The following is a 121,896-nucleotide window of genomic DNA, read 5'->3' as shown; positions in this document are numbered from 1 at the left end:
GTCCCACTTAGGTCTGTGAGAGCTGAGCCTAATGCCCATGGTACGCGCCAGGAGCAGTGTTTACCTGCCCCAGCTCTGGGAATTTGCTGAGACCGAGCTGTCTCTACTTAGCTTCTATAAGCCAAAAGCACTAGGTTATTAGGTTATTAGGAAGCAGTGTGTTTTTTGTTGTTGTTGTTGTTGTTGGTTTTTTCTTTCTTTTTCTTTTTTAAAGATTTCTAAGGCCCTATGTAGAAATATGTGCCTGGAGGTTGGGCACCATTGTAATGAGTCTTTCTCTATCCCACCAGCAACTCCCAAATAATGCCACGGAAACTTATTATTAATTACAAAAACTTGGGCTTTAGCTTATGCTTGTCTCAAGTAGCGTTTGTAACTTAAATTAACCCAGATTTTTAAATCTATGCTTTGCCACCTGGTGTTACCTCTCTTCCATCTTGCACTTCCTGTTTCCTCTCTGTCTGGCTGGTGACTGCCTTTCTTCTTCCCAAGGTCCTCTCTGTCTCCACAAGTCACACCTAATCTCTTCCTGCATAGCTACTGGACATTCAGCTCTTTATTAAACCAATCAGAAGGCACCTTGGCAAAGATACATCTTCACAGTGTAAACAAATATTCTGCAACATGGTGGTAGGCACCTGTAATTTGCAACAGTGGGTAGGCAAAGACAAGATACCTGTGGCTCAGAGCCCACTCAACCCAGCTTAATCGGTAACCTCCAGGCCAAGGACAAACTCTCTCAAAAGTGGGGCAGTATTCCTGAAAATTACACCTCTGGCTTCCACACACGTGCATGTGCGCACACACAGCGTACTTCTTTGTGCTCCTCTCGTATCATACAGCCTTCTACATTTTCTCAATCCACAGTAGCCTGTCATACTACAATCTGCCTCTTAGTAATAAGTAGAGATTCAAAGAACAATTTTAAAATCATTTAATATGCAAAGTGAAAAACTAGAATATAAAAGCATTTCACATTTTTAAAAACAAAATAATACCTTCTAAATTATTTAACAGAAGGCAGAAATCCACAATCTTATCTGAAACCCCTAGGTCCAGATGTTTCAGAATTATGAAATTTTCAGATTTCAGATAGGTAATTCAGTGCATATACCGTACTACATTAACCCTCAGAAGAGTTTGTGGCAGCATCCCCCCAATAATCAAACACATTAATATTTATGCAGCAAAATAAATGAATATTCACACTAAATGGGATAAACAGACTCAGTGTCAGGTCAAAATAGATCCAGAAGCAAATGAATTTTGTTATCAAGTTTAGGAAAACCTTTTTTTCAGAACTTCTTGGATTTTGAGATTATAATTACAGATAAAGGAATGAATGCAGACCTTTTGAAACTTGTATGACAAGACACAAAAGATTGTTTAAACAAGTGACCCATTTTTACAAATGCAAAACCATACAATCTTCAAATACATTATAAATTAACAGGCAGCTCATCTTTGATATTATTAAATGTACACCTTAAATACATATACATATAGCACACAACACAATTCATTATGATCAGTTGATACCAAAGCACACATGTGCAATCCCTCATGAAAGAAAAGGACACTATTACATGTGTGGTTAAATATGGGATTCGTCTAACTCCTTATGATGCCAGCTAGAGTACCTGCTGAGAGCAACACAAGGAAGTAGGTTAGTCTTCAGGAAGCACAATTTTACTTGTGAGCAGTCTCTTCCACAGAAACACAGTAGACAACTTTTACTTAAAATGAGCACTGGATCCAGCAGTGCTGGCACACGCCTTTAATCTCAGCACTCAGGAGGCAGAGGCAGGCGGATCTCTGTTTGAGTTTGAGGCCAGCCTGATCTACAAAGTGAGTTCCAGGATAGCCAGAGCTACACAGAGAAACCCTGTCTCGGGGATACGTATATATATTCTTTTTCATCAGTTAAACAAGTAGTATTTTCTCAATTTTAAAGATAAGCAGGTCACTAATGATCTCCCTAGATAGCTGTGGTGTTAAAAATAATTCACCAATTTGTAATAAAATTCTATCTGTTCAGAGGTCACAATCATTATACAAAGGAAAATCAAGATACTGTGCTTGTAAAGTCATTTGTAGTCTCTGATTTACAGCCATTTCTTCCACTGACTGGTATGTGAAGAGTAGGTTCAGGGAGCAAAGATGAATTCTGAGTATGTGCAGAGACAATGTTCATAGGCTTGAGAACAGTGAACATCAGGTCACTCTGTTAACCAACTCCAATCAAGACTCTAAAGGCAGATATTAAAAGTGATAATTAGAAGATGTCTGAATGTAAAGTTCACTTTTTAAATTGTTTTCATATTTGAACATTTTAGAATCAAAATTCGAAATGTTAAAAACTATAGAAATTACAGTTTGGAAATAGCTCCCCTTACCTTCTGGTAATCTCAAAAATATCTCAAAGTTCTCATGAAACTTTGAGTAAAATATTTACTCATAAGTGGAAAGAGCTGGAATCGAGACTAAAAGCAGCAGTGAATTTGCTAAGATTTTACAGTAGCTTCTCCCAGTTTTAACAAATCAATAGGTCATGGCAACTACATCTTGATACAACCAATTTTTATTAAGTATTAGCATAACTGATCTTATATGCATCAAATACAACAATTATAGAGTGAAAAAGTACATCCATTCCATTTCAGTAGTCACATTGTGAAGAAAATTTAATCTGACCAAAACTACTATGGTTGAGGTTCAATGATGATACACTGCTACTATGTAAAAGATAAGGTTAGTTTTGTGGATTTGGCCTGGGAAGAGACAGCCAGCGGCAGCCAGGATCAGGCTGGCGCGTGGGCAGCACCAGTCAAGGGTGAGTTGAGTACTCTCAGGAATGTAGAAGTTTATTCCTCTCTGCTGTAGACATCATGTCTAGCTATTTCTAGTTCCTGCCCTAGACTTCTCTACAGTGATGGTGTGTAGTCTGTAATTTTAAGTTGAATAAGCCCCTCTCCCCTAAGTGGCTTTTTGTAAGGCTAAGTTATAGCAGCAGGGATGAAAGCAGGATAACCATCCCTGCACAACAAAAGAAAGAAAAGTGGGAGGCCGGGTGTTCGTGGCATACGCCTTTAATCCCAGCACTTGGGAGGCAGAGGCAGGCGGATCTCTGTGGGTTCAAAGCCAGCCTGGTCTACAGAGCGAGTTCCAGCACAGCCTCCAAAACAATACAAAGAAACCCTGTCTCAAAAAACCAAAAAAAAAAAAAAAAAAAGAAAGAAAAGAAAAAAAAGAAAGAAAATTGGGTTTCCAAATATTTCTCAAAAGTTCTTTCCTTTGAGTTCTACTCCCTATATATATCCCAAATGCCAGACACAGCCAACATGGAAAATTAACCCTTTGCATCCAGCATATCTAAAACACACAACCATATTCACACAAAACTTACCATCATACTATGGCTTTGTTCCTCATTTGCTTCACGAATAATAGTACTTAAGTGGCCAAGACAGTTCAGATTTTCTTCTATCACTTGTGCTAACGTCTCTCTGATGGAGGAAAGAACAAAACCATTTCAAGTTCAGCAAAGGGGCACCTGAGTGTTGCCTATGTTCTAGACTTGAGAAGGACGACCACTTTCTGCAACTCAGCACACCAGGAAAATTGACTGCTTCCGTCTTCAGTTTCTTCATCCCTCCCACTCAGACAACATCCTTCTTTATCCAAGCCCCCACTTCTGATTACTCTAGCAAGTCGACTGTAACTCTTATCAGATTTTCTTTTGAAACAGGTGACACTGGTAACTCCTCAGCCCTCCCTGAAGAAATGACAGGTAAGGGAAAAGATCCCCTTGGTACAGCCAAATGAAACAGCATTTTTTGTTTTATTTTGTTTTTGGATTATTTCCTTTTCCTTTTACAAACAGTAAAACACTAGCATGCTCACTTAACACACAAACATGGGGAGAGACTCAAAGTGTAGTCTGGTCTCCAGAGTTCCAGGAAAGAAAAGCTGATTGGAAACTACAGACAGCAGCAATGAAAAAAAGCAAGCTGACTACTGAGAACAACAGAAGAAACCATGAAACACAAAATACCCCTAGATACTTATATGCGAAGGAGGCCCTGATTCTAGTTTCTCCCCTCATGCATTCCTCTTCCATATATCCTGTCATAATCCTTTACCAATCCTCAGTCCCTCTTCTATCACACTGTAGGCCATGGTTAACAGCCACTGCTAGCTTAGAACTAAATATTGATTCAGGTATTATCCAACAAACAGAAAACTGCATGCTAACAACTTCCTACTCCTTGATAATTAAGTACCTCAGGTACATTATAATTAAGATCAGCTTTTATTTATCAGAAAATGTACCTTTAAAATACATTACACTGTTGCAAACAACTACACGCTCAAATTGGAAGTTACCCACAGAGCTGATATTTGGAATTAACATCCCTACCAAGTCTAAATGCCTTTAATGAAAACAAGAAAGGTTAGGATGTAGTAAATTTTACTTCCTTCAGTTCTAATAGTATTTTCTGAGGTCTACAAGACACAACCTCTGCTATTCTTGTATATGTATTCATATTGGGCCACACATGTAGAGACTCCAAGATATATACTGGAACTTGCTTTCTTTAAACAATAAAATACCTGATATCAGCTTGCCTTCCTGTCATGTGCTTTTTCTTTCATAAAAGCAGAGTACAGAATGTGCAACTGCATGAGCTCCTGAGCAGTGATGTAACATGGGTGCACTTCTGCAAAACTAATTATGGGCAGACTTCCAGGAAATGCTTGGTGCTGTGGAGGTCTCCACGAGTTGTGAGAAAAGCGACCACACACAAGCTAGCAAAGAGCCACTTGAATTCGGCACACCTCATGCTGAGAAAATAACAGAGATGGACAGTCATTCAGCTTTTAGCAGCAGAGCAGAAACTAAAGACAAAATGCAGGGTGCAAATCTGAGCTCTTATTTGCAAAATGACTTAAAGCCCTGAAAATATCAGAATTAAGAAATACTAAGCTATAAAACAAAGTAGATCTCACTACTTCATTAAAAAGAACTCAGGTACAAAAAAAATTGGAAACTGCAAAAAGTATAATTTCTCATAGAAATAAATAGTTAAGGAAGGGATATGATTTGGATAAAGGAAATTGATATGCTAGGAACAGAAATGGCTTAGAACTTGAATTGAGATAACAATTACTGTAAGACATCCTTATTTGATAATGAGAATAAATATATGAACATTAAAAAAAGAATAAATTACTCAGCATTATTAACTGCTGAGTTAGTCACAACTGACCCCTGGTCTGAAGGCACTACTACCCACCATGCTCTACTGTCTCACTCCTACCCCACTCTGAAATACAACTATCTATTGTTACAAAGTGAACCCACCCATCTTGAGGAGTTACCACACGTGTCAGAGGATGTTCACGGTCTGCTAACATAGGTGGCAGCCATGCTGATGCTGGAGGGGTTACTGTGCCTTCTAAACTGGATCCTACAAGAGAGCGGGCAGAACTCTGTGTCTGAAGGGAAAAACAAAAACAAAAAACAAAAAACAGCACACACGCTAAATAAATTGCAGGCAAGCATCTCTTGATTCATACCATTAAAAAAATACTTAAGACTCATAATTCAATCATTATTCATATACACAACTGATTATCTGAGAACAAAACTATTCCCACCACTACTAACTACACCATCACTGGCCCTTTTCTTCACTGACTAAAACTGAGTGTATCTAACACTGACTAAAACTGAATGGATCTAATTCCTATAATCTAGCTGTGGTTTGGAGGAAGGGAACAGCTTAGCAAAGGCTGACTTATTAACAAGTCAGATGCTATGGGCAACCATAGCAACCCAGGTCAGGGAGAACTATAAAAAGAGGGACTGAGCTGGATATGGTGGCCCACACTTGTCATCCTAGCACTTGAGAGGCAGGAAAATTGCAGTAAGGGGACAGTCCAGCTCCCAGCCTAGACTAGAGAGAATGCTCTTGTCTCCAAAGAAACAAGCAAAACCAGACACACACTAGCAGCACTACCAGGACTGGAAAAGAGAATGAGAATACAAAAGTCCTTGCTGTGGAACAATCTTTGCACACTGTAAATGTGTATTACTCTCATTGGTTAATAAAAGAGATGACTGGCCAATAGCTAGATAGATAAAGGTTAGGCAGGACGCAGACAAAAATAGAGCATGAAGAAGAAAGGAGGAGTCTCAGGAACTGAGAGGAGACATGGAGAGATGAATTTGCTGTGTTGAAAAAAGGTATTGCCACATGGCAGAGCATAGATAAGAAATATGAGTTAATTTAAAATGTAAGAGCAAGTTAGCAACAAGTCTGAGCTATTGGCCAAGCATTTATAATGAATAATAAGTCTCTGTATGGATGTTTGGGAATTGGCTGGTAGGACAGAAAAGTACATCTAAAAGTCCTACCTCTATAATCATTCAGACACCAAACAAGGATCATGTACACTCAATATTAAATATAAATATTCAAAGGACATAGCTCCAAGCAATAAAAAAAATCCTTTATCAGAAAGTAATAGCAGATCAGTATTACAGTCACTAATAATTACTTACACAGGCGATTTTAAGGAGGTGCCATATTTCTTTCTGCCTCTTTCCCTGCATAAACATGATGGTGTTGTCAGCTTCTTTGATGTTACTGAGGGCCACTTCCACCTTGGGGAGTAGATCAATAATCTTCTGCTTACAGCCCAACAACTTGCTGGAGAAAGTAAGTCAGTGTCAGATACTTGTCACATCCCTCAAGACTGTGTAACATACTCCCAAACCCAGCAAACATGAACCACAACTATATCACATTTATGACTGATCTCAAAAACAATGAACATAGGGGCTGGGGAGACAGTTCAGTGGTTAAGGACATTGGCTGCTCTTCCAGAGGACCTCAGTTCAATTCCCAGCACCAACATGGCAGCTCACAACCATCTGTAACTCCAGTTCCAGGATATCAGATACTCTCTTCTGATCTCACTCACATGGGGCAAACGTGTAATTAAAACACCCATGCAAATAAATAAAAAGTAATGCATATACTTAGGGCTTATAAATGGCTATTTTCCAAGATATTGACACAACTATTGTTTACCAAACAAGAGTATTATATTTGAAAAGGAACACAAACACACTGGCATGCAGGAGATGAAGCAATGTCTCTACCTCAGGTGACCAAACAGCTCCTTGAGAACGCGGTCCTGACTCTGTACAGTGTGCACAATGATCTTCACCATCTCCGTGCTATCACTGTAAGAGTGATCTGCAAAAGATTTCAGTTAGTGTGCTTCTAATCTCTCATCAAGAAAACACCAACTTCCAAACAAAAGTTCCTTAAAAACTTTTAAAAACCTGCAAGTAGTCTAAAAAAAAACTCCATTTGTTATGGAATGCTGTCCTTGAGGTATGACACTGCTGTTACCTTAAGGAGATCTCAGAAGCTGTGAGATCTAATAAGACAATGATTCTGTCGATGCAGAAAGGGGCTCCTGAGGTCTTCCCATGGTTTATCCTTCAATACTCCCCAAGGATTTATAAGTAGCTAACAGCAGTGGGGGAGGGGAGCCTTATCCCCCCAGAAAGATCTAAAACAGGTTATCAGTTGCAGAGAGACAGAGAAAAGAGGGAAGAAACATTTTCTCCAGAAAAAAACCACTGAATAGATGTTCACATCTCCTCATAAAAAGTTTATACAATGCAATTTAAATTAAAACTTAGATTTAAAAAAAATTTAAGATTATCAGGGATGGAGAGATGGCTCAGAGGTTAAGAGTACTGACTGATCTTCCTGAGGTTCTGAGTTCAATTTCCAGCAACCACATGGTGGCTCACAACCATCTGTAAAAAGATCTGGTGCCCTCTTCTGGCATGCAAGCATAGATGCAGGCAGAACACTGTATACTCAATGAATAAAACCTTAAAAAAATTTTAAGATTATCTATAAATAAAGTCTAAGGGGTTGGAGGTATAGTTCAATGATAACTATACACAAAAAGTAAAGTTATGGGGCTGAGCATAGTTGTCAAGAGCTCTTGTTGTTCTTCTAAAGGACAGATTCGCACCCATGTTACAGCTCACAAACACCTATAACTCCATCTCCAGGAGAATCTGAGGGCCTCTGTGGGTATCCCTATGAAGGGGAGGTCCTTTGCATGCTGTGAATATATGTTTCTCTTATTGGTTGATGAATAAAGCTGTTTCAGCCAATGGACAGGCAGGAGTTAGCCAGGCAGGAAATCTAAACAGGGATAGAGAAAGGTAGTAGGCAGAGTCAAGGAGACGCCATGTAGCTACCAGGAACGAAGGATGTCCAGGCATTCTCCGGTAAGCCAAGACCACGTGGAGATTCACAGATTAACAGAAATGGGATAATGATTAAGAAAGAGCAAGCCAATAAGAAGCCCGAGCCATCAGTCAAACAGTTTATAATTAATATAAACCTCTGTGTGTTTATTTGGGACTGGGCAGGACAGAAACTTCCATCCACATCCCCATGTAGCATACACCCACACCCACAGACATAAATATTTCCCAGAAAGTAAATTTATGTGTGGTTGTATGCATTTAATTTTTAGAGACTTATGTTGTCTGTTTGAGATGAATAGCCTGGTTGACCTTTAACCTGTACTAACCCAAATTCAGATACAGGTGCAACCTTTGGTCAAGAGACCAGCTTTCTTACATGATTAACACTGTTTACTTAGAACAGTAGGCTTTCACTGCCCCAACCAGGCTGCTAATCCATCTGTTTACAACTTACAAAAACTTCATCTGAAAAAGAGCTGACTTAAACCAAACCTGATATACTAATAAAAGGGATCAGTGGACACCTGGAAATTTACCCTAAAGCCAACTTGCATCTGGAAGATGTCCTCAAATGCATGGTTGTTGGTTACACTGAGTTCTACAGTTTATAAGTAATACTATTTCAGTTTTTAAAACTACTAGCATTAGTTTTTGCATTTCAGTATGTGGCAATTTAAGTTTAAAAGAGCAAAAAACGGCTGATGTATCATCTTGGCATTTTCTTGGGCAATAAGCCTGAAAGCAAAAATACCACTATTGCTAATACTTGCTATTAACTGCACAAACTTTCCTCCATTAATGTTTTTTCTGTGTTACTCCCAAAAAAGAAAACTATGAGTTTCAAGAGGTTGAATGGTTATGAAAATGGAGCTTAGAGGTAGTGCTAGTGCCTGCTTAAGCATATACAAGGCATAAATATTGGATCCCCAGTACTGCAAGAGAAGGAAAAAAAAATCTGTTCTCTTTAAAATCATTCCAGAAGCCTCTCCCACAGTCCAGCTACATTCCCAGAATCTCTATCTCTCTTGTTCTGCCTCCCCCACACCCTCACCCAAGCAGATACAAGGCTCCAAAAATACTTTTCTCCAAACAGTAGTCCTTCATAAACTCCACAAACCAAACCCAAGAGGTTTCCCTTAGGACTAGTTCTTTTAATGGTAAAGACCTCAGAACTTCAGCTTTTGTCAGAAGAGGGCAGAGAAAGTTAGTTTACACTGTTTTCAAATTTTACCTCCTGCAGGGAAGCACTTCTGAACAACCTGACCACCAATAAAGTTAAATGCCTGTCTGACATGTATTTCATGAGTACTTGTAGCAATAAGCCGATCAAATTCTACTACAATAAGAACCAGCATATGGGGCTGGAGAGATGGCTCAGCACTTAAGAGCACTGGCTGCTCTTCCAGAGGTTCAGAACACCCACATGGTCACCTGTAGCCCCAGGTCTAGTTATCCAACACCCTCTTCTGGCCTCTGCAGGCACTACATACACATGGTGTACTGATACACAGGTAAAACACTCATATTTGTAAACTAAAAATAAAATCTCAAAAAAATTAAAAAACAAAGTGTTTAGAGTAGGCTGCTTTTTTTAAAGATAGTGTAAATATTATATAAAGTTCCATATGTTTATAAATTTTCAAGTATAAAACTTAAAAACTTTACATATAAGTTAAATAAATTTTTTTAAAATACATATATTTAGGAGCACAGATATCCCTTTTTATTATTTATGTAATCCTTCAAAATAAATATATTTTAAGTAAAATAAAAGTGTTTTGCATATATATCCTAATTTACTGTTTTCAAAGCCTTTCATAAGCACTCTCTCAAATATACTGCTAAAGCTTACTGAGTCAGAGGGCTAGGTTTCAACTTGTTTTGCACAAAAGGAAATAGAAGCAGGGAGAAGTGTTGGAGATTATTTGGTCAGTAAAATAACCAACTTAGAATTCAAATCTTCGGGTTTCCAACCAACACTCCTTCAAGGAGCCAATGCTCTCTGTATCTGGCAGATGTTCAGTAAAAATTTTTGTCCCAAGGACCTATGAGCAGTGACCTGTGCTGGTACAGGCATGGTTTTTCAAGACAAAATTGCTTCCGAAGAGACTACGCACTTCTCGTCTCATCATTCCACCAGAACCCATTGCACTGAATTCTTTCCAACTTCTCTAACTTAAGCAATATCTCCCCCCAACCTTTTACACATTTTTGGGGGGTTGTTTCTTCCTTTTTCTTGGGGATGGTATGCATGTATGCATAGAGGGCTGAGGCCACTTTCAGGTATCTTCCTTGATGGCTTGTCACATTATTTATTGAGCTAGGGTATCTCAGTGTACCTGAAGCATGCTGTTTCAGCTGGACTGGTCACTGAGTCCCAGAAATCCCTCTGCCTCCACTTCGCCAGGACGGCTGCCACCGCAGGGGTGTGCTGCTATCTGTGGATTTTATGTGAGTGGTTGGAGCCTAAACTTAGCATCTCACGTTGGTATAGTAAGCACTTTATCACTGAGCCACTGCCCCCATTTCTTCCTTTTTTTCCGTTTTTGAGTTTTCTCTTTTATCCTCTCCTCTCACTTCACTTAACAACTTTTCTATTCCAATATCCTTATTACATTCCCTTTCTATTCTCTTAAATTCTTATAAATTTAAAGCTATTATGACATAAGTATTGTGAAAACAATACCAAAACAGGATCTTACTCTGAAGTTTAAAAAAAAATAAAAATTCACTTACTTTATTAAGTTAGGGAGTGTCCTAAAACACCTTTAAATATTGCGATTGAAGTGTCTTACCTGTAGGTCTGTGCTTTAACTGCTTATAGAGATCAATGGCACGTTGTTCCCTACAAAAGAGAAAAACAAAAACTTCTCTGTAAGTAGAAGTAACTTAATGAGTAATAATATTCAACTTGAATAATATCGGTTATTGGGACAAGATCCAATTTTTAAGTAAGTACAGATCATTAATGCATATTTTACTGAACATTTTGTTGAATAATAAGAATACAAGTCCTTAAATCAGGTGGTGGTGGCGGCACACGCCTTTAATCCCAGCAGGTGTAAGGCAGAAGTAAGTGGATCTCTTTGAGTTTGAGGTCAGCCTGGTCTATAGAGTGTGTTCCAGGACAGCCAAGGCTACACAGAGAAACCCCGTCTTGAAAAACAAAGAATGCAAGTCCTGATAATGTGGAGCTTTAAAAAAACCAAGAACCAAGAACCAACTGTGCCTGTGTGTTTGTCTGAGTGAGAGGCACGCATGCATATTCCTTGTGAGGTGGTCAGAAGCTAACGTGGGGTCAGTCCTTGCTGTCAACTTTAGACAGGCCTCTGTTGTGTGCTGCTGCCTCCCTCTCACTGCAGAAGCACTGGGATTGCAAACATGCTACCACACCTAACCTTAGAGTGGGTCCTCAAGCTCGAGCAGTAAGTGCTTTGCCATCATGTCCTTAGTCTCCAAAACAAAGTTTCTATAGACTGCATATCTGCTCAGGTCTTCCACCACAAATGTAACTAACGCCCATGTACCAGAAACATTTAAATAGGAAAAAATTATGTCTCATTATTAGAGAAAAAAATCTGAAGTTTCTAATCTAGGCACTTAGGAAATTAACCTGAATAGAGTTAAGTGATTATTCCTTGGACCAAAAGGGGGAATAAATCGGAAATCATTTGTAATTTTACTATTCTTATTAAAAATACATGAAAAAGAGACTTTTTAAAAAAATAGTAAAGAACAATCCAAATAGTTATTTCCCAAACTCACTATTACTAAGAAATAGCTTCCTTTTTAAATATTGTAAGGGCTGGAGAGATGACTCAGTGGGTAAAAGCACTTGCTGCCAAGTCTAACAACCTGAGTTCAATACCTTGGCCCACCACGGTGGAAGCGGAAAACCATCTCACAATTTTGTCCTATGATCTCTACATGTATACATTGTGATGGTGGACCCCCCCCAATGAAATAATGTCAAAAAAATCATAGGAATATATAAGGGGTAAGAAAAATCATGAGCTATACCATGCAAAGGCTTAATCCTGTCAGATATAAGTAGAAAGAACACAAAAAATTATACAATCAAGACCAACAGCACATATACATTCTTACAGAGATTCCATCAAGTCTCCTTGGCGTCTTCCATAGGGGCTTTTCTGAAGTTCCATGATTTCAGTGTGCAAAGACATAATTTGATCCTCAAGGTATCCAATGACACCAACCTAAAATATGACACAAAGAAAATGACAGGCTTACCACCATATAAAACAAGGCTCAATGTGCCACCCCTCACCACAGGCGTGGGAGAGCTGGCTCCGATGTCATGGGTCTAGGGGAGCTGGCTTTGACCCTTGTCTGAGGGGATGGCACCAATGGCCCAGACCAAACAGTTCAATTAGCACCCAGACCCTTATCCTGGGCCTTGGGTTGGCCCACCCTAACAGCTGCCCCATTTATGACCTGCTGGAGTACGCAAAGGGATTGGTCTTGCGCACTATGACAACAGGATATCCGAGAACAGTTTCAATGAGGGCTCAGTGATGATGGTGCATCAGAGGCCTTGAACCAGACCAATGACTCATTTTGCTGGTGAGTCTGTGTGGACAAAAGGGGTACACTGTGTGATACACTGCAGCTCCCGATATCACCAGGATGAATGAAGAGGTGTTGAAAAGATGGAGGAACAAGGTGGGTTTTTGTTTGTTTTATCTTGTTTTCAAGTAATTTGGGGGACATACTTGCAGGGGGAAAGAGCAGATATGGAGGAACTGGGAGGTGAGCAGGATTGGGGTACATAATATGAAACAAAGAATCAATAAGAATTATGTTTAAAATTTTTAAAAAGGCTTAAATCTTAAATGATCTGTTATGCCAGTAGAACTGAATATTTACAACAAAGCAATTTTATTAACGCTAATCATTTGCTTATTTAATGAGACAGTGGTATTATGGAGCCTAAGCTATTCTTGAACCTTTAATTCTCCTGGTCTTATTTTTCCTGCATGCTGGGATTAAGCACCACACTAAGCTTGTTAAAGCTATTCAAAAACCAAGACAGGACAATATTTCTAGCCGTAATTCTTTGAGAATTTCATAGGTGCATTCAATACATTTTGTATTTAATCCCCATTACCCTTCCTAATCCTCCCAGATCTAGACCCCTTTCACCCCTCCCAAATCCATGTCCTTTTTCTTTTGTTTTTAAATAACCCATAAGTTCCAATCTGGCATGCTCATATACTAATGAATGTGAGGTATGATATGGCATGATCAAACTACTAATGACTACCTCATTAAAGAAAACCAACTCTTGCTGGGCGGTAGTGGTGCACGCCTTTTACCTTTAATCCCAGCACTCGGGAGGCAGAGGCAGGCAGATCTTTGTGAGTTCAAGACCAGCCTGGTCTACAAGAGTGAGTTCCAGGACAGCCTCCAAAACAATATAGAGAAACCCTATCTCACAAAACAAAAAACAAAAAACAAAAAAAAAAAAGAAAAAAGAAAAAAGAAAGCCAACTATTTCTCCCCAAGCAACCATAACTGTTAATAGCTCCTCATATGATGGGGGTTTCTTATGCTTCTGACAATCTTTCATGTAAGAACACCTTATGCCAGGTACAATGGTATGTACCTTTAATCCAAGCACTCAGGAGGCAAAAGCAAGTGCCTCTCTGTGAGTCAAACTAGCTTGGTCTACAGAGTGAATTCCAGAACAGCTGGGGTTACACAGTGAGACCCTGTCTCAAACAATAATAATAAAAACATACTTATTCCTGTGTTTCCCTTCTGACCACAGCTAACTAGTACTAACATCTGCTTTGGCCTCTGGAGAAGCAAAATAATAAAAGTGCCATTCATAAGACAATTGGCCACTAACCCACTGCCATTTCTTACATATCAGACTCATGACACCAACTGCCCTATCCACATGTACTGGCACCAAGGAAAGCAACAGTCTGGGACCACAGACATACAGGATAAGGAAGGAATTTGCATCCTAGGGAACAGTCTATACCTCCCTCAGGAGACCATAATTACGGAACAACATCAGGTATAAATAGAACTTCCCCATTTAAAAACAGATGTGAAGCCATTTTATCTAAACCAGTCAGAAAAATAATAGCAATACATTCCATTTTTATTGATTTCCATTTAATGTTCATAAGCCTATTAGAAAAGATTGCTGCCCCTAATATATATAACAAGGAAACTGAAGCTCGGTGAAGCTAAAAAGTTTGCCCAAAGCCTTTGGTTTTAAAGCCCATACTGTCCTCCCTCTATATAAAGCATGTACTAGATATTTGTCTGAATTTCAGGAATGATATGATAAATATTCTTTATATACCAAAAACCAAAGATAATTTCTAATAGAGACATTAAATACACAGAATGGGTTCAATGATTTTACCTCAGCATAGTGAATGGCCCTTTCCTCCATTTCTTTCCATGCTTTTAGCATTTTTTCTGAAGCTAAAAAAAGAAGAAAAAGAAAAAGAAAAAAAAATCAAGTCTACACTGGTTTCCTCTGAAACAACTGCTGTCTTTAAACATTAGCCTGGTTATTTCCTTCTCTATCAACATCACAGATACACAATGGGTTCAAGTGTCTCTCAAATGGATATGCAGTACTCCTAAGCCCCAACACTTGGAAGGTGACCTCACTGGAAATGGGGTAACTTATAGAGTTAATCACCTATGTATGTTCTCACACTGAACTAGGCCCTAACTGTAGCATGACTCTTTTCCAGTATCCTTAGAGAACAGACTTAGGGAGCAGGGGTATACAGAAACACAAAAGGAGAACGTAATGTGACATTCCATTTTTATTGATTTCCATTTAATGTTCATAAGCCTATTAGAAGCTACAAGCAAATGAACACCAAGCATGGTTGGTAACCTTAGAAAGTTAGGAAAGATTCTTTTTCTCAGGTTTAAGAGGAATCATGGCTTTGCTAGCATCTTGATTTTGGATTTTAGCCTTAAAAATTCTGAGTTTTTACATCTATGCTGTTTTAAGCCATAGAGTTGTTATGGAAGTTCTAGGAGAATAGTATATAGTTTTTTATCCAAAAATATTATCTTAAAGCAATGCATAAAATGTTTCAGAAAAGGTAAATGTGTACTGTAGCTCAGAGGTAGACTCGCCTAACATACACAAGGCTCTGAGTTTGGCTACATGTAGCTGTGCACACATTTAATTCCAGCACTTGAGAGGCATAAACAGGTTGATCTCTGGAGTTCATGGTCAGCTTGGTTTACATAATGATCCTGTTCTGGGCCAGCCAGTGCTACATGAGATCTTGTGTGAAAAACAAAAAGCAAACCAACAACACAAGGATCAGGATTCAATCCCCAGTACTATAAAATTAAACAAATAAAAAGTATAAAAGCATATAAAAAAAGAAAAGACTCTTCCCTATACTCCAAGTGTTCTCACTAATATAACTGTTAGAAGATATATTCTCTATTCTCTCATAAGTAAAACAGCCTATAGATGCTTTTCCCCAAAACTTAATGTCATTAATGGGTTTAAGTGAGAATGGTCCCATAAGCTCATATATCTGAATGTTTGGTTCCTGTTGGGACTGTTTAGGATGGATTAGTGGGTGTGGCCCTTTTGGAAGAACGGTCAGTGGGAGTGGACTTTCACTGCACCCCGTGAATGGATCAAATGTAAGCACTCAGCTGCTGCTCTGGAGCCACGCCTGCTTGCCTGCCAGCCAGTCACTATGCTTCCCACCATGATGGCCATGGATTCACCCTCAAAACAAAAACATTTGACAACTTAAGTTATCCTGCATGTTGTTCTGCTGTGAATTTAAATTACTGGCTATGTGTCAATAAGATAAAAGAGCAGATGGTTTTGAGAGACTAGACATTCCTTACAAATACATTACAGCCAGACACTTACATATCCCATAAGTCATCTGCTCACTATATCTCTCCAAGTCAAGCTGAATGCTTTTGTGAAAAAACTCCAATTTAGCTTTGAGTTGCTGTGATGCTGAGATCAAAGTATTCTTCATTTTTGTCAAGTTAGCATTATATCTAAGAAGACTTAACCTAAGCCATAGCAAAACAAAACAAAATTATCAATATTCAGAAACATTGAATAACAATTCACAAACATACAGTATCCAAACTCCAAATCCTAAGTTTCTATTATCAAATCCTGAGAAACAGCTGACCCATTTCCAGACTGTGATGGTCTCCAGCTAAGACCACTCAGGAACTAGAATTCTCAAGGCACTACAGCTGAATGGTTTTAGACCATTAATAAGAAGAACGCTGCATTTCAATGGAGTCAGAGTGATGGCACAGTGGGCAAAGAGCTTGCATGCATGAGGACCTCAGTTTAGTACATGGCAGTGTGTGCTTGCCTCGACAGTGCTTGGAGGCCTGGGGAAACAGGCTAACCTAGGAGCTCATGGGTTATTCAGTGTAGCTAAAACAGTGAGCTCCAGGGTTAGTAAGAGATCTTGCCTCAAATATTAGGTGAGAAAACAATAAGGGAAAGATAACCAACATCAACCCTGGCTTCCATGTGTGCATCCATTCACATGCTCATAAACACATTATTAAACAATATTACATTTCAAAAAAGTTCAATATTTTAGCCTTGTACACAATTATGCTTAGTGAAAACTGGCAAGAATAATTCTTGAGTACATGATACACCTGGTGTTATGTAAAAAAAACAAAACAAAACCCACTTACATTGCCGCTCTTTGTCCCTGAAAGAGTCTGCTGTAGTCTTCTTTTAGCCCAGAAACATAGTGCACCGCTTCAGCCCACACTTTACGCAGCTGTATAATTGGAAGCTGTATCTTGCTGTCTTGAACTATAAGTAAAATGGTAATAAGACAGGTAAGCCACTTTCAAAGACATTATAGTTCATTCTTTTTGACTTCCTTTCCAAAAACTATTCCCATAGATGTTAAAAAGAATCTACTGCCTGGCTCAAATGTAATGGTTGTGTGTCTGAATAACATAGCCACTTCTCTCAAAGAGCTTGAGATTATTCCTGTATGTTTTTCTTTTAAACTTGCTTCTCTCCAGTCAAGAAGTCAAGAATACTCCTTTTCTTTCTGTTAATCCAAATTCTTTCCTTCTAAAAGCTTTGGTTCAAGTTCCTTCTCCTCCACAGTCCACCAGTCTTTTCAGTTTCTGAACACCAGCTCAGCTTTATGAAATTTACAGGCAAAGCTGTGTGTAAATATCTGAACACACCTAACAAAGGAACAATTAAAACGTAGGCACAGTGCAGTGGGCTTTCATTCTCCTATCTGTAGAGTCCTATCCTCAGAAAGAGAAATCTCCTCCCAAGAGAAGGGTCTAGTGGTAATTTAAAATCTACCTTTACACCTTCCAAACTACATTAAATCCATTTTCACCACATATAGGAACCTCAAATAGGAGATAGTGAACAAAACCACTAAAAAATAATATTTACTAATCATGAAATTTCAAGATTAAAGTTCAGCCACTAACTGGACTCTACTTACCAATATAATTTACACAATCAGATAAACTTCTGGATGCAAATGGTCCTTCATATACAGTCTTACTTTTATCAAACAAATAAACCATGTAGCTATCACAGCCTCTCTGAAAAAAGAAACAATTAAAACTCAAAGATTCTTGAAAATTCTAGATTTTACAAATACTCAAGTCCAGATTTCCTTCTTTGAAATGTACTGAACAAAGTCAATGTGCATTCACATATAATTTACAGACGTGGGAAAAGGGTGAGTAAAAAGATATGCAGGTCAAAGTGAAGACTGATCAGCAGACTCAAAACAACCAACAGACCAGGTCTGGGGAGAGGGTAATGGGGTTCATGTGACAAGGAAGCAGGAGGGAAGACTGTTTGGAGAGAGAAAGACGAACAAAGGAAGGGCAAAATGGATGAGATAGAAATAAGAAAAACTATGGTGAATATAAATGCATAAAAATGCCATAACAAAACCCATCATTTTGTCTGTTAACTTAAAAAATTAGGAAAAACAAAGTAAGTTTCTAACCTTAGCAATTAAAAGCCAAAAGAACAAATACCAAAGGTCATATTGGTGAATGAATCACTCAGTAGTAAACAAAAGGAAAAGAGTAGGTACTAGAGTAATCCCAACACAGGGTAGGGTGAGAGTCAGCCTGGGCTACACAGCAAGACTCTTTCTCAAAAGGTCCAACAGGAATGAAACACCCTATAGCACTGATAACACTCAAAAACATAATGCTAGAGTTGTAGAAATAGTTCATCAGTAAAACACTTGTTATACAAGCATGAAGACCCAATAACAATCACCAGAACCCACGTTTAAAAAAACAGTTGGGTTTCGTGATTCCACTAGCTTAGCCTAATCAATAAGTTTCAGACCAATGAGAGAACCTTTCTCAAAACAAAGAAGATGACTGTTATTGAGGAATGGCAACAGGCTGACCTTTGGCCTTCATAGGCATGTTATGTACATATACCCTCATAAACATATGCACACATACAAACATATAGCCATACACACACATGCACGCAAATCTATAAACCGAACGTAAGTAAATGGGAGGGTGGAATGGAAATGTAAGAGTTAATGGACATGAGGAATAGGAATATTTTATAATGATTAAAATTTATTCTTGAAAATTCTTTTTTTGTAGTTTTTTTAAGACAGGGTTATTTTTGTAAATTCTATGAATTACATTTGAGATGGGTAAATTATATGGCATGCAATATATGTATCTATAATGAGAAGAAAGAAAACAAAAGTAAGAAACTTTTTTTGTGACAGAAACGCTCTACATAGCCCTGGCTGGCCTCAAACCCACTATGTAGACCAGGCTGGCCTTGAACTAACAAATGCTGAGAATTAAAAGTATGCACCACTATACCCAGCTGTGTATATATGCATCTAAATTTTTAGCCAGTTTCTACAGACAGCAGGGTAACCATAGTCTACATAATAGTAATATATTTTAACATAAGTAAAGGAAAAAGACTTTGCAAGTTCCAACACAGAGAAATGGCAATAGTCAAGGGGATGTTTATCTTAGTTGAATCATTACACAGTTACACATGTATTGAATTACTACACAGCACTCCATAAGTACAAATATTAGTCAACTGAAAACAAAACAAAAACCTGTGCAGGTAGCTTAGGCCTGTGATTCCAGTTCCCTTAGGCAGGAAGATTGTGAGTTAGAGGCCATATAGCAAGACCCTGATCCACAGCCCCCCCACCCCCCCACACACACAAAAAATTCTCTTACAACTCCATCTAGAACACATTGAGAGGCTGGTTTCCGAGGATCCAGAGAAATTCCTGTCTCTGACAGAAGTTCTTGAGAACCAGTACTTATTCCCGTTTCACGCTCAATACGAGACTGTAGTGAATGAAAGCTTTCATCACATGGTAACAGAAAGGAAATGATTTTTGCAGAAGTCATATTTAGGATGTGCACTATCTGTATAAATAAGAAAAAAAGGTTTATTGAAGACTTATTACATAAACAATTTTGTGAACAGATACTAAAGGGGGAAATCTAAGCAATAGGCATTACTTCTGTTACTAAATAAGGCTTGCTCCTCCAAAGTAATAAAATTATCTATAATTACAAACTTACACCTTACAAGACAAACACCTGAATTATTTTTGTAAATATACAAGGAGTTTGTTTGGTTTAGTTGGTTTTGAGAAAGGGACTCTGTAGCCCTGGCTGTCCTGGAATTCACTCTGTACAGCGTCATCGGTGTCTGCCTCCCAGAGCCGGGATGAAAGGTATGCATTACTATGCCCAGACACATAATAGTTTATCAAACAAAATTTTGAAGTTCTAAGGATGCTTAAAATCAAAAACCAGAGTTTTAGTTTGAAAAACTTATTTCAAGAGACATTATTACAGCCCTAGAAGGAAACACTGCCATTTATGAAATTTCTCATAAATGCCAACCACAGAGTAAAGAGCTTCCACACAACACCCCAATACTTAGACCTTCTAACCTCCCTTTTAACAGAAGGAGAAATCAGGCTTCTAAAAAGGTGAGTAGTTTGTTATGGATCACTCATCTGATGAATGGTAGAATGTGGATCTCAACTTTAACTATCTCATGTTGCCTCAAGAAACAATTATCTGATAAAGAAAATGAACTCTCTCTTTCAACAGGAAAAAGCATTATTATTCTCCCAAAGCAACTAAACCCTAGAGTTGTAGTCTGCTTAAGGGTCCAAGGACAAAAAAAAAAAAAAAAAAAAAAAAACCAGTCTCATGCTCACTTACAGGCTCAGTGAAAGAAATGGAGAAGAAATTTTGACATAATTAATGGTAACAGGAAAAAAAGCTGTATGTATGTATGTATGTATGTTTGAAGAGACTGCTTAAGGATGTAAGTGTGTGCAGGTGTACTCAGATGCCAGAAGAGAATATCCGATCCCATGCATCTGGAGTTACAGGAGGTTTGTGAGATGTCCAATGTGGATGCTGGGAAATGAACTTGGGTCCTTGGTAAGAGCAACACGCACTCTCAACAGCTGAGCTATCTCTCCAGCACTGAAGAAGAATGAAATATTTCTATTTTTTTCATTATTTTTATGTTTAAGCCTTTTCATAATGGTTGGGAAAATACTTACCTAATTAGACTCTTTGAAGTGTTTTCTTTAAGAAAAATATTTCAACAACTATTTTGTTGCCATGACAGCATGCCTTCCTGATACCTTGTATCTGAAGACACCTTAAGAAAATGCCCAATAACACCAAAGCTTTTTAAACTCAGTGTTTCTGTGTTTTGTTCATTGCATCCCCAGCCTATAAATCTCTCTTACTCTCCTCTTTCCCATATTAACTCTAATTCTACAAAATTCAGTCCTAGTTCCAGTTTAGGAAATTGTGCTTAAAGCCTCCCAAATTCTACGAATAGTACTCCATAGTTTCTTTGTTCTGCACAACCTCCTAAGATTGATGCTTTGAGAAATTTCAATTTACTCAAGATAAACAGAAGGTAAATATTTGCTCATATTCACTGACAAGTAAATAGTGGTGCTGCACTATATCATGGGATGGACTCAGATCCCTTCAGGGTAGGGAAGATGATGCACCAATCAATGTAGTAAAAGGAAATCCCAAAAGACACTTTAAAAGGCTACTGAAGGCACCTGAAACCCTGGCTAAAGAAATAAAGGATCCACTCTAAGTATATAATGTACATTTTTAAGGGGACACCAGGAAAAGACCATTAATATAAGTTTATATTCATTTTCAACTTGTTAAGGTCAATGCTGGTATTATACACCCCATTAAAACTGACCTTTAAGTTGAGAATGTGATCCATTAATACAAAACATCTTGGCTGCTTCAAAGAAGGATCAATAGGTCCCCCTCTCTGCTGTGGGTCCCAATTCAGCATCAATTGTAGCCAGCTTTCCATGGGTTCTACTATTAAACTGAAAAAAGAACAAAAACTGTGTGAATATCATTATGTTCCAATTAAACAGGCAACTTCACAGGTCGTCCATTTCCTTGCCCATGACTTATCAGTACCATTTATATCTTACTTTCAAATAATTCATGAATTCCATAAAAAAAAAAAAACCCAAATCCCCATGTTACTTTGTGACTGGCAAATCCAAAAGAAAGAAGAGTCCAACTCCAATCTTCAAAAATGCCATTTACTCCTTTATTCCTTGGGTTTTCTTAGCATCTAAGGCAATCCATTGATTGGTAATAGTTATCAGTTCCACAACGGCTGTTATCCCATAGGATAATCACCTATCACGATGTTTTTTATAATTACTACTCATTTAAAATTCAGTTCCTCAGTCACACTAACCACACTCCTCTGCCAGCCCAGGCAGTGCTGAGCAGCAAAGCCAGAAGCACACTAAGCAAACACTGTACCACTCAGCCATATCTCCACCCCTAACTACCTTTCACATGCTCGATGAGCTTCAAGTGACAGAAGACAGTGCTTTCATCCTCATGGGAAGGTCTACTGAATAATGCTACTTGAAACACATAACTATTCTCAAAACTGCCTGACCTCCCACACTTACCTACAAAGGCTGTTTGGTTGAGGTAAATGGCTACTAAACCGAACTTCTCCAGTCATCTCTTCACATGCAAATATACACTTTGAATCTTTCTTCTTAATCTTCTCATGCCTATAAAAACAAGACACCTAAGTGGACAACCTGATTCTCACAAATACTCTCAAGGTCTCTTGCCATTTAAATTCATTCAATTCTGTGTTAAAAGACAATTTCACCACCATAGAAAGAGAAAAGGAAACAACTGAAAATTTTTTTCTATTACTACTGGTTATGCCAAAGTTCTCATAATTTCTTACCAGGTAAATGGCTGCAGATGATGCAAAAAAGGTCTATATCCGGCAATACACTCAAACACCATGGTCCCAAAGCTCCAATAATCCACAGTGGCTGTGTACGGCTTATTTTCAAACAGCTCTGGGGCCTTAAAATAGAAAGTACTTTAAGTTCCAACACTGTGAGAAAAGAGCTACTATTGTTTTGAACTACTATATTCTTTGCCTTCAGAAAAAACAATGAGAATTTTAAGTAATCAAATTAAAGAAATGACTCACCAAATACTGTAATGTTCCCACAAAAGATGTACAGAGACTTCCTTGATCAACATCTTTGGCATAACCCAAATCAATTATTTTATGCATTATCTGTGAATATTAAGACATAACATATATTAAATTGCTAATAGATTTGCAAAAGAAAGGTAGGTTGAGAGTGTAGCTTAGTAACAGATTGCTCCCATTGCATGTATATGGTAGGTTAAATCCTAACCACAGCAAAAAATAAAAAGATAGGCTATTGAAATGGCTCAGCTGATAAAGGTACCTGTCACCAAGCCTGATAATCTAAATTTGGTCCCCAGGATCCACATAAGAGAAGAAGAACCAACCCCTGCTAAGTTGTCCCATGACCTGCACACAGGTCACAGCACATGTACTCATGCACAAAAACTAAATAAATAAAATGTAATTTTAAGAAGGCAATATTGTTTTTATAAAACTGAAGAGGAGATGGTAAAGAATCTGGGCTCTGAACAACACAAAAATGCGAACTCTGATAGCCTGATCGCTATTTAACTAGCTGTGTTAATCTTTTTGTTGTTGTTAATTTCTTTCTTTCCTTTTTTTTTTTAAAGACATTTATTTATTATGTATATAGTGCTGTCAACATGTTCACCTGCACACCAGAAGAGGGTGCCAAACCCCATTATAGATGGTTGTGAGCCACCATGTGTTTGCTGGGAATTGAACTCAGGACCTCTGGAAGAGCATCCATCTCTCCAACTCCTGTTGTTAATTTTTAAGACAAGGTCTCCACTGTAACCCAAGCTGGCATCAAATTATGGTAACCCTCCTGCCAAAGACTCCCAAAAGCTGGGATTATAGATGTCAGGTAATAGGCTTGGCTAACCGTATAATCTTGATGAAGTTAATTAATCTCTGGCCATTTCCTATACAATTAGATCAACATTCCTAATCCGGAGGTGAGCAAGACAGATGCTTCTGTAGGGAGCAATCGATCTGCAGAGAAGACAAAAATCTAACCACAAGCGACAGTTCAGGCCTAGAGAGTTGGTTAAGCAGTGAAGAGCACCTGCTGTTCTTGTAGAGGACCCGAGTTCAACTGTAAGCACCCACACAGTGGCTCACAACCATTTGTAATTCTAGTCCCAGGGAAACTGATGTTCTCTTCTTGGACCCCCCCCCAAAGCACCACACGTGGTACACATAAAATATAACAACAGCAATAATTAATAATCATAAAAAATCTAAAACTAAAAAGCCCCTACAACTCCATACAGTGAAGTCTACAGTAGAAAATTTATAAAGTACCATGTCTGCAGATGAATAAGGACACTAAAATCTCTGAAGACAATATACAGAAAGACTATAACAACAAGCAAGAAGCAGTCTTCAGGTTTCACCTACCTTCCCACCAACATCTTGAAGAACTATATTTTCAGGTTTTAGATCTCGATGTATTATTTTGTTTTCATGCAAATATCGAATTCCAGATCCTAAATAAAGTTTCAAATGTATTATGAAGTAACAGAAAATACTGTTTATAAAATCATCTCACATTTTGTTTGTTTTTACTGTTAATGTTTTTGAAACAGTGTCTCATGTAACCCTGTCTGGCATGGAATTCCCTATGCAGCTGAAGACAACCTCCAATTCCTAATCGGCTTGTTCTACCTCCCAAGTGCTGGGACTGCAGGTGTGCACCAGCACACTCAGCTGCAGTGAGTATTGGCTCCACCCATGACCTTGGGCTATCTGGCTTGATAGAGGCTGTGCATCTTGTCTGCCCACATGAACTCTTAAAAGGAAAGGGGGTGTGCTTGCTCTCTCTCATGTGTTGGTCAGAGATCAGACTGCTGGGTCCTTTCACCCCTGGGCAGAACAGAAGACCACTGTGGCTATATACCTAAGTATATCCTAAGAAATCCCTTATACCCCTTTAAACGGGCTCTAATAGATTTGACTACACTCAGCTTTTTTTTACACAGGGTCTCACTATGTAGCCCTGATTGGCCTGCTAGTCTGAAACTCACAGAAACCCATCTGCCAACCTTCCCTAGTGTTACAATTAAAGGTGGGTGCCACCATATCCAGCCACATTCAGTTTTTACCTCACATTTTGCATAGATTACACTGATGCATAAATTACTATGTCCAGGGGCTTGGAGATGGCTCAGTGGGCAAAAGTCAGTGCTCTGAAAGCACGAGGACCTGAGTCCAAATCCCCACCACCCACATAAAAAGCCAAGAACAGCTGTGTGTAGCCATAACCCTAGCAGAGTTGAGAAGGGGAGGGGGATCTCAGGAGCTGTCTGTGGCCAGCCTAGTCCAAGTGTGGAGCCTGCCGTTCAGTCAGAGACCCTGTCTCAAAACAATCGAGTGGAGAGAAACAGAACAGCTGACATGCTGCTCTGGCCTCCACATGCATGCTCCTGTGAGTGTGCCCAACAATCACAACCATGTTCTACACATGTAACAACACACCCCACACACTGATATGATCCATCACTGCTGCATCACCAACATTGGAGTAGTTCAGATTTTCCTCACCAAATGTTCAGTATCACCAAATAAACACTGAAAAATTATGTACTATGAAAAGGAAATATAATCGTACATTGGATAAGGGTATTGTTGGCTATTTATTGTAATTACTTACAAGAGATCTGGTAACCCAGGTTAGCTTCTGAAGCTTTCCGGGAGCCGACTGGAACCCGAAAAGAGTGAGTGCCTCTATCCTCAGCCCTTTATTCCACACACCCATATTCACCTGTGGCCATGCCTAAAATGGGCATAGTCAGAGCGGCACAGGTGCCTAGGTCTCTCCCTACAATTCCCCTTTTAATCTAAAGAAAAGATTTAGACTTGAAACACAACTAAATTGTGTCAATATACAAAATGTCTTAAACATGTACAAAGCCTTTATGCATAGCCATGCCCAAAACGGACATGGTCAGTGGCACAGGTGCCTAGATATCTCCCTACAATACTTAATTTATTCAAATCAACATTAAAAGCAAATGAAACCATTTTTAAGAAACACCTGTAAGCCTATAGCCTTTTCCTCCAACCTAAATCACGTTCTTAGACTCTGCTGCCCGTGACCTAGGAAGAGCAGCAACAGCTGACACACAGGGAGACTCAAGTCAGGCTTTGTAGGTCTCTCAAAGATCTAAATTACAGTTACTTTAGGATTTCCCAGTAAGATTTCTGATTAAAAAGAGAATTTCATCCCAGTATAACTTGAGGACCAAGGCCCCAAAGATTTAAGTCCACTATAAACTACTATGAGAATGTTGGGAAGAAGTGTGAGAGGGGATGAAATGGTTGCTATTCCATATCATTTTTTTTGTTATAATTGGAACATCTATCAGGCAAGGATACATGGTCAAAAAAAACAAACAACAAAGAGAAACCCCAAATAGAAACAAATGCCAAAAATGTATTAGTTTTAATTAATATTAGAAATGGATTTTTCTTTTTCTTTCTTTCTTTTTTTTTTTTTTTTGGTTTGGTTTTTTGGGACAGGGTTTCTTTGTGGAGCTCTGGCTGTCCTGGAACTCATTCTATAGACCAGGTTGGCCTGGAATTTACAGAGATCCACCTGCCTCTGCCTCTTGAGTTACTGGGACTAAAGGTGTGTACCACCACTGCTCAGAGAATTTTTTTCCCCTCATTTTTATAAATGTTAAAAACTTACATGCTTTGTAGAGTATACAGACAGTTCTCCTTAACTTCTAATCCTCCACAGAAGTTTTTGTGGACCAAAGAGGCATTAATTAAATCACAATGATATTTTAATATTGGTTACATACCTATGTCACACAGTAAAGAAAGTATCTGGCTTTCTTTAAGTCCACAACAATTTTCTGGTTTGTTGAGTAGCTAAAGAAAAATGAAAATAAATAAATAAGTAAATAAATAAATCTGCGATTTTATAGTATTGCCAGGTACCAGTAGCAACACACATAATCACTATATTGTCAAAGAATAGTCAAATGAAAAAAAAATAAGTCACAATAAAGAAATTATAAGGACTGGGACATGTCTACAAGGCCAGCACTTGCGAAGATGAGGCAGAGGACCATGAGCTCAAGGCCAACATGAGCTACACTGAAAGAGTCTGCTTCAAAAATAGTAACAATGACAAGAGACATAAGAGAAAAAAATAGTCACCAAATACATATTGAGGTTGAGTAAATTTCACAAAGAAGGCTCATAAAAGGTAAAGACAAGGGCAATTGCACTTGAAATTGAAAAATGGCCAACAAAGATAAATACATTTAAAACTAAGTAGAAAGGATAATTATAATAAAAGAAACTCTTTTGTTTTCTCCCCTGCCCCACCTTTCTTTTCAATTTGTTTGTTTGCTTGTTTTGTTTTTTGGAGGCCAGGTTTCTTGGTGTAGCCTTGGCTGTCTTGGAACTAGCTCTGTAAACCAGGCTGACCTCAAACTCACAGAAATCTGCCTGCCTCTACCTCCTGAGTGCTAAGCCTCACAAATGTATTTTTATTTAAAATGGCCAACGTAGTCCCATCTTGGAAACAACAATAAAAAGGCGTGTTCTAAGCCAGGCATGGTAGCACAAGCCTTTAATTACAGCACTGGAAGGCAGAGGCAGGTGGATCTCTGGGAGTTCAAGGCCAGCCTGGTCTACAGAACAAGTTCCAGGAGAGCCAGGGCTGTTACACAGAGAAATCCTGTCTCAAAAAACCAAAACAAAACAAAAAACCAAACAACTGATGTGGCAGGGCCCAGACCACTGTGGGAAGTGCCACTTGGGCAGGTGTTGATCCTGGGTTGTATAAGCAGACTGAGCAGGCCATGGAGAGTAAGCCAATAAGCAGTGTTCCCTTGTGGTTTCCACTTTAGTTCCTGCCTTGGTTTCCCTCAATGATGGGCTGTGATCAGGATATGTGTGAGTTTTTATTTCCCAGGTTGCTTTTGGTTGTGATCTTTATCACAGCAATAGAAAACACTAAGACAAGGGTTAGCAAGTATTTTCTGTAAAGAGCCAAACATTAAATACTTCAAGCTATGGAAGCCGTGTAATCTCTGTTATACTACTCAGTTCTACAGCGTATGCAGCCAGAAACACGCAGTGCTGTGCTCCAATAAAAGGGTATGGGTGGCAGGATTATACTTGTCTATCCTTATTCTCCATGATCGGTGCCCTATGATTCAGACACTGCTAATGCTTGTGATTTACTCTATCAGTATTTCAAAACACGCACACTACCTTCCGGAGATCTCCTCCAGAACAGTACTCCATTGCTAGAAGAGGCACGTCATTAATTAAAACATTCAATTCCTCAGGAACATCACAGGCCTTTACGACATTTGCATGGTTCAACCTAACAAGGACAAAACATTACAATAAAAAAAAAGTTTTCTAATGAGGAGGGACTGGATTTAAAATGATAATTGGGGATTAACTAGTGACTGGTTTTATTTACAAAATTCTAACTTCTTATTGTATTGCATTTAATCTTAGCTAAAAGGAAAAGAAGCTATTAATTTCTGAACTGTCTGATTAAAATAAACCAGTTTTACAAAGAAAATAAACCTAAAAATACTATCGCTGCTGTGTGCCATGCAGTATGTTCTTTTTACATGCATCAAGTAATTTACTTGTCATGATAAGCTTAATATAAGTACATCTGTTAACAGTATCCCATGAGAAACATGAAGCACAGATTGGTTAGGTAACATAAGATCTCATGGCACAAAGCCTACATCACACTGCCTCTTCCACAACCATAACAGTCACCCTAAAAATCTGGACCTTTCCTTCCAGTTTTAAATATAAGTACAAATGTAGTCTTTTCAATTAATATGCTCATATTACTTACTGACTTCGTCTGCTCTTAATTATTTTTTTCTTAAGGTCAGAAGAGGGCACTGGATCCCCTGGAAACTGAGTTACAGATGGTTATAAGTCACCTGGTGGATACTGGAAGATGAGCTTGGATCTTCTACAAGAGCAGTAAGTGCTCTTAACTGCTATCTCTCTCTCTAGCTCCACAGTTCTTTTTTTAATGTAACACTCTATTAATCATCTTTATGATCATCCTCACAATGCAATAGAACCTGACAATAATAGAGTCTCATGTTCCAGGAACTAAAGAGACAAGTGCCTAAGGGTCTGAGAATTTATATTATTAAGTTTTCCTGGTGATTCTTCCATATAGCCAAATTTGAAAGCCAAAATAAAATGAATTGAACACAAACTAAAGTCAGAAAATGCTCATTTCAAATCCAGTACCAATTGTATGATGACTGTGTGTTTCATCTTTTTCATCTATGGAACAGGACAATACCCAAATACACAGTTGTGATGACAACTACAGTAATGGAAGCATACTATGAAAATTAAAATATATCCACTGTCCCTCAAAAGTTAGTTTCTATTCCCCTTAAACATACAGGCTATTCTTACTGACTCATTTTTAACAGAATGCAGTGGGAAAAATGAAATATGACTTCTAAGGTAATATGACTTCCCTAAGAATCTGTCAGCTTTTTCCTTATTCTCCCCATTCAGATCATTGGTCTGGGGAAGCTGGCTGCCATGCCATTAAAGCTTGTGCACGACCCTGTGGAGACGTTCCCTTACTGAAGAACTGAGCTCTGGCAGTAGCCACATGAATGAGCCTGGAAGTTAATACTCAAGCCTTGACCAAACCTTCAGGAAACTGCAGCTCTATAAAGTCAACATTTTCAGATGTCTCAGGAGAGGCCCTGAGCTGGAACCACAATTAACACAGCCATAAACTACAGACACTAAATATCCAGTTTTCAGCTATGAAATTTTGTAACAATTGTCTACAAAACAATAGATTCACTATTAAAAAATGTGCAAAAAGAAATTATTTATATGCTAGTCATTAAAGTTGCTCAATATTAAGAAGAAAAACTTAAAGAGCTAGAATGAGAATGCTACCTTTTGTTTTGTTTTTCGAGACAGGGTTTCTCTTGCTTTGGAAGCTGTCTTAGAACTTGCTCTGTAGACCAGGCTGGCCTTGAACTCACAGAGATCCGCCTGCCTCTGCCTCCTGAGTTATCTAGCTAATTTAAACTATAATTTTCTTAGCCATAATGTGATAAAACTAGCTATTGTAGAACACATATATTCAATGACAAAATCATATAACCAAAAAGACCTTGAGAAAAGTGAACCTCTCACCCTTTCCTATATTGAAAACTGGCTGGGCTGTAGAACTGAAGCAATCGAAATCACAGCATACACTTACTTTTTCATGATCTGGATTTCATGGCACCAGCGCTCTCTATTTTTGGTACTTAACTCTAGGCGACAAGACTTAATTGCTATTTTGATATCAAGTTCCTGTCAAATAGAAAATAGAAAAATATGAATAAATTAGATTCTTGTACAGATTTGCTTACAATCAAAGCAATGTCAACCCAGGAAAATAACACTCCTTTAGCTTTACTAATTAAACATATTATCCACAGCTCTCTTTAGCCAACATTAGTTATATGAACCATACTACTATTAAACCAATGATTTGAATCTATCAAACACACCATAGTATATAAGCAAAAACTGACTGAGGCAGACCCTACAATAGATCTCTTCAGAAGATTAGATATACTTTTAATACCTTAGAACTACTATTAGAAATATACAAAGATCCCATTTCTCCAACAAGTTCCTATGCCAAGTTCAGTCAAGACAAGAAACAAGGGCCCCAAACTCCAGTATAACCAGAAAGAAGAAAGTAATTCAGGGATCCCTAACCTCAAAAGAGCAAAAAATAGTTTTCTTATGACCAAGACTAATGCAAAACAAAAACAAACAAAACCCTCCAAAATTAGATCCTAATCTTTGCATTTCAAATGTCATGGAAAAATATTCAAAGAACTGTACTCCTATTGAAATATCTACAATAAAAACCTAAGACCTCTTGCTTATGATTAGTAATTTCAACAATTCTGCCTGAAAATAAAAGTATCCTATGCACATTTCAATAAACAGCCAGACTTTATCATATTCTGACAATACTACTAATACAGTGTCATAACCAAACAGGCTATACTGCGTTAACAGTTCTAAAGAATGTCACCAAGGTGTGGTAAAAGTGGTGAGTGCAGTACCCAGGGGCTGAAGGGGGAAGCAGAGAGCAAGACAGTTTAGATAGGATAGTCTGGGTTAGGAGCCAGGAGGAAGGCTAAAGGCAAGACAGTTTCTAGTGCAGGTGTTGGGGGTTAATAGAGAGTAAGTGATAGTTTTACCACAGTGCTCACTCCTTTCAGCTTTTGTTATAAGCAAACAGGTATCTGACAGTAGTTACAACCTACATAAAATTTTGCCACCATGGTGACTTCAGCACAGCTAAACAGTAAGCCCTAAATTCTGATATGAATGAGACAGGAAGTTATGTACCTTATATAGGTCCCAACCACAAGAGATCCTTCAACGCCTTGGTTTCACCTCCTCTGTAAAACTCAATCGTCTCACAGAGAATATACTCTGGGAAGTGTATAGCTGCCTAACAACAACAAAAAGGCCTGTTTGTTAAGAATGAGACTAAGTTGGGTGTGGTAATATGAGTCTATAGTTCCTGCTATTGGAAGACTAAGGCAGGAAGGAAGTCTGAAAACACTAATTTAATCTCTTTACTTTTTGGAGCTTTTAAATTGGATTCCTAATTTGAATTGTGATTTTCCAGGCATTTACCCAATGTATTTGAACTCAGTGAAGTTGCCCTCAGCATGCAGACGACAGCTTCTAGGGCCTCCAGAGGACGCCGAAGTCTGAAGCTGCCCAAGTCCACTGCGGTATTTGCACATGACTTACATCCATCCTCTCTGTCTGCATATGTTTTGTAGGTGCATTTCCTGCGATCCCAAGTCCTACCCGATTAGATTATTTTCCGTGTGTGGCAGGCTGGATCTATAGTGCTGAGGACAGAGCCCAGGGCATTTACCCTGAGCTACATCTCCTTCCCATACATACTTCTTTAAAAAGGGGACTCTCTGTGGCCCATGGTGGTTTTCTACTGCAGGCAATCCTCTGACCTCAGTCTCCCAAGTGTTCCCACCATGCCTGGCTTCTACATTCTTTCCTTAATGCATTACATGGAATGAGGTTTTTCAAACACCCTTTGAGAACTACTATTCCCTAGGGAAAGTTCTTTGGCTACTCACACTACCAGTACTTTCAGTGTCTAGGATTACACTGAACCCATGTTTACTTCTGAGACAGGCTGGCCTTGACCACAGTATGAAGCCCATTCAGACTAGCCTCAAACTCAAAATTCTCTTGCCTCTGGACCCTAGGTGCTAGGATTACAAGTATATACTACCAGGCCCAACTGTACTTTGTCTATGTCTGTCTCTCTCTGAAATGAAAATTTCCTTCAGGGTGGAAAATATTGTTCTTGTTGATTTGGGCCCATCAGTGCCCAATAAAGAAATCTGCTAAGTCACTTCCTGACCTTTCTCCTGTCCTGTCTATGAACTACTGGACCATTATTTCTATAAATGAGTATACTGAAAGCAGTAGATGTAACCGTAAGATATTACTAAAATGCCTGTACTTGGCTTATTTATTTCTAAATAAACTTATTCCTCACATAAGGTCTTCCAGAACACCATCTTTATCTTACGGTTCCTTTGTATAAGCCCAATTTATGAGGGTGATAATAACTCAACAAATCGGCCACAGGAAGAGTGAGTTATCAGAGGACAACTACAACCTACTCAAGTACTTATTAAAAGTCTCTACTACATCTCACTTAACTCTCAAACAGACCCACATTTGACAGACAACAAATTCTATTCTGCATTGACTACTGTTCAAGATTCTTCAGGAAAGCAAAACTCTCAATGGTAACGCTCTGGTTTGCATGGATATTAATTTTCTGGAGAAGATCCATAGTTTTTATTGAACTATGAAAAGACCCATGATTCAAACATGATTAACTGGGGCTAATGATGTAACCCAGGGTCAGACTATTCGCCTAGCACGTGCAAAGCCTGTATTCCACTCCTACCATCAACAACATTAAAATAAGGAAGGTGAGTGTTAGCTTAAAAATCCTTTAAGAGTACAAGTAACTGCGGTTGCAATGGTTAAACGTTTTTTAATTAAATCAAAGCAAATTTTCCGAGCCTGATGTTAGCTGTCTTCTACAGGACAACCCCTCAGTCTATGTCCTTCTCTTTGAAGCAAGGACCATTTTTATCACCCTACCCTCACGCTGTCTCTTGCTTGGAATGCTCCAATTCCAAAGTCTGTCAATGTTTCCACAGGTTCAACTCTGGACTCCCGGAAGGGCTTTCCTTATTTACTCAAGCGTTCAGGCACAGACACTCACAGAGACACTAGACATTCATACATACTCGTCACCACACATGACATTCACACATACACACACACATTCCACATTCACACATACTCTCTCACACACACACACACGACATTCACACACATTCACACATACTCACACAAACACACGATTCACACACATTCACACATACTCTCACACACACACGACATTCACACATACTCACACACACACCACATTCACACATTCACACATACTCTCACACACACACACGACATTCACACATACCCCTCCTCACCACACACAGCTGCAACAGCTTCACCCTCGCTGTCCGGGGACCTCAGACACGCCTGGCACCCAGGCTCACAAGCCCGGTACGGCCCGCACTCGTTCCCTGGCCCCAGCACCGCCCCAGGTCTCCAGGACCACCCCTCCCACCCTGACTGACAGCCGCCGTCCCAGGGCCGCCCCGACAGACCCAGCGCCACTGCTCCCTTGCCCCGCCTCACCCGGTGCTGGTACAGACAGACGTTCCCGAAGCCGCCGGTGCCGAGCCGCTCCCGCATCTCCCAGGGGCCGCCCGCGCCCGGCCGCAGCCCCGGGGGCCGCTCCATGGGCGGGAGGGCCAGCCGCCTCAGGCTTCGCCGCCGGTCCAAGGCCGGTTCCGGGCCGCCCAGGCTCGCGCGTCCTTCTTCTCGCGAGACCTACACGTCACTTCCGATAGCTTCCGTAGGAAAAGTCCCGCCCTGGCCTTCTCCAGCTGAGTCAGGCTTGCAGCGCTCTACCTGACGCTAGGAATGCTAATCATTCAAAAGTGTAAGACTCGGCATAGAATCAAATTCTCAGTGTCTGCATGCAAGTCTATGTTAGGGGTCACTGGTAATGAGCGGTACTCAACTAATTGGTTCTATTATTTTCGTGTAGTCCGTGGAATTGGAATTATCAGACTTGAAGGTAATAATAGCAAATGAGCCTCTGAGGACACATCTCTTCTCCTGGGATTGGTGCGGACCAATGGGCTGGGCACGAGCGGGTTGCACTGTGCTTTTAAGTGCACTGGGCATCTTCCAGACTGAGGGGACCTTCGTGTGTGAGATTCTTATTTATTTAATATATGTATGTAAATAATTATACATACATATTATACATTAATTATATATATATTAATACATACATATAACATTTATATGTAGAGAGAGGGGGTTTCATACGTGTCTTTATTTTAAAATAGATCTGTCTCCAAACCCTAAACGTCGTATTCTTCGTATGGCCCCCACCCCGTCTACATTTTATCTGTTTCAGAGCCCTACCCTCTGCTCCTCCAATCCTACCACCCACTGGTAAAGGCCACCATAAACATGAAAGAAAACTGCGCTAACCGGCCCGTGTATTCATTAGCCTTTGTACACATCTATTCAAAATCTCTCTTATAATCCCAAACCACCCAAGGATGTGACGTTACTCCAAAGTGCAAACTTTTTTCCGGACTTGTGAGTTTCCCTTCGAGCCTCGCGGATCTGCTGCTTCTCAGCCTTGCTGTTTCAGGCTTGTCAATGCATTGTTTCTGGGTTGGAATTGTTTCTGGGATGCCCTACAGAGCTGCAAAGATAAACCTGGGGTGTTCCTGATCCAGTAAGGCATACTTCTGAGTGGTGGATTGCACGGGGGAGAGTATCTGCCTTTCCATTTGAGTTATCTGCTTCATGGAACCTAGGTGTTTTGTTTTGAGACAGGGTCGCTTGTAATCCAGGCCGGTCTACAACTTGTTATTCCTCCATCTGATTCAGGCTTGTAGCACTCCACCAGTCTGACACTAGGGATGCTAATCATTCAGAAGTGTAAGACTTGGCATAGAATCAAATTCGCAGGGTCTGTATGCAAGTCGATGTTGTGGGTCACTGATAATGAGTGGTACTCGACTAATTGATTCTATTATTTTCATGTATTCCATGGAGTTGGAATATCAGACTTCAATGTAATAGCAAATGAACCTCTGAGAACCTCATTTGCTGTGTATGACAGCTAGGAGTGTGTCCAGTTTCCACAGATGGGATGTAATTTCATAATTTACCCTCAAGAGTGGGAGATACTTAAAACTACAGACAGGATAATGTTGACTAGGTGATCCAAATTGGTTCCTACCTTAGTTCACTTTTTAAATAGTCTATTCTTAAAACGTAACTCAAGGTTTGTTGACCTGTTTATTTTTGTTTTTTGAGACAGGGTCTATAAAGCCCTGGTTGACCTCAAACTCAGATATCCACCTGCTGAATGCTAAGATTAAAGGCCTGACCTTTTATTATGTTTAATTGTAGAATGGTTTGTCCCAGGCCCCACACTCTTCAGGTTTCCTAGACTGACTTTTTTTTTCTTTTATTTGTGAAAAGGAGGTCAAGACATTTTTGTGAGAACTAAGTGAAAATGAATCTGGGCCTTAAGTGGCCAATAAAGAAGGCAGGACAGTTCTCTTCTGGCTTCAGATATGCAGCTTTCTCTGATGGTCACACGGCTCCTGTTCAATGGACTTACTGTTCACTGGACCACTGTCTCCTTCATCTTTAGGTTGCAACTGATGGTACTTGCCCTGTTTTATTTTGTAATTTCACTACGATACGTAAAGTCCTATCACCAACCTACATCTGCTACATCTAACAGCACTCTGGACACATCTGTCAGATAACTCGGTTATCTTGAACATCTAAAATGCATTCAAAGCCCCATCACCAATCCCGATCTGCATGGGTTTCATAAGTATCTAATAGCAATCTATTGGAGAACTCCAATATCTAGAACAATACATTCAATGAAAACCTAATTTTCTTAAATCTGCCACTTCCTTTACCAATTAGACTATAAACTCTATGATAATAGGCACCATGTTAGGGCACTCACTGGATATACTCTTGGAACTTAGAAAAACTCCTAGCATATCAGAGTTAAATATCTGAAAGATGGAATGGATTCTTTTATGTGAGCATGATGCTGCGAGAAAGCAGCAAAAGCCATGCATTTCCCTTACGCAGACCGAGTTGCCTGTTATTCTGGAGTAACTGCTAGGCATAAAGCTCTTGTCTCTATCACACACACACATAATTTCATTTCAGTGTGATAAGCAATATAAGACATTTATCAACCTTAGAAAATGACTCCCTTTTAATCATTTACAAGATTTGAGGTTGGTTGTTTTTGGTTTTTGGGTGGGGTTGCGGGTGGGTGGTTAGACAGGTCTCACACCACAGCCCAGATTGGCCTGGCCTGAAACTTGCTATATACATTAGACTAGCCTTGAATTCACAACAATCCTCCTGCCAAAACTATTCAATTTGTGAGATTACAGGCATGAGCAACCATACCCAACCTCAAAGGTTTAAGTCTGTGAAGATGTAGACAAACATAGCTGTTCTTAGAAATATGTAGCAGACACTCTTTTAACATACAATTGCATCTCAGAATGACATCTTTAAAAAAATAACTAAAGTCAATCCTAGACCTCTTGCTGTAGGCAGTTTCCATGGGAATATATGGAGGCAGCCCCCATGGGAGACTATAGTTTCATTTTAAAAACAGGCTGTAACAATTTCCTGTGAAGTTCATAAAGTGCCTTTCCCTTTGCCTAGTCATCCAGAGTGAAGTCAAAAGGTTCAAAGTCTTTCCGGAAGCGTCGAGCCAGTGTCTCCTCCTCTTCCTTACTGATTTGGCACTGCCTCCAGTCAGCTTTGTCAGGAATGTTGAGAATGGCTTCACTGGCCAGCACCTCCCTGCGGAGAGAGTACACAGAAGAGAAAATGCCAGTGGTAACTGAAACTGAACTCACCCACTCTCTGTTCCTCTGCAGCCAGCCAGATCTAATAGCAGCATAAAGAGTATGCAGATTTCTTACCACTCACACTGGTCTCTGGCCCTGACTCACATCTCCCCATCCTATCTATCAAAATCACTGCCACACTGAGTGACCTCTCCTACCCCATTTATTCCTCCTTTTGTAGAAAAACCCGGAACCACAATACTAGTACTTAGGAAAGAACACCACATACAAACTAGACAACAGGCCCTCAGGAAAATCAGAGACTGAATTTCATTCCAAGCCGTGCTAGTTGATATCTATGACTCTTCTCCTTGATTGCAGGTTGACTTACAAGAGCGCCTCCCGTATAGGATTTGGCACAGTACAGAAGCCATATAACCAAAGCACAGTCCCAGCAGCTGTTACATATTGTCTTAAACCACAGCTTTGGCATTTGGACTAAACAGGAGTTTGCTGTGGGCATGGTTCAGATACAATATACCCATTCTCACTTTAAATTCCTCCACTCTATCCTTCTACGCAACTCTCAATTGTATGAGTGCACCGAGGGAGGTTCAATGTGAAGAAAACAATTTACACAGATGCATATACATGCAGCTTCTAATTTCTAATGGTTTATATTTTTACTTTTACTTTATTTTAATATAGTAGGAACAATTGTGACTCATTTCAACTTTGAAGATACAATAAATAAAAAGATGAAAATGAATCACAGTGGTCCACTGAAAGTCAAAGGATCTAAACTCAAATTTTGGTTTGCCTGGCAAGCCTTGAGCATGTTTCTTCATATGTAAAATGAAGATATAACCATTTTCCCTATTAAGTATAAATGTATCAATTATATGGCTCCTCAGTCCCATTTTCAAGTATCCAACAGCTACACATAACTTGGGATTATTGTGTCAGTGCAGCTTCACAGAGCATTTTCACGTTTGTATGAAGTTCTGCGGGCACTGCTGAGAGCATCATTCTTCACTCCAGTAACTGGGATAACAGGATGTAAACAACAGAACTGGAAGGATAAGTGAGATGATGCATGTGAAGTTCTTGCCAGTGTCTGACCCAACAGTGGTAGTCCTTTATTCCACCAGGAATGCTCTCCCTTTGGGCTATCTCTAAGTTCACTTTCAGTCCGTTTTCTTGGATCTTACATATAGCAGAAATGAGTCCTTTCTTCTCTGAGTTTCTAAAGTACAATGTTCCTCAAGATTCTATCTTGGTGCTGTGTGGTGATATATTATTTATGACTTATTAAAGATTGCCTGAAGACCAGAAAAGCAAAGCAGCCAGCCACTAGCTATTACTCTACCTCAGCTCAGACCAAAGGGGCAATCCTCAGACTGCTCCCGACTTCACTGCTCCTCAGATTCACTCAGACTGCTGTGCTCTCCTCAACGTGGCTGAGACTGACTACTGAAGACCTTGCTCTTATCTTTTACTTCTCTCTAATGCTAGGGTTAAAGGTATGAACTCTGTTACACTTAGACTGATTCATCTCATGTAACCCTGATGGCCTTGAACTCAGAGAGATCCATCTGCCTTTGTCTGCTGAGTCCTGGAATTAAAGGTGTGTACCACCACTGCCTGATCTCTATAGCTTAAGGCTAACTTTGTTTTCTGAATCCTCAGGCAATCTATAATCTATCACCACAATTCCCCTTTTTTTGTCTAATACAAAAAGAAAAACTACTAGCATGTATCACCTCAGTACTGTTCAAATTCTACATCACATGACTGTAACACTGACCTGCTCCAAAACTGTTGAATTTCTTGGAGAAGGACCATTCCCTAGTTGTTTTTTCATTGACTGTGTGTTTATTATGGTTCTAATGAAATATACTAAGTAGAATGAAAACATACAAACCTTCCAAACTGCAAAGGAAAATTCTTTTTAATTCTGTGGAATAGTTTTTCTCCTGTGTCGAGTTCAACATAAAAATATGCTGCTCCCGGCTGTGCAATCTGAAGTGAACAGAGTTGTATGAGACAAAGATTACAGCTAAAAAGCTCATTTGTCTCTTATAAACTGTAATTTAGCAAAGAATTTGGTCTAGAAATTTAAAAAAAAAGTGAGACAGTACAGGAGCTAGAGTTTAAAAAGCTAATATATTCCCAGTGGTACCCATCCTTCTAAATTCCCATTTTAGGATGTGTCTAATCTCTTTGTCTAATTCATGTGTGTTTACATATGTGCGTGCCTATTCCCATGTTTGTGATTACATATGTAGATGAATCCCCATGCCTGTGGAGGCCAGATGGCACTAGGTGACTTTTCCAATTCTCTCCACTTTGTGCTTTGGAACAGGGTCTCTCACTGAGGCCGCAGCCTTTCAATATGGCCAGAGATTGGGATCCTCTTGTCTCTACCTCTTCAGTGACTGGACGACAGGCACCTGTCCCAGTGCTAGAGATCACACTCTCAAGTCCTCACGGAGCCATCTTTCTAGCTATGAAATGTCTAATCCCTTATTCTTCCTAGGAAACCACTAAGACTTCATTATAACGATGTCTTCATCTCTAGTCCTATCAACATTCTGTATTCTGGTACCAAACCCAGATCTTAACGCCTCCCTCAACATCACCACCCGTTCCTGCTTCACCTGCTTGATGTCTGAGTGCTCTGGAATTTCCAACAGCTCTATCTGTTGCTCCTGTGCCTGGGTAATGAAGGCATCTTTAATATCATCCGTAACACAGCAGCTGAGGGGCACAGGAATGACCTGGGTTGGTGTGGGAGGAACACAAGAAACTCTTTGTCCTGATTCCAAAAGAAGCTGTCTTTAAAGTCTTAGAGGAGTAGCAAATTCATCACTGGGGTTGTGAAGAACACCCCTCAGCATAGATTCTCCTCAAGCCAAACGGCCTCCATCGGCCTGGCTGTAGGACTTAAACTTATGAGAACCAGTCACTTATGGGAGCCGATCTGTCATCAGGAAACTCCCAAGAGAGACTCTCTGTCTCTAAGACTTTGCCGGCTCCTGCATAATGTACGTGGCAGAGTCAGGCCCATCTGAACACTTAACAAATGTGCCAGAAAGACGCTGCCACTAAAGACACAAAGCACTCAATTGCCAAAGTATCAGCCCATGCTAGCTGGAAACTGCTTCCTACCTCTAAGCCTTCAATCATGCTGGACTTCCACAGCCCATGTTTTTACCTGCCTCGGAACCTTTCTTAACCACCCACTCTTTCTAAACAGGGCATACACATCCTGCTAGCCACTTACCCCCAGTATGAACTTCCCTATAAAATCTCTGGGATTATCAGGAGATACTCCCAGCCCTCTAAACGACCACGATTGGAATATTATCATGAAAATAAAATTAAATGCTCTAAGTATTAAATTCAATACTGAGGTCATAATTATTTAAGTATTTATCAATCTCAAGGTCCCCATAGTGATTTCCAAGTTCCTGGGCAGATAGCACCTACCTGAAGCTGGAGATGATGGCTCCTATAGTTTCTCTCAAACAGAACACAGCGCTTCCCCCGACTCTTAAAGAAGCGTTTCAGGGTAGCCTTATACTTCTCCACTTCTTCCACCACCTCCGCCGAAAGCTCCACAACTGACTGGTAGTGTCCAATAGGCAGGATGAGGACATGGTCATCCGATAAGCCTCCTTTAGCCAGGGCAAGGTAGCACTGGAGAAGAATCACAAAGCAAGACAGCAAGCCTACTTACACATCTGATCTTCCAGACAGAAAATCTTATACACACACAGTGAGCCTGACATACAGGAGCAAATGCTCAAGACGTGTCATCCCCAGTCTCACAGAATGACAGGATCTTGCTATGTTAGACAGGGCAGCCTCAAACTCACAATCCTCCTGACTCAGCATCCCAAGTACTGGGACAACAGCCCTGTACCACTACACCCAACCCAAGATGTTCTTAACAAAAATTATATTTGGAAAGATTTGGTTAGAACAGAAGCTGGAGAGATGGCTCAGTGGCTAAAAGTACTGGCTGCTCATGGGTAGTACTTTTTGGAATGTAAATAAATTAGACAGACAGACATTACCAAACACTATACTGTAGTGTTTAAAGTAAAAAAAATAAAATAAAAATGTAAATCAGATGAAGTGGCTCATGCCCTAATCCCAACAGTCAGAAGGCAGAGGCAGGTGGATCTGAGTTTGAGGCTAGCCTAGTCTACCTACCAAGTTTCAGAACAGCCAGGGCTACAGAGAAACCCAGTCTCAAAAAACAAAAATCAAACAACAAAAAAGGTAGAAGTCCAGCCTCAGTCCAGGAAAAAAACCAATAACAAATAAACAAAACCAAAATCATCAAGAATGCTGTACTGTTCTAACAGCCATTGTCTGAACTGAAGACGCTCTGAGTGAGCAAGCAAAGGACCAGGGAATATCAACACATGCAAATACACAGGTACATAAAACAGACTATAAACCAATGCACGCCCATTCTTCATTATTCAACAGAGAACTAAACACACCCACAGCTGATTTCCCAGAGGACTTAAGTTCACCAACACCTCAAGGAGCAGGGCATGGTGATACACACTCGGAGTTCTACCTACTCAAGAGGCTAAAACAGGAGGATCTTAAACTTAAGGTCAGCCTAAGTAACAGAGGGGCCTCATTACCAATAACCAAAAAACACCCTCCCCAAATCCTCAGAGGCATTAAAAGTTTTTACTAATACCCACTTTTTATTGCTTATGTTTAAAAAGGTTACCCTAGAAGCCTTTGTTTTCTAGCCTTTTCTTTCTGTCACAGGTCACTACCCGGAACATGGACTTTTATACTGTGATATATTCAAAGTCTAGCCTAAGCAGCTGCCCATGCCTCTAATGCAGTGTCTACAGGTCTTGTAAACCCACGTTCCCAATCTGTCCCTGTGCTTTTGAGCTCTCTCCAGCTGTTCTATACTTGAGTGATCTCTAACAATGTATAAATGTATGCTATATGTACAAGTGTATAAATGAACGTTCCTCCTGTAGGATACATGTGTTTGGAATAGTTGTTCTGGACTCAGCAGACTCCCCCTTTCCCAGCCTGTGGCCACACCATCAGCATCCTTTGTGTACATCCCCAAGGAAGGACATCACAGCATAGGAAGAGAGAGCCAAGAGGATGTATAATAAAAGAAAAGCCAGAAGAATGGCTGCAGAAGAGATTGCGAGCCCTTTCCTAGAGACTCAAAAGCCCAGAAAGAGGACCGTGCAGAGCAATGTAGGTTTGACTACTAGGCAGGCACTAATCTAGGACACAATGCTCTTGTGGGTTTCCACTCAGGGCTTGGTCAAAAGCACTACTGTCTTTTGCTGACTTCAGACAGAGGAACAGGTTTCCTTCACCATTCCCAGGCCAATTTCCTGGGGAATAGACTGAAAGAAAAGAGAGGACATTTCTCCCTGAGGTCTGGAAAAGCATAAGGCCAAGCCACCCACCCCAACCCTCATCTGCTACTGGGAGCTCTTGAACCTTAAAGGCTTCCCAAACAAAAGGCAGTTGAAATCCTGCTTCACCACAGGCTGTGAGAGAGAAGCATGGCATAAAGTAGTCCAGTGAGGGGAAGGACCAAAGCTGATCTGAAGGGCATACCTAAAAAGTCAAACCCTCTCAAGCAAACGTGATCTCAGCACTCATCCACAGAGAACACCTTCCCTAGACAGTGTGCCAATCATTAAGATGCAAAACATAAATAGGAGATTCTGGGCCTCCTCAGTTTGAAAAGAAGTGAAAATTCTCCAGGTGTTTGGCAGGAGGCCACAAGATTGTCAGGATGAACTGAGGAACGTCACCTTTAGAAGCCCAAATGGGAGACACCCAGATGCCCACCCCTGTCTGCAGAAGCACTACACATTAAGCAAGCCCAGAGAAAATCCAATTCTAGTCATGGGGGCTGGAGGGCAACTGTAACTCTGGTGATGAAGCAGGCTTCACAGCAAGTAAAAGGAAAAGACAATTATCGTTACAGAGCCTGAATATTTAATGTCTAATTGAGCCCCCTAAGGAAAAGTATCTGAGAAATGTGACACTGAATGACTTCCCTGAGACACATGATGTTCAATGGGGATTTGTCTAGCCTACTCACCACACTCAGAGCCATCAGCTCCACAGACTGATTCAATGCACTCCAATCATGTGACTAAAATCATTATCCTAGAAGCATTAGGCATGGTATATAGTTACAAAGCTACATACCTGTGATTGTCAACTTGACTACATCTGAAATTAACTAAAACCCAAAAATGGAGGGCACACCAGTGAGGGTTTCTGCTTACTTTTAAGTAGAAAGATCCACTTCTAATTTGGATCTTTCAGCTGGAAAGACATGGCTATAATCTAGATCTTTAATCCAGATCTTTGGAGCTGGGAAACCCCATCTCTAATCTGGGTCACAGCTTCTGCATGGAAAAAGGAAGCTTTTACTTTTTGTCTGTTTGCTCTCCTCATGTTAGAAAGGAATGCCTTTGCTGGCATTAGAGCCTATTGCTTTGGGATTCCAGTGTACACTGAAGACCAGCTGTGACAGCCAGCCTTATGTACTAAGCAACTACTGGATTCTTGGACCTTTCCATTCAGTCAGCCATTGTTAGACAACAGCTAGACAACAGCCTGTAAGTCATTCTAATACCACACACACACACACACACACACACACACACACACACACACACACGGGTATGTATAGATATATACAGACAGATTCATTCTATAAGTCCTGTTACTCTAGAGAACCTAGACTAATAAAATCCTTGACTGCCAAATGAAATTTATCACTTTAGTCTTTTTTAAATGAACTTGCTTAATGAACTTCAGTTCCTAGTGGTTTTGTTGTAATTTTTAGACAAAGCCTCACTCTGAAGTCCAGTCTAGCCTAGAACTGATTATGTAGTCTTGAACTTGTGACAATCCTTCTGCCTCAGCCTGAGTTCTGGGATTAGAGGCATGAGCCACAACACGGGGCTAACAATATCAACATTTTAGATCTAGTATGTGTATATAAGTCAGACATGACTCCCTTCTCTACTACTTAAAACAGGGAAAACAAATATTTAAAACAGTGAGAAATTAAGAAAGCCAATACTCCAAGGATCATAGATGAATCTAAGAAATATAGGAAGATTCATCCTATACAGGGAGCCAGGGAATAAGTCCATAATCACAAAGGCAGAGAACAGGCTAAAGATGTATCTCAATAGCAGAGTTCTTGCCCAAAAATACAAGACCCTGGTTCAGTCTCCAACACTATCAAGAAAGGGAGAGAAAGACTTTAAGCAGTATTAATGAGGATGTGAAAAAAACCAAAACTCTCAGGATGTTGCTGCTGGGAGCATAAAATAATGTCATTGTGGAAATCAGTTTGACAGTTCCTTCAAAGGTTACAATAGAGCTGGAGAGAGCTTGGCAGTTGAGAACATACACTGCTCTTGTAGAGGACCAAAGCTCAGTTCCTAGTTCCTAACACTCATGGCAGGCCCTCACAATTTCCTGGAGTTCCGGCTGACCCCAAGGCCTGAATCCTCAGGCACCCACACTCATATGAACATATACCAACAAACACATACACGATTAAAAATCAAATATCGCTGGGTGGTGGTGGTGCATGCCTTTAATCCCAGTACTTGGGAGGCAGGAACAGAGGCAGGCAAATCTCTGAGTTTGATGCCAGCCTAGTCTACAGAGTGAGTTCCAGGACAACCAGAACTACACAGAGAAACTCTGACTTGAAAAACAAACAAAAAATCTTTTAAGTTTAAACACAAATTTGCCAAAATAAACATGATTTCATGCTTTCCATTCACAAACACATGCGAATATTACATTATTCCTGAGAGTAATAAAATGGTATCAAGTGATAAATGAATAGCAAAAAAACAGTTTGACTGTATAACACTAATTGTCAAGAAAAAGGAATAAAACATTTATACATGAACTACAATACGAATGAACCTTAAGAATATGATGCTAGTCAAAAAAGCCAGACACAAAAACCATGTATTTTATGATTTCAGTTAAAAAGACACAAAGTGTGCAAGTGGTGGCCAAGGCTGAGGATGGAAACTGAGATTACTGTAAATGTGTCTAATTTTACTGAACTGACGTAAATGTTCTAACCCTTTATTTTATATTTTCTTTCTTTGAGACAAGGTCTCTCTGTGTGGCCCTGGCTGTCCTGGAACTTGCTATGAACTAGAACTAGGACTCAAGAGATCTACCTACCTCTGCCTCCTGAATGCTGGAATTAAAGGTGTGTACTATTGCACCTGGCATCTAAACCTCATTATATGATGGTTACATAATTTAATAAGCTTACTAAAATATCAAGAAATTATACACTTAAATGGGTAAATGTGATATTTTGTTTATGATCTAACAAATAAAGCTTGCCTAACTATTCTTACTAGTTAGCCATAGAGGTCAGGCAGTGGTGGCACACACCCTTAATCCTAGCACTTTAGAGACAGAGGCAGGAAGATCTCTGTGAGTTTAAGGCCAGCCTATTCTACACAGTGAATTCCAGGACAGTCAGAGCTATGTAGAGAGACCCTGGGGGAGGGGAGGAAGGAAGGAGGAAAAGGAGGGCAGGGGAAGAGAGGGGAAGGAAGGAACAAGGGACGGAGGGAGGGGGAGGAGAAAGAGTAAATTTCATAAGCAGATCATACACAATGCAGTTAGTAAAAACCAAGACATTTTCTTCTCTGCTACCTATCAATGAAAGTAACTTACATGTGTGCCAATGTTGACCACTAAATGCTTTTCCACTTCAGGGCTGGCAAGGCAAAACCAACAAGGTCCTGGAGGCTGAGCTTCATATGAAAGAAACAGACGTAATCACCATACAGAATTTATCCTTGTGGGTGGCGAGATGGCTTAACAAGTAAGAGAGCTTGCCCCCAAGCCTGACGACTTGAGTTCCATGCCTCAGTGGCAGGAGAGAGCTCACCCCAGGGAGCTATCCTCTCCCTTCCACAGGCACACCATGGAAGCATGCGTGCACACGCACACGTACCAACAATAATAACTAAAAATCTGAAATAAAGAACTCGTTGTCTCATCTACACATACTGCAAAGACTGCCCCAGAGGGCTGGACTTGTGTTTCTCATTGTGAATGTCCAACGCCAGGCACCATTTTCAATGAAAGTAAACCACTATTGGAACCCTCTGAATTGATGATCGTCCACAGGTACGTGACACAAATAGATCATCACATATTGGCTAAAGCAGCATGCAGCTGACAAGAGGCTACAATGAGAGAACACCGACCTGGGTTCTAGTCCCAGCAATGACATCAGCTAGCCACATAACCACAGGTTGACCTTCCTAAGGTCACATTCACCTCTTTAAAATAACGGTGAAGAAAAGAGGGTCTCAATGAAAGCTAGCCTGAAAGTCCTGCTTCTCAGTTGATTATTCTATTAGTTTATGACTCACATCAGCTTTATACACTCTACCATGTTTTACAGAGACAAAAGGAACTTCTTCTATATTCTCATAGGAAGAGTCTCAAACAACCTCGAAGTCAGGCCACTTTTATACTAGTTTATTTTCACTTTGCTCCTAATAACTCCATAAAATATTTCTTTGCTGGCAGATGCTCTTAGCAATGCTACTTTCCAGACAAGGCCCCTCCCCCAAGGTTACTGCTGCCAGAGGTGACCAAGGTACTTACGAGGCTTGCGTGGCTGCTTGGCATGAGGAGACTTGCTATCCCTGCCCGTGGATGACCGTTTCCTTCCCTGCTTTTCATTCAAATCGAAGAAGAATTGACAGGCTGGTTCTTCCTGGAATGGCCAGTGGGGAAGAATATGCTATTCAGCTAGCCTTTACACAGTAACGACCACCAAACAAAAGGGAACATTCCTGTCACTCACATCTATGTCACTCAGCCCTGCCCTGAATATTCTAGGGAAGAGAACTATCTTTCCACCTCTGACGCCTGGACTCACAGTCCTGTACCTCAGTATACCTATCCAACCACTACCACATTTACCTCTTCTGAAAGATAACATATAGAGCAATTCTTCCCTGAGCCAGAGCAATATGAACCCAATTACATATTCTCCTCTCTCCCTATAATGACATGGAGTAACCCTAAAATTTTAGAGCTGAAACAAGTCTGGTCCAACTTCAACCAAAGAGACATTAGGAACAAAGGTAAAGAGGACAGGCAGCAGAGTGGTTCTGAGTGGCCAGAAAGGTCCACGAAAAGAAGACCACGCACCCTAACAGGAAACATGAATGCCCTTGCTTTAGTGAAAAGTTAATTTCTAAAGGTCTGCTACTAAGAAACTTCTTCAAAGTAAATTTCTCTACTAGAAATCATAAATCTCTGCTACCAATAGACCCTTGCTTGAAAAACTGAGAATAACCCACTTCAGACAAGAAAAATAATATGAATTGACTTAGCAAAGACTCAACATTGAACTGCTAATCTCAAAATAAAATTAAAAAGTTGATCTCAATTACAATCTATTAGGATCTTCTAAACATCATCATGATTGATAATCTGAAAACATTGAGTCAAACTGAACTTGTTTGATGTATGAAACTATAACCAGAAAAAGGATACCTACAGAGGACAACCTGGCCCTGAATCCCAGCCCGCAATCAGAATTCACCTGAGAAGCAGGAGTGTGTTTTCCTACAGCTGCTTCCTTTCCAGTCTCTCGGTAAGGATTCTCGGTGACATCTGGAGGCTGCTTCACCAGTTCTGCTGCAGCCATTAGCTTCATGGGAACAATACTGAATGCATAAAGATACTCCAGAACAAAAGAGCGTACCGTTAGGAAAACACTGTTGTCTCAGTGTGATCAACCCAGGTTATGATGACAATTTCACAGAAAGTCTCCGGCGTAAGTAAAGCCACAAGGCTGCTTGCTTGTGGCTCTGGGAATACACAGCAGTGGAGCAAATGCTAGTCCAGTGGCCTCTACAATGGCTAATGAGGGCCCGAATAGTAGTGAGCACCAAATCAAAGCCCCAGACCTTAGACAGACCGGGTCCTTCACCTGAATAAGGGAACAGCCACAACCCTCCCTACAAGGCTCAGAGGGAATTGTTTTATAAGCCTTGAAGACAAACTCTGCTGCTGTCACTGTAGCTTTTGTTTATGGGCACTTTGTCAACAGAATCATGGCACTCCTTTTCATCTTTTTAATGAACACTTCAACTGAACAAAGTAAGCTTTCCCCTCTCTGACACTACACAATTCTTACATACACTGATTCATTCCCTTTGGAGACTAGTAGCAAACAAGAAAGCAATTCATATATAGGCTAATGGCATAAGATAGAAAACTTTAGGCATAAATAAATACATTTTTACCTCAACAAAATATAGAAATGAAACATGAAGTTAAAAGGATACACTATCTTCCATTTAACTGTACTAGTAAAAACTGATACTATACTGATACTATCCAGTCAAAGTACAGAAAAGCAGAAAAGAAAAACATACACAGCTGTTAAGGGTATACATGGGGGTCGGGGTGGGGGTCCTGGAGAGATGGCTCAGAGGTTAAGAGCACTGGCTTCTCTTCCAGAGGTCCTGAGTTCAATTCCCAGCAAACACATGGTGGCCCACAACCATCTATAATGAGATCTGGTGTCCTCCTCTGTCAAATAGGCATACATGCAGTCATGTATACATAATAAATCTTTATTTAAGGATATACACTGAATATAATTTTGAAATGAATGGTGCTTGTCAAGTTAAAACTGGGCGCTTCTGACTAAGACATGAGCTGCATTGCACATCTCTGAGACTGAGCACTGCTCAGCCTGAAGAGTCGGCTTAAAACATGACAGTTTAGACTTGTCAAGAATGGGCTTCAAAGCTTAAAACAGAGAATAAGCTCAAGGCTTCTTATCTCTTAAACACGGTCGATAACATGCTATAGAAAACAATCAGCTTAGAGAGGAAGGTTATTCTATTTTCTCAATGAACTGACTACTTTGATATTAGCTATCTCAGTCAACAGTCTAGTTTTTAGCATTAGGAAAACACTCCCAGACAAGTGAAACATACAACCTACTTTGCTGCTTTATTTTCTTTCATCATCTGCACTGTTTTCTAGATTCCAGTATAACTAATAATTCAAAAAGCTAAGGAACGCTAATTAACATACATACATGTTTCGTTATGTTTGCTGTTGCTGTTGTTTTTGGGACAGAGTCTTACTATGTAACTTTGTTGGCCTGGAACTAACTATGTAGACCAGGATGGCCTCAAACTCACAGCGATCTGTATGGCACTGCCTCCTGAGTGCTGGGATTTAAGGCATGTGCCACTGTACCAAGCTTTAAGAATATTCCTGAGAGGACTTTATTATTTCAATGAAGCTGCTGGAAGCAAGTAAGGATGTAACACCAGAGGCAACCACATGATATGGACAGAAGGACACCATTTCTTCCTTTGTCACATTCCACTGAGCCTTTCTCTAAGGCCTCCTAGAAAGCACTCAAGGAAACCTGCCTTTAGAAAGGAATCCCTGAAGCTGCTGGGAACTTCAGTTGGAGGCCAGAAGGTCTGAATGCCAAACCAAAGGAAACCATTTCCCAAGCAATGAAGAGTAACCAAACACTTAAATCTTTACCTTTTTCTTTTCTGCATTCCCAACATTCGCCAGTGCTATGAAGCGGGTGGCATGCTGTGGACTTTCTTGTAGAACAACATGATTTCTAAAATGTATTTGAAAGATAACAGATCTCAGTCACTTTATCTCATTTTACAGAGCAATGGGTTTCATCATGGATTTTCATATGTGAATCTTTATACTTTGCTTTAATTCATGCCCCTCCCCCTTGCCAGCTGCCCTGATTCTCTTCCTTCCCTCAAATAGTTCCTCCTCCTTCTTCTTTCCTGTCATCCTAATCAGGATAATAGATGGTGGTGAGGGGCGGGGAAAGCGGAATCCTTAAATGCTGCCGGTACAGCACTAGCGGGCATCTCACATACCAAAGTCAGAGTCACCATAGGACCCTGATGTACCACTCGGCTTCTACTTAAACAATGTGTATATCCATGGACCCATGGTTACTGCTATACTCTTCACTTGGAATAGAGGAACTGCCTAACTGTGCATCACATGAATGGATTTTAAAAATGGTACACATACAAAATTCCCAACCACAAATAAAAACAAAAGCAAGACATTTTCAGGAAAATGGACTGAACTAGAAATCATTAAGAGAAATAAACTACTCAGAAAGACAAATACTACACATCTTCTCTAAAACCTAGATTTAAAGTGTGAGCCAGGCGGTGGTGGCGCATGCCTTTAATTCCAGCACTTGAGAGGCAGAGGCAGGTAGATCTCTGTGAGTGCAAGGACAGCCTGGTCTACATAGTAAGTTCTAGGACAGCCAGGGCTACATAGAAAGACACTCTCAAAAAACGAAACACCAAAACAAAACAAAACCCCCCCAAGACAACAACAAAGCAGACTTAATGGTCTACAAGGGTCGCCCAGCATTGTAATGGTAGACCCTGAATCTTTAAGGAGTCTTATTGTCAGTCTAACTCCTTCTAGTTCAAGTTAGGAAACAAAGCAGACTTAATGGTCTACAATGGTCACCCAGCATTGTAATGGTAGACCCTGAATCTTTAAGGAGTCTTATTGTCAGTCTAACTCCTTCTACTTCAAGTTAGGAAACAAAGTCAGAGAAAACCAATGACTCATGAGTGTGGTGTCTGAATGGGAAATGTCCTCCAGAGGCCCTTGTGCTTTTTTGAACATTTGGTGGTGCTACTGGGGAAACCTGGGGAGGTGGAGCCTTGCTGGAAGAAGCATGACATGGGCTTTAAAGGTTTATAGTCTTAGTCTACTTACTTCCTGGTCTTTCTTTCTCTACTTCCTATGTATAGGTAACATGTGGCCAGTCAGCTTCCTGATCCTGCTACCATGCTATGCCTTCCCCCTCCATGATGAATTCTCCTGGAATTATAAGCTAAAATAAACCCCTTATTCCTTACATTGCTTTTGGCCATGATATATTAGTTACCACAGCAACAAAAACAAAGCTAAAACAATCAATCACTTGTTTTGGTGCCTAAGCATTAGAAGGAACCAAGATGTATGGCTAAAAGTGATCAAGATATGGGAAGTTTGCAGAGAAGAGTCCTGAGATGTTACTCACCGGTACGGGAGTCTCTCGTAATAAGACTTTTCCAAAGCAGCAAAATGATACCTTGGTTTCAAGCTTGAAGCAAGACTGGAGACCAAAGCTGAGCCACATTTTTTGGTGTCCACTTCTCCCTAGTAAATGGGAACTCGGTTATCCACAGCCTCAGTAATTATGAGCAAATGCAAAGAAACAAGAAAGTGTTTTGAAATATCTTTCAAATAGGATTTGCAGTGAACTGCATACCCAGAGCGATCAAACACATGAAAATACTGGACTAGTACAATAAGAGAAACAGCACAATTGTTGGAAACCAGCAGGTACAAGATAAGGCAATCCCTCCATAATGACCCCTAAAACACACTTTAAGAGCTCTTTTGAAGACAGGACTCTCCCTAACTTATAAATTATGTCTCCATAAATATGCTTCACAGTGCACCTATGTATCTGACAGAGTCATGGTCAGTGCAGAACCTAAACACTAGCACTCAGAGCTGCCAGTGTCCAGCAAACATCCAAGGGCCTCAAAAGCACATAAGCCTTTCTTTTGTTTCAGTCAAGGAAGTGGTACAACCACACCTTTGTTAAAAAGCTTATAAATACCTTCAACCCCAGCACTAAGGAGGCAGAGTTCAAGGCTAGCCTGGTCTATAGAGCGAGTTCCAGGACAGCCATAGCTGTTACACAGAGAAACTCTGTCTTGAAAAACTAACCAAACAAACAAACAAACAAACAAACCTTATATGGTTATTTATAAACTTTGTCTAAAGTGTCCACCCCTGTCACCCCGGGCTGACTTTCAGCTCTCCCCAGAATAGGGCTTCTTTTCTGCAAGGGGAGTAACCATGGGCTGGCAGACGGTGACGTCAGTGGCTCCTCCTTTTGACATCTCCTGAGTGTGCCTGGCATCTTGCTGACTTTTATGGTCAGGGATGCTTAAATGCTAAGTCAGCAAGGAGTGATACACACAGGACATTCTAGAACATCACTCACAGTTCTGAATCTACTAGGAGGGTTCATTCTCCAATTCAGTCTTCTCTTTCCCCCCACTAAGGCCCAGCTGAGGCTTCTGACCTGACACAACCTTTTCAGGGTCTCCATTAGGCCAGGTCTATCTGTCATAGTTGATTTGTAGCAGCCCCTTCTCAAGACTATGAATGCTTAGACAGGTTCTAGGGCATGCCATATTAGTGTTGCTAACAGAGACTTAGTATTCAGCAGCCTGTTCCCATCTGTAGATAGGTACATTACTAGACTCAAACTTACAATGGCCCAATTTTAAAATATATTTTGATAGCCAAAAAAAAAAAAATCTGGAATGGAAAGGGGAAAATAAGTGCAACTGGAGATGTGCTAATAGCTGTAAATCTTTCCACTGAGAATTAATAAACTTGCCAGATATATAAAGAAATAGGTAAAGGGAAGATACTTATAGAGGAATAATTTTAGGAACCATTCATTTATAAGATTCAGCAATCTCGTTTTTTTAAACTATGTTTTTATGAGATCAACTGTTTTTGTCCATAGATGTAGCTTTCAGAATCTTGAAAGTTTTTCATAAAATATTTCTAGTCAAAGGTACTAAGAGCTAAAATATTCAAAATAAAGAGAAAAATGCTAAAAGCCCAACTTAAGCCAGTGTAATTTGCTTTAAAGTTTTCAACTGAATAAGCACTACTCACAGAGGAATTCCCAAAGCTCCCCACATACTTGGGCCACGGGGACGTGAGCAAGATATCAACACCCTTAAACTGGGAGGCCGAACACAGCACTGTTCTCAGGGAAGACACGTCCTTGGGACTAAAACTATAACTCGGGATTGCTTCATCCAAGGACTCTGTCCCACTGAGATAGGCAATCTGCAGCCCCGAGCTTCCAGTGAAGACACCTTTTCGACCTGGATTCAAAGAAAAATGAACGCGCTGTAGTCAAAACTGCACAAGGAAATACGCCGCTTACTCTCTCCCCACGCCTCCATCTCCAGGCTCTCTGCCTTTCTACCCTCCTGGAGGAGGGTAGCTCCTACAGCCCCACCTGGCTGCCGAGACTAGGCCCTGCCACAGCCCCACCAGGCTGCTGGGGTCCAGACTGCCTGGTTCTGACACAATCCCAGTTCCATAAGTATGAACAGCTCTTACGTGGCGGCTTCCTACCCTTCTCTCAGATTCTTCCAAGCTGATGTCTGCACACTGGACTGTCCTCAAGCACCTGTTTCCCCACTCGGATGACAGCCTCTCACCAAATACCATCATCTCCTTGTTTCCCCTCACTCTACTTCCTCAACAGCCTGACCCTCTTCTCAGCTTTACTTTTCATCTTTATAGTGCCCCAAATTCTATACTAACAGATCTATTCTAGAAAGAACATCCAACTATACACAGCTGCAGTGCATCAGGTTAGCACAGGTCCACCAACAAGACCCCTGGTGAAAGACAGGGCTCAGTGGAATTCACCTAATAAAAGGGCTGACAAATACAGCAGGGTTTTTCTTAATACAAATCAAAAAAGCACACTGATTGTGACAAGTCAGACCCATGTTCATATCATTAACAAATGGATTTCAAAATGTCTGTCTCACAACTGTAGCTAAAAGTCAATAAGCAGGGCTGGTGAGGTGGCTCAAGGAAAGGTGTTTGCTTTGCAAGTCTAAAAACTCGAGTTCAGTCTTAGGACCCACATAAGGGGGAGAGAAGAGACCCAACTCACAAAGTTGCCCTCTGAGCTCCACACCTGCACTGTGGCAAATGAGAGTGTGTGCACACACGCATACACACAGACACAGACACAGACACACACACACACACACACAACTAATAATGATGAAAAAATTTAAAAACAATAAACACAGAGACTATAGAGACAGTTCCGTGGCAGATCACACACTTAGCAAATATGTGAGACCCCGGGTTTAATCTCCAGTTACACAAATAATAATAATAAATTTTAAATCATATAAAAAATGTTCCTCTCAACAATTTGCCTCAAGGGGTGTCATACGACTGGAGAAACTGGAATCTTCTCCGGGGGCCACACTGCATGGAGGATAAAGGTGATGACGAAGTATGGCGGGAAGGTGGAGCAGGACACTTCTAACGAAGGAAACACAGACGCTTTCGAGACAAGACCACAAAGAAGCGCGAAGGAACCGGAACCGTCGTAGAAGATAATGAACTGAATGATCCAGGAGACGGTAAACTAACAGCAGAGAGTGCGGAGAGAGCAGCAAGGCCTGGCAATGGCTTTGATTGACACAGAGAACAGCAAGGCCTGGCAATGGCTTTGATTGACACAGAGAACAGCAAGGCCTGGCAATGGCTTTGATTGACACAGAGAACAGCAAGGCCTGGCAATGGCTTTGATTGACACAGAGAACAGCAAGGCCTGGCAATGGCTTTGATTGACACAGAGAACAGCAAGGCCTGGCAATGGCTTTGATTGACACTGGAGAAATGCAAGGCCTGGCAATTGCTTTGATTGACACTGGAGAAATGCAAGGCCTGGCAATTGCTTTGATTGACACTGGAGAAATGCAAGGCCTGGCAATGGCTTTGATTGACACTGGAGAACTGCAAGGGGCTACGGACAGCGTTAACCTAGAGTTACAGTGGCCCTGACATAGGAAAAAAGACAAAAGGAATGAAAAAGCCCAAGGACGAACACTAAAAGTTTGAGATGCCAAACCTTAGACTGAAGCTAGTTGGCCAAATCAGCGAGGAAGGTGTATATATGCATGCAGCAAGCCCTACAATAAGGACAGATTTTCTTTTATCTGAACGCAATGTACATCTTAAATGCTCCGTATATTGTGGGCAAGGCACTGGTCACTCTAGTGGACTGAAAAGTGAGTACAGAGCTCTAGGAACACGAGGACATTGAGGGGAGGAGAGAAACAATGAAGAAGAAACATCACTGTCCAAAGGGTACACATGCAGACTTGGAGGAAAAACCAAACAAACTCCTTATTTTCTCAAGCAGCAATGGCAGAAGGACCCAATCAACACACACTCCTCCTGAGAGGCTGATCCTGGGAATCTTACTCAATTCATTGCAAACAACAAATAGTAACTCACCCAGGTAAGTGATGTTCTCAGCTAATTCACACCCATCAGTGTCCTGGAAATACTGTACTGTCTCTGGGTTGTTGGCACCAAGCACATATGTCTGAATAGGAGCTATTGAGGGAAACACATGACACCATGTAGTTACTGGATTGCTCTGAAATTCCAGAAATGTTTCCTAATAGGTAAAATAGTCACAGCTAGAATAAAGAGCCTGTGAGTCCCTTCCATAGCCACCCCAAATGTAGAACATGTTCACCACTAAGGAGTCCTAATCCAACCTCGTGGCTTGACTACTAAATGATATATATCATATCTTCAAGGAGATGGTCAAGGAATATATAAGAAAACAGCCTAAAATAAAAGCATTTGACAGGGCTGGTAGAGATGGTTCAGCAATTAAGAGTACTATCCGCTCTTCCAGAGGACATGGGTTCAGTTCCCAGCACCCATACGGTGGCTCACAACTGGCTGCAACTCCAGTTCCAGAGGATCTAGTACCTTCACACAGACACACACACAGACAAGACATCAATGCACATAAAAAGAAATATTTTTCTAAAATATTTTTTAAAAGCACTTGATAAAAAAGCACTAAACTGAAAACAATCAAAGGGCTGGCTTAGTGCACTTATTCCTTTCTTGTGAGTATTTTTTTAGATTAGAATGAAACTGAACAAAATTCAAAATGTGAAAAAAAAACAGATTATACATATGCATTCTTTTCAGCTCAAAGCAGAGCTCAAGAGGGACATACCACTCTTCATTACTTTGTTTCATCAGACAGTCTAGCCATGTAGCCCAAACTGGCTGGTTATGAATTTATGATACTCCTACCTTAGTCTTTCAAGTATTAGCACCACAGGCATACACCACCAGGGACAAGAGAAACTCTCCGAGAGCATCTATGCTCACCAATACATGAGAGAAATCTTCAGCAACTAATATCTGAAAATCAATCCAACAACTACAGCCCCTGACATTTTGTTAGAAACATTAAATAATAATTTCTGTACCTTTCTTTTTGCCAGTCTTATACTCCTCCCACTCAACATCTTGGGTAGAGCTGAAGAAATTTCCTACACACAACAGCAGCTAAAATGAGTTTTTAAAACATATATGAGAATAATAAAAAAAATAATTAAACATTACATTATTGACTAATTCAGTTAATTACTCTATTTAGTAGCCTCAAACCAAACACTTATTCTTTGTTAATTTGTAGAATTTCAAACCATCTTTAATTAACTGATATTTCTATGGATTATTAAACTCCAATGCACTGACAATAAAATCTAAGTTGGGATGGAGAGGAGAGAGGAGGATATGACCTTTGAGAAGGCAGAATTTAAGTGTTTTCCAAAGATTCTCAGGGCCTCTTTAATCTTCTCCTTCTTTGGAATACACAGTGGTATTAAAACAGACATTTAAAGAATCCCTCTGCCGGGCGGTGGTGACGCACGCCTTTAATCCCAGCACTCAGGAGGCAGAGGCAGGCGGATCTCTGTGAGTTCAAGGCCGGGCTGGACCGACAGCCTCCAAAACAATACAGAGAAACCCTGTCTCATTAAAAAAAAAAACAACAAAAAAATTTTTTAAATAAATAAATAAAGAATCCCTCTGTGAAATACAAAACTTAAATATCAGATTTCAGAAATATGGAGCATAACAATGCCACTTTTGCTACCCACTATTTTTACTAACCTTTAACACAATGAACAAATTCTCCCTGCATCTACCATGCTGTCTGTAGTCTACGAACTCAATCTACTTGGCAACCGTATACAACATTCATTCCCAGTTCTTTCTTTCATGAAGCGTTTGCACAATCTGTCACCTGATTTAATTCCTAGCACACACTCATGAAGTAGATCTGTGCTTACCAAACCCAGGTGTCAGAACTGGCTAGGTCTGTTCAGTTTGTTTGGTTTGGTTTTTGGTACAGTAAGAAAGTAACAAGATTGAAATTCAAACAGTATAACGAAATGGACAGTAAATCGCTCTCCATTCTCCTATCAGTACATTGCTACTAAGTTCATATTTTAAAAAAAATCAACCTAACAGCAAAATGGAGAGTCAATCATAAATTAACAAAGGATCCCACACTTTAATGTCTGACTACAGTAGTAAAGTGTCAGTTAACATGGTCATCTTACGTCAAAGTTCCCACTTTTCTTCTGAATTGTACGAACTCTGTTGAATAAAACATCAAACTTTCCGTCAACATCTCCACAAGCCAAGCTGCAAACAAGAGATAAACACAGCAATTCAGGAGACACAAAAGGATCTGCTAGGCTTGGTACTCACGTACTTGTCTTCTGGACTAGAGATATGACACAGGCTCTGCAGTATTTTCTACCCTTGGTGCATTTTAATGATTACTAGCTACCAGGTGGATTTTCTTGGAAATCTCACCAACACCTCCAACTCACCATATCTAAAACTTAGTTCTTCCTGTCTTCAAAATTGAGCCACCTCCTTCTCATTCCCAAGATTTATGGACAAGTTTATCACCAACATAGCCACTAGGAGTCAACAAATCCTTTATTTAATCAGAATCCAAGTAAATCTTTTCTTCAAACTTTTTTTTTTTTTTTTTTTTTTTTTTTGGTTTTTCAAGACAGGGTTTCTCTGTATTGTTTTGGAGGCTGTCCTGGAACTCGCTCTGTAGACCAGGCTGGCCTTGAACTCACAAAGATCCGCCTGCCTCTGCCTCCCGAGTGCTGGGACTAAAGGCGTACACCACCAACACCCAGCCCAAACATTTTTTATAACCATTCTATTCTCCTGCTTCCATGCTGTGCCAACTATACAGCTCCAGTCATCACTTAGTAAACACAAACTGAACAACTACACCATGCAAAGCTCACTGTACCAAATACTATCCTAAGGTCATGTTAGAATTATAACAGGAGCCGGGCGTTGGTGGCGCACGCCTTTGGTCCCAGCACTCAGGAGGCAGAGGCAGGCGGATCTCTGTGAGTTCGAGGCCAGCCTGGTCTACAAGAGCTAGTTCCAGGACAGCCTCCAAAGCCAGAGAAACCCTGTCTCAAAAAAACAAAAAAAAAGAATTATAACAGGAGGAAGTTTCATTTAGAGTCTCAGAGAGTGTACAATAAGGGACTCTCTGATCATAAATGTATATGGAAGACGCTATGATGGGAGGTGAGAACAGTGTTACAGGGCTGGAAAGAGAAAGTGATAAGAGCTGAGGTTGATTAGGTAGACTACCGCAAGCTGTGAGGTGACTTGTCCCAACATCTAAGTTCTGACTTTCAAATTCTGGTTTACATAGTTTTATGTTTGTTTTTACGTTTCGGGAGGTATTGTATTGGGGAGGGCATACATGTACCACAGTGCTCACATAAGGTCAGAGGACAACCAGAGAGTTAGTTCTCTCCTGCCGCCATGTGTGTCATCAGGGATTGTCATGGGGTTGGCAGGAAGTGCCTCTTCCCTGGGCCATCTCACCAGCCCTTACTTATTTTCTTAATGTCTTTTCGCTCAAAATACTACAGTTTCTACTGCTTTGTCAGTATAGTCTCTCTGGTGTTCTTTTACTGTTCCTACCACTAAACATTTCCAAGGATCATTATGATATGGTAATGATATGATTGTACATGCTTCATCAAGACTTTTAATAACAGTGAATTATGGTCTGGAGAATGGTTGACTATAACCAAAACAGGGCAATGACCAATGGGAACAGGGAAGAGAAAAACAGATAAGAAACTTAAGAGTCTGAACACAAACTAAGGAGAGAAGCAGGAATGGAGGAAAATAAGGCTGAGCAACTGGGAGTTATAATGAGGCAGAGGCAGAATCAGACAAACTAGTTATCTGGTTTGGGACACAAGGTACTTGACAGATCCTCCATTGGGACACAAGGTACTTTACAGATCCTCCATAGCTTCTCTTCTGTCTATTCACTCAACATGCAGCCGCCAGTTTGATGCTCCTTCCTCAGAACCATTACAAGGCGCCCATTTCCTACAGAAAATTTCCTTCAGGTCTTTTTAGTACTTTCTCTAAGTTTTCCTAGCTGAGCTCTCCCCAAACTGTCAACAGATCACTCTCTGTCTCTGCTATTCTCTGGGAAAGTTCTCAGTCCTAATAGGTCCACTGTGCCCATCCTCAAAGCTTTTCCCATTCATCAAGGCCTAGTAAATCTCTGAAGTCTTCCTGGTGAGCTGAGAAAGCCACTCTTTCTCGAAATCTCCAAAACCCATGTGCCATTTCAGAACCAACTTTTATAACCATTAAACAATCTGATTCTCTAAGCACCTCTAGAAATCTTTTCAGGCCCCGTTGATTATCAATTTCTAGGAGGCACAATCAATATTCATTATCTGGTGTGGGTCCTTTCACAGTGTCTTCTGATCCCAATGACTTAAGACTGTGGCCGTACAGTGGGAGTTCCTCACAACCAAACATCACCCTACTGATTATACCCGCTTAACAAGCCATCAGTGTCTGAACTTCCCTCTGCCATCACTCTAACTAATCCTACCTTCCTTCTGCTTTGGCTGATTTGTTTACCACCGTTCAACAGGATCACTTGCCACAACGAAAACTGGGTCACGCTAAGGAGCTTTTAAACATGTCAACGACTTCTCGGGGTTGAAGACAATAATATTTACCAGAGTTAAGTCTTCACTTTCTCAGGACACCCCTAACTCCTTCCACTAAGCTAATTATCATTATATGTCCTCCAGAACCGTCCACCTTTTCTCTGCATTTCTGCATTCGGTGACACCTGTTCTTCTGGTCGAGACTATCGGCTATCACGGCAGGAACCCATCTGTGCAACGCTCGGCAGCATGCACGACACACTGCGGCTACTCAGTAGTCTTAGAGTCCCACCTTCGCTAACCGGCCACTGCACAGAAGTACCCGGCGCAGGGGCAACGATTTCCCTGACTGCCAATACCAATGCGCCCGATGTCTGCAGGTATTTCGCTAATCAATAAACGCCACGAGGGGAGGAGTGAAACGGAGATGATGTACAGCAGGCAAATGGAAGTCTGGCTCCGCAAGCCTTCATCTCTTCGAGAGACTCTGAAGACCCTAGGCTGCAAAAACCGCAAGAGAGCAGGAAGCCCCAGCTCCCAGCAGCCCCGAGACCTCCCCTCCGTCATCCCCTTCCGGTCTAGGAAACGTCCCCAGCTTCCACGCCCGCCTTTCTCCCTTTTTCCTTTCCCCACTAGGTTCCCGAGTCTCCCGATGCAAGGTAACTCACACACGCAGCGGCTGCTGAGCCATCGCTGATTAAAGCCTGTGCTGGGCCAGCCACCCAAGCCTGGAAACACAGACACGCGCTCAAGGTTAGAACGCCGGGACGCGGAAATAAGACGTCACGAAGAGCAGCCAATGAGAAATCACCTATCTACGGGGCGTGCAGAGAGACAAAGTCTATAAGCGGTTTTACTTTAAAAGGGAAACTGGAAAAAGTGAAAGTGGAGAAAAGAAAAGTAGTATGTTTTGTTTTGTTTTCCTTTTGTTTGTTTTAGGAACATCTGGAGCCGGGCAGCGGCACACGCCTTTTGTCCCCGCACTCGGGAGGCAGAGGCTGGCGGATCTCTGTGAGTTCGAGCCTGCCTGGTCTACAAAGCTACACAGAAAAACCCTGTATCGAAAAAGTAAAAAACAAAATAAAACCTCAATCTGTTTTTTTTTTCCCACAATTTCTGCAATGCTTTTTTTTTCCGAGACAGGGTTTCTCTGTGTTGTTTTGGAGCCTGTCCTGGAACTCACTCGGTCTCGAACTCACAGTGATCCGCCTGCCTCTGCCTCTGCCTCCCGAGTGCTGGGACTAAAGGCGTGCGCCACCAACGCCCGGCTTCTGCAATGCTTTTTTGGGGAAGGGAGATATCAAATTATTTGCCTCATACGTACTAATACCTCTGCTTTATTGGCAGCTTAACCCTTTTTCTTACTTACTTTTTGGATAATACAGCACTATCCAAGAGTGAATTTCAAGACTGAATCTTGAAGATAGGATAATTTATCAATTTGAACAGCTAATGATTTCAGAGTTGATAAAATAGTAAAATATGAAAACTTGTCTGTGAAATTCTGTATAACAGCTGGGTGTTGGTGGCACATGCCTTTAATCCCAGCACTTGGGAGGCAGAGGCAGGCGGATCTCTGTGAGTTCGAGGCCAGCCTGATCTACAGAGCAAGTTCCAGGACAGTCTCCAAAGCCATGGAGAAACCCTGTCTCGAAAAACCAAAAAAAAAAAAAAAAAGAAAGAAAGAAGAAAGAAATTCTGTATTATTGTTGCAATTGTTGTTCCTGTAGATTCAAATCTATTCTAAAAGTGAACCTTCATCCATAGGAATGAAAGGTAGCTAAAGATAGCTTAACACATTCTAAGTGTAGGAATAATGAGAAAGAGAATTTTTTAAGTGGGGCCCTTATATTCACATGAATTCTAGTTTCAGGGGCTGGAGAGATGGCTGCATGGTTAAGAGCACTTTTGCTTTCACACAGAACCTGGCTTCCATTCCAAGCACTCACATGGTAGTTCATAACCATTTGGTAACTCCAGTTCCAGAGGATTCAACATCCTCCTCTGATCTCCACAGGCACCAGGTATACATGTGATACACATACATACACGCAGACAAAACATACACACACAAAATTCTTTTCTTAAATGAAAGGAATAAGGATAAATGGTGATGTCTGTAGCAGTCAGGAGAGGTGGAAAGAGAAACAATCTCTTTTAGTGTGGTAGTCAGTGTTCTGCTGCTCTGAGAAGACCCCATGACCAAGGCAACTCTTGTAATAGAAAATGTTTAGTGGGGCTTGTGCACAGTTTAGGAGGCTCATCCCATTATCATCATGGCGGCAGGCATGGCAGACAGTGATGGAGTAGTTGATCCTCAGGCAGAGAGAGACACTGGACTTGCAATGGGCTTTTGAAACCTCAAAGCCTACTTCCAATGACAAACTTCCTCCAAGGCCACACCCCATAGCCCTTCTAATCCTTTCAAATAGACCACGCCCTAGTGAGTAAACATGTAAATACATGAGACTGTAGGGGCCATTCTTATTCCAACCGCACTTGGAGATGACATTGAGAACATCAGGCATCTTGTTAGCTAATAGCATGCTCCTGAAAATAAGGTTACATTTCTTCCCAATTGAACTGGTTCTTTATTAACCCTATCGCCTGATATCTTTAGGCCATTGAGTTCCCCACAATCTCCCTCCCTACACAGATACTAGTAAGAAATATGTCACAAAACACTTTATTATATGAATGCTATTCCCCATCCTCCCATCTAGCACACATTGTCTTAGTTAAGGTTTCTATTGCTGTGAAGAGACACATGACAATGGCAACTGTTATAAAGGAAAACATTTAATTGGGGCTGGCTCACAGTTTCAGAGGTTTAGTCCATTATTATCAGGGCAGAAAGCATGGTGGCATGCAGGCAGACATGGTGCTGGAGAAGGAGCTGAGAGTTCTACATCCTGATACACAGGCAGCAGATGGAGACCATGTCCCATACTGAGCATAGCTTGAGAATATAAGACCTCAAAGCCCACCCTCACAGTGACACACTTCCTCCAATAAGGCCACACTCACAAAAACAAGGCCACACCTCCTAATAGGGTCATTCCCTATGGGCTAAGCATTCACACGAGTCTATGGGAGCCATACCTATCCAGACCACCACAGGCACCCATACACATCTTGAATATCACATTTCCAAATTGGAACAGATGTCAGGAATGTCATCTTACCCCCATACATCCGAATCAAGTGAAAACTGAGCCCTGTGGCAAAGGCCAATGAGCTCAGCTTCTAAGGAGACTGAAACAGGTGGGTCAAAAATATGAAGCCTGTTGGATGTCTCACAGCAGGGTTCTCAACCTTCCTAATGCTGAGACCCTTCACTGCAGTTCCTCATGTTGTGCTGACCCCAACCATAACATTATTCCATTGCTATTTCGTAACTGTAATTTTGCTATTATGAATGTCAATATAAATATGATATGCAGGATATGTGATATTTGACCCCAGTGGCTGTCAAAGACTCACAGATTGAAAGCCACTGCCTTAGAAGAGACCCAGCCTTAAAATAAAAAGGGCTGGGGAAATAGCTCCTTGGTTGAGTACTTGAGTAGGCACATTCAAGGTGTTGGCTAGATCCCTAACTGGGGTGGGGGAAAACTCTCATATACTAAGTTATGGAAGCACTCCTTCACTCCTGCTCAGTCTGTAGGACTGGGCTTGGAGTTAGTTTAGGAGTTTCTGTTATTGGCAGTGTTATGGAAAAAGCAAATTACTGACACAGAGTATATAGTAAGTTGCAGAACACACATTTGTTTTGTTTTCCTTTTTAATTTAGAATCGTGTTAACAATACATTAGCATCATCAATAGAAAATAAAACAAAACGGGAAAGAAAAACCCAGCCATTTAGAAAATAATGTGCTACCTGACCACTCCCAGGGAAAGCACTCTCACTTGACTCTGCTGGCAAGCCCAGGGATAGCCTGAACGCTAGAGTCTCCCTCTTGAATGAATGATGAAGCATTCAAGCAAAGGGCAAGGAGGAGTTCCGAGTCTGAGTTTATGAGGTGCTGCCTTGGAGGAGACTCGGGAGCGGTCACGGCCCTCCAGTTCATCCAGCATCACACGACTTTGGGATTAACTAATCCTCACGGATTTCTTTTGAGGAACTGTGATGATTCATCAGCCTCAGGAATTAGTGGTTATAAAACATTCTTCCATATTAAAAAAAAAAACCTCCTGATCCATATGTTATGTTTTCATCGCTTCTCCAACTTCTTGTACTTGGCTTCTGTGTGAGGAAGAAGAGGATTGTATCATTCAACACTAGCTCTCACAAAGACACTTTTTAGTTAGATTTTTAAGCAAGTTCAGATCTACCTACTATACTCTTAAGAAGGCAGTGGCTTCAATCTCATCATCTACCCAAATGCATAGATCCTAGACCTGCACAACTTGGAAGAGTCAAATGTATACACTATGACTGAGAGCCCAGACCACAATCACTAGGTCCCAACACTGTCAATAGCAACTGCTTGGACAGCTCAGACAGAATGAAGCAAGATCTATTGGCACTTGCCCTATTGAGAGCCTTACTAAATTTCTGAAACTTCCTTTCTAGGAACAATCCCAGGTACCCTCTGGAACCTGACTGGAACACTGTTTTGGTTTATGTCCATTTCTCCACTCTTCTCCCTACCCCTCAAGCGCACATCTACCTAGCCTAGACAGGTCTCACAAATCTCAAACTGAGCTGGGTGGTGGTGGTGCACACCTTTAATCCCAGCACTTGGGAGGCAGCAGCAAGCAGACCTTTAGGTTTGAGGCCAGTCTGATCTATAGAGTGAGTCCTGGAGGACAGCCAGGGATACACAGAGAAACCCTGTCTGGACAAACCAAAACCAAACAAACAAAAGGACAAGAACAAATCTCAAGCTGGCCTCAGACTCGCTATGCAGGCAAGGCTGACCTTGGACTTGTGGTTTTCCTGCCTCCACATTCTGAGTGCTGCGGTTACAGGCACGCACACCGTGCCCTGTTTGTCTAGTGCTGGGTCAGCACTTAGCATCCCTAGTGTTCTAGAGGTTACAAAGTGGTGTTCTTAACCCCAGACTTCATACCCGGCCAGCAAGCACTGCACCAACCAAGCTGCAACCCTAGTCCTTCTATGTTCTTCTTCTTACATCTCACTTTAGGAAATCAACTTGGAAAAACACAAAAGCCTGAAGATACAGAGATTTAAAATATCAAATAAGCCTCTTACTGTCAACTTTTTTTCTTTTTTGAACAAATTTTCAGACAGCCTGAGGTGAGGTAGCTCATCCTGAATTCCTGATCTTCCTGTCTTTACCTCCCAAGGGACTAATGGTATATGTCACCACATCCAACTCTTTTCTTGGCTTTTAAAATCTCAATAGCACTTAGTGTGACATGTTCTACATGGTGAGGTCACAGTAAACATTTAGTATATGCAACTGTGCCTAGTGAAACTGACTGTTTCTCTCTACTCCTGTTAAACAGCCACTGGCAACCCACTCTTGACAAAGCCAGCAAGTAGCGATGGCAGAAATAAAAGAACATGTTCATTACTCTTTACCAAGTAGATAACAGCCAGGGACAGCCAGCAACACCGAAAGCACTAGCCTTCTCCTGAGAGAAAAAGCAGTTCTCCAGTAAAACACATAACCAGTGATTCCATTTTTAAATCCATAACTAGGAATAGTTCATCATGTTGAACCACAGTCAAGAGCTTGACACTAGAGGCTGGAGAGATGGCTCAGTGGTTAAGAGCACTGACTGCTTTTCCAGAGGACCTGGGTTCAATTCCCAGCACCCACATGGCAGCTCACAGCTCCAGTGGATCTGACACCTCCCACAGACATGCATACAGACTGAGTATCATATACATACAAAATACGTTTTTAAAAAAGAGCTTGGCACCGTAATCAGACACTTGACTTATGGCTCTTTCATGTGCTTTACCATCTTAAACCATTTACATTCCCTGGAGGATGGGAATTTAAAAAAATTAAAGAATTGTGGGTCTGGTGATAAATGCCTTTAATACCAGTGCTCATGATAAAGAGGCAGGTGGGTCTCTGTGAGTTTGAGGGCAGCCTGGTCTACACAGTGAGTTCCAGGACAGTCAGGACTACATAAGCAGACCCTGTCTCAAAAAACTAACAACAACAAAAAAATCACCTCACAGATAATTGGAAGAATAAAGAATACAATATTTGCAAATCATTCAGAACAGTACTTGATAAACCAGTAACTACAGAAAATACTATTTAATAAATAATTAATTCCTCAAGTTTAGTTTGTTTGCTTTTGAGATATGCTTACTATATAACCTGACCTGAATATGAATTTGCAACCCTCCTGCCTCAGTTTCCTGAGTACTGGGCTTACAGATATGCAGCACCACGTCTAGCTAAGTACTCTTTATCAAATCAAATCTAACTGGCTGGAGAGATGGCTCAGTAGTTAAAAGCACTTGTTGTTCTTGCAGAGGACACAGATTAGATTCCAAGCGTCCACATGGTAGCTCAGGACCATCTGTAACTCCAGTTCCAGGAGATCAGATGCCCTCTTCTGACCTCCAAAGGTACTGCATGCATGTGGTGCACATACATACATGCAGGCCAAACACTTATAAAATAAACCCTAAATGATCAAAATGGAAGTAAAAATAATTACCCAGTTTTTTTGAATAAGCATCCAACTTGTAGGCTGCCTGCTCGAGAGCTGCCACCTGCTCCTCAATCACATTGATCTGGTCCAGATACGGCTGTAGTTCAGCATCTTTAAAAACAAACCAAATGTCCGTATAGCATCAGCAAGTATAGAGAAAGAGTAAAAAGTAAGAAAGCTGGAGTTTCTCCTGCTATGCCCAACAAAGACCAGGCTGGGTGACATGAGTGTTGCTAGCAGAGCAGATGCTCTTAGAAGGCGCAGCTGGCTTCCTGGGCACATCATTGACCCAGCCAGAGTTAAGTCACTCTCCTTTTCAGATTTCCTTCCCTGGAAATCTCTTATTCCTTTTTTTTTGGGGGGGGTTCGAGACAGGGTTTCTCTGTGGCTTTGGAGGCTGTCCTGGAACTCGCTTGGTAGTCCAGGCTGGTCTCGAACTCACAGAGATCCGCCTGCCTCTGCCTCCCGAGTGCTGGGATTAAAGGCGTGTGCCACCAACGCCCGGCAGCTCTTATTCCTTAAGCAATGTTTCTGCTACTGAGTCAGCATCTTGGGCAAGCCCATACTAAGGATGTCCTAGTGACAAAGGGCATTTTTCATTGGAAAAGTAAGTCTCACCACTCTAAAGTAACAGATTTTCTGCTTATGAAGCAGTCCTGCGGGGATTTCACTGTTAAATCAATTCACTAGACACTCATCTGCCCACTTTCCTTCTTGGAATGTACCGACTAAAAGCCAGGTTTAGAAACAGGAAGAACCAACCCACCGAAGCACACTCATCTTCAGAATGGAAGAAATACCCCTTGGCTGGTATTGCTTTCTGGAACTCGAGCTCCCAGGAGGCAGGCAGGAGGCAGGGATACCCTGTGCCCCAAGCACTGGAAACATTAAGCACAAGCAGCACTCATTTGAGTGATTGTGTATTAGTACTTACATTTCTGGTTTAAGTCCTTTAGGTTTCTGCTGATGTTTATAGCAATATCTTTCATTTCAAGATACTTCAAGCTTGTTAATTTATTCATATTTTCCAGGAGTTTATAGTCTTCACTGGTGGCTTTAAAATAACAGAGAATGAGATGCCTTTAGGTTTTATCTGAAGTTATTGGAATACATATTTTTAAGTCAAAGGAGTTCAGGGAAGGAATACAGAAGTTCAAGGGAGGACCCCAGGTTACTCTCATCTGTGACATTTATACTTAGCTTATACCCTGAATGGCTACGTAGAAACTGAGGCAGCAATCAACAAGCTAAGCTAAGCAAGGTCTAGAAGAGTTTGTGTTATAGTTAGAAAAGAAAACGGTAAACTCCTGTCAAAGAAAAGAGGAGGGAAATAATCTTGGTACTTCTATAGCATAAAAAAATACAAACTGGGTAGTGGTGGTGAACATCTTTGATTCCAGTGCTTGGGAGGCAGAGGCAGATAAATCTCTGAGTGAGTTCCAGGACAGCCACCTCTACACAGAGAAACACCATCTTGAATACATATATTAAATATATCTCATTCATATATATAGAGAGAGAGGACTTTGTCATATTATATAACATCAACTAGCGATATAAACCTTCTATGTACATATGTGTATGTGTATAATTGGTATCAACTAGTGTGTGTGTGTGTGTATTGGTATGTGCAGGCTAGAGGTCAATGAGTCTTAATTGCTATCCATCTTATTTCTTTCATATAAGATTTCACTGAAACTGGAGCTCACCAATTTAGCTAGACTTGCCAGTGAGTTCTAGGAATCCTCCTACTTCTAACTCCCCAAAATTCAGGTTCTCATGTTTGTGAAACAGTCTCTGGAACCCAGATGGTGAAAGGAGAGCTGACTCCCAAAGCTGTTCGCCAGTCTCCACACATGAGCCATGGCACATGGCTACGTACACATGCATGTGAATGTACATTCATGCACACACATACACACATACACACACACACACACACTAGTAAATTAAAATTTTTCTTTTCAAAAAGCATTTGTACAAGTAAAATTACTAGAGTGGAGAAATAACACTGGCTTAACTTAATTTTATAATCACTTAGAAACTTTGGAGCTTTAAGTAATTATCTACAAAAATTATTTAAGGCTGCAAATGTAGCTCACTGGGCAAAGCAATGGCTTTGTATACGCAAAGCCCTGGGCTCAGTCCCTAGCAATCCACAATGAACTGCTCCATCTCCTGAGATGTCAGTCTAGGTCCTTAAGAGGTCCACCTATAAGCTCTTGCGTGGCAATCCTGTTTGGCATTGCCTTGACCCCCACCACATGATGCCTCCCCTGCAACGGTCAGTCTCTGAGCTCTGGACTCTTATACAGGAGGCACCTGAGTGTTTCAGTAACAGTTATAAACAGCCAAGCCAAAACTGAAAAGTTTCCCACATACACATGGTTCCTCTTTTCAGCTTCCCTATTTTGGTTGATGGTCCTACCCACCCTTGAAACCTCACGAGTGTCTTAGAATGCTCAATACCCACCTCAACAAATCCTGGGGAGTCTACTTCTGTCGTGTGTTCACACCCATACTCATTCTTTTAATCTCTTCACTTTGCCTCAGACTCGCATTACTTTCTGAACAACTGCTCCTCTGTTCCTGTTCTCCTCCACATCTGCTCTTTCACTGCTATCAAATAATAATAATCTCGCTAAAACAAGGGCCACACACTTGGAAGCCAGCAACAGACTGTGAAGGAAGTAATGCAAGGATTTTTATAATGAGCACAAGGAAGGCATTCACTTCCACGGAGGAATATGTTCCCTCTCAGCAACCAATGAAAAGCAGCAGTAAAAGAACAGAGCTAAATGACAAAGGTCACTCGGTCATACTAAGGAGAGAAATAGTCTTTTTTAAAGCCCGCAAAGATGGTAAGTTACTGTTGCCAAGTCTTTAGAATTTACAGAGAGAACCCACAAATCTAAATTGTTACTCGGCTTCTCTTGTTCAAAAATAAATGAATAATCAGTGACTTCCAACCCCTCCCCCAACTTCTCTATTAAGCCTTTCCTCGTAGCTTCCGGTTCACAAATTGAGATCCCAGGCAATTTCGGGGGAAGGTGGGGGGTGGAGGGGGGTAACAGCACTTGCTACCAAGCCTGCAGATCTGAGTGTGGTACTCCCGACCCCACAAGCAGTCCTATGACACACAGATACACAAAGTGAGTGTAGTTTTTAAAAACATTCTGGAGAAGTGAAACAGTGTACGTTCTTATGACAGTGCACATGGCCCAGACTCTACTTTCTGACTCTACTTCATACCCAGACACGGGATTCAGGCACACTGAGTTAAATCTAACTATGTCCAAGTCTTCAGACGAACTTTCTGGTCTAATCAAATTGCTTGTTGATTCCAGCTCTTTTACTAATTGTATCCTGTCCCCCCCCCCCTTTTCCATTCCCTTCACAATCATGCTTAAAATACACCTCCCTTAGGGAGGCACTTCTTAACAGTGCAGGATTTTTGTTGTTACTACTCTAGAAGAGGCCTGCAAAATCGTGTTTCTAAGGTGGGTCCTGAGCCCCCCTAGGGAAAGGGGGGAGGGTCTCTTTGCCTCCCTTTCAATCACTGACAGCGGCTGCTAAGGCGCCTCTCAGGTTTCTGCCAAGCCAAACGCAACTTCACAAGCGGATCAGCCAGGACGGCTCTCACCTGTCAGTTCCCCAGTCAAGTATGTGGCCATTTTGGAGAACATGTCTCGGCAGAGCTCGTTGATGTCAGCTTCGGCGGGCTCCTTTGCTTCCTCGGCTGTCTCCACCGCAGCATCATCTGGCCGAGCGGGTTGGGATGGGGAGGGTGTGTGAGTAAATGTCCTATACCCAGACCTAAACCCAGCCAAAGCGGCCTCTTCCTACGTCCCTCCCGACCCGTGCTCCTGCGGTCTAGCAGCCTTCGTTCTCCACCTGCCCCCATCTCAGGCTCCCCGCTCCGCACTCGCCCACCTGAAACGCCAACTCCGTTCCCTTGCGCGGGGCCAGACCTTCATCTCAGTGCCCTGACGCGGCGGGCAGGCGCACCCGCTTCTGCATCCGGACCCAGCCCCCCACTAGCCGCTTCGCCTCCATCCACGCGAGGTGGTACCTCTAGCCGGCTCCTCGCGTCGCGTCGCAGGGACGCCCTCCGCAGCCGCCGCCATGCCCGGCCCAACGCTGCTTCCGGTTCTGAAGCGTCTGCGCATGCGCACGGCGAGTGCCCCGCCCCGCCGCGCGCGCTCGCACCCTCTTCTCTTTGCTCTTCGTGACCGAGTCACGCCTCAAATTACCTGGTGTTGAAGATGCGTTCGCTTCTGCAGCCATACCCTAGAACTGTCTCTTGGCTTGCACCAGTCACAGCCTGTCGTGGGTGGTGGCCCCACAGTGGCCCCATAACTTGTCAGCTGAAGTTATTAGAGACAGGTGCCTCTTCCCAGACACTAGCACCCTGACAAGTTTTACTCACCAAAGAATGTCGGCAGGGGATCCTGCCTCCCACAAACTTCCAGCCTGGATTCTTGATCCTAAATATTCTCTCCCTTCCCCTCCCCACAAACCTTAGATTAATATCATATCAACTCTCTGAATCGTGCTTCTAAAACTGTTAGCTAGCCCCTAATGCTGTGTAATTGAAAACACCATGCTTGAAACGACACATTGGTTACCTTGATTGCATTTAGTTGTTGAACAAGTCTCTTAGGTTTATGGAATACTTAACAGGATTTGAAAGCAAGTGTGAGTTAAGGCATTGAATGAGAAGGTATACTGGGGAGCAACGGAGGTGTGGAGTGTAGGGGTCGGGGTCGCGGGAGAGGATGAAGAGGTATGGAAGAACTTTCAGGATGCAGGCTCCTGAGCATCCAAAATCTTGGTGTAAGAGTTTCTTGTCTTATTTTTAGTTATCCTCCACCCACCTGTACTTGTGCACATGTACACCCCCACCCCCTACACACCCCTGCACAGGAGTGTGCACACAGACACACACACACACACACACACACACACACACACACACACCATAAATGCCCCTATCCCCAAGCTTTCCTAACCTGACTATCTGAGAACCCATTCTCCCTGGGTACTTCATCTCTACTCTTTTCTATAGTAACTGTAGGCATTTCAGTCGGATCGGGATGGGACAGGTATTCTGGCACCTGGGAGTCATAGAATACTGAGTGTTACACAGCTCAGATGGAAAGGTATCCTGGAACTCGGGAGCCAAGAACTACCACGGGTTGTAGTAAGCTTAGCAGCTTACAGCCCTGCCTCAGGGAAAGGCTTCCCCAGTGTATCGGTTCTGCTCTGGCATGTTAGGCATCCCAGAGACCACTGGGATGTTAGCCCAGTGTAGCAGTTTTGCTCAGCAGGAGGTTTCTCATGGGAAGTTGCTACAGTTCCAGAGTGGGGAGCAGAGTGTAACAACTCCTCTCTGCCAAGGTAAGGTTTCCCCAGCAAAAGTGTTACAACCCTACTCATTCTGCTCTGCCCAGGGTTGCCTCTGCTCCGAAAGCTCATCCAAAAGGTTTATTGGGAGGGAAAAATCTAGGAGAGCACGAACAGCCACAAGCTAAACAGACACAGGGTTTATATAGGGGTTCCTGGGTGGGGATTGGTCAGATTTTAGTGCTGAGCTCAGATTAGCTAGAGCTCTGCTCAAGGATTGGTTAGTTTTATGCACAGGATTAGGGTCAGATTTGGCTCTGGTTTCAGGGCCAAAGTGTGTTTCTTTCTCTGGTCCTTTTTAGCCTTTTGGCTCCAATTTTAGGGCCAGGGTGCATTTCTTTCACTGACTCTGATTCCAGGGACAAAGTGTGTTCCTTTGGCACTGGTTTCAGGGTCAGGGTACATTTCTTTTGTTTTGCTTGCAGGGCCAAAGTGTGTTTCTTTGGCTCTTCTCAGAGTGTGTTTCTTTGACTGGTCCCTTATCCCTACAATAACCATAGTATTTTCCATTTCAAATATTCCTATGGGCCACGGCTTCTTTTTTATTGAAACTTTTTTTCATTTATTTTACATACCTACCAGTTTCCCCTCATCCTTTCCTCCTGCACCTGCCCCTTCCCATCTATCCCTCTCCCCTTCCACCCCTACTCCATCTCCACTCAGAAAGGGGCAGTCCTCCCATGGGCTTGAGCAAAGCATGGCACATCAAGTTGAGGCAGGACTGAGCTCCTCCACTAGCATCAAGTCTAGGCAAGATAATCCAGCATGGGCAACAGGTTCCCAAAAGACAGTTAAGCACCAGGGGCAGGTCCTGCTAGGAGCCCTAAAAAGAGACAGCTACATACCTGTCACACACATGCAGAGGGCCTAGGTCCCATAGAAGCTCCCTATTTGTTGGTGTGGAGTGCATTAGCTCCCACAAGCTCAGATCAGCTGTCTCTGTTGGTGCCCCCATTATGACCCCTGAGCCAAGGCTTTTTACTTCAAGACCCCAGGGACAGCCAAGCTTCTTCACATTCGCATGGCTCCCACTCCAGAACCTTCCAGAGAGTGCACATGAGCATGAATATCTTACACTTAAAACCTTCTATCTTCTCTCTAACCCCAAAAGCAAACACAAAGACCTGACTCTCTAAAGAGTTTTATTGATAGTCACCTTGGAACCCCATGTTGTCCTATGATGAACAGAGTCAGAGACCACCACATAAGATGAATCTCGATGTCACTTCCTTCCCTGGTTCCCTCTGGGTTCTGGTTCTGTTTCCAGGCTTGAGGTCCCCTCAGTTCCAGGTATTCGGTGGAACATGGGAATCGGAGGGTGGGCTCCCCCAGAAGGACCTGCACCGACTTCACCTTCAAGGGTGTCATTCAACTCCTCTGTTGAAATCTCACCACACAAGAATCTACTTTCCTCAGGCGCTTCCTTTTGTCTCTTACAGGGAAACTCCGCAGGGGGAGAAAAGACCTCCCCTACACACATCCATGAGTGCCAATTGCGGATCTCTAGACACAACACAGAAGTGTAGACTGAGGTTTCTGTCTCGCTCCGTCCTGCAGCCATTTAGTGCCAAATAAACACACAAAGGCGTGTATTCCTTATAAACTCTTTGGCCCATAGCTCAGGCTTCTTATTAGCTAGCACTCTCTTAATTATTAACCCATTTCTATTAATCTGTGTATTTCCACATCATCTTGGCTTACCAGAGAATACCCAGGTCTCTTGCTTCCCCCACAGGCTATATGGTGCTTCTCTGACTCCGCCTACTACCTTTCTCTAGCCCTGTTTGTATTTCCCACCTGCCTGTCCACTGGCTGAAACAGCTTTATTCATCAACCAAGGACATCCCCCATCACAAAAGAGTAAGATTTACTGCGGAGTAGGAAGACATATCTATCACCTACTCTTTGGGCTCCTATCTTTTGAACAATCGTGGCTGTCTGAGTTCTTTAGGAGAGTCATTGTGGTCTTTTCCTTTTTCTGGTTTGTTATTGATGCTAATCACTACGGTAGAAGTAAACGCACAGGGAGTGAGAAGTCAGGTAGGAAATACTACTTTACAGAGGTGTGTGACTACCCAGAGAAACACCAAGAGACAAGTCTAAACATGCTACCAAACCACACACAAAAACATTGGCTCCAAAGGTCAGATACAGGGTGGGACTACACAGCAGCTATCACGAGACATGCTGCCCTAGAAGTGGTGTGGAGGGGGGCGGGGAGTATGGAAAAGAGGCTTCTGGGAAGGAATAGAAAGAGGAACTTGTTGTCTGATATTTTAGGATCCCCTTTCATTCTCCTGATTTCCAGGGACTCCCAAGGGGACTAGAGTGATAACTAGGACTGGTTACAGGTTCTTCCAAACATTTAGCTCCTCCTGTTGGAAGAAAAAGGGATAGCTCATTTGAAGGAGTAAATTTTTTTTTCTCTGAATCTAACTACAGAGAACCTAGATTACTATAGAATAATATTTGTGTCTCCCCCAAAGTCTTATGCTGACATGCTAATCCCAAGTGGGACAGTACTAAGAATATGCTGACATGCTAATCCCCAGTGGGACAGTACTAAGAAACGAAGCCTTTGTGGGTGATGAGATCATGAGTGTGGAGGCCTTTTTTCCTGTTGCCATGTGGGAACATATCAAGAATCGAATGGTCTGTGAAGCAAGAAGGAGGCTTTCACCAGGTCCTGTACCTGCTGGTACACTGCTCTCAGACTCTCCCCATCCTCCCAAACTGAAAAGTGTGTTTCTGTTGTCTGGACGCAGTCTGATCTTTGATAGTCTATTATAACCATTCAAGGAAACTGAAAGGTCAAGGAATTCTAGAGGCTGACTTAAGCAACTTCCAGTCCTGCCCTCCACCTCTACTGATCTATGACCACTGTGAGCATTGCTCTCTAGGTCTTTCCAAAATGTCCTCTCTAACTGGGAAATAAGCTGGATTCCATCTGCGAAGAACTCAGAGGACCCAGCCCTTCAGAGGGTTCTCACCATTCCTGGGGAGGGAGCCAGGCCCTCTTTCCTCTCCAGCACCTTCAACTTTGAGCCCACAGCATCAACCGCGGACACAACTCCTTCCAGAACACTCTCCAGCTGCAGAACTCTCCTTGTGAGGCTGAGAGAGACAAAGGACACAGAATATGTGTCGGGGTGTGTGCAGGGGTACGGTATTAGAGGTAATACAGTGGTGCTTGAGAGAGACAAAGGACACAGACTATGTGTCGGGGTGTGTGCAGGGGTACCGTATTAGAGATAATACAGTGGTGCTTGTCTGGACTGGAATGAGGAAGAGTCACAGGGGAACAGAAACAGGACTAGCAAATGGGTTTGGGAAGGTGTGGAAAGATTCTCAAGAGAAGGTGTCACAGCCATCCCTGGACCCTTGCCTCCACATACCTGGAGAACTCTTCTCCAGAAACCCAGCCTCCTGCTCTGGCCGCCTCTGGGCCCGATTCATGTAGTGTGCTATATCCAAAGGACTGGCCTAGGTTCTCAGTCTCAGCACTGAGGGCCACCTGATTGGGAAGATGGATGTTAGAGGGGTAAGATGAGCTTTCTATGTTTCCTATTTAAATGTATTTTATGTGCATTTATGTGAAGGTGTCAGAGCTCCCAGAACTGGAGTTACAGAGAGTTGTGGGTGCTGGGAATTGAACCCAGGACCTCAGGAAGATCAGCCAGTGCTCTTAACTGCTGAGCCATCTCTCCATCAGTTTGGGAAGCTTCTAATCCATCCTCTGCTGTGAAGAGGCTCACAATCCTAGCCTTGGGCTCCCTTTCTCGTGGCTGTAACCCCCCTCTCTGATAGGCCTGTCCTTGAATTGTTTTTACCTATATTGAATAAGGATGGAGCAGGCATAGTAGGGCCAATTTCAAAATTCCAAGAGAATAAGTGTTCCTACAGGATCATCAGAGATTATCTTGGGGACTGGTCTCTTCTGCAAAGCAATGGTTCTGAAGCTTGGCTGTGTACTGGAATTGCCTTGGAAATTTTAGAAAGTCCTAATGTTTTAAACCCTTCTGCCCAGAGTTTGAGGGTGTTTAAAGGCTCTTTGGAATATTTAATATGCAGAAGTCTGAGAACCACTGTTCTTGAGGGTTCTTTCCCGCTCACGTTTGGGAAGACCTTCAACTTGGGTTTAGTTTGGTATGCTGGGGAAGGAGTGATGTGTTTATCCCTCCTCCCCACCAACCAGTCCTGCTTACCCTCTCCTCTTCCAGACCTTGTCGCATCTGTGCCTGCTCCTTCTCATCCAGAATGTGATTCCCATCCTGATCAAACCTGGCGAAGGCAGCCTTGAGCTCCGATATCTCATTCTCTGCCTGCCCCAGTCTAAGGAAAGCGAGGTGAAGAAGTTACTGTAATCACTCAAATATGGCCTCCCCACCCTTTGTGAGAGTCTTGATCTCTGGGTCTCACTTTCTGAGAAAGAAGGGGACCACACGGGAAAGCTAGAATCTTTAGGGTCTAGGGATTCCACCCAAACACGTTCTTTCATTTCTTCTTCATACCCTGACTCTTGCTGGCCAGGCTAGGCCCTCAGGATCTCATAGAGATTATGACTTTTCTTTGCCCTAGATAACTTGCTGCCATGAGCACAACTCTGGCTTCCCTTCCACTTCCTAATCCCGAAATCCATCCTTTATAAAGAGATTAATTACCATTGTAAAGTTCAGGTATAACACCTGAGCATGGTGGAAGATGTCTATAAGTCTTAGGTACTTGGGAGGCTGAGGCTAGAGGAAGAATCAAATCAAGTTCAAGGTGAACCTGGGCACTAAAGCGAGACCAAACTCAAAAATAATAAAATGTAATAGAAAATGCACATCCAAGAGCACCAATTCCTTGCTTTAAGGTCCCCCAAGAACCCTATTCCTTGGATACAGTGGTGATGCTCAAGGTCTTTCCCAACATGGCCCTGGGCCATGCCCTCAACTCTTCCTATAACTCACCTTTCATTTGATATCTTAGCAATGCTCAGCTATCACACCGGCCTTCCTCTGCTTGTCCACGTGTAAGCTAGGCATTCTTTTTTTTTTTTTTTTTTTTGGTTTTTCAAGACAGGGTTTCTCTGTATTATCTTGGAGGCTGTCCTGGAACTCACTTGATAGACCAGGCTGGCCTCGAACTCACAGAGATCCACCTGCCTCTGCCTCCCAAGTGCTGGGATTAAAGGCGTGCGCCACCAACGTCCGGCTAAGCTAGGCATTCTTTAAAACCCTTTCAGTCGTCACCTCTTACTGGAAGCCTTCCTTTATCTCAAAAAGGGTTGATAACTCTTTTTATTCCATGCCCCCCTCTCTTTAAGTCACTACTGTTCTTGAACTTAGTCTGTCTTGGCTTATTTGCTTACACAACTTTGAGCTCCTAGGAGACAAAGATTTTTGTCTCACTTAATTATGTCATCCCCTACTCAAGCCTGATCCACTGATGGTCTTCACAATATGTTTGCCCAATATTTTGGGTGGGGCATATGCAATAATAGGATAATTATACTGTTACATTAGGTGTAAGAGTTGTTCAATAAGGTCCAGAATATATATAGACTATGGTCAGGGATCTGTAAAGCCAGGTCACAATTCTGAAGGTCAGGATTAGAGACCCATGAGTCAAGGTCAGGATCCCATAAGTCAAGACCATAGGCCCATCGACCAAGGCTTATTAACAAAGGATGTATAGTTTAAGGCCACAAATTAGACCAATTTCAAAGAAGGTTGGATCTCCAGTAGCTTACTCCCTTAAGGTGTTGGTGAAATCTTCAAACTGGATTTCTGGTTCCCCACCCTTGAGGACTTTCTGCACATCTGAAACCCGTTCCTTTCTCAGACGCAGCTTTAGAAGAGTCTTCTTGTAGCTCTGAAAGGGAAAGGGAACAGGCAGAAGTCCCCACAGGGTCCTCACCACCATTGCCTCCCACCTCCACCTAACGATCCCAGGACCCCAGAAACAAATCAAAGGCATTCAAGAGCACAGATGCCTGTTTGCATTAGCCAAGAACAGACTACCATGGCACAGAGGCCCAGAGCCAAACCCAGAAAGAAACACTGCTCAAAGACACTGAGGAGTCACCTGTTTCAGGAGGTCAGAAAGCTGTAACTCATCCTTCTGGCTAGCTAGCTCCTCCTTGACCTCTGAGTATGTGTCATTGATGATGGCCAGGAACATGTTCTAAAGGAAAAAGTAAGGACGTGAGTTGTTTTTTTTTAACCAGGATCTCTCTATGTAGCCCTGGCTATCCTAGAACTTGCTATGTTGGCCATTGTGGCTTCAAACTCAGAGATCTGCCCTACTCTGCCTCCCTTGCTGGGACTAAGGGTGTGCACCATCATGCCTGGCTTGTGACCCGGGTTTTCACTTTCAACCCTACTAAAAACACTGAGTCTTCTTACTCTACATTTTACACATGTGTTCTAAAAAGACCAGTGCTCTGCAGCCCACCCATACCTGCCTCTCAAGAACCTGAAAGTCCTCCTTTTTTTGACACATTTCTGTTAAGGAAAGACCATGTTCCCTTATCAACCTGAGGTTCCTCATTTTCAGATGCTACAGTGACTTTTCTAAACACCAAGATACCCAGCATATGCCACGGACTTCCCCTACACAAAGGCCCACCAGTTACAGAAGTCATCGTTTTTTCAATGTGAAGTACAAATGTGCTCTCTTCTTTACCATCAACCCAATTCCATGCCTGGTCTCTATCAGTTAAATAAGGATACTTTCTGTTTCTATTAATAAAAAAAATCACACTCAAAGGCTTTTGGGGAGATGGCTTGGCATTTAAGAGCACTTATTACTCTGTTGTGATATTTTGTTTGTGTTCTCATAAATAAAGCTTGCCTGAAGATCAGAGGGTGAAGCTAGCCACTAGTTAACCATAGAGGTCTGGAGGTCTATACAGACAGGAGACAGGAATTGATAAGACAGGGTGTAGACAGGATCTCAGCCCTTTTCTGTCTTAGGAGCCGGAGAGGTAAGAGGTGACTGTAGCTGCTTCCTTACTTCTCTGATCATTCAGATTTTACCCCAATATCTGACTCTAGGTTTTTATTATTAAGACTAGGATCGAGCATCATTGCTCTTGCAGATGACCAAAGATCAGTTCCCAGCACCCACGCTGTAGCTCACAACCATTTGTAACTCCAGATCGGGGGGGGTTCAACTCCCTTTTTTTATAACCTATTTGGGCACCAGGTACACACACAGTGCATATCATACATGCAAATAAGACACATCGAATAAAATGAGTCTCAGATATTTCCCAGTTGGCAAGAGAGAACCACCAGTAAACACTGGCAAGTAGAAACTATCATGAATGCCATAGACGAGGGGGCCTCTGGGAGAACAGGCAAAGAGGCTTCCAGAGGTCTCCACTTCTCCTCATGAGGTATTCCCCCACTCCCTTTCTCTCCTTGGAAGATGAAGAGTTGGTTTTCCTCCTCATGAGGTATTTCCCCACTCCCTTTCTCTCCTTGGAAGATGAAGAGTTGGTTTTCCTGGGATAAAGTGCAGTTTCCTTTATGTCCCACACACCACTTGGCCATCTGATATCATTGCTACATTAACTGGCTCTCAGAAAACCCCAAAGAACCTCCATAACTTTCCCCCTGCTGTGAGAAGCCAGTTATAATCCTAAGTGAGAGGCATGGAGGGTCAAAACCCCACGCTGAAGGCCTCTAAGTCTCCAGCCCTCAAGGACCCTCACCAGGAGCACGAAGAAGACGAAGAAGACGTAGGTGACGAAGTACACAGGGCCCAGGATTCGGTTGGCATTGTCGATCGCATTGTAGTCAAAATCGCCAAGGATTATCCGGAACTGAGTGAAACTGAGAGACCAGATCTGGGTTTCACCCAGAGCCTAGTCAAGCATTTGCCCCAATTCATACCCCATCTCACTTTCTTAACCACAAACAGACCCCTCACTGCACCTAATGCAATAAAGGCAATATAATAGAAGTGGATGGCCTGTAAATTACTTGAGCACAAACCTGGACTTCAGGAGACTCTAGATACTTTAAGCATTGACACACCCATACACATGCCCCTCTTCCCCAAGGTGGCACACACCCTGGGAGCTGGAGAGTGAGGGGCCCAGGGATGGGGGGGGCAGGGCACACACATGCACTTGACGAAAGTGCTAAAGCTCTCCACTTGGGTCCCAAAGATCAGGTAGCCGAGCTGGGCATAAGCGAAGAAGACGATGAAGAACATGACAGCGAAGCCCAGGATGTCCTTGGCACAGCGAGCCAGCGTGGAGGAGAGCTGGGTCATGGTTCTGTTGAAGCTGATGTACTTGAATATCTGCCATGGCGAGACACGTAAAGGAGAAACGGTGGAAAGCATGGAACCCTCTGGGGACGGGGAGAGGCCCTGGGAGGCGCCCAATCAGACAAGAGAAACAAGGCCCATGTGGAGGAAGGTAAGTGAGCGCATCGAGGCCAGAGGTAGGAGGCAATTTCCAGGTACCTTGATCCAGGCGAAGAAAACGTTGACAGCGTTCATGTTGTTGTACTGTGTCTGCCAGAAGGCCAGGAACTCGAAGTCTGCATAAGTGTCTGGCTGCTGCAGGAGCTTTCCCATCAGTCGGTTTACTTCCAGGGTTCGGAATATGTGGAAACCCACAGCCACAAAGGAGAGCTGTCACACAGGAGTCGTGGCGAGTGTCAGATAAGTCAAGGGAATCTTAACAGAAGTTGGAAGATGAGCTCCCAGAGGAGAGCCAGGGCAAGGAACATTCTCTGCTGAGATGGTCACTAGCTGAGGTCCGGATGGAACACAGGGTGGGTGACCAGGGAACAGCTTAAATGGCCTACAGCCCAGGGGTAGGTTTAAGAGCCATGGGAAATGGGAGGATTGTGAAGAACTGCAGGGAAGTGGTACTCAGGAACATGGTGTCTCCCCATCCCTATCACTCCCAAGCCGTGGTCAAAAGAAATAAACGTGCAAGCCAGTGAGATGACTCAGCAGAAAGAGGTACTTGTGCCAAGCCTGGCCACCCGAGTTTGTTTGATCTCTAGGACCTACATGGTGGAAGGAGAGAGCCAACTCCCATAAACTGACCTCTGACCTCCACAAGCCCACTGTTGTATGTGCACACACACACACACACATGTGCACGCATCCACACAAATACATGTAAAAAAGAAGCCGGGCCATGGTGGCGCACGCCTTTAATCCCAGCACTCTGGAGGAAGAGGCAGGTGGATCTCTGTGAGTTCGAGGCCAGCCTGGTCTACAGAGTGAGTTCCAGGACAGCCTCCAAGACAATACTGGGAAACCCTGTCTTGAAAAACCAAAATAAATAAATAAAACAACAAAAGAAATGTGTCTTGTTAGTAGGAAGGAGATGACAATGAAGGGACAGTATTCAAACAGAAAAGAGAAATGGTAGAGTTCGCAAAAGGTCAGGCCATGAAACAAAAGGCAGAAGAGATTCTGAATAGATTTGCATAAGGGAAAAAGGAGGGCCCACTCATAGGTGAGGAGGAGGGGCAAGTCTTCCCAAGTCTGAGCCAGTGGGCATCAACCTTTCTCTTGGGGAAACTGGGCACAGTGCTTCTACTAAGTCAAAATGAGGGCTTGGGCCTCCAGAAGGAAGAACTTGGACCCCCTATCAAAGCAGGGGTCTCTCCACCCTCCAGTATGACCCAAGCCCCTCACCAAAATGATCACCAGGTCCAGAATGTTCCATATGCTGCTCAGGTAGTGAAACCGATGCAGGTGGATTTCCAGGATTTCTTCCACCACATAGTAGAAGATGAAGACACAGAAGATGACCTCACAGCCCATGATGAAGAAGTCCCAGTTACTCACATAGCGGATCAACTTAACTGTGCGGATTTGCCAGGATGAGATGGTCCCTCCTGTGGCTGGGAACTCTACCACCAGCCTGTGAGGAAGGTGAGATGACTAGTGGGGACTTGGCTGGGACAGCTCCTCCCACTTCCTTGGAGCCTCACATCCACCATAGGGTACCACATAAGGGGAGATCTCAAGCACATCAGATGGACCAGGAACCAGGGACAGAGAGATGCAATGGGGAGAGGGTGCTTACCTCAGAATACAGAAAAGATTGATGTTGGCATTGTAGACTGAGAAGTCGATGAAGACCACCCGCGTGCCCCTGTCTAGCCACAGCCCCTCTTGAAGACCTCGGAGGACCTCCGCACTGGCTTGTCGGGATCCTGGAAGGTCCAAGTAGTAGCCACCTCCACTGTAGCTTGTGAGCCTGCCCCAGTGGGAGGAGCCCCCCAGCTCGTTCTGTGAGTGGTATGTCCACCTGGCAAAGAAAACAGGCCATCTGAACAAAGAGGTCAGAACCAGGCAAAAACGCCCCCCCAAGGTAATTATGAATGCCTGGCTTTACAGATCCACACATTGTGGTGTATCTCTATATACATACTTACTGCACTATACCTGTTTATGTGTGCATATATTATATGTGATACATATGCAATTGTGAGAAACATCTTAGACATTTTGTATGCGCTGCCACATATAGTGCACATAATATCACATATGATAGATGCTTCGTATATATCATTTTGTTTGTTTGGCAATTCCAAGATAGTTAGGTATCCAGTGATACCTCTGAAACCCAAATGTAAGGGTCTTCCTTTTTTCACTAGGTGAAAAGCACTATTGGGCTCAGACTGTAATGCATAGGAAGGAAACACTTGGGCCATACATACAGAAACCATTTTCTAGTTCCTGTGGTTCTGTAGCTGGCTGATCAACCCCAGGATTCCTTGTTCTAGCCTCCCACACCCTACCCTGCTTACTCCTCTCCCATCCTCTCTAATCCCTTCCCTTCCTCTCTCCATCCCTCATCCATCTCCCATCTCCCATGCCTTGCTGCCGCCTGCATCAGGTCAAACTCTCTAACCATGACTTGGGTGGCAGCGTAAACTTCACTCAAGGACCACACACGCCCAGGGACTCTGTAGCATGAGTTCTAATTGGTCTTCACAATAAAACCTTGAGTCAGATATAAGGAAAAATGCTGAAATATCAGAGAGATGAAGTAGCAAGCCCTAGCCACACCTTACCTCCTCAACTTCCCAGCAGAAAAGAGACTGAGCTCATGTCTCCTCCAGCCTTATCACTTCTTCTCTCCACCCAGCTGTATCACTTCCTGTCTATCTGTACGACCTCCAGACCTCTATGGTTAACTAGTGGCTAGCTCCACCCTCTGATCTTCAGGAAAGCTTTATTTATTAGAGTACAAACAAGATATCATTTCAGGACTCCGCCTTCCAGGAAGGATGGAACTGTCACCTATGTGTGGGAACAAGTCCAGAAGATGTGTCTTCTCTGCTAACCTGCCTCCTCCACACCTGAGCCACACACACCAAAGAGTCCTTGTTGGGGTTTAGGGAGAGGCCTCCAAGTCTTGTAAGGTGCCCACCCTAAAGATTTCCGTTAAGTTCCAAAGAAGTGTTTCCCACACCCTGGGCTGATGGCAAGCTCAAAGGGGTGGTCCTGCGCTTTTGGCAGGGGCTCACTCACGCTGTGCCATTGAGAGGCCCAAAAGGGAGTTGATCTTCCTTGTCTGCAGAGTAGACATCGTAGCAGTTCAAAATGTCCTCACGGAAGTCCTCATGAACCACACAGGAGTCATTGCGCACCCGCAGTTGCCGCAACCTCGGGGCCCCCAGCAGGAGGTTCTCATAGTAGATGAAGGAGTGGGAGCCACGACCCAGGCTCTGGTTGTTGTACCACTTTGTCCAGTACAAACTGTCCAGGAGTGGGCCCTGAGCAAACTGTACCAGCATCTGGGTTGAGCCTGGTCCAGCCGCCTTCTAGCCCAGGGCATGACCTTTGTTCTCATTCTCTGGCCCTCGACTTGCCTCTAGCCTCTATTTTTGGACCCCCAGAGCTGACATTTGAAACTTTAGCAAAATACAGTTTAAAATATTGTATTTTAAGGTTCAGCTTTCCTTCTGAGTCAAATGCTAGTCTAGCTTCTGCTGGTCAACCCCCGTCCGTCCCTCCCCATCAACACCGCCATCTCTCTTCAACCTCCATCTGCAATTTAGCCCAAGACGTTAATTCAGCGTTACCCTTTAATCTGCCCTGGTTCCAGACTGACCTCCCTGGACTCTGGCCTGTGTCTCAGACCATTAAGAAGGAGAGGGAGGGATAAGGCAGTGTCATACTCACGTCCCAGAAGTCTGCCATGCTGCTGATGGTCTGGAAGGAGACCCCAGAGTCTGATGGAGTATGTAGGAACAGCTCAGACATCACTTTGGTGTAGTAATAGGCACTAGAGCTTGTCATTCCGTAGGTCACTAGAACACAACCCAAAAGGTATGTCCTCAAGGTCCATCTCCCCAGAGGAGTCAAGAAAGCCCACTGCTCTGGGGTCAGAAATACACTTCCATGGGAGCTCACCAGACCTTCCCTCTAGAATTATCTGGAGAGGATGATAGTACCACTAGGAGAGCCAGGGGATGCTTTAGGGAAGGGTTACCTAGAATAGCTGCAATCCACTTGCTTTGGCTTTGTCATTATGGAATCTCACTTTTCTCCCTAGGCTCAGATTAATTTCCTAGTTCTACTTGCCAGAGCCAAAAGACTGCACTGAGAGATGCTTCCCTTTATTTGCTCTCAATTTTTGCTTCTATATTTTACAGTAGGACTCAGGCTAAACATCTTGCAATGGAAAGGAAACCTCCTGACTTCTGAAATCATTGGTTCTACAGCCATGGGAATAGCGGGTAGGCATAGTGTGGACACCAGCATCTGCTTGGAACAGGATTTATTACACTACAGATCAAAAACAATCTAGCAGCTGGGCACTGTTGGCACATGCCTTTAATCCCAGAACTCGGGAGGCAGAGGCAGTCAAATCTTTGGGAGTTTGAGACCAGCCTGGTCTACAAGAGCTAGTTCCAGGACAGGCTCCAAAGCTACACAGGGAAACCCTGTCTTGAAAAACAAAACAAAACAAAAATCTAGCCTCTGCTCTGAATAATAGCACCTCACTCAGCCGCACAGACCAGCCCTTTGTGCCAAAAAATAGAGAAGCTCTGTGTTTTCTTGCTTAAAGGCAGGGTTTAAAATGCATATACCACTTATTTCATAGGCTGTCCCTCCATCTGGGCTTATCTGATGTTTCTTTGGGATTAAACTCAGGTAACAGGTTTGAGGGAGGCATGCCTCGTGAGTGATGTTACATTCATTACAGTGCATCATGTTAGGAGATATGGGTTGACTATTCATGTCTAACCACTGAAGTTAATTCTGATCCCTTAAGATGATGTTTTCTGGGCGTGGTGACGCACACCTTTAACCCCAGCACTTGGGAGGCAGAGGCAGGTGGATCTCCGTGAGTTCCAGGCCAGCCTGGTCTACAAGAGCTAGTTGCAGGACAGCCAGGGCCACAGAGAAACCCAGTCTCAAACAAACAAACAAAAAGATGGTGTCCGCTGTGATTCTTCAATGTAAAATTATGATTTCCTTCTTAGAATTAATATACATTTTGGGATATAGTTTGACACTTACATAAATATCTTATTAATTACTCATTCATCTTTCACCTATGAAATTAAAGTATTCATTGATGAATTTTGTCTAATTATTACCAGGATGATTATCAAATGCCGGGTTTCTTTTCCATCATTTCTTCCACATGTATTTGCTGATTGTGGTGGTTTGAATAGGAATGGCCTCTAAAGGTTCATGTATTTGAATATTTAGTCACCAGGGAGTGGAACTATTTGAAAAGGATTAGAAGGACTAGGAGGTGTGGTCTTGTTGGAGGAATTATGTCACTGAGGGTGGGGTTTGAGGTTTCAAAATCCCATGACAGTTTCAATCTCTCTGTGTGTCTGTTTGTCTGTCTGTCTCTCTGTCTCAATTTCTTTCTCTCTGCCTGCAGATCAGGATATATCTCTCAGCTATTGCTCCAGCGCCATATGCCATGATCTCCACCATGATGATAATGGACTAAACCTCTGAAACTTTAAGCAAGTTCCCCATTAATGCTTTCCTACATAAGAGTTGCCTTTGCTACGATGTCTCTTCACAGAAATAGAATAGTGACTAAGACACTGGTGTTCTTCTTAGGAAGATATTTTGTTTATCAGTTTGTACTTGTGAATGCTCCCCCCCACGCCTTTGTGGGTTCTAATTTGACATTATTATTTATCTTGTTACTCAGTGTTTTTGTTCGTTTTGTTTTGCTTTTGAGACAGGGTCTATGTAGTTCTGGCTGCCATGGAACTTGCTATGCAGACCAAGCTGGCCTTGAACTCACAGAGATCTACCAGCCTCTGCCTCCTAAATGCTGGGATAAAAGACATGCCTCCACATCTGGCTGGGTTTTGAGGGGTGTTTGTTTGTTTAACAAGGTGAAAGACTAAAAGGAATATGTAATACGAGCTTCTGAAATGGATCCTGGGTCATATTCTCTCTTTTGCTATAAAAGCTATTAGTAAAATAGTTGGTGAAATTGTAATAGGGTTTGTTGATTAAATGACAGTACTAGATCAATGACAATATCCTAATTTTTACAAGAGAATATTCACCACCTTAAGAAAATATACATTACGGTATTTGGTAATAATGAGACTTTACACTATTATGTCTTCAAATTTATTTTCAAAAGACAGTGGAGGAGGGGACAGGGCTATGTAGCACCTTCATATTTGCATAGCTAGGTAAAATGTATGAATTCTTTATATATTTGTTATAATTTTCTGTATGTGTATAATAATTATGTTCAAATTTTAAAGTAGGATTTCTTATCCTCTTGGGAGAAATTCCTTTAATTTCTTTCTTTTTCAACTGAACTCAGATACTAATATCTGATAAAGTAGACTTTAAACCAAAATTAATCAGAAGAGATGAAGGTCACTTAATATTTATTGATAAAATAGTTCATTGAGAGGCTATGACAATTCTAAATACATAAGCATTAAATATTGTTGCACCCTATTTCATAAAACAAACATATAAAAAAGCATAGATTGCCTCAACACAATGAGATGTGTAGCAAAAAGCAATGATTAAATGAGTGGAAAGGCAGTCTATAGCAAGGAGGGGGGTGTCTATTAGCTGTACTAATGAACTGATAGAATACTAATATCTAGAATACATAAAGAATTTTAAAAATTAAGCAGTGAAACAATCTAATCAATAAATGTGCAAATGAAACGAACAAAGAGCTCTCGAAAGATCAAGTGCAAATGACTAATAAACATATAAAAATGTCCTGCATCTTTAGCATCAGGGAAATGCTAATCAAAACCACACTGATATTCCATCCCACTCTAGTCTGAATGGCCGTCATTAAGAGAACAACAACAATAAATGCTGACAAAGAATGGAAGTGGAGAGGGAACCCTTATACACAGCTAATGGGAATATAAATTAGTCCGTCCACTGTGGAAATCAGTGTGGAGGTTCTTCATCAGACTGAAACTAGAACTACAATGTGATCAGGCTGTACCGTGCCTAGGAATGTCCCTAAAGGGATCCAAGCCAGCAAAACAGATCCATGTTTATTGTCTCACTATTCCATGCCAAGTTACACATCACCCTATGCATCCATCAACAGATGAATATCTGAAGAAAAATACAGCACACATATAGTAAAGTCAGCTGTAAAGAATGAAATTATGTGGTCTGTAGAAATTTGATGGAGTTGGGGATCATTATACTAAGCAAAGTAAACTAGACCCAGAAAAAGTATTTTTTCTCTCTTATGTATATCCTAGCTTGATTTTACACTCACACACACATACACACACACACACACACACACACACACACACACACACACACACACACACTCAATGGGGATGAGGTAAAAGGAGTGAGGAATAGAGGAGGGAGAAGCAGGTAAAAGGAGGGCTGTTGAGGAATTAGTATAATCAAAGTCTTTGGTACACTTGAATGAAGGTATCTTTATCAGGGTTGGGAAAACGTTTCAATGGGTAAAGGTACTTGGGGCCAAGCCTAATGTCATGAGTTCAATTCCCATGACCTACATAGGAGATGGAGAGTGCCAGTTCCCACAAGCTGTCCTCTGACTTGCACATACATACTGTGGCATGTGTAGACATGCACATACACAATAAATAAATAAGTACATGTTAGAAAAAAGTGAAAAAGAAACGTCTTTATGAAACACGTCACCATTAAAAATAATTCTGTTTTTCCGATCTTGGACCATATTTTTCCTTTACACCCAATTTAGGAAGAGAAGGGTTTGGGTGAACTAGAGTTTGTTTAGAGTGACCCCTGGTTATAAGAACAGAACAGACATCGTAGTTCACCATTGAGGGCCATCAGCAAAGAAGAAAGCGTCAGCCTCTGCATTACTCCATTCCACTCTATTAATAAAGCCCAAGGCATGGCTTACTCCTGGTTGTGTCTGTGATTACCCATCCTCAGTATGTGGAGAAAGAAAGACAGGCAATGTTCTGAGATGGGCTGCTGAGAGCCCACCTCACAGAACTGATGGCCCAGTGGACTTTCCCTGATGACCTTGTACTAAATTGTTACACTGCTGAGTAGCCACTAGATGGTACTCTTTGCTCTGCCTTTTCCTAGATTAGTCTAAACTACAGATCAGAATTACTGTAGCTCTGAATTGCTTGCCAACTGTTTCTCAGGGAATATCTTCAGTCTTTGCTTGCTTGCATTGATGCAGCTTCTTGTAGCTCAAGCTGGCTCTGGACTTGTAAATAAATGAGGCTGTTCTAGAAATTAGGAACTTCCTGCCTCTGCCTCCCAAGTATCGTGATTAAAGCCATGCATCACCATTCGGGAGTCTGCTTTTGTTTTCATTTTTTTCAGTGCTGAGACTTGAACCCAAGGTCACGAGGATGCTAGGCAATAATCTACAGGCCCAGCCCCATAACCCCTGATTATTATCCAAGACAATAAAAGTTGTGTTTTCTGCCGGGCATTGGTGGCGCACACCTTTAATCCCAGCACTCGGGAGGCAGAGGCAGGCGGATCTCTGTGAGTTCGAGGCCAGGCTGGACCGACAGCCTCTAAAACAGAGAAACCCTGTCTCGTTAAAAAAAAAAAAACCAAAAAAAATTGTGTTTTCTAAGAAAAATGCCTTCTCCTGGTCAAATGCTTGTTAACACACAGATATACAGTATCCATTCTTCTTTGTGACTCTTTAGTTAAAGTTCATATGCATAAAAGGACCAAGATAGAACCTTAAAACCTTTCTAGATTAAAGTCCAAGCTCTTTCTCTCCACCCACATGTTCCGGGAGCTGGGGAGATGGCTTGAGCTTTAGAGCATTTATTTCCCTCTTAGATAACACAGGTTCAATTCTCAGCATCCACATGGTGCCTCACCACTTCAGTTCCAGGGATGCCCATTTTGACCTATGAGGGCAGTAGGCATGCATACATGTGTCGTATACATACACACATGCAGTCAAAATACTCAAACACAAATGCTCTGTGTTTCTTGTTAATGTTTATTTATGAGCATTGTATACTTTGGACAAAAATATACCTTAAGAGAGGAATAGTGAAATATCATACTTCAGTTACTCTCATATACTAATGTGTGTGTTTGTGTGGAGGGAGGGAAAGAAAGAGAGAGAGGGAGAATATGATACAATGAATAAGAGGTATTTTCTCTCACCACTTAGTGAAGCCAAACTATCTCAAATAACATTGATTTTTGATGTAGTGTATTATCGACCCAGATTATTATAAAGATGCTTTCCATATAAATTAGACAAAGAGTATTTAAAGTTCAACATGGTGCAAAATACTTTGCTGAGTGTCATGATTTTAACCTCAGAAAAATTCTATTGAGAAAGGTACATTCCAGAATAATACCTTTTATTATAGAATATAAAGGCAACGTATTCCAGGTGCATGGAGTATAATAGGTGCTCACTAAGCATCTAAGTAGCTCTACTTACCCTGACTGTATGTCCCAGGGAAAAGGCTTTATTTCTTTCATTTTACACAGTACTTGGGTTGGGTTTTTGTGTATGTGGGTTGTTTGGTGTGGGGGGGGCGGGGAATCTTGCTGTGTAGCCCTGGAACTCACTGTGTAGATTGGGCTGGCCCCAATCTCACAACCTCTACCTCCCAAGTGCTGGGATTAAAGGCTTTTACCACCATACCCAGCTAGTATTCAGTATTTAACAGGCTCTGAATTACTATTCATTGTGCTGGATCAACCGTAGAAGAGGGGTTATTTTATTTTATTATTTTTTAATTATGTGTATCTGTGTGTGCCTGTTGTGGGTATATATGCAGGTGCCCATGGAGCCAAAGGAGTTGTATCCCCTGGAATTGAAGCTATAGATGGTTATAAGCCACTTGATGTAGGTGCTGGGAATCAAACTCTGGTCCTTTAGAAGAGCAATCTCTTTAGGCTCCCAGGGAAGAGTTTTATTTATTTATTTAACTTATTTATTTTTTTGGTTTTTTGAGACAGGGTTTCTCTGTGGCTTTGGAGGCTGTCCTGGAACTAGCTCTTGTAGACCAGGCTAGCCTTGAACTCACAGAGATCCTCCTGCCTCTGCCTCCCTGGTGGTGGGATTAAAGGCGTGCGCCACCACCACCCGACCTGGAAGAGTTTTTTAAAAACATCAAAATACAGAGTAAAATGAAATGAATTATTTTCAAACTGTATTTGACCCATGAACAGTGTAATCAAAATAGTTGAAGACAACTTTTGCTTAATAGCTTTGAAAAGAACCTGGAACATTCCTTAGTTTAAAAGAGAACAGTAATTGAGTCAAGACTTGGGAAAGATCATTGAAGCCAGACCTTGGATCACCTAACAGGAATTTCAGTTAACCAGCAACTTCACAGTGTGAGGTCAGTCTCATGGTCATTCATTCAGAAAACTGAATGGAGACTTGGGCTGTCCCTGAGTGGTAGAGCACCTGTCTAAGGTGAACCATGCCTGGGTTCAATGCCCAGCTGCTTCAAGGACTGGAAAAGAAACACAGTTTTAAAAATCAACATCAAATTTGGAGGCTGCAGTGTTCTTAATCCAAATGAAGATGAGAGAAACCCAGAGTTGCTCCAAGGGGTAGTGATTTTAGTGTCTGTCACTTCTGCTCCTTCCATATCCTACCTGTAAGCAACCTGTAGTATGCGACATATGGAAAGCGTGTTACAGGACATATTGCTGTAGCACTGTGTGGCACCCAACATGTGTGCTTCTAATAAGTCCCCCTGTACCATCAATGCTATAGGCTCAGAGGCCACATGTGGGGAACCACTGCTGTGACTTGTTGCAATCAGGTGGTCAGTCACACTTGTCCTCCATGAAGACATCGAGAGGCTCTGGGTTTCCGCTTCATCTATTTCAGTGAGTCTTAAGATTAGGGATGGAGAGGAATTATACCTTTCCCGGAGTTCTTAAAACCTCCCTGGAATTTGAAGAGCATTTTCACAGAGTTCATTGCCCACCTGAACCAGTGGATGTCACAGCAGAGCATCATATCCTCAGGGCCACTGGGGTGGAAGAACATTGAAAACAATATGTTGGTTTTTCTTAGTGTCTCTCCATTGCCTCCTATCAGTTTCCATCCAGATAATATAAATAAATCCAAAGTAGATGGTCCTATGAAGAAGCAGCTGATCTACCTGCAACACCTAGCTCAGAAATTTCTGACAAGGACTCAACAGGTCCATCTCATCATCATCCTCTTCTATCTAAAAAATGGCCAGAGTGCTCACTCTTGCGTGTGCACATCAATTCTGTGTGCTCCCTGGGCTGTGTACTTGACCTGCTCTTTCTCTTCATTTGATAACAAACTACACAGTGAGTGCCTCAAGAGAGGTTGTCAAAGTGGAAAAAAAGGGAGGAGAACCAGCACACAATAACACCACTACCAATAAATCAAGCACAAACAAAAATCATCAATCAATGGTCATTAATATCCCTCAACATCAACGGTCTCAACTTGCCTATAAAAAGACACAGACTAGCAGAATGGATACAAAGACAGAACCCATCCTTCTGCTGCATGCGAGAAACACATCTCAATGTCAAAGACAGATGTTACCTCAGAGTAAAGGGTTGGAAAAAGACTTTCCAATCAAACGGGCCCAAGAAACAAGCTGGTGTAGCAATCCTAATATCTAACAAATTAGACTTCAAATTAAAATCAGTCAAAAGAGATGAAGAAGGACATTTCATATTCATCAAAGGAAAAGTCCATCAAGATAAAGTCTCAATTTTGAACATCTATGCCCCCAATACAAAGGCACCCACATTTGTGAAAGACACATTACTAAAATATAAAATAAATGACATAAAATCTCACACACTAGTAGAAGGAGACTTCAACACTCCGCTCTCACCATTAGACAGGACCTCCAAACAGAAACTTAACAAAGAAACAAAAGAACTAAAAGAAGTTATGACCCAACTGGGTTTAACAGACATCTATAGAACATTCCACCCAAACACAAAGGGATATACCTTCTTATGGGCGCCACATGGAACCTTCTCTAAAATTGACCACATAATAGGAAACATAGAAAACCTCCACAGATACAAAAAAAATTGGAATAACCCCCTGTATCCTATCAGACCACCATGCATTAAAATTAGAATTCAACAATAACACAAATTGCAGAAACCCTATAAACTCATGGAAATTGAACAATGCACAATTGCACCATCCCTGGGTAAAGGAAGAAATAAAAAAAGAAATTAAAGACTTCCTGGAATTCAATGAGAATGGAGACACAACATATCCAAACTTATGGGACACACGGAAAGCAGTGCTGAGAGGAAAGTTCATAGCGCTAACTGCCCACATGAAGAAACTGGAGAACAGTCACACTAGAGAATTAATCGCACAGCTGAATGTTGTAGAACAAAAAGAAGAAAACTCACCCAGGAGGAGCAGATGCCAGGAAATAATCAAATTGAGGGCTGAAATCAATCAAGTAGAAACCAGGAAAACATTGAGAAGAATCAATGAAACAAAAAGTTGGTTCTTTGAAAAAGTCAATAAGATAGAAAAAAATTTGTCCAAACTAACCAAAAGACGGAGAGAGAGCATGCTAATTAACAAAATCAGAAATGAAAAGGGAGGCCCGGCGGTGGTGGCGCACGCCTTTAATCCCAGCACTCTGGAGGCAGAGGCAGGCGGATCTCTGTGAGTTCAAGGCCGGGCAGGACCGATAGCCTCCAAAACAATACAGAGAAACCCTGTCTCGTAAAAAAAAAGAAAGAAATGAAAAGGGGGACATAACAACTGAGGAAATCCAGAGAATCATCAGGGCATACTTTGAAAACCTGTACTCCACAAAATTAAAAAATTTAAAGGAAATGGACAATTTCCTGGATAGACATCACTTGCCAAAACTAAATCAAGACCAGATAAACAATCTAAACAGACCTATAACCCTTAATGAAGTAGAAGCAGTCATCAAAAGTCTCCCAACCAAAAAAAGCCTAGCCCCAGATGATTTCAGTGCAGAATTCTACCAGAAATTCAAAGAAGAGCTAATTCCAATACTCCTCAAAGTGTTCTATACAATAGAAGTGGGAGGCTCACTGCCAAACTCTTTTACGAGGCTACAAGTACCTTGGTACCCAAGCCACACAAAGACACAACTAAGAAAGAGAACTATAGACCAATTTCCCTCATGAACATTGATGCAAAAATAATGAATAGAATACTAGCAAATCGGAGCCAGGCGTTGGTGGCGTACGCCTTTAATCCCAGCACTCGGGAGGCAGAGGCAGGTGGATCTCTGTGAGTTCGAGGCCAGCCTGGTCTACAGAGTGAGTTCCAGGACAGCCTCCAAAGCTACAGAGAAACCCTGTCTCGAAAAACCAAAAAAAAAAAAAAAAAAAAAAAAAAAAGAATACTAGCAAATTGGATTCAAGAACACATCAGAAAAATCATCCACCATGATCAAGTAGGCTTCATCCCAGGAACGCAGGGATGGTTCAACATTAGAAAATCTATCAATGTAATCCACCATATAAACAAACTGAGAAAGAAAAGCCACACGATCATCTCACTAGATGCTGAAAAAGCCTTTGACAAAATCCAGCACCCCTTCATGATAAAGGTCCTAGAGAGATCAGGGATAACAGGAACATACCTGAACATAATAAAAGTAATATACAGTAAACCAACAGCTAACATCAAACTAAATGGAGAGAAACTCAATGCAATTCCTCTAAAATCAGGAACAAGATAAGGCTGTCCACTCTCTCCATATCTCTTCAATATTGTACTTGAAGTTCTAGCTAGAGCAATAAGACAACAAAAGGAGATCAAGGGGATACAAACAGGAAAAGAAGAAGTCAAGCTTTCACTGTTTGCAGATGATATGATAGTTTATATAAGTGACCTGAAAAACTCTGCAAGGGAATTCCTAGAGCTGATAAACACCTTCAGCAAAGTGACAGGATACAAGGTTAACTCAAAAAATCAGTAGCCCTATTATATACAGATAATAAAGTAGCTGAGAAAGAAATCAGAGAAATATCACCCTTTACATTAGCCATAAATAGCATCAAATATCTGGGGATAACGTTAACCAAAAAAGTGAAAGATCTGTATATCAGGAACTTTGAGTCTCTAAAGAAAGAAATCAAAGAGGATACCAGAAAATGGAAAGATCTCCCATGCTCTTGGATTGGTAGGATCAACATAATAAAAATGGCAATCTTGCCAAAAGCAGTCTACAGATTCAGTGCTATCCCTATCAAAATTCCAGCACAATTCCTCACAGACCTTGAAAGAACAATAATCAACTTTATATGGAAAAACAAAAGACCCAGGACAGCCAAAACAACCCTATACAATAAAGGAACTTCAGGAGGCATCACCATACCTGACTTCAAGCTTTATTACAGAGCTATAGTCCTGAAAACAGCTTGGTATTGGCACAAAAATAAACAGGTAGACCAATAGAATCGAATTGAAAACACTGATTTTTAACCCACACACCTATGAACACTTGATTTTTGACAAAGAAGCTAAAATTATACAATGGATAAAAGAAAGCATCTTCAACAAATGGTGCTGGCATAACTGGATATTGGCATGCAGAAGACTGCAGATAGATCCATGTCTATCACCTTGCACAAAACTTAAGTCCAAATGGATCAAAGACCTCAACATAAATCCAACCACACTGAAACTCTTAGAAGAGAAAGTGGGAGATACTCTTCAACGAATTGGTACAGGGGACAGCTTCTTCAACATAACACCAGTAGCACAGACACTGAGATCGACAATTAACAAATGGGACCTCCTGAAACTAAGAAGCAAGGCAAAGGACACAGTCAACAAGACAAAAAGGCAGCCCACAGAATGGGAAAAGATATTCACTACATCTGACAGAGGGCTAATCTCCAAAATTTACAAAGAACTCAAGAAGCAAGTCTCCAAAACACCAAAGGATGTAATTAAAAAGTGGGGTACAGAACTAAATAGAGAATTCTCAATAGAGGAGTCTAAAATGGCTGAAAGTCACTTAAGAAGGTGCTCAACATCCTTAATCATCAGGGAAATGCAAATCAAAACAACTTTGAGATACTATCTTACTCCTGTCAGAATGGCTAAAATCAAAAACACTGAAGACAATTTATGCTGGAGAGAATGTGGAGAGAGGGGAACACTCCTCCACTGCTGGTGGGAGTGCCAACTCGTACACTCACTTTGGAAATCAGTGTTGAGATTCCTCAGGAAAATGGGAATCAATCTACCACAAGATCCAGCAATTCCACTCTTAGGCATATACCCAAAAGATGCACATTCATACAATAAGGACATCTGTTCAACTATGCTCATAGCAGCATTATTTGTAATAGCCAGAACCTGGAAGCAATCTAGATGCCCCATAACTGAAGAGTGGATAGAGAAAATGTGGTGCATTTATACAATGGAGTACTACTCAGCGGAAAAAAATAATGGAATCTTGAAATTCGCAGGCAAATGGATGGCACTAAAAGAAGCCACCCTGAGTGAGGTAACCCAGTCACAAAAAGACAAACATGGTATGTACTCACTCATATATGGATTTTAGACGTGGATCAGGATAGTTCCAGTCTGCAATGCCACTGACAGAGAGTCTAGGAAACAGGAAAGAACCTAAGAGAGATATGCATGGTACCCCAGAGAAGAGGAATGAGGCAAGATCTTCTGATGGGGCGGGGGGGAGTGGAAGCTGGGAAGAAGAGAAGGGGGAAAGAGGAGGGGAGAACAGGATGAGAAATACCATAATAGAGGGAGTCATAGGTTTGAAGAGAGATCTGGCACCAGTGAAACCTGTAGAAATCTAAAAGGATGACACCAACTGGCAAGCTAAGCAATAATGGAGAGACTACCTTAAATGCCCGTTCCTGATAATGAGATTGAGGACTACCTTATATGCCATCCTAGAACCTTCATCCAGTGACTGATGGTAGCAGAGACAAACACCCACAATTAAACACTGAACCCACGGAACCCAGTAACAGAGAGAGAGGAGTGATGAGCAAATTGGCAAAGAATGGGCAGGCGAAAACCAGCAGACACAGCTGATCTGAACAAGGGGGAGCTCTTGGACCCCCAGTCTGACAGCTGGGAGGCCAGCATGGGACTGATCCAGAATCCATGAGTGTGAGAGTCAGTGAGGAGGCCTGGGCAACCTATGGGGCCCTGGGCAGTAGATCAGTGTTTATCCCTGACATACAAACGGACTTCATGTGTCCATAACACAAAGAGGGATGATCTCTCAGCCTGGACTCTTAGGGGAGGGCCTGGACCCTGCCCTGATCGAAATGTCAGACTCTGGATATCCCCTATGTGGAAGGAAGTGGGGATAGGGTGGGAGGCTGGGGAGATGGTGAGGGGTGTGGGAGGAGGGGAGGGAGAGGGAACTGGGATTGACATGTGAAGCAAGCTATTTAAAAATTAAAGTAATAAAAAAAGGCAAAAAAAGAGAGAGAGGTTGTCCCTTGCCTCAGGTAAAAAATTAATAAAGTCAAGATTCAAACGCAAATCTGCCCACCTCCGTCGTAGGTTAATTATGAACTGCTCTGAGATTTGAACTGTATTCAAGAGTGAATTTATGAGGCAAAAACTCGGGCTCCATAAGGCAACCCTTCTGAGCCATCATTGTCTCCCGATAGGAAATGGTCAGTGTTCCAAACACTCCTTCCACTCCCAAGAGTGTCAGCAAAGGTCTGTCTGATGCCCCACCTGCTCTGGGTGGAAATGGCCTTCCTGTTTCTTTGGGATCTGGTGAAGGAGTGCATTGCTCTATGTATCTCAAATGGTGACACTAGGACAGGGAATGGAAGCAGTCACAATTGTACTCAGAGTGCTGAATGCCAGTATGTCAGTTTATTTTATATATCATAAATCCAGGCAGGTTTTAGGGACTAGATAATGACTTCATGAGATGCTGTAGAAAGATCAGAGACCAGGAGAAGGAACTGCAGTTCAACACCAAGAATAGATAACATCTTCCTCCTTCTTTTCCTCCTCCTCCTCTTAACTGTGATGCATGCTAAATATAATGTTTCATTTCCATGGCCTCAGGTCAAATTCACAGTTGCCCAAGCATAGTTATAAAATAATCACCTTGATTGATAATTGGTATCACCCAAGCTTAGTATACATTATCTACTTACAAAAACCTGGGAAAGTAGGAACTACCATCTCCATTTCATGCTGATAAACTAAGGTCAAGAATGCTGTTATTAGGGCTGGAGAGATGGCTCAGGGGTTAAGAGCACTGCCTGCTCTTTCAGAGGTTCTGAGTTCAATTCCCAGCAAACACATGGTAGCTCACAACCATCTGTAATGATATCTGGTGCCCTCTTCTGGCGTGCAGGGATACATGCAGGCAGAACACTGTATACATAATAAGTAAATAAATCTTAAAAAAAAAAAAAAAAGAAGTGAGTTCCAGGATAGCCAGAGCTACACAGAGAGACCCTGCCTCAATAAACAGAACAAAACAAAATGTAGTTAAATTATTCCTTCAAAGATCACAGAACAAACAAGCAGAACATTCACACTCATGTCTCCTTACCGCAAAGAGCAGGGATTTTTCCATCATTCTTCACTACATGGCTGGGCCACTCTATCTCTCTAAATATGATTGGGCACTCCTATTCTCCTTCTAAAATTCAGTCCTGGGAGAGGAGTTGAATCTGGGAGGAGTTGGAGTAGGCAATAAATATGTTCAAAAATCATCACATGAAATTCTCAAAAATCTCCTTAAAAGAATCAATCCAAAACCCAGGATGGTGCAAGTTTGTAAGGTTCCTCGTGGGCAAACTCAAGAGTTCAGCAGCTGAGTCAGAAAGTGAGTTACAAAGACACATGTAACTCACTGCCTGAAAAGGAGCTTTAGATCAATGAAGACCTTTTTTTTTTTTTTTTTTTTTTTTTGGTTTTTTGAGACAGGGTTTCTCTGTATTGTTTTGGAGGCTGTCCTGGAACTCACTGTGTATACCAGGCTGGCCTCGAACTCACAGAGATCTGCCTGCCTCTGCCTTCCGAGTGCTGGGATTAAAGGTGTGCGCCACCAATGCCTGGTGACATTCTTAACTTTACTAATGGGACCCTGCTGACCAAACTAACTGTGGGTGAAATTCTAGGACATGGCTTCTCTTCATCCTGAACATTCCCAAACATCTTTAAATGGGTAAAGCCAGATCTTTAGAATACAAAAACATTATAGATATATCTATATATATGGATATATATTATGAGTATTAAACATGGATTAAGGAAGACAACTGTAAGAAAAGTACCTCCAATTTTTAACATTTTAAGATCCATTTTATAGTTCATGTGCTGCATATAAAAATGGCCAACACCAATTCTCCTGAGATTTACATCTTGTTGTTACATCTTGTTGGAGTACTTCTCATTTTATTTCTTTACTCAACAATGAAAACTATGTAAATTGCGTTTTCTTCCTTACTTTGACTGCCCGGGAGTCTCACGCTTTGTTCTCATCAACAAGCTGTCTGGTACAATTCTCTTCCTCTCTTATCTTTTCCTAGTTCTTATGCTATGCCCTTTATTATAGTTCTAGCGGGTTATATTTTACTATAGCAGTGTTTTTTTAGTGCATTTATCCATGCCCCACCTTGTCCTTTTTAGATATGGGAGGGGCCTAAAATACATTGTTGTTAAAGAAGTCTGAGTGCTGAAATCATTATTAGTCATCATCATTGGGAGCTTGGTAATAACCTGATTTTACCCACTCCTGTGCTTGGAGAATGGACAGTCTAGTCCTTTCTTTTTACTGGAGTAACAAGCACAGGGACTTTTGCTTCTCTTTGCCAGGAACTGCTATATAGGCCACTAAGTGCTACAGAGTGCCTTCTCGCCCCTATTTAAGACTGAGTGGAACACATCTGTGCCTTTCCAGCCTGCCTGTCCTTGGGCAGGATCACAGTTCATTCCCTGTACTTTTATGAACCTACCCTACTCCTGTGTCAGAAACTGGGTGTTTCAGGCTGGGGAGATGGCTTATCAGGTTAAAAGTACTCGCTGTAAAAGCCCGATGATACCGACCATCTCAAGACTTCCAGTGGAAAGAGTGGGAAAGCAACCAGCCACATGGGCTTTGACCTACAGTCTGTCCTGCCTATGTGATGTGCTGGGGTACAAGTGGCCTAGATGTTAGAAAATTTCTTTACCATTTGTTGAGGCACTCTGCACATATGTTACAGTTGTGTAGCTTGGTCTTCTCATGGGACTCCTAACATTGGGAGCAGAGACTGTCTCTGACCCTATTCATCATACTGAGTCACCTTTCCCAGCCTTAATACATGGGGAGTTGTGGAGGCCCACAGAAGTGGCTCCAGTCCACCTTGACTTAAGGTCAGAGAGTTTGAGCCTATTATTACTCCTTCAAAGTTAAAGCACAGGACGTTTGACCTAAGGTGTGGCTACTCATAGGTGTAGTCAATGGATGTCTTACCTGAACAACAGGCTATCTGGTTTAAGGTGTAGTTACTTGATGTTTGGGGTATTAGAGAGGTAATTACATTTGTTTGTTCCTTGTATCATGGTAAGGAAGTCTTTTGCCTTTCCCCCTTTTGATTGGGGTACATAAGAACTTGAAGTATTAAATTTGGGGCTGATCACTAGATGCCCTCCTGATTCTATCTTCTGTTTCTTGTCTATTTCTTTCCTCAATCCACACTCCTCCTTTCAAACACAGACTGGACAAGTCTGCAGGACCTGACAACATTACAAGACTCATTGTAGTTAAGTATGATAAGCATTTAATTAAGTTTCAGACTTCTACTTAAAACTTCTGTTTCATGACACAGAAGTGAAGGACATGTGTCCCTCTCTAGTTTCCTGCTTCCTGTGAGGTGGGCTGTGTGGCAAAGGTCTTGCATATTCATGGCCTATATCTTTAGTGGCTAATACTTCATGCTCCAACAAGTAATACACCTGGGCAGAAAGCCCACTCTGTTAGAACAAACAAGCAGGCAGATGGCAGTGACCTTGGGCCTCCCCAGATACTTCTCAGACTTAAATGGACATTGGTCTCTGAAACCTGCAAGACCCCAGGTCTCCCTCACATCTTTGTCCCACACATCTAGTCATGGTTCTGGATCAGTTTTCCACTGTAGCACCCATTACAATGGATGTCACCACGGATTACGTGTCAGAGTTTCTTGTTCCTTAAAGGCAAATATGTCTGGTTTATTTCACATCCCTTAGCAGCCATCCTAGGGCCTAGTACATAATAAAATTTCATTATTGTTTGAGTGAATGACTGTGTGAATGGCCAGGAGCTCATTCTTGACTCATCTGCTTCCCCCTCCAGACTATGAGGTACTCTCACTTGACTGACAGGCTGGGGATGTAGCTTGGTAGCAGAGCATAAGCTAAGCAAGCATAAGGCCCTGGGTTTAGTCCCTAGCATTAAAAAAAGATGATAAACAATGCACGTAAACATAAATAGCATTTGCACTTACAACTAATATATTCTCTAAAAATAAAAACCAATTTAAAAAATTCATTTATTTTTATTTTATGTGCATTGGGGTTTTGTCTGCATGTATGTCTGTGTGAGGGTGTCAGATCTTAGAATTATAGACAGTTGTGAGCTGCCATGTGAGTGCCGGGAATTGAACCCAGGTCTTCTGGAAGAGCAGCAGGTGCTCTTATGCACTGAGCCATCTCTCCAGCCCCAAACCATTTTGTTTTTACTGAAAAAGACAACATTGTGTTAGAATTTACATATCCCTGGATGTTAATATGAGTAGAAGATTACTCAATTCTCATATCAACTTTTGTAATCAATGTGTCACAATCTGTTGCTTTGGCTGAGGTGGAAGAAAATATGACCTTACACAACTATGTTATTGGGTAAAAGAAGCCCTTGCACTCTCCCTGAAAGGGCCATAGGAAGCCTCAGGCTACTCTAAACACACCTTTAAGAACCATTGCCCTATCCCTTACTTCTGGGGCTAGAACCTCCACCCAGGCCTGGGACATCACGCGAGCCCTACCCAGAACACGGAGTTTGTTATTAGAACTCCTTACCTGTGGACCTTATTTCATAGTCTCAAAGATCTTTCTACAGACTAGCTCCCAACAGTCTGCCATTCACACTGGTGACTCCATCTTACCCATTGCTAGAGTCCAGTCAAGACTGTGGCTAAGGCCAAGGTGACTGCAGCAGGCTACCTTTCGTCCCCTAGCGTGCCAAAAAAGCTACCAGTAAAAAAACTCTGCTGCTGCGACTCCCTAGGTGCCCAGATTTCTCTTTCTGGAGTGAGGTTGCCAGGCTTCCAGTATCAAAGGGTGCCTGTCTTCCTTAGCGTTTCTGTTGCTGTGATGAAACGCAGCTACCGAAAGCACCTGGGGGAGGAAAGGTGTGTTTCCTTCTACAACTTGTGGTCCATCATCCAGGGAGGTCACGGCAGGAACTCGAGGCAGGAAAGGATAGGGGAGCATGTGCAAATGGACCATGGGAGGATACTGCTCACTGGCTTCCTTCTCATGGCTTGCTTAGCATGCTGCCTTATAGCACCCAGGACCACCACCAAGGGGTGGCACCCCCGACATAAACTGGGTCTCTCTACATCAATCATCAGCTCAGAAAATGCACCCCAGTCTTCCTCACAGGTCAGTTTAATTGGGGCATTTTGTCCCTTGAGGTTCCTGCTTCCCAAACAACTCTAGATGGTGTCAAGCTGACATAAAATAGTCAGCACACCACCTTACCACCCTGCCTCCACCCTGCCACCTACCACCCCCCACCACCCCCCACCGCTCCCCACCACCCTACTACCTACCACCTACCACCCTACCGATACTGCCACATGTCCCTTTTTACCCCTTTCCCTGTTGCTTGCTGGGGAATCAGAGACGGCCTGGCTGCAGACTCCTCCAAGCTCTACATGGTATCCCTACTCTGCCTCATGGGCCTGAATTCATCAGAGTCCCTGCCATGGTGTCTATTGATGGCACTGAGGCCTGAACTTTCCTCAGAGCCTCCACCATGCAGCAGCCTGTCTGTCCATAGTGTTAATAACTCTTCTAATAAACCTCTTTGGTTTTGTGAGAGCTTATTTCTTTATTTTATGTGCATGTGTGTTTCGTCTGCATGTATACCTAAGCGCCACAAGCATGCAGTGTGTGTGTCAGGGGCCCGTATTGAGGGACCGTCTGACTAGTCCCACCAGCTAGTCCAGTCTGTGCTTAGAAGGAGGAGTGTGGATTGAGGAAAGAATTAGACAAGAGACAAGAGATAGAGTCGGAAGGGCACCTAGTGGACACTGGGATCAGCTCCAAGTTTAATACTCAAAGCTCTTATGTACCCCAATTAAAAGGGGAGAAAGCAAAAGTCTTCCTTACCAAGACACAAAGAACAAATGTAACTACCTCCTTAACACCAAGCAACCACACCCTAAACCAAATATCCTGTTGTCAAGGCAAGGCACACAATAGCCATACCGTAGGGCAAACATACTGTGGATTTAATGTTGAAGGAGCCATAATAGGCTTGAACTCTGACCTTACATCAAGATGGAGTGGAAGCATTTCTGTGGGTCCCGACACGTGTGGAGGTCAGAAGAGGGAATCAGAAACCCTGGGGCTAGAGTTATAGGCAGTTGTGAGCTGTACAATGTGGGAGCTGGGAGTTGAACCTGGGTCCTCTGGAAGATCAGCCAGTGCTCTTAAACCACTGAGTCGTCTCTCCATCCTAATAAACCATTTTTTTACTCCAAAAGATAATCTGCCTCAGTATCCCTCTTGAACCTTAAACCCCAGACCTTTCACTCATGAGCAAAGTTCTTTGTGAGTTGTGTTGTTCAGTTTCCATCTGTGGTTACCATCATTTGGCAGGGTAGAGGCAGAGCAAGCACTCACACTAGTGTTGTCTGATACTAGAACCTCTTTTCTTTCTGGTCTCTATGCCAGCAGGGCCAGAGTCTCATCTCACCTATAGCAAGCCAGACTATGGAGATTTCAGTACCTGCCTGACTTGAGCCTTAATGCAGAATGGCAGCCTTAGGTTGAGAGCCTAAGACAGACACTCGGCATCCTCGTTATTTTCTACCAGTTTCAGATAGGCAGACATCAGCTTCTCTGGAGTAGGAGATCAAGGCTCAAAGAGATTTAAGCATCCTAACCTATCTGGCTAATAGCTGGTTGCACCATTCCTTGAATCAGGAATAATGAGGCCACCATAACAGCCACACAGGGGCTCACCTACAGATCCTCCTTGGATTTCCCACATAATTTCTTTCATCATCAATTTTAGAAATGTGCAGTTAATAAAGATGTTTTTTTTCTAGTACCTTGAGGAAGTAAGATTCTACCTGAACCTTGGTTCCCACTGAAAGAAAGCAGAGTGATGTATTGGGGAGATGGCTCGGCAGATAAGGGTGATTGCTGTAAGCCTGACAACCTGAGTTTGGTCCCTAGAACCCACATATTGGAAGGAGAGAACTGACTCTGACAGGTTGTCCTCTTATCTTCACAGGTGCCCCTGATAGACAGACAGACAGACAGACAGAGGGATAGGAAAGACAGATTTTTTTAAGGCAGAATGAGGAGAGGCAGACACACTTCTCTACAGCCAGCAGTGACAAGGGACAATCAATCCACACGTATTGATGGGAAGACATGAGTCATGAAAGGCTGAGGTCCGTATACTTCTCCCCAACTCCATGGTGAACAGATCCAACCTAGGTCATGGCTCAGAGACTCTCCTATATAGCCACAGTCCCAGGTGCACCTTTGAGATAACAAAAATGTTTCCTAAAGCAAACAGCCATTGTTTCTATACAAAGACCTTCAGTGTTTCCTCCATCAACAAAAGGCCACAACCATCCTTCCAAGAAGACAATGGCTGGAAGCTCTTTCATAAGTATCATGATGGGAGGTGAGGAGGCGTAGGGAGGGGCAGGAGCGTCATTCACTTCCCTGTACATCTCTGCTGGACAAGATGGACTCCACTAATGTGAGCCTTTCTGAATGACCAGTCATTCCTGCATTATTCATCATGACATTTTCCTGGTCTTTTGACACTGGGATAATAATATCTATCCCTTACAGAATTGCTGTCATGGTCAAGTGAGGTCATAGGTGTGAATGCTCTTTGTGTGGGCTTCCAGGGCTACATAATGACATTATGAGGAGATTGGTGGCTCCCCCGTGTTGCCTGACTAAAGAAGATAGCTCTGTGTTAGTCAAATGGGTCACCAGATAATCATCAAGTTGCTAGAGCAAAACATAAGGGAGAGGGCATTGGGTCTGAATGGCTGCCTGCAACAGTTAGTTCACTGGGGCTCATTCAGGCCCGACTGCCAGGCAGGCAAGGTCCAACTTCATAGGCTATTCGTCCCACTCCCAGAGTCCCAGTTTCCGAAATGAAGGCCCTAGTAGGTGGTTCCCACAACAGATCTAACAATTCTGTATTCCTAAAATCCCCCTCTCCTCCCAGGAAAGTCTGTCTTATGCAATTTGTACAAAATGGGTTTGAATCACAAAGTAGCCATAAGAAAACTGTCTATCCCCCATCATGAATCAAAGACAAGAAAATTAAGGCAGATCATTGTATCATTTTATACCTACTTAATACTAAAAATTATTAATGAGAACATCCAGTTTTGATGGAGTCTTATACTGGTGTGATCTTATAGTCATAGTGCTGTAATAAATATATATAATACTTAACAGAGGCCAACAGCAACACACAGCACCAAGAAGATAGCCCTATCTTTGGGTTTAATCTTCTCAGAAAATGCCCAAGGAACAAATTTAACAAAAGCAAGAGAAGGCAACAGGTATGGACATACTTACCCATAATAAATACTCAAGTAATAAAGAGAAAATTTAAATTAACTGTGATATAACTGTAATCATACAATTAAAATATACCAACTACTTAGAGAGTATTGCTGATGTAATTATATATGAAAGTGTGGAATGTATATATGTATAGATAAATGTTGGTAGTATAAAAATTCTTTTAAATGCCTCTGGACAAGGTAGAGATGGATTATAAATAAAAATGACTTTACCTCGTGTTTTAAGTATAGCAACAGAAGAAAGAACTGTAGACAGTGGCATTCTCTTAAGACTTTTCTTCTGCTTGGGTAGGGAAGGGAGTTGATACCAACTAGATGATGATGGGAAAGTGCTTGGTCATGAGAATAAACACTTCTTAATCACTGAGCTAGGATGTGGACAGTTGTCAGTAAGGTAACATGAAGTACCCAGTGTACTCATTCAAAATCTCAACCTTGGAGAAGACCCAATGGCTGCTGAACTGGCTTCCTGCTTCCTCCTCTCACTTCCTGTCCCCAGGGAAGCTTTTCGACTCACTGAAACTTCTCCTTGTTTGTGAAGTGGGAGTAAAAATTGAACTAGTTTCACAGAAAGTGTCAGAGCAAATGGTGACAAGGTGCTTGTTGCTCTGGAAACAGATCAGTAAAGCCCGGATGTTTCTGCTCTCACTATGAATGCATGGGGCAATGCAATGTTTCCTTCCATGTCTACGGTGTGTGTGCTGACCAAATAAGATGAATCAGAACATCCATTTCCTCTAATACTCATCATTTTTTGTTGTTAAAAATCCTTAAACCTCTTCTTCTTTAGTTATTTAGAAGTTATAATGCTTTCTTTTTTCTTTTTCTTTCTTTTTTGTTTGTTTGTTTTTGTTTTTCGAGACAGGGTTTCTCTGTATTGTTTTGGAGGCTGTCCTGGAACTCGCTCTGTAGACCAGGCTGACTTCAAACTCACAGAGATTCACCTGCCTCTGCCTCCCGAGTGCTGGGATTAAAGGCGTGCGCCACCAATTCCAGGCTTATAGTATTTTCTAATTAACTGTAAAGGTTACTTTTGAGGTGTATGCCATCACACCCAGTCTGATTTTGTTTTTGTTTTTTTGTTGTTGTTGTTTCTTTCTTTCTTTCTTTAAAGAAGTTTTAGGTTTATTGTAAAACTGAATAAAAGGCATAGAGTTTCCAAATACTCCTCTGGGCCCCAAATTAAACACAGTCATTCCTGTATAAGAATCCCAACCAGAAAGATGCACTGGTTATAAAATGAACCTGACACTGTGTAACTGACACAAGGAGACCACCCACTGTCCTTTAAAACCCCTCTTATTCATCTCTCTCTGCCGTCAACCCCAGGCAACCACTGCCAGCTCTTAGTCTCTTCCAGAATGCCATGCAGATGGAATCATGCATTACATAATGTTTTCACACTGACTTCTTCCTTTAAATATTTTTGTTCTTATTTATTTTTAAAACCAGGCAAGGGGACCATGTGAGAGTGTTGTGATTCCACTGGAGAATACAAAGATAAATTACTTCCAGAGATTGAGTGATGGTCCTCCCACATGATATCTCCACAAATAATTTTTGTTATATAGAAAGGCAGGTTTGTAAAAAGGAAATGGAGATGAATTTCTCTTCAGATAAATTTCGTCAAAAGACTCCCAGAATCAGGGCCTGAGGTAGGAGAGCAAGGCTTAGGTCTACAGAAGCACTTCACCAGTAAAGAGAAAGGTATCATAGCCGTAGGCAACCATGAGGATAGAGGTAGGGCAGAGTTCGAGGCGGGCGAGGCAGTCCCTTCAGATTAGACGAAGCTAATAGATTTTCATGGGGCTGTGTGTGTAAGGTCCATATCATGTGGCCTCTGTGAGGATAAGAGTCATAATTCACGGTTGTCTCATGTTTGGGTCGTAGGGAGTGGGGCAAATTGGTAGCTGCACACAGGAGCGAGAGAACTCAGCTCTGTGAGAACTGACACGTCGTAACACGCCTGCTTACAACAGGTAATGATGCCACAGGGTACTGTGGCAGTCAGATGCTCCTTGGTACATTTCTTCCAGTAAAGGGCATCAAACCGATCAGGGCTGAGATCAGGCAACACACAGTGAGCATCTGAAACTGTTGTCACAACATGCCAAGCTGAGCCAATGGCCCTTGTGATGGCCACATAATCTTGTTGGATCAGGTAGGTATAGATGGAGATACTAAGACTCAAAGGGGTTAAGCAACTAGTTCAAGGTCCCCCAGATGAGCCTAAATCTGCAAATTCAGAGCCCAGACTTCAATCTCTACATAAGCCACCCTTAGTCACTATGTGGCAATGACTTCTTTCATGAGAAAAAGATTAATTCCTGGGCTTGGGGAAGAGGCTGCACTGTATATTCACTCCAGCCTGTTGGGGCCCCACAGGGCCTCTGAGTTGTTTGTCAGTTGATAGCCCACAGGTGCATCTTGTTTTCTAGTCCTGGCTTACTGCCCCCTGAATTGCCCCATTGACATCAACATCTAGCACGAGGAAAACAGGCTCTGTTCCACCTGGGTTTTTTTTTCCACTGTGCTGTAAACCTGAATATAAGACTGCTCCCTCTTACAAGAGACCTCTTAGCACTTGCAATAAAGACACACACTCTCTCTCTCTCTCTCTCTCTCTCTCTCTCTCTCTCTCTCTCTCTCTCTCTCTCGGCAATAAAGGCAACACATGCATTCTCTTAGGACAAGCAGCTGGACGTCTTGTCTTTTCCTGATACCCTGGACTTGTGGTGCAGGCGTGGCACCAGTTCTTAGAGGCTAACGCTTTGAAGGGAACAGAGAGGCATATGGTGCAAAAGAAGAAAGGTCTAGAAATGAGGTTAGCTCCCAGAGCAGAAAGCCACATATATGCCTTCTGTCCAATGTCGGGCACAGAGAAGGGGCCTCCATAAATGGAAGAAGGTAGAGCTGTCCACAGTAGAATTGGCTTCCTGTGAATCCTCATGGTGCCCTCCAGGGTGGGACACAGAGCCCTATGGGAGGGGCCATGATGAAGTGACGCTGAGCCATCTGTATCTTTGACCTGCACACTGTCTGAATTGTCCTTTTAGGATTCTCCAATAGTCAGTGAGCTCTATTCTCTAGGATTCTCCTATAGCAAGTGAGCTTGGGCCAGACCATTGGCCCACAGCACGCAGTGAGCTCACAAGCTAACCGGCGGATACGACTCAAACCTCCATCCTTCTAGCCCCATACCCAGGAGTCAGGATGATCCACTGCGGCTGGAGAGCTGGAAAACTTCTAGCCCTGTTCACAGCTTGTGTAGTTGAATGGCAGTTATTTGCAGAGAAAGGCTTTCTTTGTGAGCTTTGGCAGCTGTCACGGGTATGAGGAGGGGAGGAACCTCCTGCTCTAACAGATGGTGACAGCAGAAGACACATTAACAAACCAGCCTCTGGTAGTCATGTGCTCAAAGGGCTCGAATGGGGCCCACAGCCCTCATCCTGTCATCTCTGCATCCTGATGTGCGTCTTGCGGTGGGGGGGAAATGCTCCAAGCAGCCCAAGCAAGCTCATCAACCACCGAAGGAGTGCGCGACTGTGGTGGCTGGCGTAAATGAACGGACGGATGGCAGTACCCATCAACACCTGCGTGATCAGGCCTTCGCGTTCACGTGCCAACGGTCTGTGTACCCTCAAAAGTGACGTGCTGGCGAGAGGACAGATGCCAGCTAGCTAGGGAGGTGCTGCAGTTAGGGGAGTGCGAGCTGCAGCTTTGGCCAGCCCGCAGAACACAGCTGCATGAGGCAAACGGCCCTAAACTGAACGCAGCGCTGACTGCCTCACCTACAGGCCAAACAGTCCACGCGCTCCAGCTTCCTCACCTTGCGTGCTCCTTGGCGCCATCTTTCCACGGTCTACGTCTCTCCTTCTCTGAACCTGGCCACCAGAGCATCCCGGCCCTGTCCCACAGAGACTGCCCCAGCTGCCCATGTGGTGCAGGCTTTCCCATAGGGCACCGCCACATCACCGAACCCCAACCCTCTTCTCAGGAACTCTCTAAGACCTGAGTCATTTTCTTCCTGCCCCTAAAGAAACATGAATCCCATGCTATACAGAAACGAATCACACAAAAACCCACTAAACAGAAAGGGCTTAAACATCCCCGCCTGTCAACACACCATGGCTGTTGGCGCAGTCTTAGGCACTTGACCTTGAAAACTGAGTTACTCAGTAATCTGGGAGAAGTGTTCTTTTATTTCTCTACCAGCTAGGTTTCCTCCATTGCACTCAGTGTGAGAAGCCATGGGAGCTGTATATTGGTGTGTGCACAGAATTCCCAGGATCTGCACACCTCTCACAGATGGTTAAGCATTGCCTGCATACTTGAGTACAGACATGCGTGCCTCTCACAGGTAGATGCCCATAGGACAGTGGCTACTCACACAGACAGATATCCACGAGGAACACGATGTATATCACAAGTTCCCTCAGGGTGGTCCTGACATAGAGTTCCCTGTTCTCAGCTGTGTTCTCAGTCAGCGCTGTTCCCCAGAGTCCTAAGGGAGTGGAAAGATGCTCGGAGTCCCCAACAGCTCATCTTCCCAGTTATCCATTCCTACCTGTGCCTAGACCTCACCCCGTCTCCACCCTGTCCTTCCATGCCCGTCCTATGACCCCTGGGACCTGGCTACTCCACCCACACCCCTGCCTACCTCCTACAGTGTCCCTGTGGGAGACAGGGTGAGGACACTGGATCGAGGGAAGCCTCGAAAGGGATGGGCATCATTTCAGGTGGCACCTCTTACCTCAGGCTCCACAGCCCACACTCCCCCACAACCTCTGGGTCCCCAAGTGATGACTCTAAAGTGAGCTTTCTAAAGGTAGACCAGGAGCCTAGCCTCTGTGCTGGGGCAAGCAACTCTTAACACAAACAATTTGTAGATGCAAAGATTTCTTCTTCTTTGGGTCACTTTTGTCCCCCGCCCCATCAAACCTTTATTGGTCCCTTTTCTGACTCTAACACCTCTGGAGAACCTCCCCTCACGCCCAGTACCTCTGATGCTGTGACAGATATGGAGACAGCAGCTTGACATCAATGTTCTCTGTGTCTTCTCCTGGCATCTGTCTTCAGGCTTCTTGGGTGGAGGCTGGGGGAGTGTCCCACTGGAGACAGTGCAGATCCTCAGGGTTCCATTCGGGGAAGGGGGGCTGCTGTAGGCAGGATTGTCCCAGGCTCCACTCCCCAGTGTTTGCAGCTCTTGCCCCTTGAGACATTCCATAATATTCACAGGGAAGGAGGTGGAGACCTGGCCCCACTCTCACAGGAAACGGGGACAAAGGCCCAGCCTGGCTCTAATAGCAGATGGCCCACCGAATGGTGTCTAGGAGCAGCTGTTCTCATTCAGCCTCTGCCTCCTGTCTGGGTGGGGGAGTTGAGCTCACCTAGGGGAGGGAGCAGGAAGGATACAGGGATGGTCATCAATCCTGTCTGATCTCTCTCTCTCTCTCTCTCTCTCTCTCTCTCTCTCTCTCTCTCTCTCTCTCCCTCCCTCCCTCTCTCTCTCTCTCTCTCTCTCTCTCTCTCTCTCTCTCTCTCTCTCTCTCAATCTCTCTCTCTCTTTCTCTCTTTCTGAGAGCCATGGAAAAAAAGGATAAGAATTGTTAGGAAGCTAGAATTGGGATTTAAAGAAGGGGGAGAAAGGGGGAAAGGGGAGTGAGGATATTATGCAGACAGAATAGAAAGAAAGGAGGAGTGAGGAAGGGAGAGAAGGAAGGAGCGAGGGAGGGGGAAAGGGAGGGAGGAAAAGCAGAGAGAAGTGCTGGGGTCAGATGGAACCCGAAAAGGGATGTCCAGACTTCCCACTGTTGAGTTGATCAAAGGGCAGTGTGTGAGTTAGGGGAAGGGAGGGCTGCAGAACTCTGTGGTAGCTCTGATTTGATATCCACTAAAAATTGATAGATAGATAGATAGATAGATAGATAGATAGACAGACAGACAGACAGACAGATGGCTGGTGTGGGGAGAAATACGCACATGGATTAGGGTGAAGACCAAGGCCAAGGATGGGCAGGATGGAGGTGTTCCTTCCCACCAGCTCAGTCAATCATCTCAAGCCCTTCATTGTGCCTCCTTGAGCTGCCCTAGTGATTGGAGAAGATGGCTCTCCACTGCACCATTGTAGCTCAGGGAAGACAGAGGCAAAGGGAAGCCCCGCACCAGATCTTAGGAGACAAACAGGGTCTGCTGGTGATGGGGACAGGGACAGGACTGAAGAGTCCAGGCTGCTTTTGCTTTCCTGAAGTTTGGTCTCATGGTTCATTGTGGTCACACACACACACACACACACACACACACACACACACACACACACACACACACACGTATTTCTTGAGAATGTGGGACTCAGTTAAAGTAAACAGGCTATGGTCTGGTAGGGAGGACATTTCACAGAGCCTAGGGCAAGGGTGAGGTGACTTGGGACCTTTAGAAGATCTCTGTACCAGATGATCTGGTCACCTTTTCCTGGGACATGGCTTAGCACTAGGTTTAGAGATGTAAGCTTGGGCATGAAGTGGGAGCTGTTGAGCTTGGTCTGCATTCCCTCTTGCTTGGCTTTCTGAATGGAGACTTGGCATGGACCTCTGCTCACATGCCTGTGCCCAGCTCCAGCCCTCGCTCGACTGTCCAGGTTTACATATAAGCAAGAGCTTTGTCCAGAACAGGGCTGGTGCTGGTAGTGTTGGCGGTTATTCTACAGGCCCTTATCAGAGATGGCTGCAGAGGACTTTTCTGACCATGGTCCTTTACCTAGGACTACTTTAGCTGCACTGGCTTAAAGTCCACCTTCAGGGTTAGAAAGCATAGCAACCTGAACGTCTCCAGCCCTAAGTATTCCCAGGCAGAGATTTTGACTGGTGTAGTCTCCACTCCCTGATTAAACTGTGTCTCCTAAATTCTAAGACAGGGAAGAAAAGGTAGATGTCATACCCTTGAACCTATCACACAAATTTCCTTCCCAAGGAACCCGGCACTGGAAAGGGGTGACTCCCTTCATGGTCTGCATCTGAGGACTGACCTCCCGAGAAGGACAAGTGCCCATCTCTCCACTGAACCATCCAGTGAGATGCACTGTGGTGACCGCTTCCCTTCGAGAAGGGTGGGGAGCTGGGCCAGGGTGCAGCAGCTCGCATTGGATCAGCTGAGCAAGGAGGGAGGGAGCTGCAGGCTCTCGGCCAAGAGCCTTTTGAGCAATTGCTCAAGGACTCCAGACTTATAAAACTGGACCCTGGGACGGGGTCAGGAGCCGGATGGCAGCAGCATGGTGCCTGAGAAGCAGAGAGAGGAACACGAGATGGTTTCCCATTCCCTTGGGCAATTCTCAAATCTGGAGGAGGCCTGTGATTAGCAGGGTCTGAATGGGCTTGAGGACATCCCTCAGGTGACAAGTCTCCCCACTCTGAGAGCTCAGACCATGATCTTTACTCTTAGTCACCATGCCATTGCTCTTCTCTACACAGTACTGAATCCTTGTGTGTGGGTCACACTACACCGCCCCTTGGGGCAGGCTATGCAGCATGAGTTGAGAAATCTCAGAAGGCACCCTCATTCCTCTGCTGTCCAAACTTCCTAAGGAAGTCACAAATCAAATATAAATCTCATGATGTTTTGACATTTCTCCAAGTTCCCAAGTCTCAGGGAACTCTTAACTCACCCTGTTAAAAAAAAAGAGCAAACAGTATGGCTGGGGGAAGCTTCAGGCTCAGACTCCTCTTGACCTCAGACTCTTGAATGTGAACGAAACTCCTGGATCTGATGCTGGCTCTCTTCATTGCCATGGTATGTTTCTGGAGGTTTCTCTCCCACCTGCCAGTTTCCGAATAACCACTTACAAGCTTAACATTATAGATGCTTGACTGATGGCTCAGGCTTATTACTAGCTTGCTCTTACATTTAAATTACCCCATTTTTATTAATCTGCTTATCTCCAGGAGACCGATGGCTTACCAGTACTCTGGCATCTTGCTCCTTGGGTGGCTGCCAACATCTCCCAGACTCTGCCCTTCTTCTCCTGTATCTCTGCTTGGATTTCCTGCCTGGCTCTGTCTTGCCATAGGTCAAAGCAGCTTTATTTATCAGCCAATGAGAGCAACACATATTGACAGCATTCAGAGAGACATCCCACAGCAATCTACTGTCTGCAGTGTTGAAGACAATAGCATCCCTCAACCTGGAGGGTTTTTCAGGCCTAAGACACCAAATGGAGGCTGTATAAACTGTATTCTTAAAGCACAGGCCAGGCTTCACGTCTTCCTGTGGCATCTGCCCCTGTGCAGTCCCGCTCCTGCAGTTCATGCCAAGGCAGACGCTTTCAGCCAGGCCTGTGTTGACACTGTCTCTTACTGGCACGGAGAACTGTGTCTATGTAGCTCCACCCTAGTGATTAGAACCAGAAGACTGTGGTGGTGCCCATGGGCTGGAAGGTTTGGAGGTCGTTGAATGAAAGAACTCCTGAGTGGACTAATGGCAGGCCATGTGGCCCATCAGAGCCAAAAGCCCAACTCTTAGTGAGTTGGTCCCACTGCTCCATTAGCATGAGAATTTTGTCTGGTGCTATCCTAGCATGGAGCTGAAGGATGGCTACCGATGTGTGTCATCAGTATGTGCCTGTTTCTCACCATGGCCACCCTGAAAATCTTCAGAGCTTTCCAGGCTCATGAGGCTCTGACAAGCTGGGGAGGATAGTGGAATGTGTGCCAAGCTTGAGAAGAGCCACCTGGAGAGAGGGGGAAAGCTCACGGTGGTTCCGAAGAAGCAGGGTGAGTGGGCCACGGAGTGGGAAGTCATGAAGGGAAGCTGGAGGGAAATGGCATCAAGATGAGTTTCTAGGTGGGTGACGTTAGCAGAGACAGAAAGTATGACTCCCATGTATCTACCACAGAGAGGTCAAGCACATAACAACAACAATTATCTGAGTTAACTCTCACACAAGGTAAGTTTTTTTAAAGATTTATTTATTTATTATGAATACAACATCCTGCCTCCATGTATGCCTACAGGCCAGAAGAGGGCACCAGATCTCATTACGGATGGTTGTGAGGCACCATGTGGTTGCTGGGAATTGAACTCAGGACCTCTGGAAGAGCAGTCAGTGCTCTTAACCTCTGAGCCATCTCTCCAGCCCACGAGGTAAGTTTTTGTTATCAGATAAAGATACCTGGGGATCCCAATGAGAACCTCTCCTGTACTAGGGGCTTGGGGCAGCAACACTGAATTCTGTCCTTCAGTTTTGTCTGCTGTGGCCACCAGGTTGCAGCAGGATGGGGGGGGGTTCCTTCCTGCCTTAGCGCAGTTGGGGATCTCAGGAATGAAGCAGGCCAGTGTGGAAGGCTGTGGACTCGCCAGGCCCAGGCACCTTCCCTCTCCCCTGCTCCTTCATTTCCTCCCCTTTTCCTATGGGGGGGGGCCTGAGGGTTCTTGTCTGGACCCAGCAATAAGTCTTAATCCCCAGGGACTGGTCATTCCAGAAGCTTCCTAGACATCTGTGAGGAGCTGGTTCCTCAAAGAGGCAAGGCTTTTAGTCAGGAAACCCCTGTGAGAAAGCAGGAGGTGGGTCTGAGTTCACTAGGGGTGGTGGTGGGATGGTGGGAGTGGAAGAGCTGGGGAGGGGGAGGGGGAAGGGTGTGATGTGGTGGGCGTATCAGTCCTGATGCTCATGTCTGTTTCTGAGTGATGGAGACAGAGGGAAGGAAGGTTAGTGTATGGCCGTGATGTAACTTTAAAAAAAGGGTTGTTAGAAACATCAGGGAATCAAAAACAGACCACTAGGGGTCCTGGGCTCAGTGGTTAAGAGCTCTGGCTGCTCTTCCAGAGGACCCAGGTTTGATTCACAGCACCCACATGGTGGCTCACAACCATCTGTAACTCCAGTTCAGTGTCCTCTTTTGGCCTCTGAGGACACCAGGCGTGCACACGGTGCACAGATATACACTCAGGCAAAACACCCACACACATACAATCAAGATAAATAAATCTTTCAAAGGAAATAGACCATCACCAGAGTCCTGCATCCCCCAGGACCGGGCTGGGACCTTCCCTGATTAGCCTTGCTGCTTCTGGCCTAAGAGCTGTCAAGGAGAATGTGGCCCCAGGTAAAGAATCTTTGTCAGCGGTTCTTGTGGCTTTAGAGAAGGGGCAGCTTCAGTTTTTGGAAGTGTCTACCAACACCATGCCTGCCCCCCTCTGAGAGGATAGTTTATACCTCATTGACTTCTGTCAGTTCCTCCCCAGCAACCAGAACAGAAGTCCCACCCTCCCTGAACAGGACTCTTCCTGTTCTTCTGAACATCCAGACACACTGACCAAGGCCGCCCAAGCTCCTGCCACCTCTGCCTTTGACTCCTTGCTTATAGTCCTTTAACTGTGGATGCATGTTAGTTGCAGGCCCTCCTCCCAGGCCCAGGCACCAGCCTGCCCTGGCAGGAGCCTGATTGGCCAGCATCAGGTCCTATACCCTTTCTGGATGCCCAGTTTCACAGGTCACTAGACGGTGGCACCAGGGTCAGCAATGAGGTCATTCCCCTGGTGTGCTGGCTAGTTTTATGTCAACTTGACCCCACCTAGAGTCATTTGAGAGATAGTCAATTGAGAAAATGCCTCCAGAAGATCTGGCTAAAGGCAACCCTGTAGGGCATTTTCTTAATTAGTGATTGATGGAGCAGGGCTCAGTCTATTGCCGGTTGGGCCAACCCTGAACTGGTGGTCCTAAGTTCTATACGAAGGCAGACTGAGAAAATCAGAAAGAGAAAGCACCCCTCCATGGCCTCTGTGACAGCTCCTGCCTCCAGGTTCCTGCCTTACTTGAGTTCTAGTCTTGGCTAGGATGGACTAGGATGTGGAAGTCTAAGCCAAATAAACTCTTTCGTTCCAAGTCATGGTGTTTCATCATAGCAATAGTAACTCAAACTAGGACACCTAAGCAAGGCCAAGTAGATGACAGGACAACCACAGCCGTTCCAGGTGGCCCAGAGGATCTGGTAGCTACCCAGTGTCAGTAAGTGGATGTTGCCCCTTGTCTGTAGAAAACAAAAATTTGTGAACAGGGTGACAGAGGGTGAGAATACTGGGTGCCTGGCTTGTCCTAGGGTGGTCGCAGTTAAGGTCACAAACTCACTCTGGGCTTCTGTGAGTGCTCTTGAGGGTGGAAGCTCTATGGTGGCATCAAGGGCCCCACTGAGAACAGATCTGGGTTTAGCTTCTCTCCCACTTCCAATCCTCAGCCAAAGGGAGATAAATGCAGCCAACCCTCTGCTGCTTTAACAGAGGACACGGAGAATGAGGACCACAAGACCACATCTGGACCAGATGATATTGCAAATCCAGAGTCAGATAATCCTGAACTTTGAAAGGAAATTCCCCAGCCCCTGGCAGGTAAGCAAAAAAAGCAATGAAGCCTGCCAGTGCACCAGGGTTACAATTGCCTGGGTTTTAAATGCCAAAGGTAAAGCTGATGACATGGGGTTTTTCCCTTTTCCTTTCTTGAGCAGGAAGAGATCGGAAGGCAAACAGGGTCAGATGGGGCGGGGAGTGGGGGGGTGGGGGGGTGGGGAGCCTCTAGAAGACACCTGTAGTTAGCGTAGGGCTACTTCCAAACTGTTTCTTGCCTTGAGTTCAGAGCCACTGTTTCCAGGGTGTCTGCAGCCTGGAGTGGGCGCATGGGGCAGTAGTGGTTTGTGGGACCAAGAAAAGTGAGACCTAATGAATACACGTCAAACTGCCTGGTTAGCAAGTCTGTTCTCTAGTTGGAAAGAACCATGTACCGGGATAAATATGCAAAGTCCTTGCTTACATCTAGTAGATGTTAAGTTCTGGTACCTTCTCCCCATGGCATTCCCAATGCCAGGAGCTTTTCTGATCCTTGCAAGACGGCTAATGTGTAGATAGCCATGAGCAGATTCTCAGACCTCCCAGCACAGTGCATGCAGACGACATTTTAGAACGCTGCTCCATCTGCTACTCCAGTCCATTCCCTTGTCCTGCCTGACTCTAGGGGCTCCTCTACCGAGAAGGCCCCTCTCTCCCTTCCCCATTTGATACACTGTGGTTGTGTTCTGGGCCATTACATGCTGGCGTGTATAGTTTGCTTTGGGGATTTGTTCCCTTTGTCTTAGAAATTTGTGTGCTCAAGTTAGGTGTGGTGCCACATGCTCCTAGTATCAGCACATAAATGGACATGGGAGGATTCAGAGTTCAAAATCAGTCTCAGCTACATAGAGAGTTCAAATCCAGTCTGCGATATATGAGACCCTGTCTCAAACAAACGAAGAAAAAACACAATAGCAAAAACAAACAAACAAACAAACAAACAAAAACCATAGGAACCTGTAAGCTCCTATGGGTGGCCGTGAACTTGGCCAAGTTGCCCTGCAAGGAGAAGAGCATTGACTTTCTGCTGGGCACAGGGAAATCTCAGTCAACATTCAACCTATAGGCAGGTGGTTGCCTTGGTGCAGGGGTATGGGATGGAGAAGAAGAAAACTCCCGGCTGTGAAATTCACAGAGCGACCACAAAAGAAGGAGCATTAGGTTAGGCTATGTCAGGTGTCAGGTCAGGTCAGGTCAACAAGGACAGCTACGCTTACGATCTCTCTCTCCCTCTCTCTCCCTCTCTCTCCCTCTCTCTCCCTCTCTCTCCCCTCCCCCCCTCTCTCTTTTCCCCTCTCCCTCTCCCTCTTCTGTGGCCTTCTCAGTGCTGAATCAAAGCAAAAACCAAACAGTGAGGTTACTGTAGGGTGAGGGAATGTGGGGACAGTAGGCTTGCTATCTGTACTTCTGTGGCATCTGAGTACATGGAGAGAAAGCATGGGGCGTACCCCCTGCTGTGGAGGGGTGAGTGGGGGGATTGTGGAGGGGGCAAGACTGGGTCCCTAAGGGATAGCAGTAACTGGCTTCTGCTTCTTGCACCTAAGGGAAAAAGGGGACTACTGCTTCAGCACTCCAAGAACATCCAGTAGCTCTTTCTGGGTTCTGTGGCCACTGTTGGAAACCAATAGGAGGAGATCACTGGAGGCCCAGGGCCTGTGTCAACCTGTTGTCTGTGTCCATCCGTGGGGAAAGTTTGTACACAACACGAGTTCTGCAGGCTGAGGGAAGTCCCCTACAAGTCGACACAGGAGGGAGGAAGTGGCCTAGGGCCTGGAGATAGAGGGCTCAGGCTACCCTTGGCCCTATCCTGAGACCTTAGTCCCCCAGGTTTGAGCTGTGCAGGCTGTCACCCCCTGACCACACACTCCGCTCTCGAGATGTCAGTTGTTCAAGTCCCACTGACTCTGGTCTGAAGAGTGGGACCATGGCTCAGAAACAGGGGGTCATAGCCTGGCAGAGACCACTCCCCAGCCCTCACACCTACCTCCAGCCCACCACACACACTCCAGTTCTGTAGTGGACATGGAAGAGAGAGAAGGATGGGAGAGGGGGGAGAGATTGTGGAGCCAATAGGACCTTGGGAGGGGGTATAAAGGAAATCTAACTTCCTCAATAAATGAGTCTGCAGCACAATCTGCTACTCAGTCATTGGTCTTCTCACCCCCTCCCCCAAGGGGTGTCTCGGCAGGGTAACCTGCAACAGGAGGTCCATTCTTACCCCTGTGGTCGGGATCCCATGCTTATTCACAGAGTGTCTGATCTATATGCCCACAGTGTAGAGAATCTAGTGCTTACTTTGTAAACACAATATTAAGCCGGAGTCCCAGCTCTGTGAGTTGTAGCACATCAGCTTTTAGTCATTCACCCCAAGGAAACAAACATAGTGGTGAAAAGATGAGAAGTTATTTTAACCTGAGGGGCCAGTTTGGAATGACAGAAATTGAGAATGTCAGCCCATCTTTGGGATGCTGATGTTGACATTTAAGGAGAAGAAGGACTTGAGAGGGGGAAGAAGAGGTGAGTATACTTACAAAGCCTTGATTAAACTGTGATTTGGTTGATTTGTATGTCAGTTCTAGTCCTGAAAGGTAGTCATGGACAGGTCCCTGTCTCCAGGAAGATAACCCAGATCCCAAGAGGTGACTGTTCCTGCGTGGGGGTGGTCTCAGCATGAGGCCATCTAGATAGGTACATCTCAGCTGTTCCTGGGATCCAAGATGGCTGTCAGTTTGGGACAATGACTGGAGCCTTTACAGGGATCTGGGGAAGGAAGCTTCTCTTACCCTTATGCCTTTGGCTTTGAAAGGTTAAGTATGGCTTGCTTTTTGAAAGATTCCTTGAGTGACTAACGTTTTTCCTGCAGAGTGTAGGAGGAGTCTGACTCAAAGTGGCAGAGAGAGATTCAGAATGGACCGCTTTCACACTGTTTCGGTTTTCTTTATTTTGTTTATTTATGTTTTATGTATGAGTGCTCTGCATGTATACCTGCAGCCCAGACCCTGTTATAGATGGTTGTGAGCCACCATTGCTGGGAATTGAACTAAGAACATCTGGAGGAGCAGCCAGTGCTCTTAACTGCTGAGCCATCTCTCCAGCCCCTTGTTTTTAATTTTTTGTTTTCAATGTTCTTTTTTATTTAAATTAAAAACAATTTTGCTTTCCATACCAATCCAAGTTCCCTCTCCGTCCCATCCTCCCATGTCTTCCTCCAACCCTCCATCCTACCCCCTTCCGCTCCCCAGGGAGTGTGAGACCTCCCATGGGGGATGATTGAAGTGGGATTCTGAGCCACACCAAGTATACTGGGAAGGGGAGTCATATGATACTTTATTAGAGAGAAGCCAAGAACTGAGGTGAGCGCCCTGCTAGTCTCTGACCTTGAAAGCAGCCCCAAGAGAGTGTAACCCCTCCTTCCTTGATCTTTATCTCTGCCTGAAACTAAATTGTCTCAAACATATATAAAGCATATATACACAGAAGGTGATAAATTATAACCTACCTATATCCTATCCTAAACATATCTATCCCATCTAAACCCTAAACTTATCTGAAAGAGATACCCAAATCTGTACACCTCCTTCCAATCCCAACCCTAAATAATTGAAAACTAACCGAGCAGGTGTAAATATCAGCAGTAGGGAAAGGGGGCATAGTGTCCTCAAAATTACTTCCTGCAGAAAAGAGGAGATGATAACCTCACGGGATCCTGTAGGAAGAAAATGTTAGTGTAGTGAAAGTCTCAAGTGGACTAGCTACGACATTTGTACTCAGTCTCTGTTTGGTGAGAGATGCTTGATTGAAGTTCTTGACTGAAGTTCTAATGTTGATTGAAGCTCTTGCCTGAGGTTCTGGCCAGATTGTAGAAGGTGCACCATATCAGTTAATTAGTCTGGAGTTGTGTAGAGTGATGTAGTCCCAAACTGGTTTCAGGGTGGTAATTGTCAGTTCAGATGCATCAAGTCGGATCAGGTGGAGTCGATGAAGCGGGGCCCCATTTTCTTTCCAAAGCTTTTGAAGATTGCTGTTATGAAATTCTTTGTTCTCTGTGGAAATGTCAACAAAGAAATTTCAACTTTCATTTGTATGCATACTGAGAAAGACAACGATAAGGAAGATAGTAAATATGAGGGAAATTAGACTTTCAGAGACGAACCACGTATAAACAGATGACAGTCCCTAGATTTTGTTTTCTTCGTCTTATATCAATTGGTTCCTTGATATACTATAGAAGCTCTGGGTTTTATTTTAACAACATGCTTGGATTTAGAGGAGAGCCGAATCCAACTCCAAAGCCAGCATTGGTTTAAGTGAACTGGAACCAAAGCAATATTAGGAAGTAAAGAGAAATGGATTTTATAAGGATGTAAGTTAAGAAAATTAGATGTTGATAGCAAATATTAGATTCTTTTCTGTTTGATGGTTCTTTTAGAAGAGAAAGTGGGAGATACTCTTCAACGAGTTGGTACAGGAGACCACTTCCTAAACATAACACCAGTGGCGCAAACACTGAGATCGACAATTAACAAATGGGACCTCCTGAAACTAAAAAGCTTCTGTAAGGCAAAGGACACAGTCAACAAGACAAAAGGCAGTCCACAGAATGGGAAAAGATATTCACTAACCCCACATCTGACAGAGGGCTAATCTCCAAAATTTACAAAGAACTCAAGAAACAAGTCTCCAAAACACCAAAGGATCCAATTAAAAGGTGGGGTACATATCTAAATAGAGAATTCTCAACAGAGGAGGCTAAAATAGCCAAGAGACACTTAAGAAAGTGCTCAACATCCTTAGCCATCAGGGAAATGCAAATCAAAACAACTCTGAGATACCATCTTACTCCTGTCAGAATGGCTAAAATCAAAAACACTAAAGACAATTTATGCTGGAGAGGATGTGGAGAGAGGGGAACTCTACTCCACTGCTGGTGGGAGTGCCAACTCGTACAGCCTCTTTGGAAATCAGTGTGGAGATTCCTCAGGAAAATGGGAATTAATCTACCGCAAGACCCAGCAATTGCACTCTTGGGCATATATCCAAATGAGGCAAATTCATACAACAAGGGTATCTGCTCCACTATGTTCATAGCAGCATTATTTGTAATAGCCAGAACCTGGAAGCAACCTAGATGCCCCTCAACTGAAGAGTGGGTGGACAAAATGTGGTACATAAAAAACAATGGAATCTTGAAATTCGCAGGTAAATGGATGGCATTGGAGGAAGCCATCCTGAGTGAGGTAACCCAGTTGCAAAAAGACAAACATGATATGTACTCACTCATATATGGTTTCTAGTCATGGATCAGAATAGTGCCAGTCTGCACTTCCACTGATAGAGAGTCTGGGAAACAGGAAAGAACCTAAAAGATATGCATATATGCATAGTACCCAAGAGAAGAAGATTGAGACAAGATCCTCTGAATGGATGGGGAACATGGTGAGGGGTGAGGGGGAGTGGGAGCTGGGAAGAAGAGAGGGGGAGAAGAGAAAGAGAG

At 42.9% G+C, this 121,896-nt stretch overlaps 4 protein-coding genes, 1 long non-coding RNA gene and 1 other non-coding gene across 14 annotated transcripts; 1 reads left to right on the top strand and 5 right to left on the bottom strand.

Moving 5' to 3' along the window:
* Window positions 1-919: 919 nt before the first annotated feature.
* Window positions 920-33,860, bottom strand: Chuk (component of inhibitor of nuclear factor kappa B kinase complex). 8 transcript variants are annotated; one of them, XM_005063554.4, is made up of 21 exons: window positions 33,681-33,859; window positions 30,112-30,206; window positions 28,098-28,212; window positions 26,672-26,741; window positions 24,264-24,352; window positions 22,893-22,982; window positions 22,638-22,762; window positions 22,345-22,452; window positions 21,600-21,735; window positions 19,568-19,762; window positions 17,812-17,914; window positions 17,024-17,147; window positions 16,218-16,369; window positions 14,715-14,776; window positions 12,419-12,528; window positions 11,107-11,156; window positions 7,172-7,268; window positions 6,569-6,716; window positions 5,366-5,499; window positions 3,407-3,506; window positions 920-2,249 (listed from the first exon to the last, which is right to left on the bottom strand). In XM_005063554.4, the coding sequence occupies exons 1-21, from the start codon at window positions 33,783-33,785 to the stop codon at window positions 2,220-2,222; spliced, it is 2,238 nt and encodes a 745-aa protein (XP_005063611.2). In that variant the 5' UTR covers window positions 33,786-33,859; the 3' UTR covers window positions 920-2,219. The 8 variants fall into 8 exon arrangements, 4 of the variants coding, with proteins under 4 accessions (XP_005063611.2, XP_005063612.2, XP_040600011.1 ...); XM_005063555.4 differs by having other exon boundaries at window positions 5,383-5,499; XM_040744077.1 differs by lacking the exon at window positions 33,681-33,859 and adding an exon at window positions 31,266-31,364.
* LOC121139960 lies at window positions 3,505-32,451 on the top strand. Its single transcript, XR_005876743.1, has 4 exons — window positions 3,505-3,790; window positions 24,452-24,577; window positions 28,746-28,844; window positions 31,552-32,451. It is a non-coding gene; the product is annotated as an uncharacterized LOC121139960 (long non-coding RNA).
* Window positions 33,861-36,302: 2,442 nt separating the features above from the next.
* Cwf19l1 (CWF19 like cell cycle control factor 1) lies at window positions 36,303-60,479 on the bottom strand. Its single transcript, XM_040744051.1, has 14 exons — window positions 60,372-60,479; window positions 57,289-57,373; window positions 56,149-56,227; window positions 55,145-55,246; window positions 52,757-52,971; window positions 51,090-51,208; window positions 49,547-49,631; window positions 47,571-47,711; window positions 46,622-46,733; window positions 45,677-45,756; window positions 40,409-40,618; window positions 39,577-39,696; window positions 38,841-38,938; window positions 36,303-36,929 (listed from the first exon to the last, which is right to left on the bottom strand). The coding sequence occupies exons 1-14, from the start codon at window positions 60,392-60,394 to the stop codon at window positions 36,785-36,787; spliced, it is 1,614 nt and encodes a 537-aa protein (XP_040599985.1). The 5' UTR covers window positions 60,395-60,479; the 3' UTR covers window positions 36,303-36,784.
* LOC121135654 lies at window positions 39,884-40,028 on the bottom strand. The gene has a single exon (XR_005872755.1). It is a non-coding gene; the product is annotated as a small nucleolar RNA SNORA12 (small nucleolar RNA).
* A 2,994-nt stretch (window positions 60,480-63,473) lies between the features above and the next one.
* Window positions 63,474-70,536, bottom strand: Bloc1s2 (biogenesis of lysosomal organelles complex 1 subunit 2). 2 transcript variants are annotated; one of them, XM_040744043.1, is made up of 5 exons: window positions 70,426-70,536; window positions 69,997-70,113; window positions 67,288-67,407; window positions 66,360-66,464; window positions 63,474-63,951 (listed from the first exon to the last, which is right to left on the bottom strand). In XM_040744043.1, the coding sequence occupies exons 1-5, from the start codon at window positions 70,520-70,522 to the stop codon at window positions 63,920-63,922; spliced, it is 471 nt and encodes a 156-aa protein (XP_040599977.1). In that variant the 5' UTR covers window positions 70,523-70,536; the 3' UTR covers window positions 63,474-63,919. The 2 variants fall into 2 exon arrangements, with proteins under 2 accessions (XP_040599977.1, XP_040599979.1); XM_040744045.1 differs by having other exon boundaries at window positions 70,287-70,427.
* Window positions 70,537-72,884: 2,348 nt separating this feature from the next.
* Pkd2l1 (polycystin 2 like 1, transient receptor potential cation channel) lies at window positions 72,885-110,412 on the bottom strand. The gene is made up of 15 exons (XM_040744034.1): window positions 110,034-110,412; window positions 109,423-109,536; window positions 83,919-84,046; window positions 83,265-83,518; window positions 81,811-82,035; window positions 81,417-81,645; window positions 80,223-80,393; window positions 79,876-80,057; window positions 79,462-79,582; window positions 77,829-77,927; window positions 77,494-77,615; window positions 75,965-76,091; window positions 75,155-75,273; window positions 74,750-74,873; window positions 72,885-74,134 (listed from the first exon to the last, which is right to left on the bottom strand). The coding sequence occupies exons 1-15, from the start codon at window positions 110,257-110,259 to the stop codon at window positions 74,105-74,107; spliced, it is 2,271 nt and encodes a 756-aa protein (XP_040599968.1). The 5' UTR covers window positions 110,260-110,412; the 3' UTR covers window positions 72,885-74,104.
* Between the last annotated feature and the right edge of the window lie 11,484 nt (window positions 110,413-121,896).

Source organism: Mesocricetus auratus, unplaced genomic scaffold (assembly GCF_017639785.1).
Source record: "Mesocricetus auratus isolate SY011 unplaced genomic scaffold, BCM_Maur_2.0 Super-Scaffold_4256, whole genome shotgun sequence".
NCBI classification, from domain to species: Eukaryota; Metazoa; Chordata; class Mammalia; order Rodentia; family Cricetidae; genus Mesocricetus; species Mesocricetus auratus.
Note: the sequence above shows the minus strand (reverse complement) of the source record. Positions and strands in the feature narration are given on the sequence as shown.

Coding starts and splice junctions, on each gene's coding strand:
- Chuk (XM_005063554.4), bottom strand. CDS start 33,785: ATGGAGCGGCCCCCGGGGCTGCGGCCGGGCGCGGGCGGCCCCTGGGAG. Junction 26,742..28,097: donor CTGGAGGAGATCTCCGGAAG/GTAGTGTGCGTG, acceptor ATTTTTCTTTAG/CTACTCAACAAACCAGAAAA. Junction 19,763..21,599: donor ATCACATTCTCAACTTAAAG/GTCAGTTTTAAT, acceptor TTATTTATACAG/ATAGTGCACATCCTAAATAT.
- Cwf19l1 (XM_040744051.1), bottom strand. CDS start 60,394: ATGGCTCAGCAGCCGCTGCGTGT. Junction 56,228..57,288: donor AGAAAAGTGGGAACTTTGAC/GTAAGATGACCA, acceptor AACTCATTTTAG/CTGCTGTTGTGTGTAGGAAA. Junction 45,757..46,621: donor CAAGCAGCCACGCAAGCCTC/GTAAGTACCTTG, acceptor TTTCATATGAAG/CTCAGCCTCCAGGACCTTGT.
- Bloc1s2 (XM_040744043.1), bottom strand. CDS start 70,522: ATGCGCAGACGCTTCAGAACCGGAAGCAGCGTTGGGCCGGGCATGGCG. Junction 67,408..69,996: donor CTTGACTGGGGAACTGACAG/GTGAGAGCCGTC, acceptor GTTATTTTAAAG/CCACCAGTGAAGACTATAAA. Junction 66,465..67,287: donor AAAGGACTTAAACCAGAAAT/GTAAGTACTAAT, acceptor TTGTTTTTAAAG/ATGCTGAACTACAGCCGTAT.
- Pkd2l1 (XM_040744034.1), bottom strand. CDS start 110,259: ATGGAATGTCTCAAGGGGCAAGAGCTGCAAACACTGGGGAGTGGAGCC. Junction 83,519..83,918: donor GCATGGCAGACTTCTGGGAC/GTGAGTATGACA, acceptor ATGCTGGTACAG/TTTGCTCAGGGCCCACTCCT. Junction 74,874..75,154: donor TCTGGAGAAGAGTTCTCCAG/GTATGTGGAGGC, acceptor TGTCTCTCTCAG/CCTCACAAGGAGAGTTCTGC.